Raw genomic sequence first — 142086 nt, 5'->3', positions numbered from 1 at the left:
ATAGTTTCGTTAAATCTAGACCATGTGATTATAATATAGCAACAATGAACCTATGACTTCCCTCATTTAGGATTCCTTAAATGCACAGAAATTCGAATTTATTTCTCTACAATATGCAATCAATATTTTGATGGAATCTAATAGGATAATTTTTTGAAATTGATGGTACTCAATGAAAAATATTTTATTTGTGCTTTATGTTAGGTTTTCTGGGTGGAACATGTGGAAGTGGATGAGATGCAAACACACCAGCTGTTTAGAGATCTGGTTGATACCAAGATTATATATGGAGCTGAAAGATGGACAAAGGAGCTCCAAAGGATGTGTGAGAGATTTACTTGCTTTTCTGAAGATAAGACACAGGATCATGACCATAGAGGAGGTTATCACTTTAATTGTCATCTCGACCCTAGTCTCTTTAGCTTATTCATTTATTTACCTTACTTGATTGAGATATGGTCCATCCATGAACCATGTAAACACTTAGTACATGTTATTTACAATATGCTCCTTACGAAATAAAATTAATTTGAAAATAAACATATTTAACTGTGAACAAAGTTTTCTTAGTCCACGATAGACAAAGCCTACTTTCTTATACTATTTTAATTTGTTATTATACTTTATCCATTTTTCAGTGATCTGTTCGAATGAAGGGAAGAGAAGCGTGATGAACCTCGCTTGTCGAATGGTTAAGATGTTCTGTGAAAGTTTATCCATGACAGGTTATGAGATGAACTTCCCATCTTCAAATATGGAGAATACTAGCGGGATTAAGTTCTCTGTTCGCAAAAACACTGAAATGGGCCAACCATCTGGCACGGTTGTTGTGGCTACCACAACCCTTTGGCTTCCTCACCATTATCAGAAAGTTTTTGAGTTTTTAACTGATATTTCTAAACGCTCTCAGGTTCACAAGCTAAACTAAACAACCTTTTGTTTTATTAGAATAATGATTTTTTAAAATTTCATAATCATTAATTGTTACTTGTTAATTTCCTACAGTGGGATGTTCTTGCGGCTGAACATTCAGTGCATGAGATAGGAAACATTTTAGTCGGAGCTAATCCTGGCAACTATATATCACTTATCCAGGTATTTACCATTTTTTAAAACCATATTTCAATTTTTTATCAAACAAAAATATTGTTTAGTTTGATTTTAAGTTTGGCTACAATCAATAGAGACACAATCATGATTGTTAGAGACATATGCACAGTATTGGACACCCAATAAACCTCATATATGTATAGAGATCTGTTATGTTGAGTCATCATACATGTACTGAATGGATCATTCATTCTCGAATATCGAGATGTGAAGGTATAATTTTTAGAGTTATACGTTCATTCATTGGATTCTCCTATAGTGAAATTGTTTAATTGGAAACTAAGACTTATGCTCGGTTTGGATGTAGGAATGAAAATGAGATGAACGAATATGGGTGTGTTTGGATTTCAGTTGAGATCAATTCGAAAGCACTTTCAATCCAACAGAACCTAAGAGTTACTTTCACATTCGCACATTGAAATTCGTGTTTTTCAGTTGAAACTGTCTTGGAACGCATGTGAACTGAAAACCAAACACACACTATCTGGTTAATTATGTTTTCGGTCCCTTAATAGTGAGCGAGGTTTAATTTTAGTCCCTCTCTATAGCACAAGAATATAAAAGACAATACATATACAGTTTGAAAGTGAACTAGATTAAGAAACAAAGAGATGATTATGATAAAAGACTAGCACTTGGGTTTAGTTTCACCAAACCAAGTTATGCTTAAGACAACTAAAAGTATATGAAGCTCGTGGAATTGATTTTATGGTTGATTTAGCCTAAGTCTTTACATGTTAATTTCTTAAGTCATGCAAAACTTTTAATTCAATCTAGTTAGTCTAATTCCTTAGTACCAACTATTAGTCCCTACCCTTATTCCTAAGGTGTAACCAACAAATCAATCTAATCTCAGGTTCCTTATTCAAAACTAAATTTCCATTTGTGAAGAGTATAAACTAAATAACTTGCATGCATTCAAGCTAACATTATAAAAGGGAAATATATTCATAGAAGAAAAACCTTGTTCATGCAAACTCAGAAAGTAAAATATAACAAAGAAAAGGATTCACATTCGAAGTGCTAAAAGGAAAATTAGTCAAGCATGACTAAGAAAGAAATAATGAAACTTGGAAAAAAGCTCCAAGAAAGCTCTAAAAACAGTTATCCAAGCCTTTGTTTGGAAAATCTAGGATAAAAACTAAGTTACACAATGGTCCTATTTATAAAAAAACAAAACTGGTGACCCACACATGTGCATGGAAAAGTGTCATGCCAGTGGCCCTCCATGCATGTGTGTGGCCTAAGTGCACGCACATGCGTGGCCAACTCATCTGAAAATGCCAAGATTCTGACCCTACGCATGTGCGTGGCTATGGTGCATGCACATGCGTGGACACCTTGTTTGCAGCATCTTTTGATCTCCTTTCAGCTTACTTTGCCCCAATTATGGCCTTCAACAACTCTTATTCTCATCATTGCTCAATTCTAAAACCACTAGAGCCTTAATCATCGCCCGCCTTTGTCATTCTTCATCAAGTAAGATTCCTATAAACCTTTGATGAGCATTAAAGTCCTTGCTCCACACTAAATGAACATCAAACCTTCACTTTGTAACAACAAACATCAAATAATGCCTCTTAATCCATGGAAGTTCATAAGGTATTTCAGCACATGTTCATAAAGAAATTTCCACTTTACCCCCAAATGCTCTAACATGATAGACTAAGGACTAGAATGCAAAAAAAAAAAAAAACTCAATCCTAAGAACTAAAAGTGCAAATAAAGACTCTAAGAAGGACTACAATGTAAATGATGTCTCTAAAATATAAAAAGACTCAATTAACACCAAAGACACTAAATAAGACTCAAAAACATAAAAAGAAAGAAACAAAGCTCAAGAAAGGAAAGGGGAAAAAGACCATAAAATCCTGAGTCACCAATAGTCCAATCGGAGAAAGAGCTCACATGACATTTGCCTACGTGCCCGACCAAGGCGACGTGGCACACCCACATGTGAAAATATAGCTGACAGTGAAAACAAGTATAATTTTATTTAAAATTGAAATTTCATGAGTATAAAAATAATAAAATTAAAATTATTAATCAAAAAATAAAATTACACTAATCATAATATTCTTTAATCCCGAATCTCAAATTGCAAATATCACATCTCTCATCTTCTTTTAACATTTCTAGATACAAAGAAACCAACAAATTCATTCAGTCAAAAACTAGTTCTTTTTTAATTCATCATTACTCCATAACCAGAATCCCACTTCATATTCTTCCCAATACCCTCCATTGAAACCAAGCATAAACCTTACTTCAAATCCCTCCACCATGAACCCACTTCATCTTCTTCTTATAACCCAAAATCCTCCATTAAAACTAGTGCGTAAACATCACTTTCATCTCCTCCACCATAAACCCACTGTATTTTCTACCTGGTTCGCATTACAGAAATTGTTTTTGGCACAAAACATAATTAAAAATAATAAATACAAGAAAAGACTAGGGGATGAAGAGGAATTAAAATGACAAGATGAAGATATAATCAAGAGTGATATTTGTAACCATGAAGGATAACAAATCTACTAACCCGCAAACAAATCCACCACCCTTGACAAATCGCATTCCTCTCTTCGACAAGGAGAGCAGACTTGGCTATGAAGTGGTTTTGTTCCAACATTGGAGGTATTGGCGAGTGGGTGTTCGGTAGGGAGATCCAAACCAGAGAAGAAGATTTGGTGACAATTATTGGGGTCACTAGCTTGGGAGGTTGATGGGGGGTTTGGTGTTTGATTACTGGTTCAGTTAAATGGTTTGGTGTTTTTGCTGATACATTGTTTCCTTAGGAACTCATGATGATGTTGTTGCTGTCTTGATCTTTTAATATTCAAAAATGGGATATGGAAGAAATTGATTTTGGGAGAGGAAATAGTAGTGAGCGTGAGTAGGTGAGGGGGTGAGGAGGAGAAAAGGGTTGGTTGGAGAAAACTACTACAACTACAACAAAAAAAAACCCCAAGAGAAAGAAATTGGACCACATTGTGGGTGTTAGAGGACGGGGAGGAGTATGTTGGAAAAAGGGTATGAAACACATTTCTAGGTTATTTTTAGGGGTGGGATTGAGTTTGGTTTTAAGTTTGGATGATTTATGTTCTTTGAGATTTTTTGAAGGTGAAGAAGAGTCAAGAAAGAAGACTGAAGATTAAGGGAAGAAGATGAAGATTTATCTCTCGATATTCTTCTTAAACTCGCCAAATTTGATAAAGGTTTTTTCCTTGTTAGTACTGCTTTGGAACTAAACCCTTATGATTCAATCATAGCAAAGCAGATACGGGTTTATCGTCCTCAGGGATTGTGTGAATATCAGTTCCACCAGTTAAATATCGATTCAAGCGGATAAGAAGATGTTTGATAAATTGTTTTTGTGATTTTCAATATAAGGAAAACGGTAAAAGAAGGTTTACAGAGATAACAAAGAAGAACACGTATTCAAAAATGCATTCACATAATCCTTTGATTGCTTTGAACACAAACACTTATGTAAAGGTTCATTTCAGTTACGATGTCGAGAGCTATCCACCTAACTATCCCTAGCCTAGGTGAATCTATCAGTTGGAATTCCTAGACGTAATCCCTTACCATCTAGAAAATCAAAAGGAACATTAAAACTCAAATTCTCTCTCAAAGACATTCACAGTAACAAAGTTATCCTAAGACAAGGTACCCTAGTCTTGCGAATCTCTGTTGTCACCCCGGAAACTCCTGTTAGAACTCAAAACCCCACCTGTCACGTGGAAGCCCACTATTGTTCCTACCTAAGATAATCTCACCATAAGACAACTAGTTCAATGAGTGGTTTCACTCTTGAACCGGACCCGCAATTATCTCCCGATCTCATGCTAGTCCATAAAAATCTAACACAAATCAATGATACTTGAAGTGTAGAAAGCAAAACTTTAACACACGGCGTTACCTAAGACATAGGCATTCTACTTTCATTGATCTAAGCATACACCAACTCATATCAACCTCTCGATCTATTTATAAATTAGTGAAGCTCTTTTGATTATCAATTGATTGGTTAGAAGCATGAAGTACAAAGATAAACACCATACATGAAAGATTTCCATTTACATCAATAATTGAGTTTACAACAATCAAAGAACTAAGCTATAACATTCTAGATACAAAAATAGAAAAGAACATATACAAGAGATAAGAAAAGAAGAGATGAAACCCAAAGAACGGAGACGAATCCACAGCGATGGAAACTTTCTCAAGCTTTCCATAGCCACCAAGAGGTTGTCACCATGCTCCAAAGCTCCACTCCATCAATTCCTAGCCCAGGGACCCTTCCTCCATGAAGCCCAGCGTCCTTTGAATGTTTTAGGGAGGAAAAATGGTGAAGAATGGAAGAGATCCTGAAAATTTCGTGGTCTGGCCTTTTATAGAGTTTCTGGCCGACCTTAGTTGGCTCAAGTCAAGCTAAGTTGGCTCAAGCGAACCTTTTCTTCATGCTGAAGTAGTTAAAACCGCCTTCAGTTAGCTCAAGTTGGCTCAATCGAACTATGCTGAAAATCTACTGTAAAGTGGTGGCTTGAGCCAAATTTTGAGCCAACTTTCCTCACTTGGTTTCTTTGCTCAAATCTTCATGAAACTCCAACCTACATCAAAAACAAAAGATTAAACAAAAAACTCACAATATTTACACGATTTCTACATTAAAATTAAGTATTTACTAAATCCACTACTTTGGGGACCAAAATGATGAATAAATTAAGCACCCACGTGAGATAAGTGCCTATAAAGATAACCAAATATGCGTAAAAATGACACTTATCAACTAGGACTAAAGATTTGGTATTTCTTTTAATATAGGGTTGGTTTTGCAACTTTACTCCAAAGATATACTAAAACTAAGCCTCACTCTTTATTCATGGACTAAACAAATAATGAACCCATGAATATGAAGGTTAAACCATCGGGACACAACAATGGGGATTTGATTGTATCCTTGTAATCGATCGCGACCGACTAGATTCTGCTGGACGACGTTAGTTATCTACATGAGTTAGGCGCGTCGTCCATAGACATGTTGTGCAGACAATAAAGTAAAGAGTTAAGCAACGGACAATGGACACACATTATATCGGTGGGCTACGTCCAGCCCTTGACAATAACCAAGATTTCCACTATCAAGTATCAAGTACTTCTCCTTACAAGCATTATGGTACATGCCTCTTCAGGAACAAATGAGTATTCTTTAGCCACTGCCCCTCCAGGCATTGTTGAGTATTGTTTATCCCCTGCCTCTTCAGGCAATGAGTATTCTTTATCCCCTGCCCCTTCAGACAATGAGTATTCTTTATCCACTACCTCTCCATACATTGAGTATTCTTTATCCAACGCCTCTCTAGGCAATGAGTATTCTTTAACCACTGCCTCTCCAGACATTGTTGAGTTTTCTTTATCCTGCCTCTCCATGCATTGTTGAGTATTCTTTCTCCTGCCTCTTCAGGCATAATGAGTATTTTTTTACGTGTCTCTTCAAGCCCTACAAGTATTCTTTTGTCGTGCCTCTCTTTAGGCGTATAGATATGAAAGTTGATTACATTTTAGGTGTTGCTCATACAAATATCTATACAAATGTGCAATAAAATCAATTCATCTCTTGCTGTATAGGATAGAACTGATATAAAGTAGATGCTCTCAATCCTTTCTTGAGCTCACTTGATCATCTTGTTGAGTAGACGTTGGAGGTTCATGATCATGATCATTCTTCAACCTTCACTTCTAGCAAAGTCATAAATGTTGTCGTTGATTTAGCTTAGCCTTTGTTGTCTTCATCTTCACTTTTTCTCCTTCATTTGAGGTCTTCCAGATATAGAATTTCATAACTGGATCCTCAAATTCAAAGAGCTTCTTCTTCTTCTTGCTACATGGCTCTTGGAATGAGACTCGTATGCACTCTTCATAGCTTATGTAGATGTGACAACTCTGTACTCCTGATTTGTACTTTGGACAGAATCAACTAGTCACAAATGAACAAGCATATTGTTTGACTTTGGTTGCTTGCTTCTACTTACTCGATTTAATTGCATCTCAATGAGACTCATCCCTCTTCTAAATGCTTGAGTATTCACGACTACGATTCTCCTTTGGATAGATCCATTTCGCACAAGAGTGAAAGTCATACAATGATTTCTTGAATCCTTGCAATAGTGAGATGATGAACTCCGAACGATCCAAGCTGTGAGCTTAAACTTTCTGACTGGAGAGATCGGACGTTCATTCCAGAGACGATGCAAGGTCTTAGCATATGTTGAATTTTCCTTGTGTGCTTCAACTGATTAGACCATGAATGTATAGACAATGTCAGATCATGATGCTTGTTGAATTAGGATAGTCTTATGGACATTCCTTTGCATCATTCATCTTTCTACAGCATCCTTGTTCATGAAGCTTTGTACTAGTTTTCATTACCTTGCCCTCATCTTCAGTCTTCATGTTGATTTTCTATATATTCTTCATTGCTTTGTCTTCTTTTCTATGCACACACTATTTGTCCTGGTCTTCATCATTTTATCATCATTAAAACATATGCTTTTCTAGAAGGAGAACTCATTTAGACCTTACAGAATATAGAAGGGAACAGTTTGAAAGGAATGAATGCAAAGAGAAAATAATAAAGTGATTTTGAGATATTTGGGTTAATTATCAATAAACAATTAAATAAACACATGCTCTTGTGACTTGTAATATTAAATATAAATGAGGAGGACAGGAGGGAATGAATGGTGGAATATGATTTTTCATGGAAAGTTAGACATGAAAATATTTAGAGGCTTCACTGCATATATGATCCATTCATTCTATTTTTTAGCGCAAATCCAAACAACTAGAGAATGAGTTTTTTAGCTAAAATCCTTCCCTTCTGCCCTTCACCTTCTAAAATCCCCCGAAACAAACACAACATCAGTCAACATATGCAAAACCATAATAAATGAATGCATCGTATATAGTGAACTTAAGGTAAATCGTTAAATTTAAATGCATATGATCCAACATTATGATTCAAATAAATGAGACATGATTAAATTGATTTGAATTATTTTCATGTGGACTAGCCATTGATGTCCAATACCGAGAACAACATGGTGATTTTGCAAGAGTGTTCTATGGATCCTATGAGATCGTATATTGTATTTGCACCAGCTGATATACCAGCTATGAATGCGGCAATAGGAGGCGGAGACACTTCAATGATACAAATTCTCCCATCAGGTTTTGTGATCTCGACAGATGGCCAAACAAATATTGAGAACTCAAGAGGGTCTTTGCTGACAGTGGCATTTCAAATACTTGTGAATAGTCTGACTGCAGATGAACTCCCAGTACTAGATGTGGGAAATGCGGGAGATGTTTTAACCCTTTTGGACTCAATAGTCGAGAATATACATAGTGCTCTAAGCAGTTATTAATAGTTTGGAGTGCTATTTTGGTTATGTAGTTCTTTTCTATCTCTTACTTCATGGACAAAAGGTTTATACATTACCTTGTTTCCTTTGATAAGTTTTCTTGACATTCAATCTTGATAATATAGTACTCTTGTCCATTTTTGTCCTCTACAATTTATTTTGCGAGCGGTTTTTTGTGTGGGCAATCGGGTGCAATGCGATTAAAAAGGCTCTTAACGAATAAAGGTGGTTAGTTTCAGGCTGGCTAAGCTAAAATCATCGGTGATCGAAACCGACCACCTTACTAATGAAAATCATTGAAGTTTGAATTTTGATCATAAATGCTAGAGTATATGCATGTCTCATTTCTGCAACAATTGTGACTTTTTAAATTTAAACTCAACTTGCGTCATTCACGCCTCTCAAATATCAGTCAACGATTTTGTCTCTCTTAAATCTATAGTGGAAAAAGGTCCAACGCCTCCCAAAGACTTAAGCCATAATGTTCCCTCTTCTCAATGTTGAAATCCCGAAACCCTAAAAATAGAAGAGATCAAGAGAGTCACTTATCTATCTTTGTGCCAATGCATCTAGCTCTTTCTCATTCCTCCTCCTTAATATTATTTGTATCTCTCTCTCTCTCTCACACACACACACACACACACACAAATTTTTTTCTTCTTTGTTCTCCTATCTTAAATTTTCTTCTTCTTTGTTCTCTTATCTTGGCTTGGTCTTCATGCTAGATGATCGATTTCATCTTTGGATGATGGATCGATTTCTTCCTTGGCAGTTCTACAGCCACAACGAATCTTGTTGCCGAACCATCCATGAGTTTCTTCAATAGTTCCTCCATTCAAATTTCCCTCACTAGAGTTACCATTTTCCTTTCCCTACATCTTTAGCTTCTCATTCATGTCATCCTCCCCATTCCTAAATTAAAGAAATCAAATATTTTTCCATCTAGGTTAAGAAAAATCAAATCTTTTTCAATTTAGGTTAACAAAATCCAAGCTTTATTAATGAGCGCATCAATTCACACATTCAGCAAAGGATTTTTGAGGTCATCTTCGCTAGAGGGGGGCGTTGTTTTAAGGGAAAATATAAGTTTTCTCACATTTCACAATGAATGCGACATCCTAATCTGTAATTTTTTGTTCTTTTCAAATTTATATTGGTTCTGAAAAACATATCAACCCACTCATGTTAGCCATTTACCCACTTAGCTCGAACCCGTCATACCTGAATGTACAAACAAACGTGATTGGTTTAAAATATGGTTGACATCGTTTTCTTCTACTTTCCATTATTGAACATGAAATTTTTGAACAAGAACCCGCCTGGTGCTCACCCCATCTTGAAGTTTTCATCTGAGCAATGGTTCACACGATCAGTTTGACTTAGATTATCACGCGTCATTCAAAGATTGGACCATGATACCTTCAATCATAGAAACACTACTGATTCAACACGCTATTTCCCAACTATAAAAGGATTGGGTTCGGGTAGACTCAAGTTTAACTAGTAGAATCAAAACCTAAATGACCTCACGATTTACTATACAAAAAATAAATCATTCTATAGAAGTTCAAACTAATCAAACAACTTCAGTTTAGGTCGATTCGATTTCCTTATTGTTCATTTATGGACCTGAACCAATCCAATTCGATATTAAATTGGTTGGTTTGGGTCAAGTGTTCTAGTTCTAGATTTAATAATATTTTATTCCAAAATGAGTAGAAATTTTTAAAATAAATTATTGCAAAATCATAGGGTTCTTTTTTTGTAAAATATATATTTAGAACAACAACAAACGCAAAGACAAAACTGAAACAAGGATTTCATCATTCAAAATCACATATTCATTGTCCTCCAACACCACTCAAAAGTGTTTTGGTGGATCAACTTAAATAGAAAGTTTTAGACTAAACTAGAATTAGACTTTAGTTCGAGTGTTTTGGTGGATCAACTTAAATAGAAAGTTTTAGATTAAGCTAGAATTAGACTTTAGTGTCGGTTAGAGGTGGTTAGAATTCCGTTAGTAAGTTAAAGGTTGGTTAGTTGTTTACTTAGAAGGTAAAGTAGTTTTTATTTCCTGTATATAAACCTTAAATGTATCAGTTGTATAGTTTGATTAATTGAGAAATATGAGAATTACTTTTCGCTCACCTTTATATTTTCTCTCTCTATCACTATGGTTATCAATTCATCTTTGCTTCTCTGATTCGTTTCCTATTTTGATTCAATCTACTTTTCTTGCTTTCGGATGCTGCTGCTTGTATCAAGCTGTTTTTCAAATTCATACAAACTCAGTTTGACAAGCTGTTGGGCCGCAAGAGGATAAACCGGGGGATTATCACATTGGGCTTACATGAGCACACCAAAGCGGATTTGACACCACATCTTTCACCCAAAACCTTAAGGCAATTGGTGTATGGGTCCTCTCACTTATAAAGTGCTCATCCTTCCTCTAACCATCCAATGTGGGACTTCTTTACTCACACTTGACATCCCAACACAAGCAAATAAAACAATTGAGATCTGATAATGCACCAGAACTGTTGTTAAGAGATTTTTTGCAGGAACAAGGTACAACACATCAATTTTCATGTCCACAGAATTCTGTTTTGGAAAGGAAGCATCAACACCTACTCAAGCTAGGTCACTTATGTTTCAATCCAGGGTACCAATTCATTTTTGGGGAGAATGTGTGGTAACTGCCACCTTCTTAATAAATAGATCACACCAACACCAGTCCTTGATCATATTTCTCCTTATGAGTCTTCATATGGAGGCTCCGGACTATTCTCATTTCAAGGTGTTTGGCTGCCTGTGTTTTGCTTCAGTTCAGCCACCTAACAGAACAAAGTTCACACCAAGGTTTGTGCCAGCAGTTTTCATGGGATATCCTCTTGGGTATAAAGGCTACAAGATGTATGATTTGCAGTCCAAACAGTTCCTAATCTCTAGAGATGTTGTCTTCCATGAGGATCAATTCCCCTTCCATACAATTACCACATCTGCTCAGGCACCAGATATCTTTTCTGATCTTGTGGTTCCAAAACCACTTACTGATGTTCCTTTTATATATCCTGCCCAACCTATACAGGAAGCTTCTAGTAATCACGCTCCAGATACACTTGAACAGGATCAGCCAACTATGATTCCGGTTAGAAGGACCTCCAGAATTTCAAGGCCACCATCCTATCTTCAAGATTACATTTTTCAAACCACTTACCAAATTCAGAATTATCTCACTTATAGCAAGTTGAATCAGCATTACAGGTCATATATTCTCAATGTCTCAGAGATATATGAACCTCAGTTCTATCATCAAGCTATTAGGTATCCTTATTGGAGGCAAGCCATGAAGGAGAAAATTGATGCATTAGAAGCTAATGGCACCTGGTCCCTAGTTTCTACTCCTCCAGATAAGCAACTCATTGGCTGTAAGTGGATTTACAAGGTTAAATATAAGGCTGGTGGCTCTCTAGAAAGATATAAAGCTCGACTTGTGGCCAAGGGATACACTCAACAAGCTGGGGTTGATTTTTTGGATACCTTTTCTCCTGTGGCCAAATTAACTACTGTGAGAGTTCTACTTAGCATGGCAGCTGCAAAGGGTTGGCACTTGATGCAACTTGATATCAACTACGCTTTTCTAAATGGTGATCTATTTGAGGATGTGTTTATGCAGCTCCCTCTTGGTTACCGTGCACCTAGACCAGGCCTAGTGTGCAAGCTACATAAATCATTGTATGGTCTTAAGCAGGCCTCAAGGCAATGGTTTATCAAATTCTCATCTGCTCAATCTCACAAGGTTTTAAGCAAGCTACTGCTGATTACTCATTATTCACTCATGGAACAGGAAATTCATTAGTCATTCTACTTGTATATGTAGATGACATTATTCTTGCAGGACCAAATCTCACTGAGATAACGAAGATTCAGTCCCTGCTACAGCAGACGAATCTCAAGGTTATTGGTGACCTCAAGTATTTCTTAGGTCTTGAAATTGTTAGAATTAAATCTGGTATTTTACTTTCTCAAAAACCATATTGCTACGAGCAATCGTCTGAGCGTTTGGGTATGGTTTTTGATTGCTCAGACGATGCTGCTACGCACCAAATTGCTTCCCAGATCATTGCTCGTAGATGTTCTTAGGGTGTTTATGGTAGTCTTGAGGGTTTTATCTTTGTTCTTGGGGACCTTGCTAGGCTTATGGTTTTTTTCCTGATTTTTCAGGTGGTTGTCTTTAGGCTTGGGGTTGGTTGTTTCTTCTTAGGGATTTAGCAGGGCTGGCTGTTGTTTATTTTTTGGGTTGGTTTAGGAAGTTATTTTTTGGTGGTCTTTTGCATCCTCTTGAGGCGGATTGTATATCTCTGACTTTTTCCTCATTAATACTAATAATATTTGCTTTCGAAAAAAAAGAAGATAAATTGCACTAATTCCTACCTTTCAAATACTACAATAAGTGATGTATTCTGTAACGCCTCAATTTCTCAACTGAGGAATCACATTAGAAACCTATCAAAGTCTAAGAACTATTTCGTAATCCTAAGAAAACACGATATCATTTTTTTTTGAAAACAACTAAACACAGTTGAATACATAACATAGCCTTAATTAAACAACTCGTTCCCGACATAGAGTAATAGTAACCTTCGATAACATAAGCAAGGTTCAGAATAAGTACGCACACTTAAACAGTGGCGAAAGTAGGGTTTTAGTAATGGAGTTTTCAGAAGACGAAGAAGACTCAAAGCGTAAACTACCAAGAGAAAACTAAACAGCTTCTTCCATCTCTGCTCCGCCACTTATTATCCCTCCTCCATCTCGATCATAGCTAAGCATCGTCGGAAGGCTCTCCATCGCCTAATAGCGTTAAGCGCCCAAACAACAAATAGGAAACAGAAAGGGTTAACTCCATGCAAATTACCACATATAAAGAGAAAACATGTTGATCGAATTCAATATCAAAGCATGATAATCAAACTAATAACTCATTTCAACACATAGGGTTAGACGTTAGTTCCCTATAATGCAACTATATGTTGCTATCAAAATGGATCGATCAACAACGTCTCACAAGACGGGACAATCACGTGCGACATAACCACCTCATTGCCACTTAACGCCACAACGGACGGGACAATCGCACAGGACACAACCACCTCATTGCCTCTTTAGAACATCTCGAAAGATGGGACGATCTCGTGGGACACAACCACCTCATCGCCACTTTATAACGCCTCAAAAGACGGGACAATCACGTGGGACACAACCATCTCATTGTCACTTAGGAAAATCTCGAAAGATGGGACGATCGCGTGGGACACAACCACCTCATCGCCACTTAAGTTCCACCCCTCTATGCCTAAGTTAAATCAACAACACCTCGTGACGTCATTAGTCACTTAGTCCGCAGTCACAACTCAGAAATCAAATCAGAATAATCATACATTATTCATAATCTCAACGAACATAAATCAATTCAATGCATACCAGCTCAGTTCAATGACAGAAACCAGTAAACGGTCGAAGCCTCTCAGAAAACGGAGACACGCGTCTCAATAAGTTCACTCGGCCGAAGCCTCCATAAAACATTTGGCACAAGCCTCAGAAACAGTCAACATAAGCAAGCATACCACATCGCAAGCATACCAACATTTCAATCAATTGCCAATCAAGTTTAAACAACTTCATCTCAAACGCAAGCAGTGCGAATAAATCATGCAAGACTCAAAGACATTCTAATACTGAGTTACCTTTACCTTCGTGAGTATAAGTTGTGCATGGAAGTTGCGAATCTAGAACAAGGAAACACAATCATCAACACATGCCCTACTAGAAGCAACACTATCTAATAACACTAGTCAAAACCAGAAAGAAAGCTTTTAAAGCTTCAGAGTTCCTATTTAGGCACGAATGGACAACGAAGACTTCATTCGCTAAAACGTGCATAACTCGAGCTACAGAACTAGGAATGACACGAAACCAAAGCCAAAATTTCGACAATCGAAAGAGCTACACTATAGCTCAGGCCTTACAGACCCAAAAATTATTTTTGAACACGGTACCATAACAAACAGGTTTCGGCCACTTCTAAAAATAGGTTTTCCCGAACTTTTTCTTCGATCTAATTTAATTCCTATGTATTCTTAGGCGAAATCTAGGCCAGGGAAACTCTCAGAAAAATTTTAGAATTCGAAATGCGACTAGGGGTATTTTGGTCAAGATTTTTAGCTCGGAAACTCAAAGTCGGAATTTCAAAAAATAAATTGGATGGGGTTGATGCCAACGACGTTTATGACAACTAATCCTACTGACGCTAAGCACAGTCGATAGTTTTTTGTCCAAAAAGCGGAACCTCAGCATAAAAATGGGTATTTGAGAAGTTTTTGATTTCCTACGACGATCCGGCGAAAATCGGCGAATAACAACCGGATATTCATGCTCTTGGGTTAGTAGGGAAGAGGTTTTGACAGAGAAATCAAGTTATTTGGACAGTTTTACAAAAAGCTCGAAACTTTGAGCATAGAAAGACATAGAGAAAAGCGACAGAATTTACGATCAGAGGTAAGGAATAGCATTAGTACCTCGAGGTCGACGCGTAGCAACGAACAGAGCGACGATCAGACAAGAATCGGCGAAAATCAATTCTCCCCTCCTTCCTCCTCAAGCTCTCGGCCGTGTGTGTGTGTTGGTGGTGATGTTATTTTTTTTTTCAAGCTATTTATAGAAAAGGGAAAACGCGGGAAAATTGAAGTTTCGCGATTCCGATTTTTCCTGCACATTCGTCTGTGAATTATAAGATAGAATTCGGCGACAGAATTTCAGAACTCGAAACAGGTTTCTTGGAATTTAAGCAAACGATTCACTAACGGTGTTAATCGATTTAACCCGAAAAGTTACTTTTTGCAGTTGATGTCAGAAGAGAAAACTTCCTTCTGAAGAAAGGTCGACAACATTGAAAGAAATGGATTTACGCGTGTGGAATCTTCGTTTGAAGCTCCGAATAGAAAAAGTCTTCATCTACAGTTTACTTTAAGGTTCTTGAGCTATCAGAGATTCAGTTTCGGCAGACTCCCAAGAATTGAAATTGATCGTTCGTACAGTCTAAGGTTTCGTGTCGAAACACTTGTCATGGAAAGGAATAAGAGAAATTATTATATTCCTCTGAATATTTTTGAATATCGTTTCTATAGCGCTTTAAGAGCAGATTAGCCCTTTACTAACGCTTTTGCCCTAAGGCGGAAGTGAATGAGACTCATGCTATAACCTATAGCAATTATAGAACTATTCTTAACCATTTCCTGAACTTTCTTCTTCATAACACTAATCCAAATATTAAACACAAGTCAAGTTCTCCTCACGCTTACACAGAATCCTATGCGTGAGTTGGAAATTAATTATTTATTTAATTCTAAAATCTTGGGTCTTACATGTTCCATTTAAGTGAAAAAAATCTAAAAAAAATATGCTTTCACTTATTAAAATTCAAAATAAAAAAACATGCAAAGTGTCAGAAAATGCAAAAAAAAATTTATCTTTCCAAAATCACAAAAATCAAAGATGAATATCTCTTTAAAAAAATCATTTTTCTTAAATCTCTTTTAATCAGTTTGAACTACGTAAGTTTGATGTTTGCTTATGGAGAGTACGTAGGTCGGGAATTTCATTCCCAACCGGTACTCCAAAATAAAAGCCCTTAAGGTTTCGTGTAAATAATATTTTTCTTTCATGTGTAAATACTAAATTAAAAAATATAAAAACAAAATCTTCTTTTTGTGGGGTAAAATAAATATTTTTAAAGTTATTTAATTTTTCGCAATTAATCAAAGATAACCGTTTTTACGGTCGTCGTGTGGTACTAATATCTTCCTATACGTATATGACTTCCGAAATCGAGAACTCTAACACAAACCAATTTTATTTATTTCTTTTGAGGCCCTTTATATTTGATTCTGACACTTTGCCTGATGTACGTTGTAGCTTGTGTCTATTTATTGTAGTTTTTTGATCTTTTGTACCTAATACTAATTAAGACGTTGAATAGCATAAGATCATTAGCTTTTATAACTTTGTCTTTTATCATCATTAAAACTAAACCATGAAATTGTTTTCCCTAACATTTTCTACGGTGGTGGGTGTAGCTTTTTTACATCTATGTTAATCAATCACTAGTGGCACTTGTGATTTTTTACATCTGGTGTTTGCAAAACATTTTGTTTATCTTTTATTCTTATTATGCATCATGAATAAAATATGTTGTATATATATGTTGGACTGGGTGAGCCTTTCACAATCATTGGATCTTACCTAAGATTTAGTCCATAACAACACCATAAGAATCGAAGTTGGGGATGGGGGCGTTCTCCTTCAAAGCAGTGAGCAATGGAGCTCATTTGGTGGACCGGGCAACGAGTGACTTATATATGATCATGGGCGAACAATACAAGAGCCGGTGAGGGTCTCTAGGTCCTGACCAGTATAGACACTTAGACAATTTAGGGGATCCATATCATGGGGCGAATAATTAAGGCCTATGTAAGGGCTCGTAGGTTGAGTATGATAGGCCCAAGAGTCCACTTGAGAATAAGATTTAGGATTTTAACCCACTATAAAAGAGAAAGTCTTATCTTATAATACATATCTTTTACTCATTAATGCTAATGCGGCTAGATTATTACAAAACTCTACTTCTATTAAAGTTTTGAATCTACATTATTCTCTCATTATTCTCTATACATGAACATATGTCTTGCTTAATAAATAACGTCCAATATATGCAAGTAGTAATTCATACAACCCGGGAAAAATAGTATAGAGATCTTAATTATTTGCTTTGTTTCTTTTGACTTTTGCTAAAGTCTTTAGTAAGGTGAAATGCACCTTCAACGTTATATCAAGATCTTGCTGGTGAAGTTAATATATTAGAAGCACAAATTTTAAGAGCATATATGAAAAAATTATACTAAAAGTAATTACCGGAGCTTCTCTACTTAAAATTAAAGAAGTTTATATTGGGTTAAAAGGGAAAATGTTACTTACACACCTTTTATAGAGGTGGAAGAGGTGGAATGAGAAGAGAGATAGGAAGAAAAGAAAAAGTAAGAGAGAGAAAATATGAGATGTGATAGATGATAAGAGGAGAGAGATAGAAACAAAAATAGGTGAAAATGAAGTGTTTAAAAAATGAGGTGTGTATATATCATTGTTGGGGTTAAAAGTGATAATAATATCATTTTAACAAATTTTAGAATTACTACTTCATACATCACACGGGCTCAATCCTAGTTAGGAAAATTTACCTTTTTTTTTACCGGCACATTGTTACAAAGGATAGAGACCATACATGTGTAGAGGAGTTGGATACACGTCACTGAATCAGACTTCAAAGTCCAAACCCTACTACTAGTTGTCGCCTCCCTACTTGTTTTCTTACATTTGACATGAGTTGTTGTACATAGAAGGGAAAAACTATTACCACCTCGTAGCCTATCATCACCCCATTTCTAAAAAAATCACCCCATTTCTAAATTTACCCTTCGCCATTTTAGATATTGCAATTTAAATTATTATATTTATATTTGAAATTAAAAAAATGAGATGTGGTCTTCAAAATTAAAAAAAAAGTAAATGAGTAAAATACATTCACCTCTCAAGGTTTGTGAAAATAACACTTGGTTCTATTCTTATTCAAAAAAAATCTACACTCCACTCTAATAATAATATCAGAATTACACTTAATTTCATTATTTTCTAAAATTTACACTCCACCTCACCACTTTAACCCCATCCAAATAATGCTTACAAAATATTCCTTTAACTCAAAATAAATTTAATTAAATATATATAATAAATAGGTAAAACAAAATAATAAATATATCATCATATATTAGAATGATAAAATAAAATATTAGTAACTGAGGCCGTAATAAATATAAAACTCATCTCATATTTTTTAGAAAATTGAAATGTATATATATAAATAAATAAAAGGAGACTATGCCTTCCTCTTGTTAACAAAATATAAGAGACTATTTTAGAAGACATATATCCGGCATAAATAAATGATCAGTTAGTAGTTTAATTTTAGTAGAATTTGATGACATAAACCGGATATCGAGTACATTCTCCGAGATCCAACCTATATCCTTCCAAGATGCAAGATCTCTCTAAATTAGATGTATTGATGTCTCGTCGAGTATAGCCTCTAAGATCTAACTTACATCATTCCAAGCTCTGAGATACACACACCTTGTTGAGTTAGAAATAATCTTTAGGTCTCGTCGAGTATACCCTCCAAGATTCGACTATATCACTTAGAATACAAAGATCTCGTCAAGTTAAAGGTCTTCAGGTCTCATTGAGGGGCAACCTTCGAGATCCAACTTGCGTCCCTTCAAACTTTGAGATACACATATCTCGTAGACTAAAATGTCTTTACGTATCATCGAGTACAGCCTCCGAGAATCGATGTATACCTTGTCCACCTCCGAGATACAACGATCTCGTCGGGTTTAAGTCTCGTCGAATAACAGCCTCTAAGATCCAACCTACATCCTCCAAAAGCTCTGAGATACAAATTAAAGATCTTGTCGAGTTAAAGAAGATATTTAGGTATCGTAGAGTACAGTCTCCGAGATCCGACCTATATCACTTTGAGATACAAAGATCTTGTTGAGTTAAATGTCTTCAGGTCTCGTTGAGTAACAACATCTTTAGGTCTCGTCGACCTTCAATGTCTCCACCCCGGACCGAGATATTGCGATCTCATCAATCTACACCCTCCGAGTGTTGAGATTTGAGGACTTAACCTTTCAAAACCACAACATATCGCGACATCGCCATAAAAACTTGCATGATAAAGTCAACAAAGGATACTGATGAAAAATATGGACACAAGCCTCCGACCAAAATATGTCCACCGACATACCTTGTAGTTGCCATCACTCATAGTGAAGACTAGAGCTAGGGTACTAACATTCCGATTTTCACATCAACATTTCGCACTTCAATCATTATATCTTATACCTCAATAAACAACTTATCCTATTTATAAGAAAAAGTGAACCACAATATTTTACTTTTTGAAACACTTAATTAATATTAAACTTTCAAAGTTGCCTTAATTTACTTAAGAACTTAAAAAAAAGCATCACTAATGTTTAGAGAGTAAAAAGAGAGATAAAATTCAACTAAAAAACTATTCTTGTCAAACAAACAAAATAATTGAATAATGATTCATAGACATAGGAATAGTAGAAACACCCCAAACACCCATTTTTCCTGCGGATTTGGCCAAATAATACACTGAACTAACCACCTAAATACACATGACTAACCATAAAGCACATAACCGTGTAAAGTTGAAATTCCTAAATTAGGGATTTGGCCAAATAATACACTGAACTAACCACTTAAATACACATGACTAACCATAAAGCACAGAACCGTGTAAAGTTGAAATTCCTAAATTAGGGATTTGGCCAAATAATACACTGAACTAACCACCTAAATACACATGACTAACCATAAAGCACAAAACCGTGTAAAATTGAATTTAGGAATTTCAACTGAGTTTACACGGTTATGTGTTTTATGGTTAGTCATGTGTATTTAGGTGGTTAGTTCAGTGTATTATTTGACCAAATTCACAGGAAAAAAGGGGGTGTTTGGGGTGTTTCTACTATTCCTATGTCTATGAATCATTATTCAAAATAATTAGTTTAAAAAAAAACAAACAAAACAATTAATGCTACACAATTTCAAGTTGATTTTTATAAAAGGAATAAAATAAAGCTCTCATTTAATTCTAATAAACTAGATTTTTCACCCGTGCGTTGCACGGGGCGGGGGAGCATATATCAATTAATTCATACTTTATAAACAAATAAATAAGTATAAATCAGCACAATAATATGACGACGGCTTTTAAAAAGACATAAATTTACATCAATTGACCAAAATATTTAAACGGTTGCCATAAATAGAAGAGCATACACCTGTATAGATTAAATCATGCACTGAATGATATAAAAAATTGATAATAAACCATCAAATAAGAACAACTCCATTATGAAAAGAATTTGAGGTTCTACACAGTTTCGCAATAAATGATATAAAAAATTGATAATAAATCAGCAAAATGATGTCTAGTTGATCCAAGCTATTCTCAAGGAAAACTCCTCTATTTTTTCTTGGACCTGGGCATTGTAAATGGAAAGGAATTAATTACTCTAGCTTACAATAAAAAATCAAACACATAAATCTCATTATATATTGTATAATAACATGAAATTCGATTTAAAAAAAGCATTTACTGAAGACGAAGATAGATAGACGTATTCAATCTACTACAACAATTTAACAATTAAGTTTAAACCAGCAACTATAAATATTAAAATAATGATAAATTAGTTGCCTTCTAGATTTAAAATCAAAAATAGGATAAAGAGGAGGAAAAAACTGACTTACCAATCAAATGTTATTGAAGACCTCTTCATATACAACGTTTCGTGTACAGTTTGAAATTACGTTTGAATGACAGTTTATAGGTCCAACAATAAAATTCATTTTACCCTTCCATGTTAAAATTATCATCAATATTATATGGGGGATTATCAATCTTATAAACAATAATTATCAACTTAGAGTATCAATTCATTATGGGGGAGTTTCAATCTAACAAACTATATAAAATTGTAATTTATTTTTGGAGATCATGAACCGATAAAGAGTTGAACAATAGATAAGATCAAAAGGGAAAAATATAACGAAAAAACTGTTATAGGCATAGTAAGCAACAAAACTTAGATATTAACAAAAAAATAGGCGTCTAGAAGGTATTTAATTAAAAAAAATAGAATTTAAAAAGATATAGATATAAAATTTCAGTTAAGTTCATCATTCTATTTTTTTTAGTTAAACATATGTATTCTGTTCAATGGATAAGGGTTATGAATAACAATTTTTTTGCAAAAAACAATTAATAATAATACAAACAGGGGAAAATGGAATTTGAGACTCAAAATAACTTCTTTCATTCAATTCATTTTCGTTCAGACCAAAAGACAACAAAACAGAGACCTGAATAAACTAATCTGCCATCCCAAAACATACTAATAATAGGCAGATTAAACATTAAGATTGAAATGAAACTGAAAAAATGGAAAACACCACACTGACGAACTAACTAACATCTAGGACTACAAAACAACACACTTAACAGCTTGAAAAGACAACCACAATAACAAAACATCAAAACAACCAACACAACAAAAAACAGTCTTCAGATCTTCTCCTTTTTCATAGCTTTCAGGGGTTTCTTGCAAGTAACTGAGACTCCAACAACTTCGGCATCAGGGGGAATGGACGCTTGGAAGGAGGGGAAATCTGGCTTTCAACAGATACATCCACTTCAGGCTCTTTAGCAGTTTCAGCAACTTGGATAGCTTCAACAGATTCAACACCAACACTCTTCATCTACAATAAAAAGAGACATGATAACGATGTCATTATTTTGCTGTATATAAAGCCAGGAAAAAATTAAATAGAAAACAGAAATATCTTGTATAAACCTTTTCCTTAGACTTCAAATATGTTTTAGTAGATTTCTTAGTTGAACTAATGCAAGCAAGAGGAACAGCAGTAGCTCGAGGAGATTGCTCGCCACTGGAACCATCAGAATCAACAGACTTATTGATGTCTAATTCACCAGCAGGTTCAATCTCTTTTAAGGTCATACCAAGTTTTGCAGATTTATCTTCAACAATCTAAAATAGAATACATAAATATCAATTCACAAAAGAGAACTTAATAATAAACATAAATTTAAGAAGCATATTTATAACTTGTAAAAAATTTACTTTAACTTTTGGAGTTGGATCAGAAGGGACAGGAGAGATTCGCTGAGTATCTGAAATCAAGTCAACAGCAGGAGAATTAGACGTCTCCACAGCATTGGAATTTTCAGCATTAACAAACTCGGCATTAAGATCCTAAATTTATTTCAAAAATTAAATTAACAATCATTGAAACAATTACATCAAAACTGAATTTGTACTCAAAGTAAAGTTTACCTTCACTTTACTTGAAGATGAAGATTCACCCTTCAACACTGAAGTAGGGGTCCCTATAATCAACAATGGAGCAGAACCCTCAATAGATTGTAGGGATGCCTGAAACTGATACATAACCTTTGAGTCTGCCTCTTCAACATCAGGATTAAACAGGATCCTTGTAGCTCCATACACATTTTGAATGCTTGTTATCCCTGACATGCAAAACACATGTTAAGACAATATATATATATTTAGTACATACTACATAATGAGAAAATATTGCATGTGACAACCTCTGAATGGTTTCATCTTTGCAAATTGCACAATAACAACTGCATGAATTAGATGTACCTTGGCATCCATGTAAACTAATTCCATTGAGAACGACAGCTTTGATCCACCGAAGCAAGGACTGACCCACATCCGGTTCACTTTCAACACAATAGTCCAAGTATCCTTTGAAGGGTTAACAGATGAAACATCATCAACCTTGATAGCCATTGAGAAAGAACGCAAAAACAGAAGTAAAGCGATATGAGGAAATAAGAAGGGGAGGATGATGGATTCAATAGCAGAGATGGTCCTTAAATAGGGGAATTAGAGAGAGGATGGTAGAACCCCAAATTCGAATTAGGGTTTAATGAAATGAATTAAGGATTTAGAGTTCCGAAAACAAACCTCGGGTAAGGTTGAGGGGCGGCTGGAATCAAATAAATGGCCACCTTGGGTAAACATCCACAGGATTTGGATCGCCAAACTTGGGGAGAAGCATCACGCGTGCTTGATTAGGTTAGGGAAAAATTGAATTGGGGAAAGAGATGATGGAAATAGAGATGCGTTTAATGTTTGATGGGAGTTTTAGCGTTGGAGAGGGAGAGAGTGCAGAATGGGGGAGTTCTCCAACAATTAATCACGTGAAAAAATCAAAAAATAAAGAATACAGAAAGGAAAGAATATGAAAGAAGGAGTAAATCACTTCTTTTTTATTTGATTTTTTAATTTTAAAAAGTATTAGTTTATCTAAAATTCAATAACTAAATTTTAAAAAGTATTAAATGTATGATATTTGGAAATATTGATAAAATTTATTAATTAAAAAAATATCCTAAATTTATTTAAACCCATAATTTCTAAAAGTAAAAAAGGATCCAAATAGTTAAAAAAAATCTAAATATATTATTATAGTAAAGTTTGATATATATATATATATAATATAATTCTGTTTATTATCATAAATTCAATATAATTATAATTAAGGTATAGATTTATACCAAGAAAAAAAGGTACAGATAAAAATTGATTGATAAAAAAAATGCCAAGAAAGGCTTCATCGAGAATGGGGGAGTAATTTTATGTTTTTTTGGAAACAAACAAAATAGTGGGAGAGACAATGAGTTCTTAATAATGAAGGATGATAGTGGGAGAGAGAATGGTGAGTGGAGCTTGATAAAAAAACATAAAAAATAAGGAAATGCCACGTGTACAGTAAAAAGGAGATAAGAGCTTGTAGAATGCCATGTGGAATTCCACTAAATCTAAGATTATATGAGAGAGCAGAATGCTTGTAGTTGCGACACATCAACATTTGATCCTTTAAACCTTTGCTCTTTTAATAGTATTATTGATTGATTGATACGAGTATAGCTAGGACCCAACCCAAGTCTCCAAATTTTACTCCACAAATTGTCCACGTGCTGTGTTTTCTTTCTCTGACACATGAAACAGTATAGTTGTTCTGTAACCACTGCCGCGCGTGTCCCAACGCGCTGTAGTAGCATCTTGGTGGTTCCTCAACAGTACCACCGGTGGGTCCAACGTAGAACAAACGGTGTAAGCAAGCAATAACTTCGTTAAAACTCCCAAGTGAAAAAAACAGCGAAAGAATCCAGTAACGTCATCTTCCAACAACAACATTCTTGTGACACAAAAACACCGCCACAACCACCGTTGTCGCCGCCGCTTTCAAATGGATGCCGCAGAACCTGCTGTAATGTTCCTGAGCTGTTTCACGTGCTTAAAACTCAAAAGGGTGTTGCAATTTGTATAAAGCTTTACTAATCTTTTTTTTTTGTGGGTAGGTGGTGGCTGAGAGAGAGCATGAAACTGAAGATGGAGAAGAAGAAGTGGGTGCGAGGAAGGAGGAAGAAGGTGTTAGGGACTTGGAGAAAGGGGAAGAAATGGGTGTTGGTGGAGAGAGCAATGATGGTGTTGCTCACAATCACAATGATCATGAAGAGTTTAATCTCTCAAGGTTCAACAGGTTGAACCCCACTAACCCTTTGAGGATTGTCATTAATAGTTCCACTAGAGCTGCAACTCCTTCTCCTGCTGCTGCTGCTCAATCTCAACGTTCTCACCCACGCTCTATTCCAATTCCAACCCAACAACCACAACCACAACCACAACAACATCATCAAGTATGTTCTGTTTTTTTTTTTCTTATTTTGGATTTTTTACTATGTTTCATTTGTGAAGAAATGGCTTGTTCAATGGAGAAATTTACATTTTTTATCTTGTTGTTAAAGATGATTTTATAAAGGGGTTCCCTGATTCTTACCAAGTACTTGTGTTATTGTTATTTTTATTTACTTTTTTACTTTTTTAGTTTGATGGATTATGTTTTCTTTTTCAGCATCAGCAGCAACCAGTGACCCTGAATTCCAGAAAATATACCAATAGAATATCCTTGTTTCTGTTTGTTGTCCACATGTTTATAGCTATTGCTCTTGTGGGTTTTCTTGTATTCAAGGGGGTTCAAGGGCTTATACTAGAATCAGAATCTATGAAGAGGAAAAAGAAAAACATGTTAAAGTTTTTCCTTCCTCAAGTGGAAGCTGCTTCTTTCATGAGCATAATTCTTGCTTTTATTTGGCAACAAGCAATCAGAAAATGGCCCACGTTTATGGTCCATTTCATATTGTGGTTCACTTTTGTGATGTCTCTGGCTGCTGGGATTCTTCTAATTTGCTTCCAAAAGCCTCCCACAGATGGTGTTGGGGTTTGTTTCATTGCTTTTGCAATTGGCAATGGCTTATATGCTTGTTGGGCTAGTAACAGAATCAAGTTTTGTTGTAAGATCTTGAATTTATCACTTCAACCTTTATCCAAATTCCCTGATTTGAATAAACCCACTTATTACATGCTTGGGGCTGGATTCTTGTGGATATCACTATGGAGTTTAGCAGTGATTGGATCCTTGAATTTTTACTTTCCCCCTTTGGTAATCCTTGCATTGGTGCTGAGTTTGGCTTGGACTACAGAGGTTATGAGGAATGTTGTTAATATCACTGTTAGTAGGGTTATTGCCTTGTATTATCTGAGGGGAATGCAATCTAGCACCCAATTTTGTTTTCTGAGAGCGTTGACCCGGAATCTTGGAAGTGCTTGTTTGGGGTCTCTCTTTGTGCCTGCAATTGAAGCCCTGAGAGTTGTTGCACGGGCGCTGAATTTGCTTGAGGGAGAAGATGAGTTCATGTTTTGTTGTGCTCGTTGTTGTTTGGGAGTCATGGAATCCATTTTCAGAAATGGCAATAGTTGGGCATACGTGCAGGTAACTTCACAAGTAAACAATTAATTGGTAACCTTCATGTACAAGAGTCTTTTCCAGCCAAAGTTATGGTATATGGTTGAGAATTGTTAGTCTTCAAGTAGTGTTAAAATTGAGGCTTTCTTCTTATAGCTTGTTTGGATTAGCTTCTATTTTCTTAGAATCATATCTGAAACTTCAGAAGCTACTTCAGGAAGCTTTTCCCATAATTGAATTTGGCTTTAGAATCAATTGTAGAAGGATTTTCAAATACGCACTAGCTTATTATCAACATATATCCATGGATTTTAGAATTCTGAACAATGAAATTTTCTTTTAATACTTTTTATTAGTTAGTTGTCTTGCACAAAAAATCATCTATAAGCCTAAAATTTTTATTTTGGTTTTTATGCTTGTAAGGTTCTTTCATCATATGGTCCCTACTGGCTTTTAATTTATTGCCATCTCTCTTGTACTAATGTTTCCAGAGCAATCACAATCTAAAAGCTTGTGCTATCTCAAAGTGGTCCTTCCTCCAACTTTATTTTCACTTTATAATAGTACAATTGAGTCAAGAGTGAAAATTAATTATGGAGAGAAGCTTTTGTAAATAGATTTTGAGTACCAATTGTTTAACTGAATTAACTTCTTATCTTAATTCATCTTAACAGATAGCAGCTTATGGAAGAGGTTTTGTAATGGCATCGCAAGAGACTTGGGCCCTATTTGAGAAGGAAGACATGGTGGCAGTTGTAGACTCCGATATAACCAGTTCAATTTGCTTCCTCACAGGAGTTTGCAGTGGCTCAATGTGTGTCATTGTTGTGGCTGCTTGGACTCACACAGTGCACAAAAGTTTCACAGCCACCCTTTCCCTTCTCACATTCTTCATTGGATACCTTTTGGTTGGTACTCCTTATTTGACCACTTTATCATTTTCTATTGTTAGTTTCACAATGAATTATTAGCATGTGATGAAATGATTAACTTGTTGTTGACTTTGCAGACTAGGATTGCCATGGCAGTGCCTCATGCTTGTGTGAGTTGTTACTATGTGTGCTATGCTGAGAATCCAGAGAACAGGTTGTTTGATAAAACAATTAAAGATCGCCAAGCCTTGTTAGAAACTCGCCGTGAAATGGTTGTGCCAACACCAAGGGGAGTTAGGAGGTATACAAAGACTTAGGCGATGATTGGATACCATTTTAGTGCAATATCAATGGACTTTCATCTCACTTTATATCTCGAAGTGGGTGAATATTGACGTTCGTCGGCACTGGAGCCAACGGGTATCCAAAGATAGCCTAGTGTAATTTGCTTTTACCATGTGAGAATTCATGTTAATGGTGGCTTTAAGATATGACATAGCCTTTGGTAGGATGCACCCACTTGTGGGGTGGGTAGGGCATTACCATGACGAAAGGGGTTGAATTGAAGTCCTTAGAAAAATCCATGACGGCTAAGGAATTGTTGAGAATGATCTGGCTTAAACAGATTTTTGTATTGGGATAGAAGGAACGTTGAGTAAAATGAGACTAATCAACAAGGCCACTAAAGAAAGTGACCTTGTGGTCCCGTCCTTGTAATATTATGTATATTTTTTTGCATATATACTTTTAGGATATTCCAAATGGTAAAGTCCCATCATTATTTTATTGTAAGAGGTGCGTAGAAGCCACTAACTTTTATTTATTTATTCTTGGGGTTCTTTATCAATCTCCATGTGTTCTTTTAAAGGGGAAAAGAATATGGTGATTGCATGCTATTCCAATGATATTTTGTCCAATCTGGTGTGGCTACCCCAATGTAAAAGCTATTGTTTTATTGAAATAATAATATGAAATTTTGAAAAGTGTTAAATGTTATTATAAAATCAGTGTGGGAGGTATAAATATCGCTATGGAATAAAATAATATACTTGGTACTTTCTCTCAATATTGACTGTCTTACACATATGAGAGCAATGATATCTAATTGAGGTTATATCTACGATTACCGCATAATCTATATATATTAGAAAAGAACAACTTCTAGCATGACGTGTCGCTCTCACAGGCTAAGTTAGTGACGTGTCGCTCCCAGATTAATTCTCACATAATATTTTACATGTAAGCTCTTTCTCCTTGGCCCCACTTGCCACATGTGCCCTGATTTTTACTTACCTTATTTCTCCTTAATAAAAAAATACATTTTTAAATTTTAGATTTGATTAGGATTTAGGTTTTTTATTTCTTGATTTTATCATAATTTATTTTTGATTTATTTTTAGAGTATTAATTACTTTTTATGGTATTTTTATTGAATTTTCGGATTTTTAATTAATTCCGGATTTTATGAGTTTTTATTGTGATTTGCTAGATTTTGATAGTTTTTATCTATTTTTATTTAGTACATTTTTAAATTTTAGATTTGATTAGGGTTTATGTTGTTTATTTTTGTATTTTATCTTAATTTATATTATTATTTATTTTTAGAGTATTAATTATTTTTTATGGTATTTTTATTGAATTTTCGGATTTTTAATTAATTTCGGATTTTATGAGTTTTTATTGTGATTTGCTAGATTTTGATAGTTTTTATCTATATTTATTTAGAACATTTTTTAATTTTATATATATTAGAAAAGAACAACTTGTAGCAACGTGTCGCTCTCACATGCCAAGTTAGTGACGTGTCGCTCCCAGATTAATTCTCACCTAATATTTTACATGTAAGCTCTTTCTCCTTGGCCCAACTTGCCACATGTGCCCTGATTTTTACTTACCTTATTTCTCCTTAATAAAAAAATACATTTTTAAATTTTAGATTTGATTAGGATTTAGATTTTTTATTTCTTGATTTTATCTTAATTTATTTTTGATTTATTTTTAGAGTATTAACTAATTTTTATGGTATTTTTATTGAATTTTCGGATTTTTAATTAATTCCGGATTTTATGAGTTTTTATTGTGATTTGCTAGATTTTGATAGTTTTTATCTATTTTTATTTAGTGCATTTTTAAATTTTAGATTTGATTAGGGTTTATGTTGTTTATTTTTGTATTTTATCTTAATTTATATTATTATTTATTTTTAGAGTATTAATTATTTTTTATGGTATTTTTATTGAATTTTTGGATTTTTAATTAATTTCGGATTTTATGAGTTTTTATTGTGATTTGCAAGATTTTGATAGTTTTTATCTATATTTATTTAGAACATTTTTAAATTTTATATATATTAGAAAAGAACAACTTCTAGCATGACGTGTCGCTCTCACATGCCAAGTTAGTGACGTGTCGCTCCCAGATTAATTCTCACCTAATATTTTACATGTAAGCTCTTTCTTCTTGGCCCCACTTGCCACATGCCCTGATTTTTCCTTACCTTATTTCTCCTTAATAAAAAAATACATTTTTAAATTTTAGATTTGATTAGGATTTAGGTTTTTTATTTCTTGATTTTATCTTAATTTATTTTTGATTTATTTTTAGAGTATTAATTAATTTTTATGGTATTTTTATTGAATTTTCGGATTTTTAATTAATTCCGGATTTTATGAGTTTTTATTGTGATTTGCTAGATTTTGATAGTTTTTATCTATTTTTATTTAGTACATTTTTAAATTTTAGATTTGATTAGGATTTATGTTGTTTATTTCTGTATTTTATCTTAATTTATATTATTATTTATTTTTTTATGGTATTTTTATTGAATTTTCGGATTTTTAATTAATTCCTGATTTTATGAGTTTTTATTGTGATTTGCCAGATTTTGATAGTTTTTATCTATATTTATTTGGTACATTTTTTAATTTTAGATTTGATTAGGATTTATGTTGTTTATTTCATGATTTTATCTTAATATAAAATCTGTGATAAGTGATTTAAATCAATAATACATCCCATCAGCAAAAACCCTCTTAAAACCCTGCTTACCTCCACTATCTCCTCCATGGAATTCATCTCCTCCATGCAATTTTCATCTCATCTCTCCACTGAACGGAACCACCCCCACAAAATCGTCTCATCTCTCAACGGAACCACTTTGTCATCGACTTGCAATCGCATCCCACCGATTTGCTGCCTTGGAATGATTGGGAAGGTTGCAGATGGAGGTTTCAAATTATTTTCTTCCTTTGCTTGCATAATATGTTATGGTTTTTTTCAATTTTATTTTACTTTACCTTTAACTTGCATTCACTCATGTTTGACTTCAAGGTCAATTTCGTTCATCACTTGCCATGCTAATTTCAAATTCTTTTCTTCAGGTTTTTTTTATAGATATTCCACCAAAAGAGATTCTTTGGAAGCCATGGATGGTGAGTCCATTTTATATTCTATATGGAATTTTGCAATATTTTGATTTGTTTTTTATGTTTTCTGATTCTCCTTTGTATGTGATTCTACAGGAAATATTTTATTCTATTTTAGAGTTATTTTTAGAGTATAAATCAATTAGGATTTAGGTTGTTTATTTTTATCTTAAAATAATTAATACTCTAAAAAAAATCCGAATTTTTATCGTATTTTTATTAAATATTTTTTAAAGATTTTGTTTTGTTTTTATTGTCAATTTGTTAGATAGCCTCTCTTATGTTGTGCTATTTTATCTTGAAACCTGAATTTTAAAAGATTTTCCCTAATTATCTAAGATTTAAATAAATTATATTTTGAAAGAAGATTTACTACTACTCCTTACTAAATTTATAATGATGGCTTCGACTCCCCTCTTTGTCACGTTTCATGACTCAATTGGAGAGCTGGCCGGAAAAAGTGGTGAGCATTCTTCCTTTTCCTCTTCAAATTCCTTCTTTGCATAGTTTTGTTTATGTCTAATCTTATTTTGACTCGGGTTATAGGTGATGGTTCCGCCAATCTACCTACGCGTGTTGCTCCAAAATCAGTTTCTTGATATAATATTGTAGGTTGAAATGATTTTCTTGATCTAAGATATATTATGATTTGTTTTCTCAGACTATGCTAAGGAATGAAGAATGCAGGAGATTTCAAAAAAAAATTAGAGAAGAATTGTTGAAGTACATTAAAGGCTCGAGATAGAGTTTGGGAAGGAAAAGCATGTGGCTTAATGCTTTTAATTTCTGAGGTAGGAGAATGAATCATTTTAGTTAAAAGTTCTTTATGTCTAGCATTTGATTCATAAGATTAATGTATTGGTTTGAAGCTACTTATGTGTCTGTTTTTAATTTTATTCTTTATGTGTTTTGGTTGGTTCAATTAGGCTAATTTGAATCAAATGCCTTAAAGAAATCAAGACACTACTTGAAATAAGGTATGAGAAGCTAGAAGAAGGAAATGAGTTGTAGGCAGGAGAATAGAGAGACAGAGAGAGAGAGGAGGGTGATTGCACACAAAGAATGCTAATGAAGTGGATATGTTACTTTCAAATAAAAGCTATATTGGATCAGATTTGAAAAATAAATTAAAGAAATTTTAAAATTATTTTCCAAGAACTCCTATGCCATTTTGTTATAGCCTTGGTAAACTATTCAACTAGGTTCTCTAATGCTTTGTTTGATATGGTAGTGAAAGAGAAGAGAGAAATAGAGGAGAGAGATAAGAGTTAGTGTGTTTGATTGGCAAGGGATGAGAGATAAAGGGGGCAGATTTTGTGGGTCCAATGTATTTTTTCAATCTTCTCATTTTGAGTAGACATAGAACAAAGTTTGATCAATTTTTTTAGCTTTCCAATTGTAATCTTATTAATTTTTTGGTTATTGGGAGAGAGTAATCTTATTAATTTATTAAGTCTATCATTGTTTTTATATTTTGATATTTTTATTTTTATTTAAATGTCGATTCATGGCAAACTAATTCCCTCTCTTATTCTCTATTTAACCCAACGATGGGAGAGAATCTACGTCATTCTTTCTCTACTATCACAGCTCTCATACAAACAACTTATATAATTTACTCTATACCACACGTATTTCTCTATACTCATCACATTTTGTTATATTTTTTATTAATGTCAACTCCAACAATCAATTTGCCGTGCAACGCACGGGTAAAAAACACTAGGGGATAAACAAGGGGTAGTTTCAAACTCCAAGCGCAATGTTGTCTACCAAGAAGTTTCTGAGAACATATGAGTGGTTAGTTTAATTTTTTTTATCTTAATAGTTTTTTTAATACAAACTGACTTCTAAGTGACCTAACTTTATTTCATTGTTAACATGATGTCTATGACATCTTATAAGTTGATGAACATCTGATGCAAAAATATTATTGTCGGTTTAAGGTTTGTTCTATTTTCCCTTACAATGAAATAATTCTTTATTGATTAAAACAAGTATGTACAAAGTCTGATATATATCTTAAATTTTGTAGGCACCCTGCAATATTGGCTCAAACATGGATGACTTGAAATAAAAAAAATGAGGTCATACTTTATGATTTATCTTTCACAATTCAGATTTGTGCTACTATCACGTTCTTTTTTTTCCATGATTAATATGTATTTATCATCTACTTTATTGGTGATTCTTTTTTGTCCACTTTCCTTAGCATTTCAGACTCTTCTATTTCATCTATTGTTTAATAATCACTTTTTTTTAAATTAAATATGTAACAGAATCACAGTTGTTATCTAATGTATTGACACGTTGAATTTTTTGAAAAAGAATCACGTGCTATTTCTTCCATTTTCAAAAAAAGAATAATTTTTTAATGAATGTACTAAGGGTGGAATCACGTTGTGGTAATAGGACAGTCGTCACCCTTAGACACAAAATTGTTACTTGATATACTATAAAAGATCATAAACTCCCTATATATTTCGGCTCTTCTCCTTTAGAAGACAAATTTCAAGTAGACGAATCAATATATATTTCTTACACATTTTATTATTATATGCAACTAAAGTAGTGTTGACAAACTACTAATTAAAAAGTCAAACTTTTTTTTTTGAAAGATATATATATATATAATATCAAAAGGCTTGAGAGCAAACTCTTAAGCAGGAAATACAAACCAACCAACACCGGCGGATAAAACCCGAAAGTACACCCAAAGATCGAGCCAGACAAAAACCAAACAGAAGAAATCCAAAGACAGAAAGATAGGAAAACCTAGAAAGTGCCGGAAAGAAAACAGGATAGAGCAAACAAACCAAAAAAAAAATTCCGATATATTTCATAAATTTTGTAGGTACCTTGCAATATTGACTCAAACTTGGATGACTTGGTATAAACACAAAATGATGTCATACTTTATGATTTATCTTTTACAATCCTGATTAGTGTTACTATCACATACTTTTTTTTTTCCATAATATGTGTTTATCGTTTGCTTTATTGGTGATTCCTTATATCTATTATTTGTGTCATTGTTTTCATGTTCATGAAGAATGTGAAACGATTTCATCTTGATCTCAATCAGGCTTAGATGACAAGTCTTTTGGTCCACTTTGCTTAGCATTTGAGACCCTTCTATTTCATATGTTGTTTAATATATTTTAAATAATCAAATAATTAATTGATGTATCAAATACGATAGACATATTCCCCGTGCAACGCGCGGGTAAAAAAACACTATAATTTCCCCTTCTATATTGATTTATGAAATTTATAAGATTTTGTTTCTCTGATAAATGAGAATCCATTGAGTAAGATGATTTGCATTTAAGTCTGCTCTGAAACCTAAAAGCGGTTGTTGTTTGTATTTGCGTATAATTTTCAATTGTATGTTTTAATTTTAAAGTACTATAATGCTATCTACGTGAGATTTTGTTTTATATAAAAGTATCATTATACTTTTTTTATACAATCATTATATTCTAAACTAATTAATTGATATTATTTTAATATAATAAATTTAATATAATTAACTTTAGTATTATTTTCAAAATTTTAAGAGTGTATATTTATATAAGTATATAACTATAATAATTTGATAATAAGAAAAGTAAGAGGAATACAAAATATTAATACATATGTACTATAAAATTATGACCTGAATTTATTAGTGCTAACAAATTAGAGTTACGAGATCTCACGGGGAGAAACATTTTACATGAAAATGAAAATTTGTACGAGTTAAAAAAAAATCATTTTCTATAACTTAAGTGTATTTTTAATAATTTAAAAAATAATTATATATTTATGTATTGTTATATATCTAAAACACAAAAGCATTACCCTTTATGCAACACGAGTATACATCTTCACAAACAAAATTCAGTTATACCTCACATATGCAAAAATTAAAGCTTTTGGTTTATTAACTTCTGTGTTTTTCAAAATTTGTGCTCTTTAAATATCTACATCTTTATTATGATTATTCTTACATTCTTAGCATCTTAAATATTTATAATTTAAAATATGAATCGATGTATCAAATACAATAGACATATTCCCCGTGCAACGCGTGGGTAAAAAAGCACTAGTATTTGTTATATATCAAGATGTCTCTTTCTCATATTTTCACATTATTCGCTTGAGGTTTGTTACACCCTACTGTACAAATTACAAATACCCGTTAAAGAAACACTCATCAGGTACACACTATTTTCTAACCTTAATTCTTATTTCTTCTTACAAAGTGTGAAACGAACCAACAAAATGAACCATGAGAGAGGATGGTGGTGGGAAGGTGTGGATGAGAGAGAGGCAGGTATGTTGAATAAGGTTTAGGGTTAGTATTTTTAGTTTATAAAAGAAGGTATTAAGGGGATTTTAAAAAAAAGGATGGTATGCGATTAATGGGAGATGGTACTAAAACTAATCCCCTTCTCCATGATTCATACACATCTATTAGTGGTAGACACTCAGAGAAAGAAAGAGAAGAGAGAAGTAATAAATGTGATACTCCCTCCGTCCCTAATTATAAGCTAAAGTTGTAAAAATCACACTTATTAAGAAAGCCTTAATTGATGCATTGGTTTTCAAAAAAAATGTACAACTTTCTATGTTTACCCCTATTTATGATAATACTTTTTCATCATTGTACTACTAATGGTGGTGCTCCACTACCAATAAATGCAAGGGTGAATATGGAAAGAAATATTAACTTTTGCAAGGTTAGCTTATATTTAGTGACACAAAAAAAGTCTCAATGTTAGCTTATAATTAGGGACGGAGGGAGTATATAATATGATGTGATAAGAAATGAAAAATAGAGAGGAAAATAAGATGTTTGTGAGTGTCTGTCCTGTTCATATGTCAATAAATTTCTATTGTTTTCTCTTGCTATCTCATTGTTTTTTGACTTTTTTCACTCCAATACCACTATTACATTGACAAGAGGAAGATCAAACGAATTGTATTGAAATGACTGAGATGATTTTCTATTAATAAAGAAAATGGCCTATTAAGGCTTTACCCCAGACTAGCACTAACCCACTAATCCTACAGATAAGACACTTATTCCACTACTAGATCAAACTACTAAATTAAATAACTGCTTCCACTAGTCATTACAGCTTCTAGCAAATCTAGTAAATACAAATAAATGTGAAACATTTACATCATAACAACTTTTGGGTAGTGACAGTACAGTCATCCCATTTGAAAATAACATGCGGATGACATGATTATGAATGTTGGTGGATTAAATTAAAAATCAAATTTCGACTGCTCAGTATTACTCATAGTGCCTTAGAATTTTATGTAGTATTTGCAGAGGTCTTTTCTTTTGTCTCCAATAAAATGCATGCGGGACAAAAGGTAGAACTTAGAAGTAATATATTATAGGCTTAAATACACTTTTGGACCCTCATGTTTTAATTTTTTGCGATTGTCAACCCTTATCTTTTTTTTTTTACGAATGGAAACCCTATTCTTTCAAAACGTTGCACCGTTTACCATTCCGTCCAAATCCGTCAAAAACTTGACGGAAAACGCTGATATGACCTTCCACGTGGATAAAAGGGGGATTTTAAAAAAATGGCTTAAATGCACTTTTGGACCCTCAAGTTTACATTTTTTGCGATTGTTAACATTTATCTTATTTATAGTTTGAATGGAGACCCAAATATTTCAAAACGTTGCACCGTTTACCCTTCTGTCGGAAGGCCAGGTAAGTGGGTTCCGTCAAGTTTTTGACGGATTTGGACGGAAGGGTAAACGGTGCAACATTTTGAAAGATTAGGGTCTCCATTCATAGAAAAATAAGATCAGGGTCAACAATCGCAAAAAATATAAACTTGGGGTCCAAAAGTACATTTAAGCCTATATTATATGCAACATCCAAAGACAGTTAGGAACAACCACAAATTGGAAACTTCACAGTAACAGATAATCACTAAAATAAAACAGCAAATAGAAGCAGATTAGAAGCTAAGACAAACATCAACGCAATTGAGTTTGAGGACTGGGAGCATCAATAAGTAGAGAAGAGAAGTGCCACTATAGAGTATAGCTTACACAAAACTTCCAACTTCAGATAATGATGGAAAGTCTTGTTCTGGTATTATTTTGTTCCTTGTAATATTTCGTAAGACACTTAATGACCAAAGTCAACTACTCGTCTTTACCATTCTTGTTCTCACCAGCTTTCAGAAACCGGGAAAACCAGTATGCAGAAGACTTTGGGTGCCTAGTAAGCCCATTTTTGTAATCCACATAGACCAATCCAAAGCGTTTAGTATAGCCTTGAGCCCATTCAAAGTTGTCCAGTAATGACCATGCAAAGTACCCTCTCACATCTGCTCCATCCCTGTGCATTCAAATTCAATTGATACACAAAATGTCAGGGCTGTTTAATGTTTCCAATAATGATTTGTGGACACCCGCACAGTGCTAACACCCAGCAATACACCCCAATTTTTACATTATGGAATCTAATTTCCGGAAAAATTATATTCTGGAAACTGTTATGTAATAATTCCAGAAACGAATTTCCGGTACTGGTAGAACTTCCGCGTAAAATTTTACATTTCTGAATTGTAATTTAAAAATTAGATTCCTGAAATGCAATTTTTTTAGGTGTCTGTTGGATGTCTTGTGCGGTGACTACAAATCAATACTCATAATTTTCTAACTCTGTTTCAAGGTCAAACAACTTTACTCATCTGATATACCGGGAAAACAGTGTTTGTACGAAATTTTCATATTTTGTGCTTCGCTTTATTTTTTCATTCTATTTTCAAAATCCATGGGGAAAGACTCTATAAAGATTTTCGAATGTGAGTTTGTTCAGATAGCCTTACAAATACTAGAGGACCCCCATCAAATGAGATTCTGACCCAATTTATTATAATTGCAATGTTTTAAAACAATCAATGAAAGGGTCTCACTGACCACTGCCCTTCGGGCACCGGTTAAGAAATCAAAAAAGCCTATTAGAATTTAAGAGATCTAACCCTACCGCAAAAGCTAGTTCAAGAGATAAGGATTGTCTTTCCATATTAAGGGCTATATTGGTCATATCTCTAGTCAATGTGAGACTTCTCAACACAACCCACCCATGCTAGATTTATGGAGTGTGGAACATGCAGGGATGAACATCTGCTGATGGCCCATAAATGGGCGGTCTCCACTAAACAGATCCAAGATAGGCTCTGATACAATATTAGAATTTGGGAGGCCCAACTCTACATCAAAAGCTAGCTCAAGAGGTGAGGATTGTCTTCTCATATATAAGAGTTATCTTGGACATATCTCTAGTACTTCTCAACAACCTTCATTGCAAATAGGTAACATAAATGCTGCAATTTTCAAAAAAGACTTCCAATTCTTGATTCGTTAGTCAGACCATAGTAAAATGAAATGCCAAAGAAGGTAAACCATTTTTCTTATAAAATTTAGTCTTAATTCCACTTTGGGCCCCTGATCTTTCAAAAATGAGCGATCGGGGCCCCCCGTGTTTAAATGTAGCAGTCAGGCACCCCAACGTTTCAAAAACGTGCGTTTCAAACCCTTCTGTTAAGTGTCGTTAGTTTGACTAACGGAACTAGTGACGTGGATTTTCTTTTTCATTTTAATATTTTTTTTACCCAAAAATCCCCCTCCCCCCCCCCCAAATTCTCTCTCAATCTCGACATCTCTACCTTTCTCACTTTCTTCTCCATTTTTCTCTGAAAACCCTAAAACCACACAACATCATCTTCTTCTTCATGGTCGCCGCCACTGCTCTTCGGCCAAGCCACCACCACCGCGAGCTTCCTCACGCGAGCTCGCCGCTGGCCACACCACCATCACTACGCCTCCTTCTTCTTCTTCTTCCATGAGAGCCACCGCCGCTGGCCACACCACCATCACTGCGCCTCCTCCTTCTTCCATGAGAGCCACCGCCGGTCACACCATCACCTCCTCATCATCCTCGCGCGAACCTAAAGGGCAGCCACCATGGCCACCACGTGGAAGCCATCACCACCATGAAAACCTAGGACCACCGCCTTCAAAGTCCGATCTACGGCGAACCGCTCACGATCTCGACAAACCAACACCACCGCTGTGCTCCTCTCCTCGTCCGCAACAAAACCCACAAAGAAATTTCCGATTCCGACAACCTCCGCCGTGAACCGCCGTGCGCCGCCGCCGGAGGCGATTTCCGACGACTCGCCCTCTTCTCTTTCTCTTGCTAAATTAGGTTGAAATTAGGGTAAAACATTGTGGGGGAGCGTGTATGAGGCTGAGGTGAATGCAATCTTACTGGCGTTACAGTTTTGCAGGGAGTTCAATTTCAGTCAAATCATGGTGGAGAGCGATAGTATAGTGGCGGTGGGTTGGGTTCTTAAGGCTGAGTTTCGTCCATGGAAGTTGTTGAATGAGCTGCAAACTATTGATATTTTACGGCAGGAAGTGGGTGTTGTTTCAGTCGCTCACATATTGCGTAAGGCATATATATACAAGGGCTGATGCATTAGCTAAGGAGGCTTGTGAGAGAGATGAGCTGATGTGGGTGCGGTTGGGATGAGTGCAGGTGATGGTTTTAAGATGGGTTATTGGTTCTGCAGTTATGTGACATGGGGTGGCGGTGCGTTTGGTTTGATTTTGGTATGTTTGGTTGTAGGAGGGCTTTGGGTCGTGAGCATGACAGGTTGGGAGGATGGCTTATTTTTACTGATATGGTTTTTCCAAGTTGCTGGGGACATATTGTTTGTTGCTTTGAAGAGGTCGATGTTGATAATTGGGTGGGCATGTTGTATTGGTTCTGGTCATGGGATGGTGTAGTCTCTTGTACTTGTTTGCTATGAGAAATTTTATCTCATGCTTAGTTTTTTATTATTAATAATACTTTTTCTTTTCCAAAAAAATAAAATGAAAAAGAAAATCCACATCACTGCTCCGTTTGGTCAAACTAACGGAACTTAACAGAAGGGCCCCGATCGCACTTTTTTGAAACGTTTGGGTGCCTGACCGCTACATTTAAACACGGGGGCCCGATCGCTCATTTTTAAAAGATCAGGGGCCCAAAGTGAAATTAAGCCTAAAATTTATTTATCGTTCACCAAATATGTATATTCTATGTTCCTAAAGGTGTATGTATGCATAACTAGGTTGAACAGTACTTTTTATCACATCTCTAGAAATAAGCAAGCCAGGACTCAGGAGGAAAAGAGAAAGGCAAGAAAAAAGCAAATGAGATACCAATATTAAGTAAAATGAGACAATAAGGCATCAATCATGATATATTTATAAACGAGAGACGTGTCTAATCACCAGATTACTCATTAATTGGTGAAATAAACAGGTTTAACACCTATAGTCTATAGAAGGTGTCAATGCAGAAACCAGAACGTGGAAAACTTACTTTATAGCCTGCGCAACTGACGCAAGGTATTCCTTGAAATAGCGAACTCTTAGTTTGTCATCTAGCATCTCATGCAGTGCCAACTTATCATCATCTTCATCGTCCATACCTGCCAAGCGGAAATCCAGTCTCAGATAAGAACCATTTTGCAGCTTGGTTCACCTAAGGTTGTTATATCAATTGGCATTAGAACCTTCCACACCATGTCTGTCAGTTACAATTTACAAACAAGTGGTGCAGATGGTGACACATGTTGCAGAGTTGACTTGACTGTATTTAAGAGTCTAGTGCACAGCGAGCTCAATTTGGCATCAAAGCTATAGCATGTGGTGGAATATTAGGATCGAATTGCAAGATATGATACTTAAGTCCCACATATATTTCACTAACCTAGCCAACCCTAAACTTGACCATAGATTGCACTCTGAACCTTGTATTTTTTTTTCTTGATTTACTGTTCACTTGTGCCTCACAATTCTTAGGTGTCACTACACAGTCAAAGATTCAATTCAGAGATATAGGTGTACAGGACAGGACTATTCACGATGTTTTTCACTTGAAGGCTGATGAAAAGTATAATGACATACCATTCTCAGTAACATATATTGGGGTTGCATATTTTTGTGATACGTAATTGAGAACCTTTCGAAGACCCCAAGGAACAACATAAAGCCACTCTGATGCTGCCTGTTATATGCACAGATAATATAAACTTGCAAGTTTAGACTTGTATAATACAACATGAACACAAACACAGAGAGGGGGATGGTATACACCTTCTCACCAATGAGCTGGCCACCTTCCCGTTCCACTGAAGACAAACAGAGAGCTCAATTGTCAACAAGAATTCATAGTGGATAGATAACTTAGAAAATGAAAAATGATACAGTATTCCAATTATTACCAATTCTATCCGTCTGCTGTGCCTTGTAGAAATAACATTCTTCAGTGCATTCTGTCACATGAGAAATAAACCTTGATGTATAGTGATTTAGACCAATAAAGTCCAATGAATTCAAAAGAATTTTCTTATCCTCCTCTGAGAATTTGGGAAGCTGGTCTCCAAGTCGTTCACGCATAACTGCAGGATATTCTCCATAATATAGTGGATCCAAGTACCTGTGTTCAAAATGTATGCTAACGTAAGCATGCATCTTTCACTAAGGTCAGATTCTGCAAGCCTATACTAGCCTTCCATATATTTTACATAATATTCTTCATCTAGAACTTATCAGTCTTATCTTTAATTAATAGTGTTCATCGGTGTCAAATAGAAATGAATACCAGTTTTTCTTCATTATTTCATGGTTTTAAATAGGAAAATAGAAAAGAAAACTCTCAATCCCAGACGTTCTAAATTGAGTTCAACAGTATAAGATCAACATGATACAGAATTATAATGAAGGCACTCAATGAAATCAAGATTTTCAGCAAAATAATTAGTACTTAGAAAATATGAGTCAAAGCTTTCTTCATATCTTTGTCTACGTGTATCTTTAAGTTTATCTGCATGTGTATTCATTCACGTGTTTCAAGCAACAAAATTTACTATGGTCTTATCAAAATAGTATGGAAAGAATGTATGAGGAACTACCAGCCAAGCTGAAAATCCAGGCGCCTTGCCGCAGCAGATTTGTCTTCAATCTTGTCAGAATTAGCCTCTGCCCATTCACAGTCTACTACCAAGCCCACTTGCCCCCTTTGCTTATCCTAGAACATCAAGACAACATATTAAAAAGAATAAAATATTACATGTGTACAATATCCTCTATGGTTAACATTAAGCAGGTGTTAAATAAAGTTCACTGATAATTTGAAAATCATCAACAACAACAATGCCCTTTCTCCAACCAAGTAGGGTCTGACTATATGAATAAAAGAACTCTGTTGGTCTATCAAAATTTTCATTCAACATTTAAAACAATGTCTTCTTCAAAGGTTTCTTCAAATGCTTTCTTACATCAAAGGTTTCTTCAAATGCTTCCTTACGTCTGACTTTGACCGAATGTAAAGTTTGGAATTGGCAATTTAAAGCTTGTAAGAACAATACCAATAAGTGGATAACAAGATCAAGAAAATACAAAAAGAGGAAAAAAGTATAGTCAGGTACAAAATATGACAGTGGACAAAATAAAAGTAATCCAACTTTGAGTAGAAAGCTTTGCATGGAAAAAAGTATAGTCAAGTACCTTGTACTTGCTTCGATATATGGAAACAGCTGCTGCATGGGCCAGGATCTGGTGATGTGCTGCTAAATATGGCTCAACTGATGCATTTTCACATCTTCCAGGAGCAAAAGTCGCAGTATCATACCCTTGGATCGCAGTTTGAAGGGGCTCATTAAGAGTAATCCAGTTCTTCACTCTATCGCCAAAACTTGCAAAGCAAGTATCTGCATAGACTGCAAAATATTCTCTGGCATATGCAATATAGAAACCACATATCTTTTCTCAATAAAGGTAATGTTAAGATCGCACATCTATAACAAAATATAGTCCTTATAAAGGCTTGGACAATCCTCTAGAAAATTAGGGTTCAAATAAGTAAATCATTACATAATTACTGCACATTACTCTAAGTTATAATCCCTTGATTCAGAGAAATTTCTTGATCTACAACCCAAATACAGATTATGCACTCCTAACAGAACCTTGCAACATATATTCCCAAAATACTACACAGGCTCCCTCACTCCCCCTGACGCTAGTGAATAGAAGTTTTCATCCCCAGCAAGTGTTGTTCATACAAATAGTGGTTGACCTCATAAATACTATAGTAGTATAGAGCATTAAATGGGCCAAGTCAACAGATAATTTGTTAGGCTGTTACTTCTGTCAGTTAGGTTGTTATTTCAGTTAGTTAGGCTGTTTCATTAATTAGTTGTTTAGAATTCCTGTAAAAGGAATGAGAGGGAAGTTAGTAGGGCCATTCAGAAGTTGTCATTCAGTTGTGGGCGAGATTCTGACGTCTCGAAAGTCAGAAAGTGTATTCATCAGTTCTACTCTTGCAATAAGAGAAGATTAGCTCTTTTCTTCTCTGTTTCCTCTATTTTCTGGTCCAGTTCTATCATAACCTTTACTACTTTCAAGCACATCATGCAACTCGGCCTTCTGACCACAAATAGTATAATGAAAAAATAAAACAGTTAAAGGAGGATACCTACATGATTTGTTTATTTAGCCATCCTCCTATAGACTCTTGAAGATGCAGCGGCAGATCCCAATGGTAAAGAGTTGCATATGGTTGAATACCTGCTCAAGAAGAGTAAGTTGATGTATATTGTTGATAGTGGGTTAAAGAGCTAAAAAGTTTAAGGTTAAAACTTAAAACCATACAGACCATACCTCTTTCAAGAAGAGAATTAATAAGGTTGTTATAAAAAGCTATCCCTTCATCATTGACTTTGGTTCCTAAGCCATCTACACCCAGTAACCATACATTACAGTTAAAAAAAATTACAAAGAATCTCTATCATTTATATCAGAAAATGTAGCATCACAAAAAAGGCTAAACAAATTACTACGAAAACAACAATTACAAGTTGAACTTTTTCTATTTAAATATAACTATCATGGGTCTGGGAACGAGGCAAGTGATGCTATTAGCCTCAAAACCACAGCTCAGAAAGGAATGTAGGGCATAAAATCTGTAAAAAAAACATTAAAAAGATGCAATACTGCAACATAAACTGGCTAAACATCTTATTCTCAGGTTTTCAATTTTAACAGTTCGAGCACCATCTCCTAAACACGAAAACCACCTTGTATGAGTGGTTATTGTTTCCAACCAAACAGTGAGTGTCACATTTTTCATTTCACTCCTAAACTTCTGAAAAGAAGCCACTTGTTATCCAGAAAGAACAAGACATGAGACTGAAGTTTTGTAATAAAATGGGTAAGAAGTCATTTTCCACTTTTATTTGCAGCCCGCTGTGATATTCCAAATATTTTTCAGTATTCGAAGCTTTTAAGGTATAATTGAACCACATTTTACAAAGCAGCTGCAGGCTGCAGCCAAGTCAAGCTATTTAGTTTATTCACATTTAGTCTGAGATTAATGCAAAGCAAACTATTTTAGTCCCCTGATATATACGGGAGACATCATTTTGTCCTCCCAAGAAGGATGGAGTCAACTTAGTCCCTCAATCATGAAAAGTGATATAAAAAATAATCCTTTGTGTGTATAGACTGTAAGAACACCATTTATGGCCTTCGATTGAGAGGAAATTGATGCCTTCGTTCTATGGAGGACCGAATTGATCTCACCTGCATTCTTGGTAGACTAAACTTGGAATTTATTCCCAAGACCCAACAATTCCTCAGTATCAAGTCCTATGTAAGCCTTTAATCAGCATAGGCAGACAGATTTAGAAGCCAGAAGAGGTAAACATTAGCTACTAACTGAGAAATGATGAAAAGAGCAACAGAAAAACCTTCATGATCTTATAGACATGGGAAATCATTTAGTTAACAACTAATCACATAGAAAAGTTAGATATTTAAAATTCATCAGTTATGAAACATACCGGGGAAAATACGAGACCAAGAAATTGAAAATCTATAAGCCTCAAATCCCAACTTGGCTATAAGATCAATATCCTCCTGTATCATCATTATGTTCCGAAGATCAAGATTTAAAAATATATATATATGGGTAAGGAAGGAATCAGACATAATAAATATAATTATCAGACGCCATAAATAAAATGCTATATATATCTCTCCATACTCTCATGTTAAGGTTATTTCATACTAATTTCAAAATGATATTCAACTAGAAAGTATTTGCTTTCAAAGAGAACTTGTGCAGAAGAATGAATATGGGCAAGAAAAGAGAAAGCAGATGTATTCATCTGAACAGAAGTCAGTCTCCTGGGAAGAAACATTGCATAAGTAATGCAATTATTTCTAGCTCAAAATCAATCCAAAAATGAAATGTATGAACTGAAGAAAATGAATGTCAAAAACATTAAGAGAGAACAATATTTCTGACCTTGTACCGATGATAATGATCAACTGCTACATCGCCGTTGCTTTTGTCTAGAATTTTTCCTAACAAAACAACAAAAACAAACCAAATAATGAAGCATCAAGCAGCACCATCAAAGCAAGTTGATAGTGAAGGTTTTCATAATTTATCTATTAAGGATAAATGTTCTTTGTACCTTCAGTGTGTGAAAAGGCATCCCATATACTAGGACCTCTACCTCCTTCATTCCAAGCACCTTCTATCTATAAATAAGCAACAAGAAGTTCAATGTCTAATTAAAAAAATTCCTATCACTTATAATTACCGTATTGTTTATCTCATTATATGTCATTCTCTTAAGGCTAAAAGTTTACCAAAACCCCTTTGGTCCAGGCTGCACCAATCGTAGAGTATCTTTGGCTCTATATTATATATACTCTAATCTATCAAAGCTACATTTAGGCTATGTTAGTTCGATATCCAAGGAATCAAGCTATAAAAGATAGATAGAAGATCATAAACACACAATCTGCAAAAGCAGGGAGAACTACAAAGTTTAGAGAAGACCAAGAAGTTCAAAGCTATATATAAAGAAAAGCAAGCTCAGACTATGAGAAGAGCTAGCTGAGGCGAAGTCAAAGCATATCGATGATTTAAAAAAATGAAAACGCTTGGAAATCAAACAATCTGATAATTTTTCACAATAAAAATTCAAGTATGCTTGCTCGCTCGCTCTACCAAAAGTTGTGTCCAACCACTGAAACCTCAGAACTAACCCAACAACACAATATATAAGTTAAGTAAAATCACATAAAATAAACAGCAGCATCAAAATCTCACAGTATCAGTATCCAATGACCAAAATTGATCCAGTAAAAGCCTCAACATAAAATGCTCTTCTGAAAGAAAGAAAAAAAAGTCTAATAATCTATAATGCCTATATTATTTTGGGAAAGTTCAATTATAAATAAATACATTGGCTCCCTGAATCCATCTATCATTAAAGAACACTAGGAACCCAACTAAAAAAGTTTAAACTTTCACTATTATTTTTTTTTTATAAAAAAACAAGTAAAGGGAAAATGGTTCTACCTGGATCGAAAAAGAAAAGGTTTTTGTTTTTTGTGAACTTAATATCCAAACACATTCTTTTACTCAGATTTATAGTGAATAGTGAAACAAAATTAAAATACAGAAAATATATAATAAAAAATAAAATAAAAACTGTACTCACAAAACTTCCCAGCAAAATCGAAACCGCCACCAATTCACACAGAGAAAAATAGTCAATGCTAAGAATCAAGCATGCTCAGATCAACATTTACACAACAAAAGCATGAGCATGATCAACATTGGGCACAGAGAAGAGATTGACAGAGCTGATCTACATTGGGATGATGATGAAGAACCTGATAAGCGGAAGTGGCGACTCCGAAGATGAAGTCCGGAGGGAAGTCGCGGCGGGAGACTTGTCCTTCGACGGCGGAGGCGGTTTCCTTGTCTCCGTTGAGATTGTTCGTCATTCTGAAACCGCTGAACAGTTTCTTTCCTCACTGATTGGTTGCAATGGTTCTACTGTTTTTTTTTTGCTTATTTATTCACTCACTCACACCTCACTAGTCATCATAGCACAACAGTGAGACTGAGAAAGCACTCGCACAAACAGTCAAACAAAAATGATGCATAAAAATAAATAACATACAAGTCATTATTTGTTAAAATAAATTATTAAATAAAAGTCATTTTCTAATTTTTTTTTTAACATCAGAAAGATAAATTGCATCTGTCAGACAATCATTTTCTAATCTAACAAATACTTTATGAGTCCCAATTTATAAGAAAAATAATAATTAATAAAACTCTAAGCACGTGTTAGATTTAGTTTTCTCAGTGATTTGAGTGTCACAATGACTTCTATGAGTCACCTTTGGTGATGTCCACGAGTTACGTCGCGCAAGGAAAGTCAATTAAGGTCGTATACCACCACCGGAGACAAGGAGAACTAAGTAATCTCATTCTTAAAAGAACATCTTCCAATTTATCATGACTTGAATTTCAATCAATCGATTATAAGGTGTTGAGGAAAGAGTGTTAAATTGAATGTTGCTAGTCCTTCTTTTAAAAAGATAGAAGTATAATGAGGTTTTTTTCGATACAAATAAAAGATATGATGGAATACGAAAATAACTATTTGACGTTTAGAGCTACAAAAAGTATTATACAAACCTACACTTTGTTTCACGTACATAATGTTTTAGCACTTCATTTTATAATTAAGTGATTTGGAGTCTAATGAATCAAAAGACTTCATTGACCAACTCTTTACCATGTAGTATCATGATCAAGAGGTGAGAAACATATTTCATAACTACCCACTGTGAAATACATTGCGCATGACAAACGAAAGTGTCACTTAATTCTTAAAATTTAGTCCATCAATTTCAAAATAATTGTTCACTTAGAGGAAAAAAGTTTGTTTCATAATAATTGTCCCTTAGAATTTTAGCATCCAACTCCTCAATAGTCAGTTAGTTAGCTAAGATTAGTTGCGGTAAGAGTTAGAGAGGTAGGTTATTACATACAAAGATAAGAGAGGCGGATGAGAAAAGGAGGCAGCAAGACATTTGAGAAGAGAATTAGGCCCTACGACAGGAAGGTCTGTAGAGTCGTTGTAGTAATTTGAGAACCCTTCACTATTTTTGTACTAAATAACAGGTTTCAGTGGCATAGCAGTTTACATAAACAATTTCTAACACAAACACTCAGGGCATTTTCATTAGGGTTAAATATGTTTATGGTCCCTGTGTATTGAGGACAGTTTGAGTTTGGCCCCTATTTTTTTCAAAGTAAAGCAACCATCCCTCCGATTACACTTTTCGTAACAAACCACCCTTAACTCCGCCAGTCCTTGCCAAATGCCATCACCTGAGGGGCAACTTTCTTTTTGGTCCACCGGTGCTCCATGGGCATTTTAGACTTTACATTCAGGGGCTTTTAGACTTTTCCCCTTTTCTCCTTCTCCCTCTCACTCTCTCTCCTCTCACTTCAATCATCTCCAACAGCACCCTCTCATGGATTCTTTGTTTTCTCTAACCCCAAAACTCTTATCATTGAATTGCAACCCTCTTCACCCTCTTCTTCAAAATTAACCCACTATCACTATGTCGATTTCATAACAACTCTATGCAGGAACCAATACTCATAACGTTATCTCAAAACTCTTACTAAAAGACAGATAGAAATGCTGTCAAAGGGCTCGGATAAGGCTGGAAAACAAGTGGGCTGGCAAATATATGAGGAGGGTTAGTTGGAAATCGAGGCGGCCTGGATGGCTGGGAAAGGCTAACCTGATAGCTGTACTGGTAGCCACAGACAATTGCATTAATGGCCTGCAAATAGCCATTATCTCAGCTGCAATCGGCTTGACATAATCACTCAGCAATAGTGCTCCTGTAGCAGCAGGAGGCCACTCCACAAGGCATCAGCACTATAGTGCCACAAAGTGGAAAAATTAACTAATATCCTATCAGCACCCTCAGTCCCCAGTCCCCACTCACTCAGTAACCCAATTATTTACACGATAAGCACATCAAATGTACCTCAATGTAGAAAGCAAGACAAAAAACTTCAACACGATCCACATAGCACGTGCAAATAATTCCCCATGGTTAAATCATTAAGCATACAGAAATCATCAACAACCACAATGAGAATGTTTATTCACCAAAATAGTAAAAATTCATATTTTAAGAGACAAAATAGTCAACATAAACCTCCAAGTGGGCAAAATACAATTTAACTTGAACCACACCTTACTATTTCATCGATTTCAAACAAACTAGCCACTGAAGTCCCAACTTTCCCACAACAAAAAACATTCAAGAAATCAAAAAGTAGGGGAAAATTACTATCACAATCAGGCAGCCTTTGAATTCGCCTTAGTCTCTGCCTTTGCATCCCCGGAACAACAGCCACCGCCATGCTCGTGATGATGGTGGTGATGATGATGGTGATGAGGATGTGGATGTTGATGCTGATGCAACTGCTTCCCCTTAAGCTGCTTCCTCATGTCGTAAGCATCCTCCCCATCCGCATAATACTTAGCCTCCACATCATGAATCTTGTACCCCAATGTCTCCGTGTACAAGTTAAACGCCGCACGGTTGCTCTTCCTAACATGCAGCGAGACATACTCAGCACCAAACACCTGCATCACACACACAAACAAGGCACACACTTCTAATACACCATCAAACAAACTCAGTATCTATACAACAACACCAAACGAACTAACTCCTAACCCAACTACATCTTTTTTTTTTGGTTCCCAAGATAGTTACATCGAAGCTGTTCAGTTTCATGGTAGCAATTCTGTTATAAGTTCGTTATTAATTTGTTATATTAAAGTAGTTTGGGTTAGGTACCAACAAGTGTAGCACAAGGACACAACTGGTAGATAGTTGAGCTCCTTAAGCATCGGCTTACCCACTTAGCATGAGCTTTGAGCCTGGAGGGATTAGTCTCGTGCCTGTCGGCCGTAGCCTCTCCCAACAAATGTGTGAAAGGATCGAACCTAGATTAGATGTTTAATGAGCTCAACTATCTACAGTTGCACGCCCTTGTGCTACACCTTGTCGGTACTAACAAAACTACTTCAATGTAACTAATTAATAACGAACTTATAACAGAACTGCTACCGTGAAACTGAACCGCTTTGATGTAACTAACTCCTAACTAACAGATAACAAATCTGTTTCCATTTAACTAACTCATAACTAACTAATAACAGAACTGCACCTCCTAACTAACTAGATTTAAGTCCTAACGAAGTTGCGAGGGAACCTGTTCCATGGCGTTTTGGGCGGCGGTCATGAGCTTGGTGGCGAGCCCGAGTTTGCGGTGGGTACGGAGGACGGCGAGGGAGGTGATGTGGCCGTGGCACTCGTTAGTCTCTTCCTCCATCTTAGCGAGGACGTAACCGACGATGCGGCCGTTGTAGTCCTCGGCGACGTAGAGAAGCTGAGGCCAGGAGAGGATGTGATAGAGGTAGTACTTCATCTGGTAATTCTCCGGTAGGCAGAACAGGTTGCAAGCCTGCATCGCCAGGAGGTCGTTCACCGTCGCTTTCCTTATGCACACCATGTCGCCGCCGCCGCTGCTGCTTCGATTTCACGGTTAGGGTTCCGGCACGATAGGGATTCGATTTTGCTCTCGGGTATGTGTCTCTCCCTGGTGAATGGATTTGACGACTTCTTAAATTAGTGACTAAAATTTAGATGACATTATATAAATAAAATAAATTATACGATTATTATAAACCTTTAATTATGATTTTTTAAATAATAATAATTATGTATTTGAAAATTATTTTGTTAATATTAATTCTTAATTTAATACAAAATAAAAATTTCAAAATATGTTTATTACGTCAAATACAATTATTTCATTTTTCATCAAAAGTTTTTTACTTTTAAATTCATATTCTCTTTTTTTTTTTAAAGTAATTCTTATTCTCAATCTATACAAGATGATGTTGACAAAATCATTTGTAAGCCAATATTAGATATATAAATGAAAACATTTTGGGAGGAATAGATGATAGAAGTCTAGTGTGTGAGTAAGAGAAAGAAAGTGTTTAGTAAGGTGTTTGGAAGTTTAGGGCTTTAGAAGACGTTTAGTAACATGTGGAATTAAAATTTCATTTAAAAATTACATGTGGCATGCCACATAAGCGTTAATCTGCCACTAGGTAATCTCACCGGAGCTCTGCCCTCCGGCGATGACTAATACCAAAATGCATGCAAACGCAGGGAGATATCGCTTAATATTTTCCGAGAAGGGACTAAAATCAAAACTCGCTACAAAGATAGAGACTAATTTGACCATTAACCATTTTATTTATTAGGTATAGTTCTGAGATGCTAGAATCTCCGCTATTTGTAGTTTCCTTTTTTTGGTTTAGATGTCATGCATACACCATCACCATGAAAAGTTACTGTACATAAAAAAATGACATGTTTAGCTGTGCCAAAAGGATGAAGGACTTCCCTTCTTCTACGTCACTTTGTATCACAATCCATCTCTAGTGATACTTGAGTCCGTCTAAGTGCCTATTATTGCCTAAGATTATTGGCTAGTCACCACGGGTCGAAACCCCTTTCTTACCAATATGATAATCGAATAGTTCGCAAGATGAGCTTTTCAGCATCACATCGGCCTACTTTCTCAAATCATAACAAATATATTTGATCATTATACTGATAACACATAGAGGACCGAGCAATGAATCTTTAGTCTATATATTTCTAATACACCAGATCCTCATGAGAGGCAAGTGTAGAACATACTCTATATCTCTAACAGCTCTTTTCTCTGTGTCCTAAGGGTTTTTAGAAGCGAAGAGTGAGAGTCTACAAAGACATGGTTACTAAAAGTCTAAAACACAATAATATTATTTATGAGTAGGAAACTCGATTACATAAGAATATTTATTGTTTATTAGAGTACATTGTATGAATGTGTACAGAGTTACACTTTAGTAGTTGCTGACTGTACTAACAGTCAGCACTAGGGTTGTTATAATGAGCTGGCAATTCAGTTAGGCTATGCGGTTATGCTTAGCTGTCAACTGAGTCAGTTAGATGCTTAGCTGTCAACTTAGTCAGTTAGAGTTTGAGTTTGTTAAGCTTGTTGAACAAGCTATAGAGTTCTATATAAGTTGTAATCAGTCTCTTGTATCATTAGCTTTTCAATCATCAATGATAAACACTTTTTACAATTCTGAGTTTCTCTAACATGGTATCAGAGCCTTCTACGATCCTTGAGATCCTTTTCTGATTTTTCTTCTCTTCTTCATCATCATGGCTGATGAAGTTCATGCAGATCATGCTTCTACAATTCCTATGCCAGTTCCGGTTGCTGTTGCTCAATCACAGTTGAGTTCTTCTACATTGGTTCACAAGCTCACGCTGAAGCTTGATGACTCCAATTTTCTCTCCTGGAAGCAACACGTTGAAGGCATTGTTCGTACACATAGGTTACAGAGTTATCTTGTTCATCCAGAGATTCCACCGCGGTTTCTCAGTGAGCAAGATCGTGAGAATGCAGTCGAGAATCCTGCATATCAGGTTTGGGAGCAGCAGGATTCAGCGTTGTTCACGTGGCTTCTCTCTTCACTCTCGCCTTCTGTGCTTCCAACTGTGGTGAATTGCAAGCAGTCGTGGGAAGTGTGGCAAGCTGTGCTTGATTTCTTTCAGGCTCAGACGATTGCGCAATCAACACAGCTTCGATCTGAATTGCGAACCATTACCAAAGGATCGAAGAGTTCATCTGATTTTCTCAAACGCATCAAGTCGATCGTGAACGCTCTTGTCACGATTGGCGACCCGATCTCGTATCGCGAGCACTTGGAAGCGATCTTTGATGGTTTGCCAGATGATTATAGCTCTCTGATGACGATTGTTTACAATCGCGATCAACCTTGCTCGATCTCGCAGGTTGAAGCGATGATCATCGCGCATGAAGCGCGTTTGGAACGCACACGTGTGCGTCAGATGCAAGCTTCGTCTCCAGCGGCGTTTCTCGCTCATGCATCTGCGCCACCACCGTCGCCTCAGGTTGCGCCACCACCGGCGACACCTATTGCACCACCTCCGACGACAGTTGCGCCTCCACCGCCGGTGAACTCAGAAGTCAACTACGCTGCTAGTAGCGTTGACTCGTCAGGATCTGATGATCGCAATCGCTCCAGTGACTCACGCGGTTATGGCGGCGATCGTGGTGGCTACAATAACTACGGTGGACGTGGTGGTCGTTCCAATCGTGGTGGACGTGGCGGCGATCGTTCCGTTCAATGTCAGATCTGCCACAAGTATGGCCATGACGCAAGCATCTGTTATCATCGTGGTAGTTCTTCTTCTTCTGCGTCTCCTTCACACAGTGGTGTTCTACCACAGGCTGCCTTAGCCTCACTTCTTGGTTTCAATCCTAATTTTGGCATGCTACCACAGTTTGGCTACTCTCCTTTCAGAGGCATGTCTCAGTTTGGTTCCCCTGCACAGTTTGGAGTTCCGTTTACTGGAGCAGGATTTGGTGCTGGTTTTACCTATCCTTCAAGTGCTATGATGTATCCTACTGCACCTGCCTCTCTTCCCTTTGGCATGTTTCCTCGTGCTTCTGCTCCACATCCTCGAGCACCACAGGCGTTGCTCACAGGACCAACATCTTCTGCTTCTAACCTTGGCACTTGGTTTCCAGACTCAGGCGCAACACATCATGTCACTCATGATGCCTCTGCAGTTTCAGATAGTGTGTCTGTGGCTGGTAGTGATCAAATCCTGATGGGAAATGGTAAAGGTTTGGCTATAAAATCTGTTGGTTCTGCCTCTTTTCCTTCTCCTTATCACACACAAACCACTCTTACTCTTAAAAACTTGTTGTTAGTGCCTGATATAACCAAAAACCTTGTGAGTGTTAGCAAATTTGCCAAGGACAATGGAGTTTTCTTTGAGTTTCACCCTTTTCATTGTGTTGTTAAATCACAGGACACTTCTAGAGTTCTTCTTCGTGGCTCACTTGGCAAGGATGGCCTGTACTCCTTTGATGGCATGCACTCTTCCACATTTCTCAAGAATTCTCTTCCTGTTCAGTTTCCTTCTGTTTTTGCTGTTTCCAAGAATAATTATGATGTATCAAGTCCTAGTGACTCTGCTTTTAGTATTGTACCTAGCCAAAGTTCTTATGACTTATGGCATAATAGATTAGGGCATCCTCATCATGAGGCTCTGCACAATGCATTGTCCACTTGTAAGATTCCAATTCCTAATAAATCAAAATTTCATGTTTGTCATTCTTGTTGTGTTGCTAAGTCTCATCGTTTACCATCCTCATCTTCTACTACTAGTTATTCTACACCCTTGGAATTAATTTTTACTGATCTTTGGGGTCCTGCATCGGTTGAAAGCACTTCTGGTTGCCTTTATTTTCTAACTTGTGTAGATGCCTACTCTAGGTTTACTTGGATATATCCAATTAAGAAAAAGTCAGAAACCAGCTCAGTTTTTCTTCAATTCCAGGCAATGGCTGAGTTAAAATTTGGTACAAAACTGAAATCAGTACAAACTGATGGAGGTACAGAGTTTAAGCCTCTCATTCCTCACTTTGTCAAAACAGGTATAGATCATAGAATTACATGTCCTCACACACACCATCAAAATGGAAGTGTGGAAAGAAAACATCGTCATATAGTGGAAACTGGTTTGTCATTACTAGCTTGTGCTAACATGCCTTCCCAATATTGGGATCATGCTTTCCTTACAGCTGTCTTTCTCATCAATAGGCTTCCAACACCAGTTTTGAGTAATCTCAGCCCTTATCACAAACTGTTTAAAGTTCCAGCTGATTACTCTATCTTGAGAGTGTTTGGAAGTGCATGCTATCCTCACTTAAGGCCCTATAATTCTTCCAAGTTAGAGCTCAGGTCTAGAGAGTGTGTGTTCCTTGGTTACTCTTCTTCTCATCAAGGATACAAATGTCTAGATAGTGATGGAAAGATTTATATTTCCAAAGATGTAAAATTCAATGAATTCAGATTTCCTTACACTACATTGTTTCCTTCCTCTGTATCTGACTCTTTTTCTTTGGGAATTTCTTCTTGTATACCACTGGTCCCACATGGTCACACACTGGCTCCTCTCCAAGAGCAGCAACATTCTGCTCCAGTGGTTCCTTCTCCTCAGCCAGGTACACCTGTTTCTGCAGTTGGGTCTACTGCGTCTGTTGAGACCATGCCCTCTTTGCAGACTACTTCAGGTGCTTCTCCAGCTGTTCAAGGCACTCCTACTTCCTCAGGGTCCATATTTCAGCAACCAGCAGCTGTTATTTCTCAGGGAAATGTTCATCCCATGCAGACTAGAGCTAAGTCAGGGATTGTGTTACCTAGGCTTCACCCTACATTGCTTCTTACACAAGCTGAACCTACAACAACTAAGCAGGCTTTGAAGGATCCTAAATGGCTTCAGGCTATGCAAGCTGAGTATGATGCTCTCCTTGCTAACAACACATGGACCCTTGTTCCTCTTCCTTCCAATAGAAGGGCAATTGGTTGCAAATGGGTGTTTAGGGTGAAAGAAAATCCAGATGGTTCTGTCAATAGGTATAAAGCTAGGCTAGTGGCTAAGGGGTTTGATCAAGTGCATGGTTTTGATTATGCTGAAACCTTCTCACCAGTTGTAAAGCCAGTCACAATCAGGCTTATTCTTTCCTTGGCTGTTACTAAACATTGGCATATTCACCAACTTGATGTGAATAATGCCTTCCTTCATGGTGCCCTTCAAGAAGAAGTTTATATGGTACAACCACCAGGTTTTCAGCAAGAAGATAAGCAGCTGGTTTGCAAGCTTAATAAAGCTTTGTATGGTCTCAAACAAGCTCCAAGGGCTTGGTTTGAGAAATTGAGGGCTGCTTTGGTCAGAAATGGTTTCAAACCTAGCTGTTGTGATCCCTCTCTCTTCACTCTCCACACAGCAACAGATTGTGTTTATGTCCTAGTCTATGTTGATGATATAATCATCACTGGGAATTCTCTTTCACTGGTTCAACAAATTGTTACTAAACTTGATTCAGAATTTGCTTTAAAGCAATTGGGCAAGTTGGATTATTTTCTTGGTGTACAAGTCCAACATCTTCAGGATAGATCTCTTCTTTTAACTCAGTCCAAGTATATTGGTGATTTGCTGGAAAGGGCAGATATGGCTGATGCTAAGGGGATCTCAACACCAATGGTTAGTGGTGCAAAACTAAGTAAATTTGGTGCAGATTATTTTGAAAATCCAACTCTTTACAGATCTATAGTTGGGGCATTGCAGTATGCTACCTTGACTAGGCCAGAAATTAGCTACTCAGTTAATAAAGTCTGCCAGTTTCTTAGTCAACCTCTGGAAGAACATTGGAAGGCAGTAAAAAGGATTCTTAGGTATCTCAAAGGGACTATTCATCATGGTTTACACATTAGGCCCTGTTCTCTATCTTCACTAGTGTCTTTGGAGGCTTTTTGTGATGCTGATTGGGGCTCAGATCCTGATGATAGGAGGTCCACTTCCGGATCTTGTATTTTCTTTGGTCCTAACTTGGTTTCATGGGCTTCCAAGAAACAAACTCTAGTAGCTCGTTCTAGCACTGAGGCAGAGTACAGAAGTCTGGCCAATACATCTGCAGAATTGCTTTGGATTCAATCCTTACTTCGTGAGCTTCATGTTCCATTTTTTACAAGATAAGTAACCCAAAGAGAGAGTAATCAGATCCTAAACTCATAATTTTAAAGCCTAAAAGTATTATCTTTGAATTTCCATAATCTAATGTCATTGGTATTGTGTGTGGTAACAATCTTCTTCATTCCAACGGCTAGGCATGTAATAGAAGGTCGAGCAGTCGTAGGAATGGTCTGAATATTTTCGAAGGTGTCATCAGGCAACCTCCTCCCTTTCCTTCTTTGAATGGAACCTGAAGAACTCTGAAATTTATTCTCCATAATACAGCATGAAACAATCTTGCCATCATCCTGATTTAGAAACCTTAAGATACCATCTATTCCACCAACAGCTAGTGTTGATGTGTCATTCTGCAAGTGATGTAGAGAATATACTACACTAGGACTCACTCGTTTGTCCCACAATTGTCTCCTTGTCCTGCATCATGTAACAAACAAGATTGCTCGCATGATCAATGACGTAGACCATAGTTTGAATTTAAAGAGATTAAATAAAAAAAATGATCAGCGGGAATTAGGATCCTCTCATGTCACATGACAGTATCATGTGAAACTTTATATCTATCTCTTTATAAGTATCCAGAGGGTCTCACTCTCACCCATTTATTAGGTATGAAGAGAGTTAGACAAAGAATTTCAACATGACACTATCCTGTGAAGTTTCTACATGAGAGAATCTTGATCTGATCAGTGAAGTGAGGACTACCTTATGTATGGCGAAGTCTTAAATTTCTGGGAATGATATAACATGCTTTTATTAATTGTTACAGAATTCTGAGTCTGTTTATCTAATTTCTAACTTTTTTAGGAAGCACATGAACATTATATCAGCTTGTGATGATTTTCTTGCACTAATTCATCACTTGATTCTCTAATTCTTATCACGCGAAAGAAGATTAGAGCTACTCTAAAGCAAATTTATTCATGGAAATGACTATATATTCGTAGTATTAAGCGATTGTAGATGTAGCAGGCTAGCAGCATGGGACAATTGCATTGATGCATCGCAGCAATAACCTTTATTACAATATTTGTAGCATACCTAAGGTCCCAACAATATGCATATCCAAAAGATGATCCAGCAAATAGTAGCTGAGAAGAGGGATTGAAACACAAGGTCCTTATGCCTGTGAGAAAGACAATTAATAAAATTCATTTGTTACATCAGAGAGTATAGTTCTTTCAACAAATTGGTTAAAACTGAATATAGCACTGCACATCATGCAAAATTAATGTACATCAAAAGGTTGTGCCAATATATTGATATGCCTCCAATAACAGCCCGGGTTTGACTACACAGACATTTTTTCTTCTGTCAAAGAATACGGCAGGTTTTTCATGTCTATGATCATATAACTTATTTTTCATTTGTCATAGTGAAATGACATTGTGTAAAAGGTGCATTGAAATGATATTTGCTTAAAGGGTGAAAGGAATATCTTGCCACATGTGCATCATACCATATGTATATATCTGTAAACTGATGCTTTTTGATGTAAAGACTAATTTGACAAATGGCGTAAAATTTAAGGTATCTCAGGAGCGATTTCTATCCTTCAAGGACCAATATGACCACCCCTCTATGTTTCAGGCACCAATTTGACTATTTACTCCTGACAAAGGCAACATTGTGCAACAAAACACTCGCCATGACAGGGTCTGGGACTCTTTATGGGCTGACTTCATGAATGGAACATGTGACCTCATAATAAGGGGAGAGAGTAATAAAGTCACGAAAATGAAAACAAGACAAGGATCATGCATTTTGGATGGAAGATAATAGTCAAATAGAAAAAATGGGGACACACAAATTCCATTCTTTATTGTTCAATTGACTATCCTGAATGCAATCATGCTAGCCACAATGTTAATTAAAAGGGATATACTGTTACCTCTAATGTCGTTTGATCTGAGTGTTGTTACTTGCTTAACAGAGGAAGGATCTGATATTGTAATACTCCCTGAAATGGAGCCACTCAGTATCAATTGATCTTCACCGAAAAATAAACACGTTATAGGTGCACCATGCATTCTGCAGATAGTAAGATGGACACATGATGAACATTAGATGACATCTTGAAATGATTCCTCAAGAAAAAACAGATGAATCGACCAGTAAATGATCAATGAGGTTATTAACTTTAAGCCACTACAAAACACACTATCCACCTCCCCCCACTCCTTTTTTGAGCAATATGTAGTTCATGTTCTTTTCACCATAAACTTAATCACGCATAGCTACAGCTGACCATTTTAGGAGAAACAACAAAATTAGAAAAAAAACAGAACATGATACCTTATTATTTGAGAGCAACTCCTACTGTACATATCAAAAATTCTAACAGTTCCATCATCACATCCAACCACGGCTTCATGATCAATGTAACTGCAAGCACAGAATAATAGAAGAAAAAAAAAACATTTCAGATACGTGTTCATTTCTAATCCTATCTTATCTTATGTGTTCATTCATCCTGATCATTTCTTCACATAATATCCAACAGTGCAGAAAAATCCAAACTCTGCTAGGGTATCCCTGCTATGCATAAATTTGAAATTTCATCTCACTTAGCTTCATCGTTTAAGGTTTTCACTAACCTTCATCTTTTATCTATTACACCACCATAATTTTAAAAAACAGTATTAATCAATTTTGTATCACCTTTCAAGTATACAACATACAGATGATTCCTAAGTCTTCAAAGGGGGGTTAATCAATTTTGTATCACCTTTCAAGTATACAACATACAGATGATTCCTAAGTCTTCAAAGGGGGGCACTTTGAAGTGAGGATGGATGAGTTAAAACAAGCTTGGAATGCAACTCAATTTATATAAAATCCCAGCTTACATCATCCCATCTATTTCACAAGATTCTGACTGCCTTATGAAATAGAATTTTTAAGAAACCCGAAAAACAGAGTATTGTTTTGCTTACCGCATGCATAAACCTTTTCCAAATTTGCCTTCATTAGAAGGAAATATGCTTCTTTTCCCATTCCGCCGCCATATGCACAAACGAGTACCAATTAGACCGACAATCTACAGGTAAACATTTAAAGAGCTTTAGAAACCATAAAGCTTGAAAAACGTAGTTAGCAACTTGACAACAATTTTGTTTGGCGAATTGATAGTTCAGATGAAAAGATACAGGAAATAACACTGGAGTACAGAGGATTTGCAAAACCACTAAATTTCAAAGAAAAATTGAAAGATCACATAATGAGATAGATAATTGATTCCTCCAAAATCCAAAAAAAAATTCCAAGGTGTTAGAGTCCCACATTGGCTAGAGATGTGGCCAAGCAATTGCTTATATATGGTTGTGCAAACCTTAACTCTTGAGCTAGCTTTTGGGTTGAGTTAGGCCTCCTTCACAAGGAAAGAAAGATGTATGTATGTATGCCAAAATGGGTAGTCAAGACTCTAGTGAATCATAATTACTGTGTGTATCCAATGCTGTTTGGGGGATGTGGGAACTAGAGTATTCACTTCAAACAAATTCCAATGATTTTAATATTTGGAATATGTTAGGACCCAAAAATCCTAACAGGGAAATCAGTAGAGAAAAGAGGACAAAAAGAAATATTTTTGGTATTTTATTATAAAAGACTGGAAAATAAAGATAGATAAGAACTAAGAGGCTGGTTCCTCTTAGAACCAAGAGTCTGGTTCCTCTACAATAGGGTTGGTTCCCTTTACAAACTCAATAATCTAATCCATGATTCTAACCTAAGGAGGGCACTCCTATTTATAATAACTAATCCTAATATCAATAACTTAATCCCTAAGAAATACAGAAGATATACTACTAGAATAAGAGATAATATCCTAATATAAAAGATACTACAAAGATAGATTCCTAAATTAAATCCTAATATAATTAATCCTAACAGAATATCGGACCTCCCTAGAAATGAAGTTACAGAATTAGAAGGAAAGTATGTGAGCAGTCTGCAAATGCATATATTTATATTATGTAATCTGTGCAACATTAATTACATGAGGAATGAGCTTCTAACTTAGAGCTAATAAGAACTAATCATCTATGAGTAAGAAACAGCTAGTCAGCTACTACTAGGCATTTCACATGTGCCTAATTCTAACATAAATGAAGTCACTTTGATGAAGTGGAGTTTTGAATATAGCTGAAATCCAACAAGATTAGCAAAATTTTAAGTCGGGGATTCATTTCTGATAAATACATGGAAGAACTCAAAATCAAATGAATAAATTTTAAGTATTTTTAGCCACAGTATGCAACTTTTGTGATACATGTTCATTTTCCAGTTTCCTTATTTATGTCTAAATATGAAATTCCTTGCGGGTGCTTTTACAATGTATATATTCTACTTATACATATACTTTGTAAATTATTTATAACATATTTATTTATAAAAATGAAGTTGAACCAGTGACCTAGTACCATGATTATGTTGATGTCCAATCTGCATTTTAATGCAAGATTATAAATATAATAATAGCAATCATTTAAGTCTTACATGAGAAATAACTTACAATATGAATTTAAGCTTAATAGTAATGAAGGTTTTTCACTCCCAATAAGAGCTTTTATCTATATTTTAAACAGGTGGCATGGCATCATTCAGTTTACATGGCAAAATTAAATCCTTTCACTAGGAAAAATTAAATTCACAAAGCATTTATTCAATCATTTCACCTTGCTCTCATCAAAATCAAAGTCAACTAGAGGGAACGTTTCTGGTGTCGAGTATTCTTCTATGCATTTGTAACTGTCTAGTGACCAGAGACGAATAACCTATCATAATACCATCAAAGTAGTTAGTATAACAAGGGCTAAAAAATCAATATAACGTAGATAAAATAGTATGAATTTATACTATTTATAATGACAAACTTTCTCTATTTAGAAAGATAAACCTAGTCAAGTATAGAGGGAAACACACGGCCAGAAACAGAATGAAAAAACCACATTAGTTATTTAAAAATTCGTTTGAAGAAGTTTTCTCTAGCCAACAAAGAATAGGTAATAGACACAAGAACTTCATGAAAGTTCTATAAATCCTTAGCGAAGAGTTTTTAACCCTGTGATACATTTGTCTTTTTTATGTCCAACCAAAATAAATTACTGAAAGATCCTTACAAAATCTCTTCAAGTTTTAGCATTCAAATTCTCAAAACCACTCATCCCATCCCATGAACGAAAAATAACAAATAAAACAGAGAGAGAGACAGAGAGACAGAGAGAGAGAGACAACAAGGCTTCAGTTTCATCATCCAACATCCATGAGCAAAACCCAGAGTACAGATCAAGGATGAAGTGTAATATTTCTTCAAAATGGCATTTGACGGTAAAGCTATATTTATGAAAAATGATAAAAAAACCTTCATTTTCAAAAGGCCATCTTTTATCCAGCTCCCAAATCAATATCAGATTGATCCCACTTCCTATGTTAACCATAAATAGAGCTATAAATATCCTAAAACAATTCAACCTCCAAGCCATAAAAAAGTACTAAGAAATAAGAACACGTCCCAGTTAGAAACCTCTACACATTGATCACTTACTATTGATCAAGAAACACTGTCCTGAGTGTCGCTTAAAATGATATATGTCATAGAAACTAAAGAAACGTTTTCCCCGAAGTCCCAGGTCAGTCCTCCCTCCTTTCAAAGCTTCAAGTTAAGCTATGTAACCAAGGGATCTGTCCTAGGCCTAGCTGCTCCAATCCCCAACCACAAGAAATCCCAGGTGATCTTTCAATTTGACAAACCAGTGGGACACCATCTCTAAATGAGAAGCTTACTTCCAGCTATCCAACTGTCCATCATATTCAAAAAAATTTGGGCCCAAGAAGCAATACACAAGTTCCAAATCCCGTTCAATGAAGACTCAAAGTGTAAGTTGTCAAATTCTTTACTCGTGTACTACAATGTATTTTCATCATTTTAATTATGAAGAATGATACCACTCAAATGCAGCATGAAGAAACAATCCTAATAGTCCATGTGAATTTGAAATCCGATCATATCTTCCTTTTTGCAATATTTAACAAAAATTTAAATTGATACTTCAACATTTATAATATGCATAACATTGAAATGGAGTATTTGTTATCATGATGTGACTTTTTAATACCGTTGTCAATTCATTTCTGCCTACAGAATCCAGGTTCCACTGCAAGATCTTCAGATGTTATTTTGTGAAGAGTGAAGAGGTATATTGTTGTAACACTGTTCATGATTCAACTACCCAGTGATAAAATTATTAATTGTAATTGGTACATGATATGCATGCCCTAATTAAGAGAGAGAGAGAGAGAGAGAGAGAGAGAGAGAGAGAGATCAAATGGAGAGAAAGCCAGAGAAGTTGATCATCTTTAGAATAGATCATGTAAAGTTATTGAAGTAGAAAAAAGCAGTTCCCCTGTAGAATTCATAGACAACAAAACTAAGCTTGTTTATCCCAGCTGATCAGGAAGGAAGTTTGAAGGATGGGAAATTGGGTTGGAAATATAGGGATATCAGGATATTGTACATACCTTATCACCCACTCCAGTCCCAACCATGCCCTTTTTCATTCGGCACTGAGCAACCCTGAATCAGAACATAGAACAATTATGCCAAATATCCCCAGCATTAACATTCACTTTAATAAAATTTCAAACATGCTCTGAGTTTAACATTATAGTAAACATGGAAGAGCAGTCAGTAGAGCTTCAAAGTTATACTTATAGATAACTAAATAAAAGATAAGCACATTTGGCTATGAATTAGAGCCTCCTCTTCACTAATAAACGAATAGTTTCCAGAAAAATATATGTATAAAGAATCATTAACCCACCACCAGGATTCAAATAAGACCCCCAGCAGTCCTCTCAGCCAAAACGTACCATTTTGTGAAATAACCCACATCTCTAATGAGTAATGACGGTCAATTGGCAGACTCTTGTATCTCACAACAACTCGTCCTGACATAAGTTTTGTTAGTCAACAACTTAGTCAATATATATCAGCACCAACCCTGCTTCATCAACAGGCAGAAAGAGTTCTAAAATACATTAAGAAATCTCCAGGTCAAGGCCTCTTTTTCTCTGCAAGTTCACAACTCCAACTCAAGGGGTTTAGTGATTCAGATTGGGCAACCTGCCCGACAGATCAATCACGGGTTATTACTGTGTTTTTCTTGGAAGCTCATTTCAAGGAGATCCAAGAAACAATCCACTATTTCACGCTCTTCTACAGAAGCAGAATATAGAGCACTAGCAACCACCATCTGTGAGATCCAATGGCTTACATACTTGTTCCGGGATCGATCTCCAGTTACCTTTCATCACTCCATCTCCGCTCTATTGTGATAGCCAGTCAGCAAGACACATTGCCGCACACACTAGCTTTCACGAATGAACTAAGCACATTGACATTGATTGTCATGCTGTGCAGGAGAAACTTCCAAGGTCTAGATTGTTTCATCTACTGCCAGTGTCCTCTTCAAACCAGCAAGCAGATTTCTTCACGAAACCACTAGAGTGTTCGCTATTTGACCATTTCATCGCTTCTTAGACCAGCTTGCCGGAGGCTATTGGATACTACTTCCTAGCTTATACCTAATACAATGCATTATTCCAGTTTACTGTGTCCAGTTCATTAGTAATTGCAACAAAGTGAAGCAAATGATTCAAAACAATGCTAAAATGAAAGAGCTAGTTACCTAGTTGAATGCCCTCTCCACAGATCAACATGAAAGACACCCTTTTGAAGCGCCAATCGATGCTGATTCATAGCAACATTCCTCAGAACCCTACCCAAGGTCCTTTCATTCAATTCAGATGAACTCGGAAAAGAAGAAGAAGAAGAAGAAGAGTCATTCACCTTCCTCTCATAAAACTCTCGCAGCGTCCGAGACCAAACGATTCCATTCCAGAATTTGCAAACGAGAGAGCAGCGAACGGTGTCGAACATGTCTAGGAAGGAGAAGATCGTGCAGAGGATGTCGAGGTCCAGGGAGAGAATAGTGGTTGGAGTTCCATGGCGTTTGTTTCTTTGGACGGCGGCGGTGGACGGTTGAGGAGCTGTCTTCTCCGCCGCGGACGTGAAACGTTTGCTCATTGTTCACAGTCCCGGGACACCGTGTGCCAGCTATAGCTAGCTTTCTTTAGAGCACCCCGAGACTGTATTGACCGTACCGCGGTACCGGTCTATGTACTTTAAAACCTCATCTCATAGAATTTTTTCAGGTTTGGTTTAAAAATTGGATTGGATCAATATTTAGAATCAGATAAAGTAAAATTCAACTCATCTTAACTCATCCCACAAACATCAACTGATCTTAGTTCATTCCTTGAAATTGACATTCAATTTGTCTTTCATGTTAATACATACACGTTCTTTTCGAGACCTTGTCTATGTTATACTCGCACCTCATTGGATTTCTTTGAGTCCAATGACGGGTTCGACTTAAAAATTGACCCAATAAACGTAAACAATTGACACATTATATCTATTAAATTTAGATATTATAATTAGCTAATTTAAATATCTAGTAATTTAGGTTTATTGGGTCGAATGACGAGTTCGAGCTTAAACACTGGCCCAATAAACCTAAACGATTGACTCATTATATCTAGCTTAGACATTGCATCCTCGTCGTTGCTGTATTGTGGTGGGCTTGGCGGTGGGGCAATCATTTTGGAGAGAGTGTCTAGCAGTTGAATTATGTGCTTCGATTTGTGCATCACGATGTGATAGCTTGGAACCGATACCTTCAACCTCCATCACTTCATCCCGCTCCTCTTCCGATCAACACAAGCACGAGTATCCGTTGATGGTGGGACATACATAGTGGTAGCGGAGGAACCCCGTGCTTGATAGCATGGGATGTGCGGCGATGGTTAGAGATAAGGACGGGGATGGGTGTCATGAGCTGCCAAGAGCATGGGCAATGACAGTGCTTTCATGGCGGAAGTGTTGGCTGTGGAACTCGGGTTGCAACATGCTCTTGAGTTGAGATATCAGAGTATTGCTTGCTTTTATGATTTTTTGAATGTGGTTGTTGCTCTCCAAAGCACTACTAATGTCACAACCTTCTAGGCTAGAGATGTCCTCCAACGCATCCGGGATATGGTGCCCAGGTTCTTGCGGGTGCAATTCTTACATGTTCAACGTGAGAAGAAGAATAATACAGCGGATTGTCTGGCCCGTCAGGCTAGCTTGTCAGGTGCTCATACTCAAATTTGGAGGCGTCCCCCTTCGTTGGTTTATACATCTTTGTACTTAGATGCTGCTAGTTAGTTTCGGTTTTTAGTTTGTTATTCGTCATCTTCTTGTAAAAAAAAAAACTAGTAATTTTGATTTAATATCTCTAAAAAAAATTGATTTAATAAGATATTATTTTCAGTTATTTAATTTTAGTGTTTCCCAAAATAATCCTATTTTAGGGTTGATGGTTTTCACAAAATGGGGCTGCTCTCAATTTATTTGTTTTCCACTAACTTCTTTCCAATTCTAACCGAATTGTCTTGAATAAGATTTTTAATTTTATCAATTACTGCTTTCATTTTTGTTCTCATCCTCATGGCTTCCCAACCTGACCTTGTTCATCAATCTGATCTACTTTCCATCATTGTTGTGAAATTATCCTAGTCAGCACATAGAATAAAAATCAATTCGAGAAGTGAGGCTGGTTACCTTCGTAGAGAAGATAAACCTCCTTAACAACAACTCTTATCCCTCATTCAGGAAGTTGGGGAAACAGTATTAGAGACTTGGAACAATGGAAGAATCTCTTGTGGCTAAAGTTCCTATGAATTGTGCCATGAATTTAAACATAAAAATATCCTAATTAACAGCTGAAGCAATGAAATTAACCTTATGAATTGTAAAAGCAACTGAGAGCTATCTTGAGAAAGGCAAGCAATGGCAATTTTTTCCACCAACATTTCATTAATCATTCAATTCAATCAAATTCCATTAACTTAGATTTCTCTCTTTGAAACTACAATTACATGCATAAGAAAATTAAGCAGACAATATAATTATTCTAGCATGATTGTAGTAAATTAGTCAAATCTGTGAGTATTAGGAAGAGCAGTGCCATCTAAGAAATGTTTGATTAGAGAAAGAGCTCTTAATGGCTGGTAACTTGGCACTTGATGTCCTGCTTCTCTCACTGTGGCAAAAGTTAGACCTCCCTTGTATACTTGAGTGTACCCACCAACCTGTTTCATGTAAACTTTCTTAGAAAATGTCCATATAAATCAAATTCAATTGGATGGACAAAAATTGAGAAATAACATAAACACTCTTATTTTTTCTCAGGGTTCGAATTTGTGCCCTTGCCCACACGATAATCTAATTTATCTATCACTAGACCAACATCTTGTTAGTCATACTTAACTTTTTTAGTTTTTATCCAATTATAAGACTTTGCAATCGCATTGGTTTATAACATTTACTATAGTGATTATAAAACAAAGGAAAGCAGTCATTGACATTCTATTATAAGTACCTCTCCATTTATGAACCAAGGATGCCAAGTAGTTGTAGTGGAAAGGTTCATCTTTTTAATGGAATACTTGGTTGAAGTAACAGGCACTCTTCCATCTGTATCACCACTGTTTCATACAATAGATAAGCAATCAAAATAAATTTATAAACACACATCTTCTGCTATATACTAATTACAAAGAATGACAAGGGAATTTTTTTACCTAAAAATCCAAACCCTGAGTCCATTGTTCAGGAATTCATGTAAAAGGGGAATGACTGTTGAAGGGCTATCAGCCCACTTTGCAATGATGTCACTGCAAGGCTCCCAGTCATATTTGAGTTTGGTGACATTTGCATGGAGGGCCTCTTGAACATCACCCCGGTTAAGATATGCATATACATAATTATCACTACAGGGATCAATAACAATCTGCAACAGAAAAAAAAAATGCAGAATTAGATCTAGTTAAGTTTCTCTAAATCTCTGCATTCATACAAGATTGGTTGTGTTAAAATCAAAGGCTTACTTAATTATACTTTTAGTTCACCTAGTTCAGTGATTTTGTAATTTTGGTCACTTTACTTTATTTTTCACAATTTTAATCCTCTCAGTTCAGTAATTTGGTGATTTTGATTCTCTTACTTTTCTTTTCACAATTGTAGTCCCTAATTTAGTAATTACACAATTTTGGTCATCTCATTATATTTTCCAATTGTACAAACATGATTTAATCACCAACTCTAAATGTAAAATTCAAAGTAAAGTTTGGGGACCAAGATTATGAAATGGTTGAACTTTTTTTAAGGAAATCTATTAATAAAACGATCAAACAGACATGGAAGTCATTATATCAAGTTGAACAAGCGGGAGGTCACTGGCGGCACCTCTTAACCTTGAGTTTTTAACCAGGGTAATCATTTAACTAAAGAGGCCAAAATTGCAAAAAATAAAGTAAGTGGACCAAAATAACTGAATCAGAATGAAAATGAGAGAAAAATTGTGAAAATTACTAAGCTAGGGAACCAAAATTAATGAATACTAAAACTACATTGCAAACAAGTATTGGAAACAAAGAAGGGTTTGAATTTGAATCTGACCGAGTTCTTCTTGGGATGAGTAGTGAGGTTGGGATTATTGCAGAGTGCAGCATAGATGTTGTAGATGTCAATGAACGAGGTATCGTTGCTAGCTTCATCTACTGCTGCGTTGCACTCACTAGTCTGATTGATAGCTGAGAAATTACAATATTTGGTGATATCATGTGCTGCTTCATCTGAGATTATTGCATGGCTTGCAAGAAAATCATACATTCCTTGGTTATCTGTTTTGTCATTGATCACTGCATTCCCAATCTGCAAAATTTGCAGCAGGAAGAACATTCATATTTGGTAACTAGTTTTATTCCATTCATGTTGTATGAATATGAAAACGGTAAAATAAAATATTTCAAGACACTTTTTATCATACTTTCTAGTGAGTTTGTTTGATTACATGTATATATGCTTCACGGAAGACAATATCTTGTTCGATTTGAGAACAATCACATTCTGTCATTCTGATAAGACCAGTTTTTTCTCACAGAATCTTATTTAAGGGAAATGATACATTTAAGTAGCTACCACTAGAAATCTGTAATATCTAATTTAACCCATTCTTATTGTAAAAATAAATTTAATTTTTAAATCCAGGGGGATTTTTCCTGGTTGTTTCCCATGACAAATCCACAATGTTTAGCCACTCATAATTGACAAGGTCCCTACTATGGCCCAAATAGAAAAACTCATCATATGCGTCCTTAATTCAGTGACAGAAGATGGAACTACTATGGGAATCTCGTAATGATATGATTAAAAGAAATCACATCATTATATTACTGATCACTAGCACACCCATCACATGCAAAAGGACAAGATTTTCATGATTTGAGTTTAATGAATCAACATGAAAATTAACAAGTCAATCATATGTCAAGAATTATGCAACAAACAACAACTCTTTGTACCATCCAAAGGAGCAGTGGTCCAATTCTGGCCCAAATAAACCTGAAAACTTAATGACACATTTTTCCTCTTCAAAGTTAAGAAAAAAACACTTAGAAAATTATAATAAAAGTGGAGTATTGATTACACATGCTGTTAATTTAAATTTAATTCATGATAAATTACTAATCACTAAATTATATTGGTCCTTAATAAAAATGACACTTAACTATTCATTTTGATTACTTTATGAGTTTTTTTGGGTCCTTTATAAAGAATTCTCACATCCAATAGCCAAGAGATTAATTCATTTGAGGCTTGATTGGTTGTGCTACTGTTTCATACACTAGTTGTGCTACATCTACTAGTTGTGCTACACATAGTTGATCTTGATGTGTTTCACCATCATGATTAGAATAATGAGAAATTTGGAGAAAACTATTTAACTTAGGCTATAATTGCTTCAGCAAAATGACCATCATTTATCTTTAGGGGTATGATTAACATGTGAACTAATCATCATATCTCATGTTCTTTCCAATTGGAAAGTTGGGCAGTGTGGGACTAGGGAGATATGCACATACCATAATTCCTTTGAGGTTGATGATTGTCTTGTTAGCCTTTTTGTTATGGTAGAGAATGTTGTGTGCAAGTTGAGGGACATAGTGCCCAGCATAGCTCTCCCCTGCAATGTAGAAATCTCTGTTCTTGTACTCTGGAAACCTCTCTAGCCAATTCACTAAGAAAACGTAGTTATCTGCAGCTGTTTTTCTGTCCCCATTGGTTTCATAATCAGATGATTTGTTTGAGTATGAAAATCCTACTCCTGCTGGTGACTCCAGGAACAGAACATTTGCAGCTTCAAATTAAGTTGAAAATTGGGTTAGAAAGTGAGAAAGTTAAAATGATGATTGGTTTTTAAAAGTGAAAGAAATAAAGGAAGGTTTGGTTTTGAGGCAATGATTAAGTACCATAGTTCCATGAGTATCTGTTTATGTGGAGTGTTTTCCCATCACTGTTTACACGGAAGGGTCCAAGTTCTTGCATTGCTCCATAGGCAAGAGATGAACATCCAGGACCTTACAAAGTGAAAAAAAATGAAATATCAGTTAATTACAATGAAATACAATAAATTTAAATTAATTATTTTCATCGTTATATACCCTTATATATTAAGGTATGTCACTATCTGTGAAACTAATTCTGCTCCCCACTATCAGTGCACTAATTGGTAGAAAATTGTTGATCAAAGAGTTTTTTTCATTCATAAAAGTTGAAAATTAAATTGATTAAAAGAAGAAGAACAGAACATGAATCCTCTCATTGGTCTCATTGCTTAAGAGACCATGTCAAATTTTGTGCGGTTAATAATTAAAGAAAATAAAATCAATGATTAGAGGATAAAAGTTGATATGGTCAAGTTTTTTTTACAACAGAGAGCACTTTTTTATGTTAAATAACTAGCTATATATATTAACCCACTTGATTAGAGTGTGAGCACTTTTTAAATATATTTTACTTTTACACACATTAAAATATTTAACTATTGAATATGATTTAGATATATTAACATGTAGTTTTAAAAAAGTCATATATTACACGCATTGCTAACTAGTAGTTTTTTGTATTTATGCACAAAAGTATGGTATTATTGGTTAGAGACAGCCAAACCCGTACCAGCTAAACATGCACATGAGGGCTATGTTCTTGCAAGTTGTCAACAGAAAACGGCAATCATAATAGTTTATTTATGGATGCATATCAATCATCAAGTAACATAATTGTATTAGTCCATATATAATAATCTTTTTTAACAATCCCTATAAATGCTTATGCCGATGACTTAATTTATTCTTATATGTTTTGTTCTTCTAGAGGCAAAGATAGATACAACATGTACGCCGAGAAATCCTCTAGGGGCGTGAATTGTGGGATTTGAATACATGTAATTCTTCAAATCGCATTTGTACTAAGAACCTTATGATATAAATTGGGTAGTTTTTTATTATAAAAATTACATTGGAGATGCACCATGATAAAAATTATTTTAAAGTTTGTAGTAAATTAATTTTTTATCATAGTAATAATATTTATATTTAATTGGGGTTTTTTCTCTTTTTCCACTTGCAAAACTATTAATAATACATAGAAATTAAAAAAAGTGAGCTATGGATAATTTTGAAAAGTTGATATAATTTGAAAATAAATGTAATGCTACTAACTACATTAATTATATTTCTTTTGCTTTTTATAAAAAGAAATAGAAGGAGTGCTAAATTATTTTTTGTACACAAACGAGCTAGTAAATAAAACACTGCAATTCATGCATATGTATAAAATATTTCTTAAGTAGTTGTCTACATTGCCCATGCAGTTGAATTTAAATATTTCGAATATCCATGAGACTAATTAATTCCATACATATTTTAGTCTATAATAGTTAATCCAACATAAGAAAATGGTCATGCAAAGTAATTATAATGTTTTAGAGAGAAAAGAGCAACCACTAGATGACGAAGGATATAATAATACGCGCGTTGGTTGAACAACTCTCACTAGTTAATTTTGAGTGGTTTCGGGTAGCTAGATCCTCACTTTTTTGATGCAAGTTCTAGCATATAGCAAGCAGCCTTAATTGAAACTTTGGTTGGATTATCTCAATAGATGTATCATATAAGTGGCAAGAAAATCAATAATTTGTTGAATAGAAAAATATGAAAACAAATAAAAACAAAGCAAATCACTGAGAAATAAAAGGAAAAAGAAAGGAAAAGTCCCTATATATAGGTTGTACTCCACAAGTTTTTCAGGCCAAATTCTTTTAAGACTTCTACGCTAAGATTAAAAAACCTGTTTCCTAAATCGATCTTAATTTCCTCGTGATGTGAAAAAAACAAAAGAATGTGAGTACTTCACAAGATAAAGAATCATTTTTTGCATGTGCGTGGATGCAAGAGTGAAAGAAAAAAAAAAGGCTATCATGTTCATGAGTATGAAGCAATTCAACTGCATTGTCATGATGCATTTTCTTTTCCTTGAAAACAAGGATTAGATCCAATACGTGAATGATTAAGAAATTCTGTAGTGTCAAAATTTCTCATCTCATCAATAAAAATATAAAACTAGTTAAGAAAAATGTGAGTAAAGTAGATACAAACTTACATGATGGTTTTTAATTATCTTGACAAAATTTATTGGTGAGATATAGGAAATGAAACACAATTTGAAGACAGTAAATCTTAATCCAATTGAGCGCATTGTAGAATTTTGTTTAAAATCAACCGTGAGATAATTAAGTTGATAAGTACTAGCTTTTGTGCGCTTGATTCTGAAAGAAAAGAAAAAAGAAACTAACCAAAAGAATGCTAGAAGTGATATTATACCTCCATTGAGCCAAAGTAGAAGAGGCATCTTTTCTGAAGAACGTTGAGCTTCCACAAAGTAATAGTAAAAAGCACGTCCTGCAGATTTGTCCACAGTGACATACCCTCCATATTGATCAAACTTCACCTCAGGTTGACCTGGAAGCTTCTCAATTCTATCTCTCCCTTTCAAACCATCTTGAGAATTATGAACCACAGCAGCATGAACTTCTTGTGCCTGAAAAAGACTCACATCAATTCCTGAACTTCCCTTGATCTTGGCCTTTTGCAATTTGTCAAGAGCTCTACCCTGTTTGCTTCCATGGATTTCACCCACAAAGATGGTCACAATGAGGAAGCTTAGAAGAATCAAACAACAACTTGCTCTTCCCATTGTGTTTGTTATTGTTTGTTAAGTCTCTCTATGAGAGGCACAAAAAGAGAAAAGAAGAGAGTAGCTAGAGGAAGGTGAGAAATGAAAGGTATATGGAACTTATGGTATGGTGTACATTTATATGAGTCCAAAAACTTGCATTATATTGGAAAAGAGTAATTATATTGTTATGGATTTTTAAGTTGTAACCACTGTTTGGGTGACCCAAATAGTTTATGATGAGGAAGTGGACCAAATTGAATGATAACGGAGTGATCTTGACTACCAATCATGTTCTGCCATGTGAGTAGAGTGTAGGAATGCATGGTCACTTGAGAACACAACAACTAGAAGGAGAATATATAAATATTAATTTGATAGTGATTTAATTCACACGGCAGACTATTTTAAATTGGAAAAGTATCTTTACATGTTATGGACCCTTGAAATTGAAAATGGATTTAAGCTTCTTTTTTTTGAACGTGGATTTGAGCTTCTTAGTCGCTGACTAGTGACTACTGAAAAAGAATTCAAAAGCAACTGTAGGAAGAAATTTAGAAACAAGGAAAAGGAAGAAACTAGTAATATTCAACCTGCCTAACACAAATTCAAGTCGATCTTCTTTGAAGAAATCTAGAAACAAGAAAACAGGAAGGTAATATTCAACCCTGCCTTACACAAATTCAAAGTCCGTTAAGGTAATGTATATTCAAATTTATCAACTTTAGTGTGAGAGTTATTCAAATTTATCAACTTTAGTGTGAGAGTCAAATATTTAAGTTAAAAGAGTGTGCTCAATAGCAACAAACCAAAAGATGACGTTGTCTCCAATTTAGCGTCGACATAAGAGTTGTCGTTAAATGACTTAACCTAATGTACATGTAATGTTAACCATGGAGTCCTTACAAGAAGTTAGTATCAGTTTAATCAACTCTAAGCCGAGCTACATACTTATTGTAATGGTTGACGCTAAAGGCTCGTTTGATATGTTGTGCCTGATAGTATAAGGTTTAATACTATTAGACATGATAGTATTAGACTTTTAATACTCTACAACGTTTGATCATTCACTGTATAACTTATAATTTCATTTAATTTAATATAATTATATGTTCCGTGAATATAAAAATAAAGATGATGTTTGTAGGTGATGAAGATGGCGGTGGCGACCGAGGTGGCGGTAATGGTAGTGGTGGGCTGGTGGCGATGATGGATGTGGTGGTTGTAGAGGTGGTAGTGGTGATATGAGTAATGGCACCGGTGGGGGAGGTGGTTGTGACGAAGTGGTGGTGGTGGTAGGTCGTGGCGATAGATAGTGATGGTGATGGTGGCGATGTTGATGGTGTTTGAGGGTGGTGGAGGTGGCGGTGGATGGTGTTAGGTGGGGAGTATTGTGGAGGTGACGGTGTTGTAGGGGGGTATGGTGGCAGTAGTGGCCCACTACTAGAAAAAAGACTTTTCACATCAGGGTTTTCACATCGGTTAATCAATTACCTGATGTAAAAGATGACGCGGTGGCAATATTGAAATTATCGTGAAGTTTTATGATAGTTTTCACATCAGTTAGGAATATGTCTGATGTGAAAAGTAATTAGGAAACACTTTTTACAACGGTTGTTAGAATAAGCGATGTGAAAGCTAAATGCGGTGGCATTTTGAAATTTTAATGAAGTACTTTTTACATCGGTTATAATATAAGCGATGTAAAAAGCCCATCTTTTCTTTAGTTTTCACATCGGTTATATTATAACCGATGTGAAAAGTCTCAGTTTTTTGAGTTTTGACATCGGTTTTGTTATAACCGTTGTGAAAGATCACTTTTTTTTTAATTTTTACACAGGATTCAAAGATCAGTATTCGTTCAAAGTGCTTTCTTCCTCTTTCACCGTTGAAAACCTAAGTCGCCTACGCTCTTGCTCCTCTTTCGCCGTTGCTCGCCGTCGCTCGTCGTCGCTCGTTTGTTGTGCAGGTCCTGTTTCGCCGTTGTTCGCCGTCGCTAGCTCACCGTTCACCTCACTCTCATTCTCTCTCAGTCTCGCCGTTGTTCCGCAGTCGCTCGTCGTCGCTCGTGCAGCTCTGTGGTCCACTTTGATTCCTTGCGTTAAGGTGCGTTGCTTTCTTGTTCTTTGTTTCATGGATTGGAGCATATTGTTTGATATGGGTTTTGAAGTTTGCAGTGTTCATAACATACTGTTGGTTTTTTCTTCAATCTATGAATATATGAATGAATCTAACTGGTTACAAATCCTTTGAAAGCTTGATTGGTTGAGTGCTTGTTGTTGAAACTTGATTTGATGTGGATTGGGATTATTAGCGTCGTTTAGGTTTTGGTTGATTGAGAGAGTTTAATGTTGGACCTTAGCTGAACAGGAAAAATTTCAAGCAACCGGGTTAGCCATGAAATTGATGATTTCACCGATACTGGTCTGACTTGGTTACTATTTTAACAGTGTTTGAAATGTATATTTACTGGAATCAAGATAATTTTTTAGTTGCTTTACTAGAAAGAGATTTCTCTGGCTTTGAACCATTGAATGTATACTGAGTGAGCTGTTGCAATAAAAATTTTGAGTTAGGGACACTAATGGCACACAAAGCTTATGTGGTACACATTCAATGTGGAAACCAAGAGATTTCTCTTCCACTGGGAAATACCTAACAATTTTTCATTGATAAAATGTAATTACTGCTGTTTATGTTATTTGATTGGGAAATAGCTTAAGGGCACATTGGCTGTGGAAATATAGTAATATACATGAGTGGTGAATTTGAACATAAATGATACATAATTACATGACATTTCAAAACTTACCTCTGTATCAATCCTTACCTATCAATTGTACTTCTATTCCGTCCCTATTTACTGACTGAGTTCCCTATATCACGCTAAACTTTACTGCTGTTGATATAGTTTTAAGCCAGAAAATCAAATGCATCTGTGATCAAATATGTAAACCTGCGCGTTCAGACCAAAATGCTTATTGCATTTGAATTAAATATTTACTGGCTTTTTTTTTCCTGCCAATTTGGGCTTTGTGGGAGTTTTAAGTAAAAAGGTCTTTGCTAATTCGTGCATCATTAGCTATTAGCTATTATATTCATACTGTGGCTATATTTTACTAGATGCAACTATGATGTTAGTTTGTCTGACCTAAAGATTAGTCTTGCAAGTTAAATTGACTTGCTTTAATTGAGAATTTGAGGACAGTTTCAGTGCTCATCAAACTTAGAAACGGGGGCTTATAAATGATGATGACTCATAGGAAAGTTTGTAGTGTTAATCTTTTTTAATCAAAATGAAAGTTTTACAAGTCATGGATCCTGCATGATGTATTTTCTGCCAACCTGTTAACTTCTTTTATTTAGTTTTCCCATTTTTTGATTACTACAATTTTATGGTACAGGGTGTTTACTATTATTTCTATCAAATATTCAGGAACCGAGCTGAAGCAGGTGCATTAGAACAAAAAAGGCTAGGCATTGGTGATGGATCAGTTGGGATGATGTCCTCACTTTTTGTTGCTGCTTTATCTGGGTATAATTTACTTGTCTGTAAAGAACCCCTGTGTTTTTACTTTTTAGTTTGCTTTTTCATCTCTCAATCGAGTTGTTAGGATCGCAGATCGTGTAATGTCTTTATGTTCATGTGGTTTGACCCAACTTCCTCATTAAATCCTTCTTGTAGGTGTGTTAATGTGCTCTTGACAAATCCCATATGGTTAGTTGTTACCCGCATGCAGGTAATTGTTGTTAGTTGATTTTCACCTTTATGCTCTTTATCCTCTGACGCTCCCCTTCTTTCCTCTCCCTGTCCCTTCACTTTTCTTATTTTCTAGTATGCACTAAACATGAATTGAGACATATTGTTATCTGTGGGAAACTTCCTTTTCTCATTATTTGATTCTAGAATCTGGTTACTTGGGGGGTGGGGGAATGAAATAACAAAGACTTCCGGATGTTTATTTATTTCTTCCCTCCTAAAGAATTTCTCAAAGACTTTCAACTTTTATATAAATAAACTTTTAACTAAAAGATTCGTGAATTCTGATGCTTATTTGGACTTGTAAAAGAGATTAGGGGTTTTAGGAATTGCTGCTGTTTTGGAACCTCTATGTCAAGAATACACAAAAGGGATACTGTTTGTAGCTATTGACCATAATAGGCCTCTTTCAGACCAAGGTCCTTTTGATATAGTGTTGAATAAGGTAATGAGGTTATAGTTTTACCTGCCCTGAATTTTTTTCATTTTTCTTCTAGTATAAACATTAGTCTATAGCTTCTTGTTCACACTGAAAATAGTTCAATGTCTTGTGCTTAACATTTGAAGTTTAATATCTCATGTTTAAATGATTGATTGGTTCTGTTCAACTTTGATAGTCTCTCATTATAAAGACTAAAGGAACATAAAGAACAAAGGGTATTGATAGTCTTTTTCTGCTGAAAATTCTGTTGTCTCCAATTATTGTTGCTGTTTGTGAGAGCTCAAGAGTATTGATAGTCTTTTTCTTTTGGCTTTAAATTGAGAATAAGTTAAAGCCATCATAGTATTGAAAGTCTTGTTTCTTTGCTTTTGTTTTTATCTTACCTTTCTTTTGCTGGCAGTGTTGTGTCATTTGTTTTCTAGTTTAGATAGTCTTTTTCTTTTGGCTTTGTGATGCCTTCTTATAGCCTTTCCCTTTGCTTTTGTTTTTATCTTACCTTTCTTTTGATACTTTGCAGAAGCTTGGCACCTGTTGTGGAAAGGTACTTAGCTTGAGTTGAAAAAACAGTAGCAGCTGAGTTGAAAGGTACTTTGCAGAAGCTTACCTATCTAATATTCACTTTAAAACTATTTTAGGTTGTCTTTGAGCATGTCTTGAACATTGAAGTGAGAACAAGCATTATGTCATACCAACCAATCCTCTGTTGTCGTCTTGCATTCCTGGAGGTTCTTCAAGTGGTTCAGCTCTTGCGGTTGCTGCTGGCCTAGTTGACTTTGCTATTGGTGAGTTTACTTGGTTACCACTTTCATGTTCCATCATTCATTTCAAAAATGCTAATCTATCCATTTATTTATTGCCTTTCCATGTTTTTGTTATTTATCAGACGTCTCAGATTTACACCTTCCTCTTCACGAATTCGGCGAACTCTTCCAGCCACTCTAGCTCCGACAAACTATTCCGGCCATTGCAAAACTCTTCCATCTTGCTGTAAGTTTGTTTTCACTTTAAAACTATTTTCTAAAATTGGCTCTGAATTCGTGATTTGTTTTTTGGCTTATTTAATTTGAATGCTTGTTCATGTTCGATTTTTTTACAATTAATTTTTAGGTTGTCTTTAGCTTATCATTTGAAAAATGTTGATGAGTTTGGTTCTAGGGTCACAATTCTTTAATTTAGTATGTGATAATTTGCAGAACGTAGTTATGGATCGTAGTTGGATGAGAGCTAATCGATTAAGTGATGAGTTTGATAATGGAGTGGTTGAATTTCTAGAATTTGCTGAAAAGAATCTTCCGAACAATAATGGAGTTTTTCCATGTCCTTGTGTTTCTTGTGGGAACCGGGACCCAAAACTTACTAAGGATGAAATAAGGGACCATCTAGCTTGGAGAGGGATTTGTCAAAATTATACACAATGGATATGGCATGGTGAAGTAGTAATGCCAAGTGTATCACAAAGAGAGAAAGTATGTGTAGATATGGATGATCGGCTGGAAGACATGATACATGATATTGGAGAAGAATCATTTAAGAGAGCGCATGTGTATGATACTTTATGTAAAGACAAGGAAGAACCTTTGTACCCGGGATGCACAAACTTTACACGGTTGTCAGCTGTGTTAAGATTGTTTAATTTGAAGGCGAAAAATGGATGGAGTGATAAAAGTTTCACTGATTTGCTTGGATTGTTGAAAGAAATGCTTCCAGAAGGTAACACAATGCCGAATCGTCATTATGAAGCCAAGAAAGTATTGTGTCCGATGGGGATGGAGTATGAAAAAATACATGCATGCCCTAATGATTGCATCTTATACAGAAAAGAGTTTGAAAACTATGATCATTGTCCGAAGTGCAAGGCGTCACGCTACAAAAAGAAAGATGGTGATTCCAGTGATGATGTGAGCACAAAGGGTCCTCCTGCAAAAGTGTTATGGTACCTACCAATAATTTCAAGGTTCAAGAGATTGTTCTCTAATGCAAATGACGCAAAGAACCTTAGATGGCATGCAGAAGAGAGAAATGAAGATGGAAAAATTCGCCATGTAGCTGATTCTTTGCAATGGAAGAAAATTGATTTGAAGTTTCAAAGTTTTGGCAAAGAGTCGAGAAACCTTAGACTTGGACTTGCTACCGATGGAATGAATCCGTATGGTAGTCTAAGTTGTAACCATAGTTCATGGCCCGTTCTCTTGATAATTTACAACCTATCTCCTTTGTTGTGCATGAAGCGTAAATATATGATGTTATCTATGATGATTCCGGGCCCAAAACAACCAGGAAACGACATAGATGTTTATCTAAGTCCATTGATTGATGATTTAAGATTGTTGTGGGAGCAAGGAGTTGATGTTCTTGATGCGTATTCTGGTGAACATTTCAATATGCGTGCCATGTTGTTTTGCACCGTCAACGACTTTCCGGCATACGGTAATTTGTCTGGTTACAGCGTTAAAGGGCATAAAGCGTGTCCTATATGTGAGAAAGATACAAGTTACCATCAGCTTAATCATGGAAGGAAGACCGTTTATCTTGGGCATCAGAAATTTTTAGACCGTCATCATCCATATCGTAAATTGAAGAAAGCTTTCAACGGAAAATCAGAGTATGGTGTTGCGCCAAAACCCTTGACTGGAGAGGAAGTTTATCAACGACAACAACATGTGAAGGTTATCTTTGGAAAGAAACAAAAGAAGCCTGCTGAAAAAAATGTATGGAAAAAGAGGTCGGTGTTCTTTGATCTTCCATATTGGTCAAGTGTTGATGTAAGACATTGTATTGATTTGATGCATGTAGAGAAAAATGTTTGTGAAAGTCTAATTGGCACACTTCTTCACATTAATGGCAAGACAAAAGATGGGTTAAGTGCTCGTTTAGATTTGGCTGAAATGGGTATACGACAACAGTTAACTCCACAACAGATAGGTAACAAGGCATATTTGCCTCCAGCATGTCACACTTTGTCTAAGAAAGAGAAAACAAGTTTTTGTGAGTGTTTACAAGGTATCAAAGTACCGCAAGGTTACTCATCAAATATCAAGAGACTTGTTTCAATGAAAGATCTCAAGTTAATTGGCTTAAAATCTCATGACTTTCATGTTCTGATGCAGCAACTACTACCAGTGGCTATTCGTGGAATATTGCCTATTAAAGTTAGGAAAACTATAACTAGGCTGTGCTTATTCTTCAATGCAATATGTAGTAAAGTCATTGATCCATTGAAGTTAGACGAGTTGGAAAATGAGGCTGCAGTCATCTTGTGTCAGTTGGAGATGCATTTTCCTCCTTCATTTTTTGACATTATGGAACACTTGATTGTTCATTTGGTAAGGGAGATTAGATTGTGCGGTCCAGTTTGTTTAAGGTGGATGTATCCGGTAGAACGGTACATGAAGATACTAAAAGGGTATACTATGAATCCACACCGTCCGGAAGCTTCGATCGTTGAAAGGTACATTGCAGAAGAAGCTATTGAGTACTGTTCAAACTATTTGTCAGAAGCGGATGCTATAGGGGTTCCAAAGTCTCGTCATGATGGAAGATGTGAAGGTAAGGGTACACAAGGTTTAAATGTCAAGTGCATGACTTGGAAGGTACGTCATCCAGCGCATTTGTATATATTGAATAACACTGATGAAGTTCAACCTTACTTATCTACCCACAAAAGCTTTATAAAGGAAAAATACCCCAAGATGAATGAAATAGGGTTGTTAAAAGAGCACAATAAGAGTTTTTCTGAATGGTTTAAAGAAAGAATTGCTAATGATGAAAGTGCTTCTGATACAATAAAACGACTCTCATTTGAGCCTAAATGTAATGTTATGACTTGGAGTGCTTATGATATTAATAGAACTATCTTTTATACAAAATCAAAAGATGATAGAAGTACTATGCAAAATAGTGGGGTTATGGTTGTGGCCGAGTCCATGCACTTCTCTAGTTCAAAAGATAAAAGACCTATAATGGCATCTACATCGTACTTTGGGGTGATTGAAGAGATTTGGGAGGTTGATTATGTTACATTTACAGTGCCTGTATTTAAATGCAAGTGGATTGATATTTCCAATGGTGTAAGAATTGATAAATTTGGATATACACTGGTTGATCTTTCCAAGGTGGCTTATAGGGACGAACCTTTCATTATGGCATCCCAAGCAAAACAAGTGTTTTATGTCACAGATCCTTCTAACAAAAGGTGGTCGGTGGCTCTACAACCAAAAACCACACATGGTAGTGAAGAATCCCTTCATATTTCTGAGATTCCGTCTTCTACAACAAATTTGCTTACCTCAAATGAAGAAAATAAAGTAGACGATGTGCAAGTTACTCGTTTGGATCATGAAGAAGGGATATGGGAGAGCTAGTGAGTTTCTATTCTATGTTGAAATAAGTTAGTAAATTCAGTACCCATGTATGCCACATGTTATATCTATTTGATTAATTAGTTTATATGTCATTCGTTTATATGCTTATGATGCTTATATTATTGCATTTATTTGTGCTTTGATTCTGAAATCTTTTAGTTTTATGTTAACAGATAAATGGCTGATTCAACCAACACCCCTCTTTCATCTAGTGGACCTAATCATTCGTCTAGTGAAGATAAAAAGAGAATGGTTAGAGGTTGCACTAAGATGCTTAAAATTGCCAAAGTTCGGAAAACAGGTGTGAAATTGAAGATTGAGTTTGATCCACAAACTGGGGATTGTATTGGTGAAAATTCAAATGAGTTTAGGAGTTATGCAGCATATCTTGCTCGAAGTACTTGTAGTATTTTAATAGATGAGTGGCGGTTGGTAGATGTAGACTCAAAAAATTCAATTTGGGATGATCTTAAGGTATTATTGTTGTATTCTTAATTCACTACTGTTTACCCATTCTTTGGTACTAACACCAACTTTTTTTATGTGTATAGCTTCATTTTGATATCACAGAAAGTGATGATTCAAATAAGTGTGATTTGAAGAAAAAATGGTTGAAGTATATGGGGGACCGATGGAGAGCTTTTAAGACACAACTCACTTCCGATTATATCACTAACCCCAACCCCAATCGCCTTCCTCCGTATGAAGTGTATCCTTATATTAAAGAAGATGTGTGGGAGAAGTTTTTGGAGCATCGAAATACCCCTGCATTTAAGGTTAGTATTAATAATATTTTTCTTTTCTTGCATTGATTCTTGTTTCAGTCATATTCATGTCCTAAAATTGATTTGCTTTCTTTTCATTTCATTTCTTCAATTTTCTTAATTGAAATGTTTACCATGTAAGTAGTCTACTACAGTTTTAGGACATCTTATCCTTGAACTCACCAAACTAGTTTCCAAACTTTAATAGTGTCATGGCATAAGTCACTTGATAATCTATCATATGCTTTGGTTGTTTATCTAGCCAAAGCATATGATATTTGACACTAGCTGTTTGCCCATTACTGTATTCCATTAAAATTTGGTAAATCAAAACTAGCATGTGGCACAGAAAAAACCAGCAAATATCACAGCCAAACCAGCAAACTTTGGTCGTTTATCTATGCTTATTTTTATGCTTACTTCTTTAGCTTGATTTATAATAGGAAAAAAGTAAAAAAATGTAAGGATAATGTGGCTAAGAATCTTTACCCACATACATTATCTCGTGGAGGATATGAATTGCTTGAGAAGAAAATGATTAATGAAAAGAAACAAGAACTAGACGCATCAGGAGAATTAGATCGTATTCCATCTCCACCGTCACGTCATGACAAATGGAAGAGAGCAAGACAAAGGCGAGGAGGGGAATACACATCAGAGGCTACCCGAGTTGTTGCTGAGAAAATTGTAAGTGAAATACTTTTTCCATGATTACTTTCTTATTATGGTTGTATGTGTTTCTTGTATGCGACATCCTTCTTTAGCACTAATGAAATATTAAATTTATGTGCAAATGTAGGATTCACTGGCTGAAGAGACTGAACAAGGAACCTTTGTTTCACAAGGACGTGACGATATCTTGACAAAGGCAATTGGAACATCCGAGCATGGTGGTCGTGTTCGTGGTGTTGGACGATTTGCTAATCTAAGCAACTACTTCGGAAGGTCTTCACGTCCAACACAGTCCATAGATATTAAGGAGATTGAAGCACAACTTGAGGCCAAACTTGAACAAAAACTTGCAGCAAAGATTAAAGCAGAATGTAAAGAAGAGTTTGAACAACAGTTGATCATGGCGAGTGAGAAGATGCAAAAATCTTTTATGGAGACGCTTAAGACTATGGGTTTATCTGAAATCTCCCCTACAAACCAACAAGGAGAACAAAATGTTCTTCTGCATGGAAGCACAAAAGATTCTTGCACCGCCGCACAAGAAAATCACAAGGAGGACTCGACCACTGACAATGTTCAGAGAGTGTTATTCATGTTTTTGAAACAGCAACAACATATATGTTTACCATTACAACATGATCTTGCTGTAAAAAACTTTTGGATTTCACCAAAGTGTATCAGAGAGTTGTTGGCGGGTGATGCTTGGCTTGACATCTCTATTCTACAAGTTTGGTGCACGTAAGTAGACTTCCATTTTTACTATTATTTTTCATGATTGTCATATTCAATATTAATTTCAAATTTAATCAGGTATATCCATCGTCTATGTGAGGAAAGTAACAAATCAGATGTGTTTGGAATTCTGGACCCAGTAATCTTCAGTTATCCAGATTCCACAAAGTCTAAAAAGAAAGTTCTAACATACATACAAGAAAAGTTGCGTGATTTGGACAAAGTGTGTTACTTAGCACCATATCTTGTATCGTAAGTATATGTAAATTTGTATTTTCTCTTATTTATTTTTATCCATAACTCCATCTTACTAATTAACACACTAATTGTTGTGTACAGAGGGCATTGGCAATTAATAATCATTTGTCCTAAAGACAATACTTTAGTTCTCCTTTGTTCATTACACAATGATCTTCAATCACAAATGAAGAATATTGTTACACAGTAAGTGTATATTTTATGTCGCTTTTGTTATATATTATTTCATGTCATTGTTAAATTCCATCTATGTCTGGCATGGCACTTGCAATGCTGATAATACAACAATGGATTTGGGTTTGGGTTGCGTGGTGGATATTTGTGGGGATCAAACCTCAGATATTCTTTATTTGTTTCTTGCAATCAGACTGAGCTGATACATGGCTTGAAAAACATATATTTGTTTGACTTTTAGCGTTTCTTGTAATTTTCTCATTTAGTCCTGCAAAGTTGCATGTTCTGATTTACATGCCTAGTCAGAAAGTGACAGATAAATGTCCACGGTGATTAGAATCTCCCAAGAGCTAAAATATTTCAGGGGTTTTACTCAGCCTACACGGTTTTGAAAAATTATTATGTCCTTTTACACTAAAATGTATAACTTACTTCGATGATCGTTTTTTATATAGAGCTATGGCGGTTTATCAATTGGCTGAGGGTAATAAAAAAAAGGACTCAATGGCTTCGTCCCAAAGTAAGTGTAGTGTAGATTATGGTTGCGTCTTGATGTTGCTGTTTATACTACTTAACACTGGCTGTAATATGTACTGTTTTGATATATATTTAGTGTATAAAAATCTATTCATTTGTAGGCAAGGTTGCAGCCTAATGGGAATGATTGTGGATATTATGTGATGAAGAATATGGTTGACATTGTCTCTGCTAGTATTACTAAGTCTTGGATGGAGGTATTACAAATGTTTGTCTCCCTATTTGTCTCATTGTTTGAGTTTTAATCAAAATGTCACAAAATATGTATTTTAACCTATTCTACAAATTGTAGGCATTCACTGATCCAACGGCATTAACAGAACAAGAGTTGTATGATTTGCGAAACAGTTGGGCAACTTGCTTTCTTGACTTGTATAAACCTTAGAATTTATTTGGTATGTATTTAAAGTTTGTGACTAAACAGTCTGAATTAAAGTTTGGGCAACTTGTTTTTTACATTATAACATGGATTGTTGATCTCTGTATTTATTGCATCTGTTTATAGGGTTCAAAGTTGCTCACCTCCGCTGCTCTCCTAATTTATGCTTATGGTGCTGGTGGCTTTCCTGCTTGGGGCATTAATTTGCTGAACTGTTGCTGTTTTGCTGAAACTGGTGCTGTTTTGCTGAACTGGTGTTGTTGCTGTTGCTGTTTTACATTAACTATTTTGTCCTAATTTCATGAGCAGTTGCTGTTTAAGTACATTTAAAGAACTAGAATTGCTGAATTGTTCTAGTTCTTTTAGGCTATTATGTTTTCTTTTTTGCTGGGACCTTGGATGTTTAACTCACTTGAGAGAGTGTGTTCTCAAGATTTCCTTTTATGTTAATAAATTTTCATTAAAAAAATATGTATATTCAGGTCAAATTCGTGTGGAAAAAAAAAACAAAAACAAAAAATTGTTGAGCATTCACATCGGTTTTCAGTCTAACCGATGTCGGTTTTTGTCTAACCGATGTGAAAAGTATACACATTTCACATCAGTTTTTTGTCTAACCGATGTGAAAAGTAAACATTTCACATCGGTTGGCTGACAGAACCGATGTGAAAGGCTGACAGAACCGATGTGAAATGTACAGTGTACATTTCACATCGGTTGGCTGACTTAACCGATGTGAAAAGTGTACATTTCACATCAGTTGGTTGACTTAACCGATCACATCGGTTATAAACCCGATGTGAAAAGGTTAGGAGATACCACATCAACATTGTTTACATCGGATAAAAACCGATGTTAAAACTCAAAAATACCCGATGTGAAAACTAGTTTTTCTAGTAGTGATGGCAGTAGAGGTTCGGGTGGTGGTGACGGTGTTGGTGGTGTTGGAAGGTGATGGTGATGATGGTGATGGTAGTGGCGGCGACAGTAGTAGTGGCAATGGCGACAACATTGATGGTGGTAGTGGTGGAGGGTGGTGATGGATACATCGTTAGTGGTGGTAGTGGCGGAGGTGGAGGGTAGTGGTGGTAATGGTGGAGGTAGTGATGGTGATGGTGGATAAAATATTTTCTTGTAACTTATACATCACACTCTTATCATGCTTTATTCATCATTTATAGGGTGAATTAAATAATCCATCATTTTAATGTATAAGAGTGAGTTGATGAATAACTTATACATTACAATGTTAACATCAAACAATGAGTAAGCCTGTAATGTATTGTATGAACTTATGTATATGATCTTGTCGAATACGACGTACTATATTAACGAGCCCTTCAATTGTAGCTATTAAGTGTCGGTCATATAGGTTAATACTATTACACAATTAGTGTTGGTATACTTAACCTTCGATTTTCAACGCAACGACACTAAATATAGTTTTTTTTTAACAGACACTAAATATAGTTAATCCAAAAATAACATCCACAAATGGGTAAAATCAAAACTCACATATTTTACATAAATGAGAAACATAGTTAATCTAAATAAAATCTCAAGTTTCATTTGTTAAAGGGTTGTCTAAATAATCTTAGACAAATTTGAGTTAAATCATTCTAGTCCTAGGTATGCTAATGATGTTATTATTGCATTGACCTCTCCTCTCGTTTGAAAATACATGAACCTCATATCCTTTATACTATATCATTTAGAAAGACAGAGATAGTACCGAGTGTTATCATGAAAAGTCAATGAAATGTTTTTTTTACATCGAAATAATAAATTGATCTCTAGATATCTCCCTACTCAACCCATATGTCTACTAGAAATGAATATCAGGGAGGTCGGTGTAATTTCCCCGGAATATTTTAACACGTAAACTCCTTTTGTTCTTTCCTGCTTTGGTTCCTCAACTCAACCCTCTTCGCAGGCAAAACCCTATTCTATACGAATTACCCATTTTCAATTCTCTACCTCACAGCCTTGCCTCTCTCGCCGCCGCCAGCCGCCGCGCGCAGGTATCCGTCATCCCCTTTTTTGTTCGTACGCCACGCTCAGGTGTTCGCCGTCCCCTGTTCTCCGTGCTCCGCAATCATGGTATGTCTATTTTCCTTGTTGCTTTACATTCTGGTTTCGATCTAAACAACCCCTATTTGCCTTAACTTTTTTCAATTTTCTCTAGCCTTGTTATCTTGATTTGATGAGCATGATTTTGAGTTTAATTTTCATGACCATAAGCCCCTTTTTGTAGTATTTTCAATTTGTGTTTCTTTTGTGGAACTGAAATTGGAATTTGGAACAGGCTACACCTCTTATGGCAGGACTTGCTGTGGCTGCTGCAGCTTATGCTGGTAAATATGGTATACAGGCTTGGCATAATCTCAGGAATTTGCCTAAAAAGTTTTATGAAGGCGGTTTCCAGGCTACCATGACTAGGAGAGAAGCAGCTCTCATACTGGGTGTTAGGTACCGCCATTTGTTTCTCGGTTTAATGATTCTGTATGTTGATTGTGTTAGTAGCTTATTGGTTTATTGCACTGGTAATTATCTGTAGGGCGTTGTTTGTCACCTTTTAGGTTATGGGGTTAATCGATTGAATTAATGATCAATATTTCTCGTTTGAAAGAATTTGGTTCTTCTAAAGAGAGGTGTTCATTACTTCATTTAGAGGGTAATGAGTGTTTTGTTCAGGTTGATGTTCCGAAGTTTGGGAATTGGGATTTGGGATAAAGTCAGTAAGAGAGTTGGGATTAAGAGTCACAACCATCTTAGCATGTTGAATACTAGCCTTTCTTGTAGCTTGTTTGTGTGTGCATCAAGTTTCTTTGTTTGATTAGTGAAGCACTCTTAAGCATATAGCTTATGATCTGGTTAGTGTCAGAAATCAGACTGTTAGAAGTGCTATGAAGCACCAATTAACAACTTGTTTACCAGTTTGGTATCCAGGCCGTGTCAATGTCTGATATGGACATCATGTGACAGGATACATCCTTCTCACATTTCTGTTTTTTTCATTCAAATTTAATACTTCTTTCAAACCAACTTGGATATGGTTGATGGTTTAGACTTTAGAGATAATGCACAATATGGTGTAGATACATTGCTCTGTAAATGCAGCATCGGGTGATAAAAGAAACTTCAAAATTTCCCACCTGTTGTGAATTTTAATTTTATCACTTAGCAGTCGCCAGGGTACTCCCCTAAGGCTTCCAAAAGGCATCTATTGCAGAACATTTTTCCATCAAGGTCACAGTCACGGGCCATTGTTTCTGAAAAACATCGCAGTTATGCCTGTTACCTTCATAGGGCTGCAACCATTTTCTGAGTTATCAAACCAATTATCACGTATTTTTTTTTTGATTTGCCTCTTATCACATCTGATGATGCATATAGGCCAACTTTGACATTTTCTGACAAACCCACTGCACTCCAACATCCACGCCTATCTGTTCTTCCCTTCCAGATTCGGTATCTCATCATTTCAGGGATCATAGCTTGCAGCTCTCTCACTCACTCTCACATGTTCTTCATTCTCATTTCACATTCCTCGAATTTGTATCTGTTCTTTTTTCCCCAACTTTATTGTTCTGTGTTCACATGTCTGATATATTCTGTATTTTGTTCTTATTAATTTGTTCCTTTATTTATTTTTTTAGAATGGTTTTGTCATTATTGACTTGTTAATCTTCAAGCCTTAGATTGATGATGGTGATTTTAGGTATTTTTTCAGAGCATTTATGTGTATGGTATTAATTATTGATGTTGTATGTATTTATAATCTTCAGGATTGCAACCATCCGACTTTGTCTTTAAGAAACTTTAGTCTTTATGAGCTTGAATTGTGTCTTGCTGTGTTCATATTTTCCCTCTATGTAGTATGGAATTTCACTGGTTAGAATTGGATTTTCGTTCCTAGTCATGACCATGACAATTTTATTACTAGATATATTCTCTTGTTGATTTTCAATTGTCACTATGGCAGAGAGCGCACTCCAACAGATAAGATTAAAGAAGCACATAAGAGGGTGATGATCGCTAACCATCCAGATGCAGGTGGCAGCCATTACCTTGCATCCAAAATTAATGAAGCAAAAGATATGTTGCTTGGAAAGCCCAAGGGTGGTGGGTCAGCATTTTGAAGCCTGCAAAAGGCTCTCTTCATTTGGACAGTTCAGGCAATGACATATTTTTGGCCGTTGTTTCAATCATTTCGGGTAGACCCAATTGTATTAGTGACAAAATAGAACATGCCTAGGCATTGATCGAAATGATAAAGCTCTATTGTAACTTGCTTCTTTCATTGAAGTTGAGCCTTGGAGAAAGTTATCAATTAAAGAGATTTTACTTGCACTTTTTTCAATTCTTGTTCTTTCAGGAGCTCCTTTCCCTCTTAAGTTTGGGCGACTTCTATGAATTATGGTGCAAGTATGAAATAGGTCCTGCATGGTGCACTATTAAAATATCAGTAATCACCATTCATGTATTATTTTATTATTGAATGGCTTAGATGAAACTTTGGCTTTAATTGCAAAAAAAGTCCTTTGCCTTTTGAAATTTTCCATTCTGTAACCCTGATTTGAAAACCCTCAATGTCAGGCTCCAAATTTCGCCGAGGAGCTTCTCATCTTGTTTATCTCTGGTTATTGGTTTTGCGGTCAACAAGAACCTTTTTGTCCTGCCATGGTCGTGGATGTCCTCTATCAAATTGTTGACCACTGCACCCTTTCCCTCACATCTCTTTCTAGCCTCTATGTCCATCTTGATCTCGTGGAGTTTCGTGGTGCTCCAGCCTTGGATGACCTGATAGGAACCATTATTCTCTTAAAATGACCTATTTTAGAAATAATAATGGCACCGATTCTGGCCCTCAATAAGAACACCAACATCACTGATATGTGCGTCAAAGACTCTGTTGGAAGCTAATGCAGCGACCATCACTTCTTGGTGTCTTCTTTCTCGACTGGGAAACCTATGTGAGGTAAGAGATTCGGCTTATCTTGGTGATCTGGAGCTTCACTAAAGCAGATGCTGCGTTAGTTAATGTTTTGGCCACTGGTTCTGATGATATTCTGGACGAGGATTCTGATAAGTGAGGTGATGACTAGTAGTCACGATCCTTGTTAGTGGTGTCCATATTTTCCTTTAGCCAGATGTTGAGGTTCAACTTCCGACTCATCGGAAAGTTGGGATTTTTCAAGATGGTGGCCAATGGATGGTGGTGGGTGATGAATAACGGACAACATAGCAAATTTGTTAAAAATGAAAAAACTAACTAAAGAATGGCGATGGAGGAAGACATGGAGAGGGAGGACTTGAGAGTGACAATAGTATTATAGGGCAGTGGAAAAAAAAAATTGAACTTGACCAAACTTTAAAAAAAATCCAATTTTGAGTTATGGTTTTTTAACCGATCCATTTTTTGGACAAAAAACTAGTTCAATTGTCCATTTATCTAATTCGGGTCAAACCCGGTTTTTATCCAAAGCCCAAGCTTTGCACAAAAAAATTGAAAATCAATAACCTTAATTCCATAAATTTATTAATTTAAAAACATAAATTTATTTGGAGGAAGGATTAGAGATCTATAATTTTCTATAAGGAATTGTTTATAAATTTTTTAATTAATAAATTTGTGTTTATTATTTCTCAAGCTATCATTTAGTTTTTAATTGAAAATATAAGTTTCAATCACGTGAGCCTCACTAAAGGACACATACTATGTCCCTTCACACTTCATCGAACACATAAGCAACTTAGGCTCCATTAAGGACTAATCCTAAAATTCAAAAAGTTTAAGGACCTAAATGCAACTTTACTAGGCGAGTGACTATTTTGGCCAACGATAGTTAGAGGCACCTGAAACATTAGGTAACACTTTTTTTTAATTTGAAGATTAATATAAAAAATATTTTAAAAATTTCATATTAAATTTTAATATACATTTAAAATGTGATATATAAATTATTTAGGTTAAAAAGCATTTTTGGCCCCTGATGTTTCAAGTTTGTGCAAATTCTGCCCCTATCTATTTTTGTCGATGTTTCTACGCCTCATGTTTTCAAACAGTGCACCGTCTACCCCTGACGGAGGGGTAGACGGTGCACTGTTTGAAAACATGAGGGGTAGACGATACACTGTTTGAAAACATGAGGGGTAGAAACATCGACAAAAATATAATAGGGGCAGAATTTGCACAAACTTGAAACATCAGGGGCCAAAAGTGGTTTTTAGCCAATTATTTATAAAGATAGTCCCTATCAAAATATCCATCTTTTATAGTGTCATCGTAATATTTTTATAGCGTCTGATAAGATTAAACCTCCTTTGATCCAAGTTTATCGCCAGAAAAAGAAGAATTTCAGGTCTAGAACCACCATGGGGGGTGGCGCAGCCACTACTGTGGCCATGGAGACTGCTGAGCAGCCAAAACAGCAAGGAGAGAGGGGAAATACGAATTTGGCAGATGGATAGGGGCAGTTACCAGTCTGTAGTTATTAGGAGTTAGCAGTTATTATGTGTGTATGTCAGTTTGAATTCAAAATAGAAACTGCACTATGTAGTTGTATAAATAATAGATGTAGCCTATTAGATGGTTGTCCAGGAAATTATAAGTGTGGTAGTATGTTGAGAACAGGCTCCGAACTCCTGCTGTATTGTACTATTCCCAGTAGAGATTCTTCATCTCTGCAGTATCAATAATAATTATCCATTATTCTATTCCCCTATCTTATCAGCGTCATCGTAATTTTTTTTTTCTTTCCGTTTTCTATCATCTAAAAATTCCAATTTTTCATTTTGGTTCTTCTAGATAGTCCCTATAAATATTTAATTCATTTTTAGTCCCTATAATAAGTCATGTGATTTTAACCCATCATGAGGGACTATGAAAACATGATTGTTTTTTTGAAAGAGAAAAAAATGATTGTTTATTTTATAGGAACAAAAAAATTAATAAATTTTTGCAGGGGCCAAAATAAAAATTATAATTTAACGCGATAGACAATTAAAAATATTTAAGAGGACCACAATAAAAAATGGCTAATGTGAAGTGTATCTCTGTATATAAACATTGGTGATTGTATTCAGTCTGAAGTCTAAACAATGATGAAATTCACTTTGTCAATCTCTCTAATGCTTTCTTTCAGGTAGTAAATCCAAATACTGAAGGGAAGAGAGATCATTTGAGAATCTCAAACATTGATAGCAAAATAAGTAAAACAAAAGATGATAGGAGATTGTCATCTTGTCCCACACATTATCTCAACTTGTACATTTATTATCAATTCGGAAGATGGGTTTTGTGTTGGTACACAGATAGCACTCTTGATTCCAACAAAGCCACATATTTATCAAGCATAGAGACCACAGCTTCAAACTCAGTCACTTGCTTCTCTATGGCATCAATCTGCTCAACATATTCATTAAAGCTACCACTCTTGCATTTCAACTGCTCCACAAAAACCCTCAACCCTGAAGCCAAATCACCAAACCCTTTGTACTCTTCTGCCACCCTCAGGTTCATCTTCTCCAGAAGCTCCAGATGATTATTAGTCCCCTAACACAGAAAAAAACATTGCAGATTATAACAAAACAAATGAATAAAAATCATATCGAATTTCCAAGAAATGGCAAATTTCAATACACCAAGTGTCCTTTGAATTGAAGAGAAAAAATATTTCAGAGTGGGAAGGAAAAAGAATGTGTGGTTTCACCTGAAGCTCTGATTTGATCATGGTGGAAATACTGGTGAAGAGATCATTAAGTGATTCAGCAAGTTCATCATGCTTCTGATCTTGGGCTTCATCATTCTTCATATTGTCCATGGTTGGAGCATACAATTGAACAATTGGTAGGGGAAGGGTAATAATCGTGCAACGCAAGATGACACTCCAACCAAATGTTGTTCTTTAGTTTCAAACTGCAGTCATTTCAAAAAGAGAAAAAATAAACATACTCATCTCATGATACTCCTTCTACTATCACTTTTAAAGTCCTTAAAATAATTTATACTCATCTCATGATACTCCTTCTACTATCACTTTTAAAGTCTAACCGAAAATGAACTTTAATCATTCAAAGACTAAATCATACATTTGAACAAAAGGCTAAGTGAAGAATATTTTCAGAGACCATACTCTTCATACTATTTAGTAAAATGTTCTTCTCCATAAGTGAGCTCATGAGTTTAACAGCAGCTCAGAGTCGACAGATGTCGACGAAAGACCTGTGAATTCCTGTTCCATTATTATAGTATAAAAGGCGACCGGGTGCTCTAAAGCTCCAGTCAGTAATGCATAGATACGGGTACAATACCGGTACCAGTATCAGGTACGGGATTTGAAAAATCCTAGGAACGGGTACATTAATAAAAATTAATTATACGTTAATTTTTAATATATATAAGAAAATATAGAACTATGCATAAACATAGTTAAATGATATAAAAAAATAGAAAAAACATAAACTAAAATAGCATTACCAAACATAAGACAAATCAATCCAGCATTGCAATGATTTCAATGAACCTTAGATATCCAATATACATTGTTGCCAGTGTTACACACAATTGTGACTAACTAGCAAACAGGGAATGAGACACAAAATGAAGAAGCAACTTCAAAACCTAACTAGATAACTCTATGGTATAACAGTTCATGATCAAGCATTGGAATAACAAAAAAGATTTTTTTTTTTTTGCAAGAAGCAGTAAATCCAGATATTCATAGATTGGAGATGATAGAAGACGAATTAAAAAAAAAAAGAAGCAAAACGGGTCTCGGTTCACGATCGAGAAAGGAACGATAGCAAGAGCTAATGACCAATTCAGCAAAGGCTTACCCGTAGGAGGAGGTGGCCGGACTTCCCGGAGGACGGCGGTCGGCGAGCGGCGGTTACAGGTTGAGGGAGGCAAGACGGCGACTGCGGATTAGAGGCGTTTCTTTGGTGTCACTGTGCCAAAATGTGCACATGAATTTTACAAGTGCTTTTGTTTTAGATTTTGTAAGAAAAATCATTTTTTAACATTTTAAGATGTTTATTTCAGCTTTTTAAAAATTATTATTTTAGAAAAAAGTTAAAAATAGATTATTTGGAAAAGTTACTTTGATTAGGTTATTAGAAAAATCAATTATATGATAGAGAAGATAAAAACATGATTTTGTTAGAACAACAACATGAATATAGATTAAGAGTAGAGAAAAACACACGAAAGCTTTGTATAAGAAGCTTGGCCAAATTGCCTACGTTTGCGACCATAGAGCAGATATAGTTTCGTTTAGGCTTAAATGCATTTGGTGCCCCTGATGTTTCAGGTTCGAGCAAATGACACCCTTCATCTATTTTTGTCAACGTTTGTACCCTCGATGAAACAAAATAGTGTAACGAGTACCCCTCCGTCAGTTCAACGTTAAAAAACTAACGGAGGTGATGACGTGGCTTTTTTTTTTAATTTTTTGGACCTACCACGTTTTGAAAGTTGAAAAAAAGGGTGGGGGAGATTCGAACCTAGGACCTATAAGTGGCAAAACCCACCCCTAACCAGTTGAGCTACACAAACAATTGATATATTAAGCAACACAATTTTATTTATATCATTTATCCATTTGATGTTAGTTTCTTTGCAATTGCTACTCAGTTTGAATACCCAAAATGAAAGGATCTGAGTTTGAGAAATCTTCATAGAAGAAAACACAATTCAGGTGGCTTTCAACCCACATGCTGATACTAACAACATCATTAGCATCTAGCTCATGTGTAGAACGATAGGTTACCCTTCTTCTTCTTCACCTTTTCACCTTTATTCAACAACCAACACTTTATTCTCTATTTAATATTGAAGTTTAGAGTCCAAAAATGAGTTCTGTAGGTCAAAACTTACCAAAACGCAATTCTGGAGATTTTCCGGCGAAGTGTCGCCGGCAAGGATGGTGGCCCGCGTCGGAGATGTCGCCGGGGGGGGAAAAGTGTAATGGTTCTCCATCCTTTCGTGGCCAGGAACACGGTGGTGGCATCCGTTTCTCCAATTTCTCAACGGTTTTCCAGGAAATCGCAGTTACAGGTCGGATGGTTCGTCGGTGAACGACCAGATCGCGGCCGTGAGACGTCCAAGAGGCATTTCTGGTCGTTCCTCTTCACTTGGGTAGACGGGAATGATGATTTTGTGGGGTTTTTTAGCCGATTCAAGTGCAACGAATATGGTGTTGGTGGCGGTCTCGCCGGAGACGAATGAAGAAGATGAACTCACAGTGGTGGTGGTGGTGGTCGGCCACTGGCGGAAGTGGGGGTAACTCCAAGCCCAAATCTGATCTTGGGTTGAGGAGGACAAAGCTTGGGTAAGTTTCATGGTGTTGTCCTTTGAAGGAAAAGAAACTTTGGAAGGAACACGGTGACGGTGGTGATAAGGTGAAGAAGAAGACACAACCAAGAGAAGGAAAACATGAAGAGGAGAGGGAAAGGAGAAATGGCAGCGTGAAAGGGAAAGGAAAAGGGAGAAGAACTGTGTTGGTGAGAAGAAAATGACGAAATAAAGATATAAATAAAATTGTATTGCATTATATATCAATTCTTTGTGTAGCTCAACTGGTTAGAGTTGTGTTTTGTCACTTATAGATCCTGAGTTCGAATCCCCCCACCCTCTCCCTCTTTTTAAAATTTTAAATGTAATTTCCACATAAAAATAAATAAAAAAGCCACGTCAGCACCTTCCGTTAGTTTTTTAACGTTGAACTGACGGAGGGGTACTCACTACACTATTTTGTTTCATCGAGGGTACAAACGTCGACAAAAATAGATGGAGGGTATCATTTGCACGAACCTGAAACATCAGGGGCACCAAATGCATTTAAGCCTTTCGTTTATTGATTCGTTTTAAATACAATAATTAGAGTTTCAGTGTTACAATCAAATATAGGATTACTAATTATTCAGATTACAATATGACCCGTGCACGGGCAATGGATCGCATGACACGGCCCCCGATCCATTGTCCCAATGGCACTGCCTATGAACCATACTCAACAGATTTTTATTAGTGTAGACCAACACAAATTAAATTATGATTTTCTTGAAATCTATAAAAAAATAATCTCTAAAATAACAACATTAGCTAAGGTGGAGAATTTCCACCAACATTATTCATTTCATTGTGCAGGATAGGAATCATGACATTGACATTGGCTCACTCACACGTCCACTAAGGCTTTGCTTCTGCTTGAAGGCTCGTCCAAGTGCAGCAAGTGGACCCAATTGTGTATTCAACAACAGCGTGTTTCAAGCTTAAACTTGAACGCAAAACCGAGTTACAGAACACAAACACAAATGGATAAGCTCGTTTGACCGCCGCCAAAACATGTTTCTGTCATGTTTTAAATAGGAAGCTTCCATTCCATGTTGTTTGTTTGGTCCACTTGGCTAATAATGGCTATATAAGACAACCACTCTCATCTTCAGTCTTTAACATCAATCCACACACAACACAACCGAAACAATCTGCACGCAACTGAATTCTAGTTCTCAACACAACCAACACCCCTTTTTAAAGTAGCATCTCTTTGTGTTCTTCTAAGTTCTAGCTTCCAATTTCCAATGGTGCTATTGGTAGAGAAACTTTCAAAACTCTACTTCAAGCTAGAGAATCGCCACCATCACCATCACCATCACCCCCAAACTGATGAGTTATTGTCATCTTCACTTCATGCTTTTCAATCCCATGTTTCAAGATTCATAGGCCAATTAGCATTGGATTTGAAACCCGGGACAGACCAAACCCTGTCCTTGACATGGTTTCAGAGGTGTTTTCGCCTCTTCCCAATTATCAACAAGGCTTTTGCAAAGCTTGTTGTGGATATTGATTATCCTATGAGTAGATGGGAGAATGATTCCATTGAAGGGTATCTCAGCTACACCTTGAGTTTGCTTCAGCTTTTGAATTCCATTTCTTCTTCAATTTCTCATCTTGGTCAATCTAAACTTTCTCTGGCTCATGGTTTGAGCCTGTTGGAGAAGTCACCTTCTTTGGCTAGAAAGCATCTTAGTGCGTATTTGAATTCATGTTCAGGTCTTCCAGAATCAATTCTGCTATCACAAAAGCAACTAGGAGGAGTAGCTTTTCCCAGAATCAATTCTCCAACCAACGTAAGAGTTTATCGTGTATCCAAACATCCAGTTAAAGCAGGAGATGATGATAAAGCAAGGATTCTTTCTGGCAAGGAAAGGATTGTTCATGAGGGTATTAAGGAAATGAAGAGTGTTGGATTCTGGGTATGTGGGGTTGTCTTGTCTTGTTTATATGGTGATGCTAGGCCTTACATGGAGCTGAGGAAAATTGCTGGTGGGTTTGAAAGTTCTTCAGTTGCCACCCTTGATTTCAAGATCAGTGAACAGTTGATGGAGAAAATGCCTATGTTCGGCGAGATCCAAGAACTGAACAGTTTTGTTGCTGAAGTTGCTGCTTCTGATGAAGTAAAAAGACATGAAGAAACCACTGAATTGCAGACAAAGCTGCATGAATTTGAGAAGCTTCTTGATGGCATGAGCAAGGAGGTGGATAATCTGTTTGCTGATGTAATGACTCAGAGATCTGAATTGATTAACGTCTTTAGATTCTAGATATAGCCCCCAAAAATCCATTGTTTGATTGTTTATGTAAAGTTTTTTTAGTTTGTAATTGCTTTAGTAATGTTGTACAATTGTATAATTCTCAAGTAATGTGAATAGTATTTATTTGATAAAGATGACGTTTGGATATGGACTAAAGAACATTTATTGGAGCTTATATACTAGAAAAAACAATGGGTGTTGTTTGATCCGCGTCTGGATACGCTCATAAATAAACCTAAGCATTGCATTCATTAGAATAAAAAAAAAGTTTCATAGTCTTGGTTCTTTCATAGTATTTTAGCCAAAACATGATAAACAATTTCAATCTACATTCTTGCCAATATCTGAAAAGACCTAAATTCCAATTCATCAATTGGGGGCTCACCTTTGGTTCATATATTTTCTCTGTAATCTAAACTTAAAACTGTATACAACTACAACTGTATTAAACTAGTCTGAAGTAATATATTCCATCTTGAAACAATAAAATCAGAGAACTAGATTAGAGGATATCCACCTAACTCTCTGAATCATCTGAATCTGAAAAGGTTTCTTCCTCAGGTTCCTCCCTATTGTCATGATCATCAACAGGCCACCTACAGGAAAAGCAGCAAATATAAGAAGAAAAAATAGGAGGAAGTTCTGACAGATCTTGTCATGTATGGGAGTACATTCAAAATTTTCATGTGTAACTAACTAATTATTGCATGTTTGGTTAGGGTAAAAGAAACTGAGTATGAAGAAAACCAATGCAAGAAAGCTTGTTGAATGCAACATGCAGTAACTACAAGCTTAAAGCAGAAATCATAACTACAGTACTGATTAAGAGCATGTTTGGAACCCTTTTACAATTGATTCTGAAGTCAATCAATTTGGGAGAGAAGCTTCTATGAGTAACTTTTCAGTTTCATAATTGATTCTGATGAAAGAGATGTTAATTCAAACATGCTATATGTCCGAGTTGAGAGTATCTTTAACCCGAATTCCAACGAGTCTTTTATCCATCAAAATCAAGAAAAGTATATAAGTTTATAGTCTCAAAAACCAAAATAGGACATCAAGATCTTATGTAATTTTGAAGTCTAGTCATTGAAAAACATAGTACCCCAATGCAATGTATGAACTTCCTTTCTCATTTCCGCAGCTAGTGGCCAAGTTGGGATGTGAGGAACTGGTGTTTGCAAAAGCACTATTTCTCTGTTCTGATACTGAAAATAGAGAACGAAGCTCCTCAACCTGTAATGTGATATAGGAAGAATAACAAAGCAATCACTAACATAGATCATTCAAACATCAACGTTGCATTAAGAAGAATAAGAGAATAATGTATGCCTGTTTGCGCAAAACTTCATTTTCCAACATAGCCCTTTGTTCCTGAAAAGAATAAACAAAAAAAAGTTACTATAAAAAGAGTGTCATCTTTTGTTTTCCCTCAATTTTTCAAAGTTATGTCCAATCCTCAACAGACATTTCAATTTTATCCATAAATTTATCAGCACTAAAATCAAGATCTTCAGCCTATGAGGACCATGGAGGTAAATTGCACATGCATTGAACAGTTCATAAATATCAAATGCACAGTTATGTTTCTTTTCAAGTTATTGATCTACCTATTTGAGAAAACATACCCCTCCATATTGAGATACTGCTTGTTATCTTTGCATATATTAAGAATGAAAGTTAACAACTATGCATTGAAAGGAAATCAATTACTTATTGGTAATAAGTAAACAGTAATCATGACACCCATACAAGACACTCAGCAGTCACCCAAAAAAACCAGTTTCCGAAATGTAATTTTTGGACTACATTGCGAAAACTAGTTTCATAGAGTGCACCATTCGTCCATTTGGTTAAATTCTTTGTGTAATGTCACTATGTCAGATCTATAAATAAAGCTATTACCACATAATGTCAACTATTTAAGACTTTCTAGTAAATTCTCCTTGGTTTGTGAGGTCCAATATTCTAATTTTGTAACACCTTGCATGTTAACTTCTGATTCCAATATACCTGTAATCTAGACTGCTCCAGTTTCTTCATGAGTAGTTCCTCCTGAAAAATCAAGTGTTAAGTGTTATAGGACTACCACATTGCTTTTAACAGAAAACATTACTAATTGAATAAAAAAATGTAGAGAAGTTAACAAGGGATTAGATGAAATTTGAAAGACCTTTCTCTCTCTGACAGAATATAACCCTTCATTAAGTTGCTGTTCTAAACTTTGCAATTCCTTTAATCCCAAAGCTGTCAAGTCCTTACCCAACAACTGCCTATACTCACAAAGCTAAGTGTTTGTAAGTGGTGTGCTGCAGACAACAGAAAAAGAAAAGAGGCAATGCAAAAGATTGAAAGTAACACATACAATTGCTTTGTTTCTAGCATAGCAATTTCATCTCTTAGAGTCTCCACCATCTGAGAATCTTCTTTCTGAAGAGAATTATATCATTAGACATAATAATCCCATAATCAATTTCAGAAGAAATGGTAACAACGAAGTGCATCGAGGAAGAAATTTTTTTTTTTTGAATGACACTGGCATGACTAAACAACACTAGAATGTCAAGAAATTGTCTGAAATTGTCTATCACATATTGCTATATTAATGTTTATGCTCAATATATGCGTAGGAAAGTAAAAGGTGGACAAACAAGTGCAAGAGAGAGAACCTGGGTCTTCTTATGTTCTATTTCAGCAGTATTTGTAGAAGCCAAACATTTGTTGTATCTTGAAAGGGTTCTTCTCATACTGTATGAAGGACTTGTGAGTATAAAAAATAGATATAATTTGCAGGAAATGAGTCACACCATATCAAGTGCTCTCCCATTTGAGGATTTCAATTAAGTACTTCAAATTAAAGCACACAGACAAGAAGGGGAATAAAGAAATCTATTGCAATAAATAATCACCAAAATTGTAGCTAGACAAACTCAACACAATAGTGTACAAATTTTTTATGAGGCTTGTCAATTGCTTATAAACATGGTTCAGGGGATACAATCCACTAATAAGTAATATCCAATAGAGAGTATAAGATTAGTATCAGGGGAGCAGCCAAATCCACAAGTTTCAAACTACAATATCCGTGTCCTTACCAGTTTTTTAGGGTCTACCAACCCAATAAAAAGCTCTAAGATGCTCTCTCAAATACTACATGTCCCATACTTCAAAACTTTAGTAATTTTCAGTATTTTTAATTACATTATCTAAAAAAATGGCATAAATTGAACTCCTGACAGAATTTTTTTTTTGCTTTCAACATAAAAAGAAAGTGTTGGCAAGGACGGATCTATGTGGTAGAGGAGGGGGCAATTGCCCCACAACAATTTCAAATATCCTACTAATAATATATCATAGTAGTAGTATATTGAGTACAAATATATTTTGTACTAGTATTATAGTTGCCATGACACTATTATATTGTCTCCACCAAACATCATATGCCCTCACACACTTTATCAGTTATATGTCATCACATTAATCAATTGTTATTGGTAATAGTGTAGCTCTAGACTTCCAGTTACCCTAGGCGTTGAAATTCTCTTATATTTCCTCGTATTGAAATTTTATGTCTATCTTCACATGTATGTATTAAATAGGTATAGGTGAGACCTTTTAAATGGTCATGAAGAAAGAGATAGACACAAAATATTAGCACGAGAGAACATGAAAGAATTTTCACATGAGAATATCATAATCCGATGTTATCATGTTCTCCTAATAGAGTAGCTAACTAGTTAGTTGAAAAATCAATGAATTGAATTTTTTGTTGGCATTGTAGGGATGAGTTTCATTCACCAGGTCTACCATAGGTTAGGACTTCTGTTTGTGGACATTTGACTCCCTTTTAACAAAAAAATAAATAAAATCTCATATAATATTGTCCCCACGAAGTAAAATTTTTGGATCCATCACACAAGTTCAAGTGTATATAAGTTTTTCTTTTTTTGAAATTTCAAGCGTATATAAGTTTAGTTCATAGGAATTGATATTCCAGCAATGCCCTTCAATGTGACACACACAAACCAAAGGAAAATTTCAACCTTTTATAATATCTTTATTTGATTTATATTTTCATAAATAGAAATCAAATAAATATAAAATAAATAAAAGATATACTAATTAAAAAATAAAATCTTAATACAATAAAAAATGACTTTTTTTAAAGAATAAAAAAATCAGAACAGAGGAATATTTGAAAGGGGAAAAACAAGTTTTTTTTTTTTTTTTTGAAACTAACAAGTTATGGAAAACTTCTAAGAATTAACAACCAATCAGCATTCATCACCAAAGACAAAGGGTTCACAACTTTACATGCATTTGTATAAGAATTAAGAAAATTGATGAACATAGATCAATTCATGTACCAGGAACTTGAGAACTCGGTGAGCTTTCCAGTGTTGGAAAACACAATGACAGCAACCTCAGCATCACAGAGAACAGAAAGCTCCTTAGCCTTCTTCAACAACCCGCTTCTCCTCTTTGAAAATGTGGCTAGTCTGTTCTTCACATTCTCAATCCTTTTGATCTCAATCTTCCTACGCCCACGACCCATTATTTCAACTTCAAAATTACCACACAACACAGAAGATGCTGCAATTGTATTAAGGTTGTGTCTTTTTATGGATTTGTGGCGGTGAGAGTAAGAACAAGGTGGTGACGTGAGAGTGAGAGTGAGAAGCGTTTTCAACCTAAACCCTGAGAACCTGGAAAAGGTTGCTATGCATGGCTCTGTTCATTCTGGCAATTTGGATTTACACATCACTCCTCATTCCCCACGTTTAGAGTATCTTTTACTATTTTTTCAATGAAAGAATATTATCTATACATAATCCATTTTTTTTTATATTTATCCCTATTTTGAGAATTTTTTATTTATATGTTAGTATTAAGAAAACAGTAATTATCATTTATCAATCATTCATAACTTGAGCTTGATACGACTTTTGTTTTTTAAGCAAAAGATATAATATTATGAAAGAAAGTCGAAAAATAAGTCATCTCAACAAATGATGATACAACGAGAACGGAAAACGAAATGTAAAAAAAAATGGAAGAAACGAAATAATAAACAACGACTCAAACGACAAGAAATTAAAGGAACATATAACAAAGCCAAAAAACCGAGCAACGACAAACACTACCCACAAGCCAATCCGAACCCCGAGCAACGACAAACAAATCCTACCCTTCCCCGTACCTCTCCGACGGAGACATTTGAAGGTGTTTCACACAAGTCTCAACAACATTCTCTTTAGTGCCAAAAAAACCAAGCTGCAAAATTTCCCAATTTTCTACACATTGACTGCTCTCGTGGCCACACACTCAGCATTACAAACATTAAGCAACCTCCCACTCTCCACGCCAACAAGTGTAGCATCTTGAACACCCTTTTTTTCCATCGGCATCTAGTGAAGCCAAGGACCTTTCTGTTCCTTCCATGACCAATTTTAACAGCATACTAACAAACTTACGGCTATAACTATCTAACTCACTCTTTAATAAAAAATGAGTAAGTAATGTAAATATTACATGTATAGTTACTAATTTACCCTACTTATTTTAGAAAAAGTAATATTAACCTACAACTTTATGATCATACTAAAATTTGTAAATTTAAAATTACAACTTTCTCACTTATTTCTTTTGAAAAATAGAATGAGGACTGAGAAAACTAAACAATGAAAGCAAAAAATACAAGCCTAAAATCCCTAGCAAAAAAATGGTCAATCCACTCTGGATGAACATCCATTGTATAGAGACCACACCACTGAAGACTTGCTCCAATACTAGTTAAACAATTAGCAGATGCATTAGCTTCTCTAAGAACATGACGCATAGACACTTATCGAATCCGCTTCAGAAGTTGGTGAATAACAAGGACTCAAGGAGGTCATTGGAATATAAATGAAGCCTGAACCTCTCATGATAAGGGCTCCACAATCTCCAACCAATCTTATAAAAGAAATTATACTTCGTTGATTGATTTTTACTTGTTAAGTATTTAGATTTTCTTATATATTTTTAATTAGTTATTTTTATTTTATATTTTATATTTTTATTGAAAAATAAAAATAGTAAAAGTTGTATTTTGGTTAACTGAATAGCGGGTATTGAATATGAGTACGAACATATATGTATCTAGAGGTTACGAGACGGGTATTCAAATTGCTACCCACGCAGATATGGGAACATGTACGAGTAATTTTTGAAAATGCGAGTATGGGGATGAGTACTATATTACCTAACCCAGACCCTATCCACTGCTATCCTTAAGTCACATGACCGGTTTTTGGTTTAACTGGTCCGATCAGTTAAACTGATCTAGTTTCGATTACACTGGTTGAGAGTTTTAGTATTGTATATTAGGGAGGTGCATGCAGAATTGGATAGGAGGAAATGTTTCAGGTTTACTTGCTTGTAGAGGCAAAAAAGTTGAAGGTGTCTTTTGGTTTCACCTCCATCTCATGAGAGAGTAACATCGCTCCTACTTTTTATATAACATAAATCATTCTAATGCTACAAATATAATTGATTGTTGGTAAATTTTTGGCATAGAACTCACTCTTACATGTTCATTTGTATTGTATGTGTAAGTATAATGCATAGTTCCACCCTTTCTTCTTTAGTTGAAAATTGTAACATTACGTGTATTTGAATTTGAAGGAAAAAGTTTGGTATTTGTGACTGTGAGAGAACTTCTTGTCGTGAGAGATGAAATGTAAAGAATGATATATTGTTCATAATTGGATTTAATTATGAATGGTCAAAATTAAAAAATAAACTCGGGTATTTTTTTTTTTTTAAAGTCGTGACCATTAAACTAGTTTTAATCAACCATTCATATATGGCCAGTTTGAGATACTAGTCATCTGTGGTTGTACAAACACAATTTAATGTTCTCATATCTCACAATAGAAACTGCTCTCACTAGATAGGCACTTTAGATCTTAAATTGTTCTCCGCGAGTAAAGTTTCTGGTTAAACATTCAAGTGATGGTGTTAGCGGATTAGTTATAGTGGTCTAGCCATTTCATTGTGACTGATTTCTTCAGTTAACCTCCTTTCATGATCTTCAATTATTGGAATATCAAGAATGAAACAAGATCTACTATTGTTATTTGCCCAAATTCTTTTGAGTTTTCCACTCATGTCACATACTGCTGGAAGAAACCATATGATAATATGAATATCCTTTACATAGTTATTAACAAAGATTGATATGTACAAAACCTTCTGATTCTAAAACAACTGTGTATGGTTTCTTTGATACTATAAACAGAAGACGGCGTACGAAGTTGGTTTCTATGTGAAGATGGCATAGTTCACCATGTCACTGTGGTTTGAGCGCCAAATTCCTTGACTTGGAGTAAGATTTGATGTAAGATCTTATCCTGTCCATGAGTGAGACACTGGAAACAAAGTATCTTATGGCGACCGATTTCTTTGAACCTTCTCTGGGAAATTCTAACTCCCTGTCAATAATAGGGCTCTTCATACTGTCTAGGTCTTCCAGCAGAGGTAATGAGACAGCACCCTGAGACTCAACGTTTCTGATCCACCCACGAAGTAAGAAATTTATAACCTGCAAACAAGGAGACTCGTCTCAATGCATGTTTGGAAATCTTTCTACAATTGATTCTAAAGTCAGAATCAATTGTGGAGAGAAGCAGCTGCTCAGTTTTAGAATTGAATGAGAAAAAAGAAGCTGATTCAAACATGCTGATACAGACCAATAAAACAGTAAAGGAGAATAGCAGAAAAATGAAATGGAATGAGTCAACTGATTAATGGAAATTGGGGAATACAGTAGTCACTACTACTCCAGAGCTAGGCTCCTATAGAGAAAGCATAATTCTCTATTCTTTCTGACAAAAGCAATATTCTCTCATACTCTCTATTCCTAACAGAAATTCCCTTTTAAGCACTCCTATGCACACACACACACACGTTGATTCTCTGTAACAAACTTTCTAGCCTCTTAGCCTCTCTCTGCCAGCTCACTACTTAATCTGGAAGCTTCCTTGTTTGTTCCTTCTTTCATAAACACGCCACACTTTGGGCCTTGGGTCATCAATAGCAGCCCACTCCTGACGTAAGGGTCTATCAATCCCACCATCTTGAGAAACAACCTTGAAGGCGGGAAATTGGTTAATCAGAGTTTGTTCATCTTCCCAAGTGGCCTCTTCTGCAGACTTTCCCTTCCACTGAATCAAATATTGGTTTACGGCTTCAGCTTGCTGTAAAATGGTGCGTACAGCCAAAACCTTCTCTGGTTCCACAACAGCCACAAACTCCCCATCAATTCCAGTAGGTAATTCCTGCTCCACATGGTAATCTCCTACTGCCTTCTTTAGTAAGGAAACATGAAAAACCGGGTGGATGCGGGATGTTATAGGCAGACGTAGCTTGTAAGCTACTGCTCCAATTCGTTCAAGGACCTCAAAAGGGCCAAAATACCGGGCAGCAAGCTTGGCATTGATTCTTTGAGCCACTGATTGCTGACGGTGGGGACGCAGCTTGACAAAAACCCATTCACCTATGGCAATGCTCTTGTCTTTTCTTTTCTTGTCTGCCTGGGATTTCATCCTCCCCTGGGCACGAGTCAAATGATTTTTTAGCTGACGAAGGGCTTCATCTCGATCTTTCAAGTCCTGGACCACAGCTTCTACCTTAGTTTCACCCACTGTGAATCTGATCATAGTTGGAGGTTCCCTGCCATAAACTGCTGTAAACGGAGTAATCCCAGTAGAGGCGTGATAGGTTGTGTTATACCAATATTCAGCCCACGACAACCATTGAGTCCATGTGCGAGGTTGATCCGTGATAAAACACCTCAGATATGTTTCTAGGCAACGATTAATAACCTCTGTTTGCCCATCTGATTCTGGGTGATAGGCAGTACTCATGGCTAACTGAGTGCCCTGGAGTTTAAACAATTCCTTCCATAAATTACTGACGAAAACTGGATCACGATCGCTGACAATCGAACGCGGAATGCCATGAAGTCTCACTATCTCTTTTGCAAATGCCTCAGCTACCATTCGCGCGGTGTAAGGATGTTTAAGAGGAATAAAATGCGCATACTTTGATAGCCTATCCACAACCACAAACACAGTGTCCACTCCCCTGACCTTGGGCAATCCATTGATGAAATCCATAGAAACATCGTCCCATATGCGTTCGGGAATAGGAAGAGGTTGGAGCAGACCTCCAGGGGATGTTGCCAAATACTTTTGGCGCTGACAAACATCACAACCACGCACGAATTCTTGGATGGAATTCTTCATCCCAATCCAATACAAGTTTGCAGCGATCCTCCGGTAAGTGCGATAGAAACCAGAGTGGCCCGCTTGCGGTGCCGCATGAAATTCCAGAAGCAATTTGGGAATCAACTGAGATGCAGAGGAGATTACCAATCGACCCTGGTAGTAGAGCACCCCCTGAGTATATGCAAAACCCGGTCTGCTGGTTGGTTCCGCTTTCAAGTCCGTGATGATCTTGACTAGTTTATCATCTTGGTGGACCTCCTGAATCAAAGTAGTACCCTCTGTCCAAGTAGGAAAAGAGGATAAAGCTTGGTATTCTCCTTCATCATAAATTCTGGAAAGCGCATCTGCTCCCCTGTTTGTGATACCAGGTTTGTACACGATATCGAAACGATATCCAAGCAGCTTCGCGGCCCAATTCTGTTGATCCACCGTCGTGATTCGTTGGTGTAGCAACTGTCGGAGGCTCCTTTGATCCGTGCAAACTGTGAAATGCCTCCCAAGAAGATAGGGGCGCCAGTGCTGAACCGCCAAAACGATGGCCATCAATTCCTTCTCATAGGCGGATTTCATCAGATTGCGTTCACTTAGAGCTTTACTGTAATAAGAAACAGGTTTGCGATTCTGAAGAAGAATAGCTCCAAGCCCTCGACCTGATGCATCACATTCAATGGTAAATGGCTGGGCAAAGTCTGGCAACACCAGAACAGGAGCAGTGGTAATTCTTGTCTTCAAAATCTCAAAAGCTGTTTGAGCCTCAGAATTCCATTTGAAACCATCCTTTTTGGTCAGTTCCGTGAGAGGTCGAGCGATCTTGCCATAATCCTTGACAAATTTGCGATAATATCCCGTAATTCCCAGGAATCCTCTAACTCCTTTTACATTCTTTGGCGTAGGCCAATTAGTGATGCTCTGAACCTTCCCTGGGTCCATGGCCACTCCTTCAAACGACACCACATGGCCTAAATACTCCACTGATTGTTGGGCAAAAGAGCACTTTTTACGATTGGCTACCAGTTGTTGAACCCTCAAGGTTTCCAAAACTTTAGTCAGGTGAATGAGGTGTGATTGCCAATCAGCACTGTATACCAGAATATCATCGAAAAAGACTAACACACTTCGACGGAGCATACTACGAAATACCTCGTTCATCAGCGCTTGAAAGGTAGAAGGAGCGTTCATGAGCCCGAAAGGCATGACGAGATACTCGTAATGGCCTTCATGAGTCCGGAAAGCCGTCTTGTGAACATCCTCCTCCTTCACCAACACTTGGTGATAACCGGACTTCAAGTCAAGTTTGGAGAAGAATCGTGCACCATGTAGCTCATCCAACAATTCTTCTATCACGGGAATTGGGTATTTGTCAGGAACGGTAGCTTTGTTGAGTTCACGGTAATCAACGCACATCCGCCATGATCCGTCTTTTTTCTTCACCAAGATCACAGGGCTTGAAAAAGCACTTTGGCTGTGTCGGATAATACCTGATTGAAGCATTTCCGCAACTTGCTTCTCTATCTCATCTTTGTGGTGATGAGAATATCGATAAGGCCTCACATTAACCGGTCCATATCCTGTTGCCAAGGTGATCTGGTGCTCTTTCTGCCTCTTTGGTGGTAATCCCACTGGAGTAGCGAAGACATCTTCAAACTCAGAAAGTAAACTACCCAGTTGCTGTGTTTGCACACTGGTTAAATGGGACTCTCCCTTTTGCAGAATTTCTGGGTTTTGTGTGATTTCAGTAGAAGTATGATAACACTCCCCATTTTCCCACGGGCAATTGTCCAAAAAGCTCTGCAGCGCTTCTCCCTTCTCCTGAGTACAATCCTGTCCCTGGAGACAAACCCACTTGCCCTCATTCTGGAATTTCATGGTTTGCTTGCCCCAATGCACCTTCATCTCTCCTAAGGTTGCCAACCATGCGATTCCTAGCACCAAGTCGATGCCATCAAGATCGAACAGCAAAGCATCCACAGAGGTATGGTAATTGTCGATCTCAACCTCCAAATTCCTGCATTCGCCGCGAGCTATGGCCTTGTATCCATCCCCCAATCGAATGCGCAGCACAGGTGTCGACTGAACGACCCAGCCCATTGTCTCTACTACATGCCTCGAGACAAAGTTGTGGGTGGCACCACTGTCAATCAAAATCACCATAGGAACACCAAAAATTGACCCTCGCAGCTTCATCGTCTTAGTTTGGATTGGTTCAGCTCCAAGCCGCATGATGCTGCACTCTCCATCCACCTCGGGCTCCGCTGTTTCTGCATCTTGCTCGGATTCCACTTCCGTTTCTTCTGTACCATCAATCAGCATGATCCTGAGTTGCTTGTCAGGACATTGATGGAGGGGGTGATATTTCCCCCCACACTTGAAACAAAGTCCCTTCTGTCGCCGATCCAAGAGCTCTTGATAAGGTAAGTGGCGGATTCCTCGATCGCGTGGTGGGGTGCGAGGATGGTTGGTGTTGTCGTCCCGTCTTTCTCCCTTTTCATCTTTGTTCTTCACCATGACCCAACCCTGATTGGGTTTTTGACCCGATGGGCCCGATCCAGTCGTAGACAAATGGGTTGGTCGGGTAGAAGAACCGGACCCGTAACCCGAGCGAGGCCCATTACCTTTTGAGCCCGATAAGGTGTGGCCTGGTCCATGGAGCTCCGTCTCCACCGCCCTTGCCAACGGTATCAACCGAGAGCGTGGAAGAGGCACCAAGGTACGCATGCTCCGTACCCGTGCTCGTATGTCCTCCCGGAGGCCATGAATGAAGTAGCTGAAAAATTGCTCATCAGGGAGATTGGGGGTCTGGGACAAAAGGCGTTCAAATTCCAGAACGTACTCATCAACTGTGCCTCTCTGCTGGAGATCTGATAGCTGCTCGAACACATCCCCTTTACTCGCAGATCCGTATCTTTCCAGCAGCTCGTTTGTGAGCTTCTCCCAGGTTAGCCCTGGATCCAATTGCAGCAGTGAGTTGAAGTAATGGATCGTTGATCCTTCCATGCACAAATGGGCCAGATTCACCTTAACCTCAGGACTGGTACCCATAATGTGGAAGTAAACCTCTGCTCGGGCAATCCACCCAGCAGGATCCTCGCCGTTGAAAAGAGGGAGCTCCACCTTCTTGGCGGATTTGCGGAACTCATCGAGCAAACCCCCTTCCAGCTTGGTCCAACCAGAAACTGATGAAGGTCCTCCATCTTCTTTCCCAGATTTGGTGGCTGACACATCCTGAAGGATGCTTCCAGTGTCGCCTTTCTCTGGTGTTTTCTCTGGTGTTTGCTTGGAAAGGTTCGAAGCCAGCATCTCCAGTAGCTGTGCTTGGTGACTCTCCGCTCGCTCTTGCATCGTGGTCAAGGTGGTGCGCAGATTTGCGATCTCGTTTTCCAGGGCTGCAACTTTCGCCTCCATTTTCCTTGGTGGCATGCGTCTCTGTTTCGTGACCTTCTTCTCCGAACAACACTGGTACCTCTCGAATTTGGATCCGGCAGGTCGGACCAATTTGATACAGACCAATAAAACAGTAAAGGAGAATAGCAGAAAAATGAAATGGAATGAGTCAACTGATTAATGGAAATTGGGGAATACAGTAGTCACTACTACTCCAGAGCTAGGCTCCTATAGAGAAAGCATAATTCTCTATTCTTTCTGACAAAAGCAATATTCTCTCATACTCTCTATTCCTAACAGAAATTCCCTTTTAAGCACTCCTATGCACACACACACACACGTTGATTCTCTGTAACAAACTTTCTAGCCTCTTAGCCTCTCTCTGCCAGCTCACTACTTAATCTGGAAGCTTCCTTGTTTGTTCCTTCTTTCATAAACACGCCACACTTTGGGCCTTGGGTCATCAATAGCAGCCCACTCCTGACGTAAGGGTCTATCACATGCTATTAATTAACTACTCTGATCATGACAATCATAAGGAATTCAACACTGAAGAAGGAATACAATTACAATCTAGTAACAGTTAATTTTTCTTGATGCCTATTAATCAATTCAAAGAACAAGTTCATATAAATATTTATTGTGCAAGAGGAAAGGACACTGCCAACTCTCTCTCTCCCTTTAAAGATGAGGAGAGGAACATACATAGAAGAGATGGCTTCAGGTTCTGATAAACCAAAGACGTTTGTCCTACTCATTAAGCAACCTAGAGTGCATTAAGATACAGGCCAAAGAGCATGTATTGGAGCTTATCTACTAATAAAACACTAGATAAACTTCAATAAGTGCTCTTTGGTCCGCATCTTAACGGGTTCTTAGTTCCATATTCCTATGCTCTCTTATCCCGTAAACCCATATAGCCTCTTGTTTTCAGATTGCAATTGATAAAAGCAACAGCAGAAGAACATTTTCAAGCTAATTTGTGAGAAAATTGCATACCTCAGGGACTTCATCATGAGGGCAGTGGCCAGCAGGGCTGATTTGATAATATGGAGCTTCAGGCACTTGCTTTTTAACCTGTGATCCCCAAAATGGCTTCACCCAGGGATCTTCTTTCCCATACATGAGGCAGATCGGCACATTGTTTGCTCGACATCTACAATGAAGAGAGCGGGAAAATTCTAAACTTGTGCATTCATGCAAATCTAATACCGGTTAGAGATCTAGTTGTGCCTACCTGGATAATGTTTCATTGAAGGATAGTTCTCCCCGAGGAGCGCACATAATTGAAGCAAATGATGCTGCAGCAGCAGGATGCCTTGTAGTTTCAATTATGCGTGAAAATACATTGTCTACATTTATTGAATGATCTGCATAAACCTGATTAAGCACCTGAGCAATACTTTTCGGATCACTAATTTTCTCCCACCTAGAAGAAATAAATTAATCAAATCAGATCGATGGAAGAGATATAGGTGCAAACTGGAGTTGTACTCTCAACAGTTGAGATTCCATTGAAATGTCTGAAACACTCATCTCCTTGCACATCATGAGATAACCTCACCCATTATAGGAGTACTTATTTCAGAATATCTAACAATTGCTAATAATGGAGAAAGAAGCTACAGGGGCTGCTTCTGCAAAATTAATGCAATAACTAGGTAACTGTCTTACAAAATCCAAGACAACACAATTGTTCGTGTCAATTAAGTCATGACTGTTGTCTGTAAACAGAAAGTTAGGCCCATGAAGCAGTTTCTCATTATAATGTAACTCATATAAAAATGAATACCTAGGTAACATACAAGCAATGTACTAATTTTGAAAGTTCATAACTAAAATGTTGAAAGCATGTCAGCAAAAAATAGAGAAATAAAGCAAAAATAAAAAAAACAAAGCCATACTTACAATAACATTGTAAGACTCTTTATATTTGAAGGTAGTGGAAAAGTTCCAGCCCATCGAAATATTTTGCCTAGTCGTGGATTTTTTACTGGATTAGGTAGAAACCCCCAAAAAGGGGTTGCATTAAGCAATGTGACGCCTTTCACTAAATGAGGGTAGCATGCAGCAAAATACAGTGCAACATATCCTCCGAGCGAATTTCCCACAAGATAGACTGGTTCACCAATGACCTGTAATGAATCAAATCGTATTATTGTTTTAATCATAAATTTATACAAGTGAGGCAGCTTCTAACTAAAACTAAACAAAAATCATATTAAGCTTAGAAATTATTTCTGTCAATTATATTTCTCAGTAGCATTGGTAATGTGACTATAATTGAGATTTTGGAATAAAGATTTGCTGAAATAGCGGACAATTTGCAACTATCAAACAGTGTGTCATTTACCTCTTCTATGAAGTAGCGAACTTGATCTTTCCATAAATCAGCAGAGTATACAAGCTCCGCCGCCCATGGTTCGGTCTCATCTCCAAAACCCCATGAAGAAACATTTCCATTTGACGTAGTAGTAGCCCCTTCCTTAGACAGAGGAGCAGGATCTTCAAAAGGCAGGGACATCCCTTGCCCAAGAAAATCCAGTGCCCACACTCTAAAGTCAAGGCCCAAATCCTTCAATTGCTTCTCATAATGGAAAGAGCCGACGCCGAAACCCGGAAGAAAGAGGACAGGTGGGGAATCCACATTCTCACACCCAGCCTTCTCATAGTGAACAGTGAACTTAGGCTTCCACCCCCAAAAGCAACTACTTATTGGAGCACCACCAGATTCACCATTTGACTCATCAGGCAAACCTGGAATCAGAACCTTGGTAGCAGGTTCCTCTATCCCTGAAACATCTCTTACTTCCTCTTCACCAATCACATAACCATCATAACCTCCACTGTAAACCTTGAATTTGAGTCTTCTAGAGCTTTCAAAAGCACTTTTTACCCTACAATAACCTCTTTGCTGACCCATATCATAAAACATCACAGACCCACATGAAGAAACTGTACTAGTATAATCAAAACCCCTTTTTCTTATACAGGACACCCTTGATTGGCGTGAATTCAAACCCTTGTCAACTACTTTCAACTTTGAGTTCACAACTTGACAGCATGGTGCAGAACCATATGAAAGAGTTTCCATAACCAAAAACTGTGTTCTGCACTAACCACCAATAGAAAACGATTCAGTGTAAAATTCAACTAGACAGTAGGAAAAAGAAGGAAAAAAGAGGCAAATTTGATAGTTCTGAAGTCCAAATTGGATCCTTTATCATCAAACAAAGCAACTAAACAAGTTTCCACAATATAATTCAGAATTTTTTACCAAAATTCTGCAAACAGAGAACTACACAGAAAACATAAGCAAGCTGAATTCAGATCACATCAGCTAGTGGCTTTTCATGGATAAAGAATTTATATTAGAAAGATAATCACTTCAAGTTTCAAAAAACAGCAAAGCTAGTAACATCAAAACAATAACATGTTTATTGAAAAATCTTACCTTAAATTGATGAAAGAAGAAGTATGAGAATCTGGCACTCCTCAAAGTTTGTTAAACCAGTGTGTTGCAGTGCTATAGAAGTTTAGGACAAGATCTGGTGAGTGAGAACGAGATGTTTCTACTTTCTACTTTCTAGTTGCTTGGAAGACTCTACTTCCTCTATGAACCAAAGAAAGGGGTGTTATTTAATTATTTATATAATGAATTTTCTTCATATATTATTTTAAATAAATAAATCCCAATTCTTTGTGAATTTGGAAAATGACATAACAATCATATCTTTATTAGTACACATGTTTAACCTGTTAGTTATGTTTTGAAACTGATGTTGATATATGTACAAGAGTTTAGGCATTATTAAGGAGGCCAGTTGTAATACGGACCGTGAGTAAATGTGAGGTTCGTTTGAATGTGGATGGTAGTTGAATTGAGATGTAGTGGCGTTATATGTGACCAAGACGAGAGAGATGAGTATCTAGATTCTCTAGTAAATTCAATAATGGTGTGGTTTCTATGTTGAGCTTCTGGCAGTGGAGGTTGGTTTACAACATGCTCGGGAGCTGGACTTGTGGATTGTGATTTTGATTGTTTAGAAGTTATCCATATCCTTACGGGTAACAAGAATGTTAATACATGTTGGTTGTGAGATGTGATCACAGAGTTAGAGACATGTTGTGTTGAAGTTAAGTTGTTTCGTTGTCTCATCCGAAAAGATCGTAATATGGTCGTCGATATTTTAGCTCATGTCTTTAATTTTTTTAAGTGTAGTTAAAAAATAAAATTATACTACTAGAAAAATGAAGAGTTAAATATGTTTTTTAATCAGTGTAATATAGGGAGAATTGGATTTGATCTCTGTGAGAATATTATATAGCTTTTAGTTTCCAATATTAGTGAAATTGGTGAAAATAATCATTGATTCATTTTGCGGCGGTTTAAACCATCAATAAAACAAAGAGTAGATAATTTGTGGAGGTAAAAAAACACAAAAATGGCAAAGAAAAGGTGCGGCAAACATTAACTTCACCTATCTTAATATTGTTAGGGATTAAAAGCTAAAATATTTTTTTAATGACCAGATTCAATTTCCCTTTATTTTAAGGGACTGAAATCATATTTAACCTAAAAATGACATGTTAGGTTATGTTTGGAAAAAATTAGTGAAATTTGGTTAGCACTTAATAGAGTAGTAAGTGTTCCATGAATTTAGCATTGAATTAGTTGAAAATTTTAAAGTAACATAGCAAATATGTTTACATTTTTTATAAGAATTTACGTTATTAAAATAGCATTTTCGATAATTATTTTTTGGTGCAAAGGAAATAATAATAATTTATATTTTTAGTTAATTTGAAATTCTTTTGAAGATCATGTATTTATTAAAAAAGAAAAATAAATAATATTATAATAATAGGTTGGTTTCGTCCTCTTCTTATGATGAATCATCCCAACACGTGGGCACTTTGAAGAAAACATAGACCCAAACCCACACACCCACCGCCACCTGCCACCACCCTTGAAACTTCATACTTCACCGTTCACACTTCACACATAGTTTGGCTTCACAGATGTGAAAATGATTAAGACAAAAAGAAAAAAAGGGTCAAAATGGTTTTTTTTTTCTTCATCTGAAAACGGTCAAAATGGTTCATGAACTGTTTTCTTTTTTAAAAACAAAAAATTGACTCAAGATTAGGCTTTTAAATTATCATAAAATAGTCCTCATAAGATAGTTCAAGTAGTAGGAGCTGAGAGATATATAAGTTAGGCAGGGAGAGATCAAGGGATCCATAAAAAAATTATCATGAAATAACTATAATTTATTTTTTGGCGTGCCTATAATTTTTTTTTTTGACAAAGTGTCTATAAAATTTTGAAGTTATGATTTTGTCAAATTTCATTATCGAATTAATTTTGCGAATTTTTAAAAAATGCATGAAAATATAGTGATAAAATTAATTGTAATTAGAAAAACTAAATAAAATTAAGTGCAAAATATGGTTCTATCATTTTAACTTTTTTTATTATTATTATTATCATATATTGAGAAAAAAAAAGCAAAGAAAAGTAAGATTGATATCATTTTTTTAGAAAAGTTAAACGTTACGTTGATAAACCGCAAAGCGACAAAAAACACCCAAACACCCCAAAGACCGAAACCCAGCAAAGAGAACACCCAAGACCAAGAGACAAGAAGAGAGATTAAACCGACAAAAGCCAACAAGGGACCAAGGCAACAACACAAACCCAAAGACAAAACCCAGAAGAAAAAAAAACAAAACCCCACAAAAAGCCAGCCACAACTTGACGATCCTGCTAAGGAACCCCGTACAATCTCATATGGTTAGCGACACGATGATTGGAAAGTCTTTGAATGGCTTCCTCCTCAGATCCAATGGGGATGGCTCCTATCTGTTTGACAATAATAAAATCTCTTTGAGCTCGCATCAAAGCACGATCAGAACCTTGGGCTGATGCAGAGACTTTCCTTGGTCGGCCTCATCTCCGCCGCTCTGTCACCGTAGCCTCCTCAGCAACTAACAAGCCCTCACCAACACTGTTGCAGCCCGACGTATTGGAAAAACAAGATGCCTTCAAGAAACCAACGTCGTTAGCACCAGAACCATCCAACCTCGCTTCTAGAATAGAGCCTCAAGGGGCACCTCCCCTCAGCTTCGTCCGGAGAAGCCGCGCCACCCACAGAACCAGAGGCGATGATCTAAGGGAAGAGGAAAGTCGGTGGGCAACACATGCAAAATGGACCCGCGAGAGTTTTGCGACCAACGACTCTTCGACATCAGAAGCTTATGACCTAGGCCTTAATGGCCTTTTTTTGGGAGCGAAAAGACTCAGACAGAGCTGACAAAGCCATGGGGTTTCCCATCTCAACTTGTTCTGAGCTTCCTGATCGCAGAAATCTCGCAAGGGCCACCGTCAGGATCGAGTCCCCCTAGAAGGATATCGTTGAACATACTGGTCTCAATCAAGGCCAACTCCAAAGAGAAGTATCTCACAAACCCAAATTGGAAAGCTCTCCCGAAATGCCTCTCTCTGAACGAAGACATGAACATGCTTCGACTATGGACTATCCTCACTATTGCCACCGTACTCTCAATAATTTTCACTACTGTGCACCACCATATTTGATCAGAACTATACCAATCTCATATTATGAAATAACAAAGGCTGCCGGAGGGATGTGTCCAAATTATTTTTAATAGTCTGAGGATGATTTTCAGATAATTTTCCGGTGATGGACGATTTTTAAAACTCGTTCAAAGTTCAAGGACGGTTATAGATTTTAACCCTTACAAATTTTGAAAATAAATCACATATGTCACTAGTAAAATGTGCTATACGCCTATACGTGTTTGAATAGAGTAAGAATTAAACTGGTGGGAAGTGAGGAGGAGAACACTGATAGGTGCACAAGAAAACAAAATGATAACTTATCGTGAAGGACTTCTCTTTGGGTTACATGGTGTGAGACACGTTTATTATTTTGTCTTCGTATTGATTAGATTGTGTATAGCTTCGCAAACAGTCAAGAATGGCATAAGATCCGACGATGAAGAGCATGAAATCAGTGTTTATTTGATTAGTAAGTATTTATTCACACTTCAATGCCTTGAAGATAGATAAAGAAGAAATGAAAGAAAATGATAGATATGATTATGATGGGTTATTCATAGAAATAGAAAAAGAAGAGGAAGATAAGAAGAGTAGAAATGAGATGAAATAATTGAATTAAGTGTGAATAATTAAAACTTCTATTTAATAGATTGGTCAACTAACATAAATTGAGGCATAAACCAAGTCAAACAATACTTACAAATCAAGGGTATAAAACTCTAGTGAGAGTACTTAGAGTTACAACATAGCACCACAAATACACATTAGATAACAAGCTAGCATACTTTAGCACACTTAAAATAGTGTAAAACCAAACCCAAACTATAAAAAACTAACATCTTTAAAATCTGATTAGTTGACAGTTAAACAGAATTTACATTGTCGATGTATCATCATTTTTCTCTATTCTTTATTCATATCTCTCTTCTCTATACGTATTATATCGCCTATTATATCTATCAATTCTCTCTCTTCTCTTTGTCTACTAAGTGGATGTGGAGAGGTATGAATGATTATTTTCCTTTTGAGCCCCTTAATTTAGTGATTTCTTGACTTTAGTCCCTCTAATTTCATTTCATTTTGGCAATCCCTTAGTTTTAACTTTCCATCCAAAACATGGCTATTTTTTGTGAGATGTGAGTTAAGTGTGATGATAAGGATGACACATAATGTAATTCTTTAATTAAATTAGTAATAAAGTTAATTGAAATTGAACTAATTGGTTTTGAAGGCCTAGATAGGTTTTTCCGGTTCTCATTGGTGAGATTAATGCTAGTGTGTATTGATAAATTGGAGTCCTTTGTGTATGAAGATGCAGAGGACTTTGCCGTGTAACAAAAATAAAGATAATACATGCTGCACCAAGTAGTCAACAAAACATGGTATCAAGCTGGCCCACTGCTATGCTCATGTTTCAGGTTAATGAAGGAGCAGTTGACATTTTGTATCATTGACACCCACTCATTTACACTGAAGATACATACAGACTCTTATGCAACATGTGGTGTTTTGGATGCTCAGGTAATTTCTCAGAGCTAAAAGCTAAACATTCTAGAAACCACTTTACAACAATCATGCTCATGCTTGCCACCAAGGACCAGGTAAATGAATTCTCTCATCACTCATCTCTAATTTAATAAAAAATCAGATGAATTCTCCCACTTTCATGCTTCTTTATTGGCTCTTTCATATGATTCTCAATGAATTTTGTTTTTTGCTGCTATATATTATGCTCTGTCATCTTGCCTCCACTTGAACTTGGATTCTCTCTTCCTCCTCATATTATTATTTCATCATAAAAAAAAATAAAGTTTTGCCTTTATGCTCAATTCTGCATCATTGGGGGTAGAATCCAACTGGGTAACCTTTAGTTTCTTCAATTAAGCTGCTTTGAGAAGAATCTTTACAGCCCCAAACTCCCCCAAACATCTAACTTTGAGCATAGAATTTGACTTCACCCTATGGCCAATTGTTCAGTCATATATGTTCCTTGATTAGGACTCCTCAAATGAATTTTTCTTGACTGTTTTTTGTTCTAGGTATATGCTTCAAATTCAATTCTTTGCATATATTCCATAATAGGTCCTGGTACCAGTTTGTTTTGTCATATATCTGATATATTTGAATTCTTTATTTTTTCTTTCAATTCCATTTTCATTTTCAGTTTGTCTGTGCATCAGTATGTACTTCTTTTGGTAGATTGCAGCTAACTTTGGTTCAAGGTGAAGAAACAAAATATGGATGATGGAAATGCTGAGCTTTCTGATAAGCTTTCAGATAATGTTCTGTTTTCAAATCCAGAGTCATCTAGCAAGTTTCATGCCTCAACATCAGTGAATACAGACACAGTGACTGAATTGTCGTGCACCCATACTCATACTTGCAACCCACCTGGCCCTGATTCTGCTCACACACACACATGTTACCACACACACACCACCCAAGTTTTTGCATCTGAAGAAGATACCAACTCAAAACCAAAAACGGCTTCTGGGAACAGAGAAGCTGTTAGAAAATATAGGGAGAAAAAGAAGGCTCACACTGCTTATTTGGAAGAGGAAGTGAAGAAATTGCGTTTGGTGAATCAGCAACTAATGAGGAAGCTACAAGGGCAAGCACTTCTTGAAGCTGAATTGTCAAGGTTGAGGAACACTTTGGCAACTCTAAAAGGCAAAATAGATAGTGAATTGGGTTCTTTCCCTTTTCAGAATAAGTGTAGCTCTTCTACTTTTGTCAAAAGGGATGTTGTTTTTCCATGCTTCCATCAACATGGAGTATCATCATCTAGGGTTAATGTTTGTGCATGTGGAAAATCCATGATGATGCCATGGGAAGGAAACTGTCAACCTGAAATAGTGGATTGTCAAGTGGATACAAATAACATGACCTGCACTGAAGGACAAACTAGGGACACTATGGATAAGTTTATGCCATCTGCATCTCAAGATGGGTAATTAGCCAGACACTGCATGCATGTTTGGAAACTCGTCAACAATTAATTATGAAGGCAAAATCGGTTTTGTGGAGATCAAGCTTCTGTGTGTAGCTTTTGGTTTCATAATTGATTCCGACGACTGATTCCAATCTTCTGTGAGTTTCTTTCCGATTCCTATCACTGATTAGTGATTATATGTTGGTGGTACGTAAGCTCAGGTTTTGTATATATAATTGGTGTTACCATGATAGAATGCATGTTATATAACTCATAACTTACCCTAATGAAGCTTGATTTCTACAATTTATAGAATATGTATATGTATACGCGGGCAAAGTTTTGTTGAAATTTGTACAATATAGCAGCCTGTAAAAAGTGTTTTGCGTTTAGATAAAGATAATTACTTGTGCGTCAAGTTTGTAATATTTAATAAATTACTACTTTAATTGCTCTTGCAAAAGCAGCATTAATGTTCTCCCTAGAAGCATCTCATCCTACATCAGTGTTGTAGTCGATCTTTTTTTATCTATACCAGTCATTTGTGATAATTGTGTGTGTGACATACTCAATGATGATTTTGTACTTAAGAGTGAGCTCCTTTCCTATTTTTTGTGATGTATAAATGATTGATACCAAAGAGGTGCACATCGTGTATGTAAAACTACACATGTATCATGACATTGGCGAAGGCTAGGGTGGACCACTTATCTAGGTGGTGCAACTTGCACCAGCAGTTTAGGCCACAGAAAATTAGGAAAAAATAATCAGAAACTCAAAAATAAATGAGTGGTTGTGAATAACATAGGATAAGTTACCATTATATCCCTTCCTATATTACCATTATATCCCTTCCCCATATTACCATTATATCCCTTTGTATTTTTTATCTTTTGCATTATTACCCTTATACCCCTCCTCCACCTCATCCCTTCTGCAACTCATTTCTCTTCATCGAGCAACTCCGATCGTCTTCCGTCTGCAACTCTGCAACTCCGATCGAATCGCTTTGCAACTCCGATTCCTCTCCGCCGTCTTCTGTCGTCCCTACGGCCTCCACCCGTCGTTGGCTCCAAACCTGGTTAGTTACTCCTTTTTTGATTTGCATTTCAAACCCTCAGTTACTGTAGTTCTACACAAGAGAATCAGCATGCACCTTCACTTGTCTTCTTCTAGTCTAGTGTTCTATCTCATAGTAGGCTTGTGTAGTTATGGAATTTTATGCTAGAAATTAAGAATTTGTCATGTTTAGGTCAACATCTTTTTCTTTTTCCACATAGTCAATTTTGATACCCACAATCTACTCACGAACTTCTCCCTATGATTGATTTTGGCTCATAAACTTATTATATTCATCATGACAAGTGATGGATTAATTGTGAAACTCTAGCTGAAACTCTATGGGTGAACTCTATGATTTGTCCTTTGCTTTGTCCTTAGCTCACTGATAGAATTTGTAACCTCTTTTGGACTACTTTTAACATTGTTTTCCATTGTTTTTATTCTTCTATTGTGTTAAACTACAGTAGTAGATTTATTATCATCCAAGATCCAATGTTAAGTTTTCCAAGTTTACTATACTATCATGTATCATGTGTCTGTTTTGTTTGTGTTTTATGACCATAGTTATATGTAGTCTTTTGCATGTTTTTATTCTTTTCCTTGCTTGGGCCCCTCTCTTTGATACATATTGTACTATGGTACTACCCCTACTCCTAAGCCTATTGCTCCCATGATCTGTAATCTGTAAATAATTCTCTTCCCCATTTATGAATGAAGGCCTCTGCGAAGGACCTAGATAGCAACTTTTGATTAGTTGAAATACTATCAGATCGGTCAGAAGAGATCTTCTTCTTCCTGGTCCTTCTTCATTCTCCTCTATACAATATTGTTTCCTTCTCCAAAACAAACCACCATGACAAAGAGAAATTGGGAAAGATCCATGTGAAAGCTTGAGAGCCCTTGCTGACTGGTTTGATCCAACAGACTGAACAGAGAGAAAGCCAGTACACTTGATCTGACAAAAAAAAACTAAAAAGAACTCTGCAAACACAAGTCTATCTAAACCAAAGAGAGCAACCACAAACAACAAGACCATCATAGAAACCAGACTATTTAAAGATTGTAAGATTGTATTATTTATACATACAGATCATTTAACATATAAACAAAAAGATGGAGAATTCCTTTGCCGAAATTCAACTACATTGAATCACCCTTGAAAACAATACCTAATCTGGCTGGTGAATCTGAATATTGAATACAAAGAAAAGAACTATCCTCAAAACAGTATACCTAATATGAAGAGAGTGCCAGATTTTCTTACAGCTACCTTCACCTTGTAAAATGCATAATTGGAATCAAATACAAAATTCAGTCCTTTCAATAATACTTAACATGTTTCATAACTAATAAGCTCATTGAATGAATAAGCCCATTGAATGTCTGAGTAGGATGTCTTCCCATTCCGAAGCTCCGGGGAGCGTTATCATGTCCATCAAGCAAGAAGCAAAGAGCATCTTGGAGGTCATAACATTCATCTTCAGTGAGTATGCATTTCAAGGAATGCACCCAAAAACCGCCTGCTTGCATTGTATATGACAGCAATGTGGGTTCAGGTACTTTTGTCTCAGTGGATTGTTGTACATAGAAGGAAACAAATGAAGTAATAATTTGATCTTGCTATCAACCTCTCAAAAGGAAACTATTCTCAAAGTAAATGATCAGTGGAAAACATAGTTCGTATCTTGCAATCAACCTCTCAACAGAATTTGATCAGTAGGTTGTTTTTAATGCCAATATCTATACCCAGTCAAATTATGGTTCAACTTGGAACCGTTCAACTTTCATTCTCTCTTTTGATTAGGTAAATATCTTATGATCTATTAGGAAATTATCTAACCTAAATTAGCACCAATTGCCTGTTTGCTATACTTAGTGGAAAACCCTCATTTCAATCACTATCAGTAAAGTGATTAATGGTGAATCAAAAGAAGAGAGTAATAGGACTAACCCGTTGTCAACATCATCATAGTCCTCATCGTCCATGGTGAATTACAGAGTTCTGGGTTCTGGCCATCACCATACCCTTATTTCGGAGGCCATGTGAGAACCTGAGAGTGAGAGTCTTCATCGGAGTCGACAATACTCTTCATCGGAGTCATGGTGAGAACCTGAGAGTGAGAACACCTGAGAGTGAGAACCTGACATTGAAGACTTCACCGGAGTACACCATAGTCTTCATCGGAGGCGGCATCGAACCTGAGAGTAAGAATTGGAGATGGGAAGAGAGGGTAAAGGAGGAGGGGTATAATGGTAATGTTAGGAGAGAGGCTAAACACAAGAGGATATAATGGTAATATGGGGTAGGGATATAATGGTATTATGGAGGAGGGATATAAATAAAACTTTATTTATTTGACAGGATAAAATGGTAACTTACCATGTTAATTTTCAGCCACCCAAAATAGTTAGACTTTAGAATTATTTTTTCCATATTTAATTGTGGTCAGTAATTGATTTTGAAAGGTAGTGTAACTTACACTACTCAAGTCACTGGTCCACCGTAGTTTTTTCCCATCACATTGCAATGCTTAAGAAGTTAAGACAGATTGGAAATTAGATGGACTGATATTGGAAGATTTTCATCTTTAGGATTAGCAATTTCTTCACTTCCTCCGGTTGATTGAGACTAGAAAGTATATTCATTTCAAAATAATAGCTGCACATGTGTTAAACACGTATGTACGTTGAACACTTGAAGGAAATTTCAGATATTTCTATTTGTGTATTAATTTTTTTAATATGGGGTTGTCTAAATGACCATTTGTTAAAATTGGGTTAAATAACCCAATTATGAAGTGTTCCAATAACATTGTTACACATGTCTTTATAATTTCCAACTCATTTCAATATTATTTTTTATTATTTAATTTTATAATATTCACTTTATTAAGAGTTAAATACATTTTTAGTCCCTAAACTATCATGAATTATTGGTATTGATCTCTGAAGTAAATTATATATCACTGAAATACACCCTTTAACTTTATCCCTTAAACCATTTTAGTGATTATGAGCTTGGTGACATGTAGTTTTTACTTTTTAATGACACGAGTTTTACTCGAGAATTAATACCAACAATTCATATATACCTGGAGAGTGACTACAATAAAAAAAATTAAACTTTCATCATCTTCATCATGTTCATGAGTAACCTAGACATTCATCACAAACCCCAAAATTCTACAATAATCCCAGAAATTAACCATCAACCTGGAAATGTTAGTGTCTATTTACGGAAAGATTTTGGTCCTGAAACAGAGAATACATAAGAAAATATAGACTTAAAAAACTAGTTCACTTGATCACAAAGAATTCCTAGCTAATTAATTCATGAGCCAAATTCAAAATCAATGAAGAAGGCATCATTCTAGAGAAGAAAACGAAAACAAAATCTGGGATTCAAAAAATGAGAAAGAATTATGTGATCATAAAATTGCACTAAGATTCACATCTGAACAATTACTCCCCCCCAAGTAGAAATGTTGCGGTGTCAATTTGATATGCTATTACCCAAAAATTTAAATGAGATTCAATCAATTAAAAAAGAGGGAAATAAACTTTAAACCCAGAAACTCTTCACAAAAAATTTCCCCCCAAATTGAAGAACGCTCTAAGCAATAGAATGCCAGAACAAAGGAAGAACACCACCAAGTCCCTAAAACCACGCAACCCACGAACATCGCCATCGAACCAGGCCTCGCACCACCACTCCAGAGTCAAACCACCACGCCATGAGCCGCCATCGAGCCACCGTCCCAGGCAGTTGCTAACCCAGATCAGAGCACATCATACAGATTGAAACTTAAACGATTTTGGGTACAGGATTTTTTCAGATTTGTGTGATTCAGAAGGACAGGACGAAGGTCAGAGAGATAGATAGTGAATACCAATAATTCATGATAGTTTAGGGACTAAAATGTATTTAACTCTTAATAAAGTGAATATTATAAAATTAAATAATAAAAAATAATATTGAAATGAGTTGGAAATTATAAAAACATGTGTTACAATATTATTGGAACACTTCATCATTGGGTTATTTAACCCAATTTTAACCAAGGGTCATTTAGACAATCCCTTTTAATATTCATTTCTAAACTTTTATACTAATATATATAAGAGCATCACAATAATTAGGTGAAGGGAATTGTTACTTAAAACTTCCTCACATCACATCTATTCAAAGTTTCAAACCCCTTTAAAGTGTGAAAATACTAAAATACACTTAATATGTGATATATGTATTTAAAAAAGAAAAATGAAAGAGGAAATATGAAAAATGTCTGTTGTATTCCGATAAAGTATTTTTATTTCATCCGCGCATGACACGGCATCAATACTAAATATGAATTCTTAAGTGACTTATCCCCTGATTGCAAAGACATTTGATTTAGTTTCAATTTTTCCCACTTAATTACTTTTACAATGTTAGAGACATTAAGTTAATGCTCGCTCCCAAATCACAATGACCTTTATAGGTCCTATGATTTCCTATGATGTACAAGAAAGATTGGTAGATTTACTTCTCAGTTTTTTTATATAAAAACAATTTTTTAAAACAATTTTTAAATTAATTTTTCAAAAAAAAGAAAAGAAAAATTTCTTGAACAATATATTTTGCAAAGTTAAAAGGCTTATTACTTGAAAACTAAAAGAAAATATAGAAAACATATGTGAGATGTTTTGTGATTGTAATTTTAAAAATTAAAATATGATCTTTTTCAATATATCAACACATGTGAATTGAGGGTATTAATCCTTTAACCAATATATGGGCTACGGCCCACCATCAATTCCTTTTTTCCCCCTTTTTAAATAATATGCAATGTGGGCTTACTTGTTTGGTGACTCACACAACACATAATAGGATCTTTATTTGTCCAAAAAAAATTAATAATAGGATCTTTATCTACACATAGGCATAGAGATTAATGTATATAAGCTGTGTTTGATGGTGCCTCCATTTCTATAGCTAGACTTGGAGAGAGTGACCCAACACCTACATGTCAGGATGTCATAATAGAACTTGGGTAAGAGGCTTATTGTTTTTTTTTTACATGGAAAGATGAACCTTCTCCATCCAACATATATATCTCTTAGTTTTTATCGGTGGAGACTACAGTGTCTCCCATTTTATGGTATCCACCGGTGTCCCCCATAATTTTGATTTGAGATTACAATTTTACCCTTAAGCATCCTGACGGTTTACAATCTCCAGTAGCTTGCTCCCAAAAATTTTGTCTCCTTCCTCTGTAGTTTCTTCTTTCTTTCCTCCCCCCTTCACCCTATCTCAAGAAATCAGCAGAGGTGTGTCTTGTTCCGGCGGAATCGAAGGTGGAGCCACCGATCTTGGTGCCGGTGGCGTAATCCAGAGTGAAGCCATTGAAGGGACCCACCAGCTTCTAGCAACCCATCACGAACCGCCGATTGCCACGTCCTGAGGTGAGGCGTGAGGCGTCCGGAATTGATGGCGCTGCTGCCGCCGAGGACGCGGCCGCGAGCGTCGGCGCCCTCCTTGGAGGACTTGCACCGGTGAATGGTCGTCGTTGACGTTCGAGATCAAGAGCGTTTTACTCAATATTGTTGTTGTGTCGTGGACAGAAAATGACCAGGCTTGAACAAGAACCAGACAACATTGAAAAATGAAAAGAAAAACCAGGTAGAAGCAGAACACATAGCGAGACCTAGGAAGAAGCACGACCTCAACAAGAAAGAAAGAAAAAACTGAAATTCAAAACCTGTAACACCACTATCTTCCAGAAGCCTATACAATTTCAAAGGTTAAAATTGTTTTCCTGTAGAAGTTAACCCAGAACAATTTCATTGCAAAATAGGAAAGGAACAAAGAAATAGTATAGAGCTTCAAATAGAGGGAGCTTCCCAATCGAAAATCAAAACTGCAGATCTGGATTTCAGGCCACACACAACCACCACGCTTGAAACCAGATCTGGGTTTCTCTGCTTTAACTCCTATCTTCCCACTTCTCTTTCCCTTGAAACCCAAATCTGGAAACCATTGTCACGAAACAACAGAACAACATACAAACGCCAAAAATATCGAATCACACAACTCCTTTGTTCCCTCCTTCATCAATCATCACCTCGCCGCGACTCTCCTCAGCATCATCATGTTCACCTATAACCTAGCCCCAATTTTTTCTCTTCTCATGAAAGTTCAGAGCTTTGAAGTGAGAAAGGAGATCTCGGTTCATCTAGGTCCGTTAAAGTGAGAGCCCGGATTTGGTGAAGAAATCGGCGTCGGCTCTGCTGTAGAATCCGGTATTGATGGCGCTGCTGCTGCTGTAGAAGTTGGGTTGCCGGTGCAAGAACATGTGGGAGGTGGAAACTTGTGAGCGGAGTCAGATGAGGGAAAACCAGAACCAGGAGGAAGAAGAGGATTTTTTTTTTGAATGAATGGCTGGGTAATTTAGTAAATTCATAGCTTTAATCTGAACCGTTTGAATATTTAATTAATATATCTATGGTGGAAAAATCATATACATATGGTGTCCCCCTTTTTATGAAAGTATTTTTATAGGGGCACCTGTGCACCCCATTTTGTGGGTCACACCGTAGGCTTCACCGTTTTTATCACTTGAATTATTATTTGGGAAAAAAAATTCACTTCATAATTTATCCTTCTACTTGTGGCACAGGTATCCATAAATAATACCTAGGTAAATTCGACATTTTCAGCAAAAAAAAAATTATATGGACCTTCCTACAGGTAGGCTTTGATTTTTGAACCTAAAATGGTCTTCCAAGATTAAAAATAAATCATTTCTCAAGAATAATAATTTCGTAATAGGACATTTGAAAAAATAATTTCTTCATAGGAGGATTTATAAAAATAAATCATTTCTCAATTATAATAATTGTAATTACATTGGAGTATAGGAAAAGACAAGAGAGTGTTTGATTGCAGTGCCATTGACCCTCCTTAAAAACCACATGATGACCCAATCAAAGGCAAAAACATGAGAGCGTGCTGTTCACTCTCCAATCAATCATGATTGCAGTACAGTGAGTTAGACCCACACTGCTTATCCACCAAAGATTCCATTGGAGCGTGTATGCCACACTCTGATATGTGTGTGTGTAAATGTGCTCGGGAAAGAAATCTCAATAAATTGTAATTTATCACTGAGTGTGTCAGAGGTTAGGGGCAAGTGAACGTGCATTAGACCATCCACAATGGTTAAACAAAAAATGTTTTGTTTAACCCTTTTCTACCCCACTTTTTCTCTTCCCAACACTCCACATCATCTTCTCTCTCCAATTCAACAAACTTTCAACAATTACCCACTCCAATGGTTTTGTTTAACTCTCAACACCCTACCCCACCACTCACCACTCACCCTACCCCACCACTTTTTTATTTCACATTTTTATTTAATTTTATATTTTTGTTTTTATAATTACATAAAATTACAATTATCGATTTAAATTAAATTAAAACAATAAACACTTAACGATTTTATTTTTTTTAAATATAGACTTTTTTTTTAAAATATAGACTATAATTTTTTTTTTCTTAACTTAAAACGCAAGACAACAAACTAAGCATACAAGAATTTATTTTATTTTCTTAAAATAAAATGCAAGACAACAAACTAAGCACACAATATCTTAAAATGCAAGACAAGGAAAAACTAAGCACACAACACACAAATAACGTAAATAGTACGATACAAATCATCTTCAATCCTGAGACATTCCAAACTTTGCCCAGATGTGCTTCACTAGATCTGCTTGCAGTTCATGATGAACATTTGAATCACGCAACTCGGATCTAGCACGCACATGATTTGCGAAAGCGGGTAAAACCTCGGTCGAGTATGGTTGCTGTGTACTAGATCCACCTTCCCCAGATTGCTCAAAATCGGTCCAACGTTGAGCATATGTATCTCGTTCATCCTCGACAATCATATTATGTAATATGATGCATGACCTCATAATGATACTCAAGTCATCTATGTCCCACAAGCGAGCTGGTTCACGGATGATTTTAAAACGAGCTTGAAGAACTCCAAATGCACGTTCGATGTCCTTCCGACATCCCTCCTGAACTTTTGCAAATAACTTATCGGGTTCACTTTGAGGAAGTCTAATCGTTTTGATGAAAGTTGGATAAGAAGGATAGATACCATCGGCTAGATAGTATGCCATATTATAGGGACGTTGATTCACAACGAAATTCACAGCTGGAGTCTTTCCCTGTTCCACGTCATCAAACACTGGTGACCGATCTAGAACGTTTATGTCGTTCAACGTTCCAGGACATCCAAAAAAGGCATGCCAGATCCATAGGTCATAAGTTGCAACTGCTTCAAGAATAACTGTTGTGGTTCCCTTATCCCCTCTAGTAAATTGACCTTCCCATGCTTTAGGACAATTTTTCCACTCCCAGTGCATGCAGTCAATACTCCCGATCATGCCTGGGAACCCCCGCATGTCATTAGCATGTAATATCCTTTGCAGGTCTTCTTGGGTTGGTGCTCTCAGGTACTGTTGCTCATACAATCGTATGATTCCTTTACAGAATCTACGTAAACACTCCAATGCTGTAGTACCTCCAATTTTGATGTACTCATCGACCGCATCTGCTGCCACACCATATGCTAACATTCGCATTGCTGTGGTACATTTTGCTAAGGGTGATATACCTTGTTTATTGGCTGCATCAACGCGTTGGGTGAAGTAGTTATCACTACTTGAAAGGTCATCAACGATTCGAAGGAAAAGATGCTTTTGCATCCGGTACCGACGACGAAACATTGCATCGTCATATGTAGGCTCATTGGCAAAGTAGTCGCCAATTAGCATCTGGTTTGCCGCTGTATGATCTCTACCGAGATATTTTCTACTACGAGGTGCAGCATCTTCTCGAATTTTTCTTCGACGCTCTCTAAATCGGTTGAGTACATAAGCTTCTTCAATTTGACTATTTTGAATGTATGCTGCAAGATCAAAAGGACACTCAGATGGATCCATTTTTTGTGAAATTTGAAGTAGATTGGAAGAGATTTGGGATATTGGTACATCAATGGAGCTATGAGTCCATATAAGTAGGTACATTGAATGGTGGTTGAGTGCCGGATTTGAAATAAGTTATCAACCAGAGTTAATTATCGGAAAAGGACAAGATTCGAATTGAGTGGCACATATTCAAACACAGTTACCCGAGAATCATAAAAGCCAAACACTACTGACCTAACACCACGGGCAAATTATTAAAGCAAACACTACAGACTTGACACCACTGGTGGATTTGAAATAAGTTATCAACCAGAGTTAATTATCGGAAAAGGACAAGATTCGAATTGAGTGGCACATATTCAAACACAGTTACCCGAGAATCATAAAAGCCAAACACTACTGACCTAACACCACGGGCAAATTATTAAAGCAGACACTACAGACTTGACACCACTGGTGGATTTGAAATAAGTTATCGGAAAAGGACAAGATTCGAATTGAATGGTACATATTCAAACACAGTTACCCATACATTAAAGCAAACATTACATAGCTGTCACCACTTGAAAATTATTAAAGCAAACATTAAAGCAAACATTAAAGCAAACACTACAGACTTCACACCACTGACAAGTTTGACCGATTACAGACAAAGACTCGCTTGAAATTAATTTCCAAATAGCTCTTTGGACAACTGCTCTAACAACTCTTTCTTACGGTCACTGAGATGCTCTTCCGAAGTTAGCTTTAGATACATACTAACTTTCTTAGCATTAGTCTTCTCTTTCATCGCATTAGTCTTCTCTTTCATCAATTCGTTAGTCTCTGCTTGCACCGATGCTATCTTTTCCAATTTTTCAAGCTCTTTCTCCTTGAAATGGATATAAGAATCCCACTCTTTGTCCACCACCTCGTCAGCATCTTCTCTAATTTTCTTTTTACTCTTTTTTTTAGCTGCCTCCCTACCCATTGGACGAGGAATTGATCCTATAGAGTTTGAGCCACTTGCATCACTGTCGTGTGATCTCTTAGATCCACTACTTCTCGAGCCACTATTTCCTCCTACCTGACTACAAAAACGTGGTTGATCACGGAGAACGCGCCATTCTTCCATCAAAGTAAATTGACCAATCTTCCCACTTGCGTATAATTCCTGCGCTCTTGCGATAACATCATCCTCCGACCAACCGCTTCGATGCTCACGCTTAGCGCTATCATAAGCGCCAATCCATTTACCCAGTCTTGTGTTCATATAATTCCAACGGTTTCGGCAGGCAACCCAATCGCGCGGAGGATCGAATGAGCAATGCTCATTACAATACTCAGCGATATCTCTCCAAAATGTTTCTCCTTTCTGGTTTCTTCCGACAACACTGTTTGTTCCGCAATTAATCCACCCACTAATTAGCACTAGATTTTGTGGAGTGTTCCATGCGGGTAAATGGGCTTTTTTGCTCTTAGGAGTGATTTCATTGACTTCATTATCAGCTGACCCGCCACCAAGATTGACTTGTGTTGAAAATTCCGGAAATTCCGCTACATCAACACTCGGAACATTTTCAGGAACCACTGGCATATAACCACTAGACTGAGGTGTTTGAGATGAATATCTCACAGATCCATAAGATGGATGAGAGTTTGGAACAATTGATGACTGGTTAAAATTTTGTATGTTTTGAGGAGGTTGGTACGAATATTGATTCGGATCTGGATAATAGTTTGGATTTCGAGGACGTTGGTTGGAGAATTGATGGGGGACTTGATAATAGTTTGGATTTTGAGGACGTTGGTTGAACAATTGATGTGGGACTTGATAATTGGTGGGATTTTGAGGATGTTGGTAAGAAATTTGATTTGGATCTTCATAGTTGTTGTGGTTTTGGTTGTAAAATGGGTTGTTTGAAGAATTCTGGGTGTTGAAATGGGGATTGTTGGGATCCATTTCAATACAAATGCTAATAGATAGATAAATAAGATGGTGAGAGAGATAATAAGAGAGTGAAAAAACTTGGTTTTTTTTTCTGTGTCCAAATCAAACGAACCAAGTCTCTATTTATAGAGAAAAAAAAATCATGAATTTTGGTATAATTTTTTTTTTCAGAAAATATTTTTTTTGATGAAATAATTGAGTTCAAAAGATAAGGAAAAACGAAATCCGGACTGACCAACCACAGGCTGCCACGTGGCAGGGGCAGAAAAAGCCGTCTTCTCTCTCCTACAGACAAGGCGCGTCACGCGCCTTGTCTGCGCGTGCTGTACACGCGCCTGCGGTGGCCACTGGCCTTGCGCCACGTGGCACACCGCAGGCTCCTTTTTTTTGTTGAATATCTTCAACATTTTCTCCCTCTCTCTCCTCTTTCAACTAAATCCAACAACCATTAAAACACTTCAACAAACTTCAACACACTTCAACAAACAATTAAACCATCCATTGTGGATGGTCTTATTTGAAACACACATCTGGATCCTTTCAATTCAAAGGCACCCAAAACTAATTCCCTTATCCAAGGACACATATAAACACTCACACTTTTGTTTTTCCTCCTACCACACTGCCATGTTTTTATGTGTTTTGATACATTGATTAATATACCATTTTCATTCTATCCAAATTTGTACTATTTTTAATTTTTTATTACTCAGTATTCCGTAAATTTTAGAGGACAACAATCACATATTATCGATCATATCGTTCTTTTTTTTTGGCTTAAAGGGTCCAAAGGCCCCTGAGATTACAAAGGGAATCAAATCCAGGACCTAGAAAAATTTTGCATCAAATTGGGTTCCTATAATTTTTTTTTTAATTCAATTAAGGCCAAAGTGTGTCAGAACTCAATTTTGTCCTAGTCACCTTTTCCACATGGCTTTTTAAATTTTTTTTAATTAAAAAAATTAATTAAAAATAAAATTTTAATTCCAAGTCAGATATATAAGCAGAAAAAAAAACTTAATAAAATCCTAATCTAAATATAAATCCCTAATCTAAACAAAATAATTAAAAACCTTATCATCATCATCATCATCATCTATTCATCTTCATCTTCTTCTTCATCTGTATCATCATCTTCTTTATGTCAATCTCATCCACTCCCTTCCCTGCTCTCTCTCATCCCTTGTTCATTCTTAACCATTCAAATCGATCATTTACTCTTGACTCTTCACCTCTGCTCATCATCTCTTCTTCTTCAAAATCCAACTTTCAGATCTACGAATATCACCACCCAAATCTCTCAAATCTGCTTGGTTGTTGAGTAAAAATGGATCATTTGCCTCTCTTCTGTGTCGATTTGGTCTCTAGAGTGGCGATGGGTATGGTGGGTGGGGGTGGGGGTTGCGATTTGTGGCTTCTGGGTTGCGGTGGGCAGGGGTGGGGGTTGCGATTTGTGGCTTCTGGGTTGCGGTGGGTGGGGGTTGCGATGGGTACGATGGGGGTTGTCGGTTCTGGGATGCGATGGGTATGGTGCGGTGGTCGTGGGTGTGGTGCGGTGGGTACCAGTTTTCTTCTTCTGCTATTATGCTTGATATTGATCTTACGAGATTTTGAAGAGTAGATCTTATTTGAAAAGTGGGTTTTGATTTTTGAAGGTGAATCATGAGCATTATATCATTAAGATAAGTGGAAGAAGAGATTGTTTTTCTCACAAAGGGTGAAGACCCGTATAGATTATTCCATCCAAATTAACCTCAAGCTACTCCTGGTGACTGAAGGTGTAGAAGGCTATGGGTATTATACCAAGGAGTTCAGTGGGTAGAGTCACAGGAATGAAGGTGGATGTTGTTGACACCACATTTTCAATTTAGGGATTTGTAATTATTAGATTAGGTTTTTGTTTAGGTTAGGGATTAATTAGATTAGAGATTTTATTTAAATTAGGGAATTTATTAAGTTTTTTATCTGTTTAAATAAATGAGTTGGAATTAAAAAATAATTTTTAATAATTTTTTCTAATTAAAAAAAAATAAAAAAGCCACGTGGAATTGTTGACTAGGACAAAATTGAGCTGTGATAACATTTGACCTTAATTGAATTAAAAAAATTTTTTAGGGACCCAATTTGATGAAATATTTTTCTAGGTCCTGAATTTGATTCCCTTTGTAATTTCAGGTGCCTTTGGACCCTTTAAGCCTTTTTTTTATATTTGATTGTATCTTTTGTTTCCTTCTTTGATATTTTTATCTTTATAAGTTCAGTATCAAAACATCGTAACAGAGTTTGTATATAGCTTGATCGACTGATTAGGTATAGGGTTTTAACCTTGACAACGTCTATGGAAGAGATTTGTTAGTATAGAACATATCAACTTGATGACCGTTTTGTTTTAAAGGGATTAGTCTCTAGCTATTGACGAGTAACCCCTTAGTGCAAAAAAAAAAAACTATATAGATGTAGGACGATTTTAGGGGTGAATTGGAACTTCTAGTATTCAACAATCAGACAATCGCTTACAAAACGTTCTGGCGCTCAATTCAATAAAGTCGAACAGAAATTAGGGTTGAATATTTGATTGTGTCTCATTTGAGGTGCATATCTACTTGTAACAAAACTAATGAGAATCAAATGAAAATATAATACCATTTTATAACAAATATTATTCAATAATTACCTTAATTAGAAATCTTTATTAAAACTTGGTCAATATTGGAAAAAATATATTTGTCATATCATTTTCTTCCATAACAACAACTAATTTTTTCCTTTTTATAATTCCAATAGACAGAGAAAGGGTTAGAAAGAGACGAGCTTTCAACTTCACTGCACACTCTCTTGCTCTGAACCCCATAAAACAACACCCACCACACCATAGCACTGAAACAAAGCTTCTTCTTCTTCTTCTTCTTCTGCTCCCTCTGCTCCTGCTACTACTTCCTTCACGGGTAAGCCTGTGAGTTTCTGCTCACAACTTGATTTCATCTCTCATTTGGAAAACTTCACAGTTTTTGTTTCTTTCTTTCTTTGTTTCTGCAACTTTTCATTCAACTGCCATTTTTTCTTTTTGTGTGTCTTTTCTGATACCCTTTTCTGCATTTTTTTCTTATCAAAATTAATTTTTCATACTCCTTTTAACACTTCACTTTTATGCTTTTTTTCCTCCTTTAACTTGCTTTTTGTTGGCTTTTTTCAGGAACATGATGAAGAAGTTTTCATCTCAGATTGCTAGGTAGTGTTTGTGTGTGATTCTTGTGAAAAGTAAGAAACTTTACTTGTAGTAGAGAGGAAAAACAATAGTAGAGAGAAATACACACTCAACTCATTAACAAGAGAACATAAGTTTTAATTTTTTTAGTTATTGGGTTGCTAGTTTTTTTTTCTGAGGAATTTAATCAAACTTATTGACTGTGATGGATGGTTATGAAGCTACAAGGATTGTGTTTTCAAGGATCCAAAACTTGGACCCTGAAAATGCCTCCAAAATCATGGGCTTGCTTCTGCTTCAAGACCATGGTGAGAAAGAAATGATTAGGCTAGCACTTGGTCCTGAATCCCTTGTTCACTCAGTGATTCTCACAGCTAGAAAGGAGTTGGGTTTGGCCATGAACTCTCCTTCCACACTCTCTACACCTCCATCACCATCCCCTTTCCTTTCTAGGCAAAATTCCAACACTTCTAGGCTCATAAACAGTGGCATGAACCTTCCTCCTAGTCTTAGCATCCCAAATTCATCATCTTCTACTACTACTTGGGCCACTCTATCTGAACTTCAAAACCCTGAAGATTTGATGAGTCCTAATAATTTAGTTCTTGGGTCTTCTTCTGCTTCCATGAACTCTTCATCCTTCTCACCTTACTTTGGAAATGGAGGGTCTGATTCAGTAGATGAGTTCCAGCTTCAAGACCAGCTTGCTTTCCTCAATGATGGACCACCTTCCCTTGTGCAAAAGAATTCAGATTTATTTTACCCTCAGTCAGAGTTGTCTTCTAGTCCTAATAATGGTAGTGACCCTTCTTCACTCTTTGCATCATATGGTGGTTGGGGAGGTTCTGTTCACCGCAGGAGTTGCTCTGTGAATGATGCATGTATGGGGTCTGTAGACACAAATTCTGGGTTTGGTTGGAAGCCTTGCCTTTACTTTGCAAGAGGGTACTGTAAAAATGGCACTAGTTGCAGGTTCCTTCATGGAGATGCTGAGGGTGGTGCAATGGTTGGGTCTCCTAGTAAGATTGAGATGATGGACCAGTGCCATGAACTCCTCAGATCCAAAACCATTCAGCCACCAAGATTGGCTGCAGCTTCTCAGCTCATGGGATCTTCTACTTTTCCATATTCCCACAAGTGCATGAGTCTCCTTATGCTGCAGCAGCAACAAAGTGATTCTCAAAGGTATGTAGTGATTTTTTCTTGTTAAATTAGTGGGTTCTAAATTCCAATGCAGTTTGCTAAATGCTTATGATCATGAATGTTATTGCAGAGCCGCAGCTGCAGCTTTGATGATGAGTGAGGACTTGCACAAATTTGGAAGATCCAGACTCGAAAGAAATGAGTTTTCTCTGAACAGTCCTGGAATGGTGAACCCAGCTTCTAGGCAGATATACTTGACTTTTCCAGCAGATAGCACTTTCAGAGAGGAAGATGTTTCAAACTACTTCAGGTTCTTCTTATCTAGCTTTTTATAAGGAATTGAAATCTGCATGGTTTGCTTATTAGAGTACTGAAAAAATGTTAACTTGTTTTGCATTATGTTGCTGCAGCATCTACGGGCCTGTTCAAGATGTTAGGATCCCATATCAGCAAAAACGGATGTTTGGATTTGTTACCTTTGCTTATCCGGAGACAGTGAAGCTCATTTTATCAAAAGGAAACCCGCATTTTGTTTGTGATGCTCGAGTGCTTGTTAAGCCTTACAAGGAGAAGGGAAAAGTCCCAGACAAGTACAGGCACCTCCTTTGCCTTTTCTTTAACTCTCTTTTCTTAGTGCATGTTTGGATACACAGATTGTTTTCACGTTGGAAAGAGAATTGATTCAGGGAGAAGTTACTCTCAGTAGTTTTGTGGTAGCAGAATTGATTCTGGAAGATCTGAACATGAATCCAAACATGCTTGTTACTTGTAAGTCATTGTTTGACATATACTTTGAACTTTGCTGATGTATCTTGACATTTGCAGAAAGCTGCAACAGCTGGATAGGGGGGATTTTTCTCCTTGTGGTACACCTACTGGACTGGATGCTAGAGACCCATTTGATCTCCAAGTTGGTAAGTTAATGCTTTATTTAACCTCCCTTTATCTTTTTATTTGGGATTGTGTTGTTCTCAGCCTCTCTTCTTGAACATGTGTGTCGCCCTCTAATTTTTTTTTAGGAGGGAGAATGTGCTACAATACTCAAGACATGCTGTTGAGGAGGAAATTAGAGGAACAAGCTGATTTTCAACAAGCACTTGAGCTCCAAAGTAGGAGGTTGATGGGTCTGCAACTTCTTGACATCAAAAAGCAACAGCAGCGTGCATTTTCCATCGGAAGTCCAATTCCTTCCCCTAATCACTCACCTAGTCTGTTCAATCAAAATCTTGTTCCTTCCCCATTTCACAACAGCTTTGAGAGCCAAGAGGGTAATTTTATATATCTCTACCATTTTAAGCGCAGTTTATCTTGAACTGTAAACTTAGTGCTTTCTCACACATGGAATGAACTGGTTTAGATTTATGCTTTTTGATTCCAGAGAATGGTTCAAGTTCTGTTCCTGCAAGCACTCCATCAATTCCTGTTGATCAGAAACTTATGCAACAGGATGCCAAGATTTCTGTTGGCAAAGAAGTCACAATCAATGGAGATGATGGGAATAATGATACAAATAGCAAGAAGAGCTCCAGTCATGAAGATCTTGATTTACAAGAATGGTATAAAACTTTTTTTCTTGTTGATAATAGCCAAGGGATACTAGAATAGCAAGCACCTTTATTGCATCAAATTCCCCTTTTAGTCCATGCTAAAAGTCCTCTGCATTTATTCCTAATCTTCAATCCTAACATTGAAATTCTGACATTGATTGTCTTTTAAAGGCTATGGCATCTTAATGAGTTAATGAATAAATGCAGCTTGGAGCATATTCTCCCTGATAGCCCCTTTGCTTCCCTCACAAAAGCTATTGGAGACTACATGACTGCATTCTCCAATGGACCTATTGAGGCCACTGATTCAGATGCCTCAGCTGCATCTGCTAACTCCAAATTTAGCAATAGCACATTGCTTCCAGAAGCATCTGCTCTAGACATGGGATCTTATAAATCCTATAACTGCCAAGTTCCCAGGTACCTTATATTGGCATCATATTTAACTTCCACTCCCCATGAATTTTAGTATCCATAAATTTCTTGACTTGTGATTATATGAATTTTATTTTAGGTTCTCTTCTGGCCATGGAACCATTGGAATGCTTGCTGGCACCGGTGGACCAATTGGCATTTAGAATTTTAATTTCCTTAGGTTCAGGTAATTTATACTTCATATCTTTCAGATTATGAGACACTGCTGCTTGTGTTCAAACTTTCTTTGTAGTTGTTGAGATTTTCTTTGGTCTCATCACTTCTTTTTTTGTCTTTTGTTAAATATTTTTCAGGAAGTGAAGCATGATCAAATCTGTAGAGAATCAACAGCATTGAGACCATCACCATCAATCAATACTATACTACTTACTACCATACAAAATGCATACTTAAAAGCTGTTTAGTAAAGGAAGTAGGACAGCCATTCCCTTTCTTATATTATCATTATTATTGCCCCATTTTCTCTTCTAATTTCTGTAGCAAGCTGGAGAACCACAGGTATAAGCACAGAATCAGAGTCAATATGCAGTAGTAGTAACAAACACCTATCACTGTAATATCTGCTTCTCTTTCACTTCCCTTACCCATGTTGGATGTGTAAGGCTGCTGATAGTAAGGTAACTACAAGACTCATACAAAGTGACTACTAAGCTTGAAGAGACCATGAGTGAGGACTGAGGAGGAGTTATAATTACTAGTCTTAGCTGGTTTTTTAGTTGAAAAAAGGAGATTTCTAGCACTGGTTTGTAATCTTAGCTGGTTAATTTTAAAGTTGAAAAAAGGGAGATTTCTAGCACTGGTTTGTAATGTGTGCACTCCTTCCTACTTAGTTGTACACAATTATCAATCCCTGTAACAAGACAGTAAAGAGAGAAATTTAAAAAGAAAAAGCAGAAAGCAAAAGTGAGTTTAAGGCTAATTAATTGGTCTCTTGACCCTCATTCACACCCTTCTTCCAAAAAAATTTTTGAAGAGGAGAATTTGTCTTTATTCTTGCAATTATTTTTCACTTTCAATTTGGTGGTTGTGGACTTGTGGGGTCTGTTGGCATTGTTGAAGGGAGGGCCACAAGACACATACCATCACATGGGGTTGCTGACTCCTCAAGTGGGCCCTCACTCATTAACATAAAGCCAGGTTGTTTTTTAGGGGACCACCCACCAAAACTCACCCGTGTGATTGATGCCCACTTTCTTTCACTACTTTCTCTCATATCTAGCCTTTACTTTCTTTCACTGACAGGAAAGGACATGTAAAAATCTAATATATAAAAAGGCTAAATATGTTTTTCATCACTGAACTTTGACCTGAGTTTTGGTTTTCGTTCATCATCGGTTCATCGTCGGTGTAACTTTTGAATTAGGCCTCAAGGTTAAGGCTTTGTTTGGTTGGAGGGAAGGAAAAGGGGAAGGGAAGAAAACACGGAATTTGAGGTGTGAATTTGGACTACAAGTTTAATCTAAATTCACATCTCGAACCGTGTTTTCTTTCTTTCCCTCCAACCAAACAAAGCCTAAGGAAATGGTCAGAATTGGTGATAGCGCTAACCACCGTGCTAATTTGTCAGACTGGACTTATTTGGCAGTACCACGTCAATTAATAAAGTGATGTAAGTTTTTTTGTTTAATTTTTAATTTCAAATCATATTATTAACGATTAAAAAATAAAAATATTAATTAAAATAAATAATAACAAGAATAATTGACAATTAATTTAATTATCATCTTCTGTAAAATGACACTGACTTGTGAGTTACTGTGGCGTTCCTTGTCCTTTTTCCGAAGCAATGTTTTTTTCCCTCCCTTTTACTGCTCCCGTTGCTGTCATGCAAAAATATCTAGCTTCAGATTTGAATTGTATGAAAAAAATATTAAGCAAACTAGCTCCTCGTGGATATGCAAGGTCATCATGGTGAATTTGACACGTTGTTTGAGGTGTAAATAGAAAACTATGTACTGTTTCCTTATGCAAGTTGTACCACCAATGATGCATATATATAAAAATTTTTTCAAGGTAAATGTTACTCTCTCTGTTCAAAAAAATTACGCTTATTAAAAAAACATATAAAGGTATTAATTATTGTATTGGTTTTGTAAAAAGTTAAATAATCTTTCCTTTTTACCCTTGATTTGTATTGGGTAGCATCAGAGAGAATTAAATGATAGTGTTAATCAACATCTTGAAATTATGAAAGCTCAATAAATGCGAGTAGTGACGGATCTAGAAATTTGATGTAGTGTGGGCAAAATATACATATAAATTAATAACAAAAAAGTTAACATATGCAGTGAGACATTTTTTACCAAAGGGGACACAAGTGAGAACATTTTTTACCAAAGGAACCATCAGAAACCACATATTTTTACTACTCAAGTGAGGACATTTAGCAATGTGGGACACAAGTGAGAGCATTTAGTAATGTGGAACACAAGTGAGGGCATTTTTTTTTATCAAAGGAGCCATAAAAAACCACATACTTTTACCCCTCAATTTTTTTTCTAATGTTTTTCTAAAATTAAGTGAGGGCATTTGCCCTCATACCAATGTACTTGGATCCGTCCCTGAATGCGAGGGGCATAAATGGAAAGCAATAATAAATGTTTTTCAAACTTTGTAAGAGATCTTAGAGCATCTCCAATGGGAGTGTCTCACACTAAAGAGACTCTCCCACTAGTGTCTCACACCATTGGAGAGAAGCTGTTCTTCCACCTTGTCTAATTTGGGTGTGGTAGTGGAGACATTTCTCTCTCATGTGTCTCTCATAAATATGTTCATATAAAATATTATTATATTTGCTTATCATTTAATCACCCAAAGTATGTAGTTGATTGTGCGGTCTACAAGAGAAACTTTTAAGAGTTTTTGAGTTGGAGTAAAAAATTAGTAAGTGGTTTAGATGATGTGGCACTATGAAAAATTGTAAAGAATGAAGTGTAGACACTCTAGTGAATGTGATGGATAAAGATGCTCTAAGAGCATCTCCAATGCAAGGTTCTTAGTTCTTATTTTGGAGTTAAGAACTAAGAACTAAGAACTTTACCATTGGAGGTGCTGACATGGACTCCTTAGTTCTTAAAAATAAGAACTCAGTTCTTATATAAGAAGTTTTGCTTTTTGAGTTTTTAGCTTAAAATATTAATTATTTCTCTCTCATCCAAATTACTTTATTACTTTATGAGTTTTTTTTATTACTTTATGAAAATAAAAAGTATAAATAATGTGGTTGGTGGGACCAAATGAATAGTGGTAAGAACTAAGAACTAAGATTCGAACTCTGGACCACTCACCCTTCATCACACCCAACTGTTATGTCCCTAGCTTTCACCACTTGAGCAATCCTTCGGGGTCATGCATATATTTTGTAATAATTTTTTTGGTTTAATAGTGAAATTAGTCCCTGAGTTTGTAAGTGGATTTGATTTTAGTCCCTCTGAGTAAAAATAACGCTTAGTGGCGGTCATTTTTTACAATTACTGCCAGTTTTTTACCGTCACTAAATATCATTAGAGGGACTAAAATTTAATATTTGACCATTAACACTTATTTTTTTTATCTTTATCTCTATTCGGTCACGTTTCTCTTATGTAACATATTCAGTCAAATATTACATATATTATTTATCTCATTTTTTACTATTTCTCTCTACACCAATTTTATTGTTTCTTTTGTGGTGTGACTGATGTGTGGTTATAGGACTCATCTTTAGAAATAAAATTTTATTCGGACTCTTTTTATTTGTAGAATTTTTTATTTATTTAGACTCTAAACAATCACATCTAAAGATGTAAGAAGAAAAGAAATAAATAGAGAAATGTATATATGATGCCCTGATGTGATAAAAATAGAAGTGAGAGGTAATGAAAGAGCAGAAATGGGTAGGGAAAGAAATTGAGGTGTTCATAAATCAAAACTTGATGTTTAAACACTTTTATAGTGTCTACTAGTCACTACTTCATCATATCATTTTATTCTCTCTCTTTTATACCTCACGTTTGGATTTGCTTTTGTAAAAGGAATATGTTTTTTTTAAGGACAGAAAGAACAACGCTTACCTGAAATTGTTGGCCTTTTTCTTTTTTATAGCCCGCAAGCATTAAATAACAAGGCTTAAGTACTTCAAATAATGTTTTTTTTTTCAATAAGATTAATTATTACTATTTATAACATTTAAATCAATTACGATTGACATTAATTCGGTGAATTCAAAAGCAGATCCTTCTTGAAAAATTGTTCACAATTCTTTTGCATTAATTTTAACTATTGTGTATTAGTTTTGACACAAAAACCCTAAAATATTGCTCGCAATTTTTTCCACGCCTCTAGTTTACTAAATTAATGCTTCAAACAAAAACCCTAAAGAAAAAAATGGAAAATCCTAACTGAAAAGTTAAAAAAAAATCAACTATAGTTTTTTTTTTCAGAACTGAAAACAAAAAAAAAACTATAGTAAATCTCTAACTTTGGTAATTGATATACTTTTAAGTACTGCAACATTAATATAATTATTTATCTGAATATTTTATAACAGCCTACTAAATTAGCGTCTAAAAGCAAACTATTAAAAAAATACAAAGCAAATGAAATTATAACTAAAGATACTTTTAACTAAAGGTAGCAAAAGAATACGCCCATCTCATAAAATTTGCTTTCATCAGCAGGGGAGATTGTTATAACGTTTTCCAACTTGTTGTCTCTATACTGAATAT

The 142086-nt window shown here is 36.1% G+C and overlaps 15 protein-coding genes across 27 annotated transcripts in view; 8 read left to right on the top strand and 7 right to left on the bottom strand.

Moving 5' to 3' along the window:
* Window positions 1-8677, top strand: part of LOC130749479 (homeobox-leucine zipper protein HDG11-like) — a 10060-nt gene extending 1383 nt beyond the window's left edge. Inside the window, exons 4-7 of the mRNA XM_057602848.1 lie at window positions 205-382; window positions 639-910; window positions 1006-1095; window positions 8190-8677. Of these exons, the coding sequence (XP_057458831.1) occupies window positions 205-382; window positions 639-910; window positions 1006-1095; window positions 8190-8543 (894 nt within the window). The 3' untranslated portion in view covers window positions 8544-8677. The remainder of the gene's footprint in view (window positions 1-204; window positions 383-638; window positions 911-1005; window positions 1096-8189) is intronic.
* Window positions 8678-24421: 15744 nt separating this feature from the next.
* On the top strand, window positions 24422-27830 carry LOC130748421 (protein PNS1). Of its 2 annotated transcripts, none has more exons than XM_057601646.1 (5): window positions 24422-24575; window positions 24667-25005; window positions 25227-26138; window positions 26786-27019; window positions 27121-27830. In XM_057601646.1, exons 1-5 carry the CDS (start codon window positions 24555-24557, stop codon window positions 27298-27300), a joined length of 1686 nt encoding a protein of 561 aa, XP_057457629.1. In that variant the 5' UTR covers window positions 24422-24554; the 3' UTR covers window positions 27301-27830. The 2 variants fall into 2 exon arrangements, with proteins under 2 accessions (XP_057457629.1, XP_057457628.1); XM_057601645.1 differs by having other exon boundaries at window positions 25221-26138.
* Window positions 27831-36391: 8561 nt separating this feature from the next.
* LOC130743395 (beta-glucosidase 42) lies at window positions 36392-46421 on the bottom strand. Its single transcript, XM_057595623.1, has 13 exons — window positions 46186-46421; window positions 44973-45039; window positions 44801-44859; window positions 44334-44409; window positions 43153-43227; window positions 42972-43059; window positions 41998-42223; window positions 41403-41518; window positions 40713-40927; window positions 40585-40619; window positions 40396-40495; window positions 39809-39917; window positions 36392-36769 (listed from the first exon to the last, which is right to left on the bottom strand). The coding sequence occupies exons 1-13, from the start codon at window positions 46297-46299 to the stop codon at window positions 36574-36576; spliced, it is 1476 nt and encodes a 491-aa protein (XP_057451606.1). The 5' UTR covers window positions 46300-46421; the 3' UTR covers window positions 36392-36573.
* A 2046-nt stretch (window positions 46422-48467) lies between these two features.
* On the bottom strand, window positions 48468-50038 carry LOC130748962 (N-terminal acetyltransferase A complex catalytic subunit NAA10). Its single transcript, XM_057602217.1, has 2 exons — window positions 49619-50038; window positions 48468-48983 (listed from the first exon to the last, which is right to left on the bottom strand). Exons 1-2 carry the CDS (start codon window positions 49916-49918, stop codon window positions 48693-48695), a joined length of 591 nt encoding a protein of 196 aa, XP_057458200.1. The 5' UTR covers window positions 49919-50038; the 3' UTR covers window positions 48468-48692.
* Window positions 50039-55985: 5947 nt separating this feature from the next.
* Window positions 55986-64262, bottom strand: LOC130749155 (F-box/WD-40 repeat-containing protein At3g52030). Of its 3 annotated transcripts, none has more exons than XM_057602451.1 (9): window positions 63896-64262; window positions 63735-63796; window positions 62566-62620; window positions 60723-60821; window positions 58980-59083; window positions 58339-58428; window positions 57935-58074; window positions 57085-57169; window positions 55986-56460 (listed from the first exon to the last, which is right to left on the bottom strand). In XM_057602451.1, exons 1-9 carry the CDS (start codon window positions 64130-64132, stop codon window positions 56091-56093), a joined length of 1242 nt encoding a protein of 413 aa, XP_057458434.1. In that variant the 5' UTR covers window positions 64133-64262; the 3' UTR covers window positions 55986-56090. The 3 variants fall into 3 exon arrangements, with proteins under 3 accessions (XP_057458434.1, XP_057458436.1, XP_057458433.1); XM_057602453.1 differs by having other exon boundaries at window positions 63735-63824; window positions 63896-64217; XM_057602450.1 differs by having other exon boundaries at window positions 63735-64261.
* A 1668-nt stretch (window positions 64263-65930) lies between these two features.
* LOC130749154 (serine carboxypeptidase-like 40) lies at window positions 65931-72447 on the bottom strand. Its single transcript, XM_057602449.1, has 7 exons — window positions 71875-72447; window positions 69463-69570; window positions 69076-69350; window positions 67610-67864; window positions 66733-66941; window positions 66531-66636; window positions 65931-66240 (listed from the first exon to the last, which is right to left on the bottom strand). The coding sequence occupies exons 1-7, from the start codon at window positions 72245-72247 to the stop codon at window positions 66082-66084; spliced, it is 1485 nt and encodes a 494-aa protein (XP_057458432.1). The 5' UTR covers window positions 72248-72447; the 3' UTR covers window positions 65931-66081.
* Window positions 72448-77630: 5183 nt separating this feature from the next.
* On the top strand, window positions 77631-80789 carry LOC130743652 (uncharacterized). The gene has a single exon (XM_057595886.1). It carries the CDS (start codon window positions 77631-77633, stop codon window positions 80787-80789), a length of 3159 nt encoding a protein of 1052 aa, XP_057451869.1.
* Window positions 80790-80966: 177 nt separating this feature from the next.
* On the top strand, window positions 80967-84052 carry LOC130743651 (uncharacterized). Its single transcript, XM_057595885.1, has 9 exons — window positions 80967-81263; window positions 81341-81565; window positions 81614-81690; window positions 81997-82240; window positions 82353-82963; window positions 83036-83209; window positions 83297-83401; window positions 83845-83909; window positions 84028-84052. Exons 1-9 carry the CDS (start codon window positions 80967-80969, stop codon window positions 84042-84044), a joined length of 1815 nt encoding a protein of 604 aa, XP_057451868.1. The 3' UTR covers window positions 84045-84052.
* A 2124-nt stretch (window positions 84053-86176) lies between these two features.
* LOC130749207 (mitochondrial import inner membrane translocase subunit TIM14-2-like) lies at window positions 86177-88668 on the top strand. Its single transcript, XM_057602528.1, has 3 exons — window positions 86177-86405; window positions 86611-86774; window positions 88291-88668. The coding sequence occupies exons 1-3, from the start codon at window positions 86403-86405 to the stop codon at window positions 88445-88447; spliced, it is 324 nt and encodes a 107-aa protein (XP_057458511.1). The 5' UTR covers window positions 86177-86402; the 3' UTR covers window positions 88448-88668.
* A 2679-nt stretch (window positions 88669-91347) lies between these two features.
* LOC130749684 (biogenesis of lysosome-related organelles complex 1 subunit 2) lies at window positions 91348-93305 on the bottom strand. Its single transcript, XM_057603059.1, has 3 exons — window positions 93147-93305; window positions 92021-92226; window positions 91348-91863 (listed from the first exon to the last, which is right to left on the bottom strand). Exons 2-3 carry the CDS (start codon window positions 92129-92131, stop codon window positions 91588-91590), a joined length of 387 nt encoding a protein of 128 aa, XP_057459042.1. The 5' UTR covers window positions 92132-92226; window positions 93147-93305; the 3' UTR covers window positions 91348-91587.
* Window positions 93306-95756: 2451 nt separating this feature from the next.
* On the top strand, window positions 95757-97037 carry LOC130748945 (UPF0496 protein 4-like). The gene has a single exon (XM_057602191.1). The coding sequence runs from the start codon at window positions 95892-95894 to the stop codon at window positions 96912-96914; it is 1023 nt and encodes a 340-aa protein (XP_057458174.1). The 5' UTR covers window positions 95757-95891; the 3' UTR covers window positions 96915-97037.
* A 94-nt stretch (window positions 97038-97131) lies between these two features.
* Window positions 97132-101677, bottom strand: LOC130748946 (agamous-like MADS-box protein AGL15). Its single transcript, XM_057602192.1, has 8 exons — window positions 101273-101677; window positions 99575-99653; window positions 99271-99335; window positions 99079-99178; window positions 98919-98960; window positions 98238-98279; window positions 98011-98141; window positions 97132-97501 (listed from the first exon to the last, which is right to left on the bottom strand). Exons 1-8 carry the CDS (start codon window positions 101458-101460, stop codon window positions 97423-97425), a joined length of 726 nt encoding a protein of 241 aa, XP_057458175.1. The 5' UTR covers window positions 101461-101677; the 3' UTR covers window positions 97132-97422.
* Window positions 101678-104002: 2325 nt separating this feature from the next.
* On the bottom strand, window positions 104003-113178 carry LOC130748326 (pheophytinase, chloroplastic). 5 transcript variants are annotated; one of them, XM_057601506.1, is made up of 6 exons: window positions 113013-113175; window positions 111912-112673; window positions 111467-111693; window positions 110796-110987; window positions 110558-110714; window positions 104003-104490 (listed from the first exon to the last, which is right to left on the bottom strand). In XM_057601506.1, exons 2-6 carry the CDS (start codon window positions 112650-112652, stop codon window positions 104239-104241), a joined length of 1569 nt encoding a protein of 522 aa, XP_057457489.1. In that variant the 5' UTR covers window positions 112653-112673; window positions 113013-113175; the 3' UTR covers window positions 104003-104238. The 5 variants fall into 5 exon arrangements, with proteins under 5 accessions (XP_057457489.1, XP_057457488.1, XP_057457490.1 ...); XM_057601505.1 differs by having other exon boundaries at window positions 111912-112668; XM_057601507.1 differs by lacking the exon at window positions 113013-113175 and adding an exon at window positions 112836-112989 and having other exon boundaries at window positions 111912-112668.
* A 4311-nt stretch (window positions 113179-117489) lies between these two features.
* Window positions 117490-119627, top strand: LOC130709517 (basic leucine zipper 24). 4 transcript variants are annotated; one of them, XM_057558890.1, is made up of 2 exons: window positions 117490-117745; window positions 118325-119627. In XM_057558890.1, the coding sequence occupies exon 2, from the start codon at window positions 118382-118384 to the stop codon at window positions 119096-119098; it is 717 nt and encodes a 238-aa protein (XP_057414873.1). In that variant the 5' UTR covers window positions 117490-117745; window positions 118325-118381; the 3' UTR covers window positions 119099-119627. The 4 variants fall into 4 exon arrangements, with proteins under 4 accessions (XP_057414873.1, XP_057414872.1, XP_057414871.1 ...); XM_057558889.1 differs by having other exon boundaries at window positions 118309-119627; XM_057558888.1 differs by having other exon boundaries at window positions 117491-117745; window positions 118344-119627.
* Window positions 119628-133836: 14209 nt separating this feature from the next.
* LOC130744887 (zinc finger CCCH domain-containing protein 53-like) lies at window positions 133837-138299 on the top strand. Of its 3 annotated transcripts, none has more exons than XM_057597049.1 (10): window positions 133837-133995; window positions 134244-135440; window positions 135529-135708; window positions 135809-135988; window positions 136224-136312; window positions 136418-136666; window positions 136777-136954; window positions 137153-137365; window positions 137460-137546; window positions 137674-138299. In XM_057597049.1, exons 2-9 carry the CDS (start codon window positions 134461-134463, stop codon window positions 137521-137523), a joined length of 2133 nt encoding a protein of 710 aa, XP_057453032.1. In that variant the 5' UTR covers window positions 133837-133995; window positions 134244-134460; the 3' UTR covers window positions 137524-137546; window positions 137674-138299. The 3 variants fall into 3 exon arrangements, with proteins under 3 accessions (XP_057453032.1, XP_057453029.1, XP_057453030.1); XM_057597046.1 differs by having other exon boundaries at window positions 135809-135994; XM_057597047.1 differs by having other exon boundaries at window positions 133840-134003; window positions 135809-135994.
* Window positions 138300-142086: the final 3787 nt, after the last annotated feature.

The sequence above is a fragment of the Lotus japonicus genome, chromosome 3, assembly GCF_012489685.1.
Source record: "Lotus japonicus ecotype B-129 chromosome 3, LjGifu_v1.2".
NCBI classification, from domain to species: Eukaryota; Viridiplantae; Streptophyta; class Magnoliopsida; order Fabales; family Fabaceae; genus Lotus; species Lotus japonicus.
Note: the sequence above shows the minus strand (reverse complement) of the source record. Positions and strands in the feature narration are given on the sequence as shown.

Coding starts and splice junctions, on each gene's coding strand:
- LOC130749155 (XM_057602450.1), bottom strand. CDS start 64,132: ATGAGCAAACGTTTCACGTCCGCGGCGGAGAAGACAGCTCCTCAACCG. Junction 60,822..62,565: donor GGACTGGAGTGGGTGATAAG/GTATGTACAATA, acceptor GTATTATGATAG/GTTATTCGTCTCTGGTCACT. Junction 58,075..58,338: donor AGTTGCTCTCAAATAATAAG/GTATCATGTTCT, acceptor TACTATCTGCAG/AATGCATGGTGCACCTATAA.
- LOC130748326 (XM_057601506.1), bottom strand. CDS start 112,652: ATGGAAACTCTTTCATATGGTTCTGCACCATGCTGTCAAGTTGTGAAC. Junction 111,694..111,911: donor TTCGCTACTTCATAGAAGAG/GTAAATGACACA, acceptor GATTCATTACAG/GTCATTGGTGAACCAGTCTA. Junction 110,988..111,466: donor AAGAGTCTTACAATGTTATT/GTAAGTATGGCT, acceptor TATTTCTTCTAG/GTGGGAGAAAATTAGTGATC.
- LOC130748962 (XM_057602217.1), bottom strand. CDS start 49,918: ATGGTGTGCATAAGGAAAGCGACGGTGAACGACCTCCTGGCGATGCAG. Junction 48,984..49,618: donor CCCAAAACGCCATGGAACAG/GTTCCCTCGCAA, acceptor TGTGTGATGCAG/GTGTTTGGTGCTGAGTATGT.
- LOC130743651 (XM_057595885.1), top strand. CDS start 80,967: ATGGCTGATTCAACCAACACCCCTCTTTCATCTAGTGGACCTAATCAT. Junction 81,691..81,996: donor TTAATTGAAATGTTTACCAT/GTAAGTAGTCTA, acceptor GATTTATAATAG/GAAAAAAGTAAAAAAATGTA. Junction 82,964..83,035: donor ATTCTACAAGTTTGGTGCAC/GTAAGTAGACTT, acceptor AAATTTAATCAG/GTATATCCATCGTCTATGTG.
- LOC130749154 (XM_057602449.1), bottom strand. CDS start 72,247: ATGGGAAGAGCAAGTTGTTGTTTGATTCTTCTAAGCTTCCTCATTGTG. Junction 66,942..67,609: donor CTCATCCCAAGAAGAACTCG/GTCAGATTCAAA, acceptor TTTCTGTTGCAG/ATTGTTATTGATCCCTGTAG. Junction 66,637..66,732: donor CTCAGGGTTTGGATTTTTAG/GTAAAAAAATTC, acceptor TGTATGAAACAG/TGGTGATACAGATGGAAGAG.
- LOC130743395 (XM_057595623.1), bottom strand. CDS start 46,299: ATGACGAACAATCTCAACGGAGACAAGGAAACCGCCTCCGCCGTCGAA. Junction 41,519..41,997: donor TATATCGAAGCAAGTACAAG/GTACTTGACTAT, acceptor TTGATGTTCTAG/GATAAGCAAAGGGGGCAAGT. Junction 40,496..40,584: donor GCCAGCTCATTGGTGAGAAG/GTGTATACCATC, acceptor TGCATATAACAG/GCAGCATCAGAGTGGCTTTA.
- LOC130709517 (XM_057558890.1), top strand. CDS start 118,382: ATGGATGATGGAAATGCTGAGCTTTCTGATAAGCTTTCAGATAATGTT.
- LOC130749207 (XM_057602528.1), top strand. Junction 86,775..88,290: donor GCTCTCATACTGGGTGTTAG/GTACCGCCATTT, acceptor TCACTATGGCAG/AGAGCGCACTCCAACAGATA.
- LOC130744887 (XM_057597046.1), top strand. CDS start 134,461: ATGGATGGTTATGAAGCTACAAGGATTGTGTTTTCAAGGATCCAAAAC. Junction 135,995..136,223: donor AAAGTCCCAGACAAGTACAG/GCACCTCCTTTG, acceptor TGACATTTGCAG/AAAGCTGCAACAGCTGGATA. Junction 136,955..137,152: donor GATCTTGATTTACAAGAATG/GTATAAAACTTT, acceptor GAATAAATGCAG/CTTGGAGCATATTCTCCCTG.
- LOC130748421 (XM_057601645.1), top strand. CDS start 24,555: ATGGATGCCGCAGAACCTGCT. Junction 24,576..24,666: donor TGGATGCCGCAGAACCTGCT/GTAATGTTCCTG, acceptor TTTTGTGGGTAG/GTGGTGGCTGAGAGAGAGCA. Junction 25,006..25,220: donor AACCACAACAACATCATCAA/GTATGTTCTGTT, acceptor TTTCTTTTTCAG/CATCAGCAGCAACCAGTGAC.
- LOC130748946 (XM_057602192.1), bottom strand. CDS start 101,460: ATGGGTCGTGGGCGTAGGAAGATTGAGATCAAAAGGATTGAGAATGTG. Junction 99,336..99,574: donor TAGAACATAAGAAGACCCAG/GTTCTCTCTCTT, acceptor AATTCTCTTCAG/AAAGAAGATTCTCAGATGGT. Junction 98,961..99,078: donor ATTCTGTCAGAGAGAGAAAG/GTCTTTCAAATT, acceptor TTGATTTTTCAG/GAGGAACTACTCATGAAGAA.
- LOC130748945 (XM_057602191.1), top strand. CDS start 95,892: ATGGTGCTATTGGTAGAGAAACTTTCAAAACTCTACTTCAAGCTAGAG.
- LOC130743652 (XM_057595886.1), top strand. CDS start 77,631: ATGGATCGTAGTTGGATGAGAGCTAATCGATTAAGTGATGAGTTTGAT.
- LOC130749684 (XM_057603059.1), bottom strand. CDS start 92,131: ATGGACAATATGAAGAATGATGAAGCCCAAGATCAGAAGCATGATGAA. Junction 91,864..92,020: donor TGATCAAATCAGAGCTTCAG/GTGAAACCACAC, acceptor TTTCTGTGTTAG/GGGACTAATAATCATCTGGA.